The sequence below is a fragment of the Nerophis lumbriciformis genome, linkage group LG04, assembly GCF_033978685.3.
Source record: "Nerophis lumbriciformis linkage group LG04, RoL_Nlum_v2.1, whole genome shotgun sequence".
Lineage (NCBI taxonomy): Eukaryota > Metazoa > Chordata > Actinopteri > Syngnathiformes > Syngnathidae > Nerophis > Nerophis lumbriciformis.
The window spans coordinates 40,090-184,268 of NC_084551.2; the positions used below are offsets into that span (position 1 = coordinate 40,090).

General features: G+C 39.4%; 5 protein-coding genes across 10 annotated transcripts in view; 1 reads left to right on the top strand and 4 right to left on the bottom strand.

Moving 5' to 3' along the window:
• Positions 1-7,103: 7,103 nt before the first annotated feature.
• On the bottom strand, positions 7,104-8,273 carry rpz4 (rapunzel 4). The gene has a single exon (XM_061946783.1). The coding sequence runs from the start codon at positions 8,271-8,273 to the stop codon at positions 7,104-7,106; it is 1,170 nt and encodes a 389-aa protein (XP_061802767.1).
• A 3,607-nt stretch (positions 8,274-11,880) lies between these two features.
• LOC133594327 (meprin A subunit beta-like) lies at positions 11,881-57,550 on the top strand. Of its 4 annotated transcripts, none has more exons than XM_061947090.2 (19): positions 11,881-12,031; positions 22,796-22,886; positions 22,947-23,019; positions 23,111-23,129; positions 26,215-26,253; positions 26,339-26,361; positions 26,448-26,526; positions 32,180-32,297; positions 32,795-32,973; positions 33,067-33,279; positions 42,686-42,833; positions 42,913-43,151; positions 46,546-46,998; positions 52,831-53,004; positions 53,065-53,170; positions 53,229-53,267; positions 55,426-55,482; positions 55,560-55,601; positions 57,378-57,550. In XM_061947090.2, the coding sequence occupies exons 3-19, from the start codon at positions 22,957-22,959 to the stop codon at positions 57,472-57,474; spliced, it is 2,088 nt and encodes a 695-aa protein (XP_061803074.1). In that variant the 5' UTR covers positions 11,881-12,031; positions 22,796-22,886; positions 22,947-22,956; the 3' UTR covers positions 57,475-57,550. The 4 variants fall into 4 exon arrangements, with proteins under 4 accessions (XP_061803074.1, XP_061803091.1, XP_061803099.1 ...); XM_061947107.1 differs by having other exon boundaries at positions 22,796-22,835; XM_061947115.1 differs by having other exon boundaries at positions 11,882-12,031; positions 42,686-42,835; positions 42,921-43,151.
• A 25-nt stretch (positions 57,551-57,575) lies between these two features.
• tomm40 (translocase of outer mitochondrial membrane 40 homolog (yeast)) lies at positions 57,576-72,408 on the bottom strand. Of its 2 annotated transcripts, XM_072912940.1 has the most exons (9): positions 72,364-72,408; positions 68,500-68,746; positions 62,607-62,767; positions 62,421-62,522; positions 62,243-62,348; positions 62,040-62,162; positions 58,350-58,426; positions 58,150-58,252; positions 57,576-58,083 (listed from the first exon to the last, which is right to left on the bottom strand). In XM_072912940.1, the coding sequence occupies exons 2-9, from the start codon at positions 68,723-68,725 to the stop codon at positions 57,944-57,946; spliced, it is 1,038 nt and encodes a 345-aa protein (XP_072769041.1). In that variant the 5' UTR covers positions 68,726-68,746; positions 72,364-72,408; the 3' UTR covers positions 57,576-57,943. The 2 variants fall into 2 exon arrangements, with proteins under 2 accessions (XP_072769041.1, XP_061803109.1); XM_061947125.2 differs by lacking the exon at positions 72,364-72,408 and adding an exon at positions 72,195-72,345 and having other exon boundaries at positions 57,576-58,252.
• Positions 72,409-75,199: 2,791 nt separating this feature from the next.
• LOC133594261 (probable ATP-dependent RNA helicase ddx6) lies at positions 75,200-101,085 on the bottom strand. The gene is made up of 14 exons (XM_061947012.1): positions 100,890-101,085; positions 100,279-100,340; positions 99,710-99,939; positions 99,516-99,579; positions 95,278-95,382; positions 86,826-86,955; positions 86,554-86,700; positions 83,457-83,551; positions 83,260-83,382; positions 83,059-83,187; positions 80,509-80,689; positions 80,340-80,441; positions 80,050-80,270; positions 75,200-75,854 (listed from the first exon to the last, which is right to left on the bottom strand). The coding sequence occupies exons 3-13, from the start codon at positions 99,880-99,882 to the stop codon at positions 80,059-80,061; spliced, it is 1,461 nt and encodes a 486-aa protein (XP_061802996.1). The 5' UTR covers positions 99,883-99,939; positions 100,279-100,340; positions 100,890-101,085; the 3' UTR covers positions 75,200-75,854; positions 80,050-80,058.
• A 2,855-nt stretch (positions 101,086-103,940) lies between these two features.
• bcl3 (BCL3 transcription coactivator) overlaps positions 103,941-144,179 on the bottom strand; it is an 88,278-nt gene continuing 48,039 nt past the window's right edge. The window contains exons 7-12 of one of the 2 annotated variants that reach the window (XM_061947021.1): positions 115,760-115,961; positions 115,603-115,691; positions 115,443-115,520; positions 111,307-111,474; positions 109,439-109,535; positions 103,941-104,712 (exon numbers count right to left, since the gene is read on the bottom strand). In XM_061947021.1, the coding sequence (XP_061803005.1) occupies positions 104,603-104,712; positions 109,439-109,535; positions 111,307-111,474; positions 115,443-115,520; positions 115,603-115,691; positions 115,760-115,961 (744 nt within the window). In that variant the 3' untranslated portion in view covers positions 103,941-104,602. The remainder of the gene's footprint in view (positions 104,713-109,438; positions 109,536-111,306; positions 111,475-115,442; positions 115,521-115,602; positions 115,692-115,759; positions 115,962-144,179) is intronic. The other variant, XM_061947028.1, reaches the window with a different exon arrangement.

The window sequence follows — 144,179 nt, forward strand, 5'->3', positions numbered from 1 at the left end:
TCCTGTCGGTTTGTTTTCTGTTTTGTACCAGTTTTGTGTTATTTTATTATTAAATCAAGTTATTACCTGCAAGTCCTGTCCGGATTCGTCCCTTGCATCTTGGGAGAACAAACCCCCGCATCACCATGCGCACCGAACGTGACAGTTTCCTAGCAGCCCTCATTCTAGGAAGTCACTCTAGCTTATTGTCTGATTTTTGTCAACTTTTCCCCGCAACGACCTTGATGACTGTTGAAATCTACAGTTTCTTCTGATACAGCATGAAATGAGTCCAGGCAAGGCTCAGTGAAGACCAACACCATTAAAGAACTTCATCTTTGACATCATCAGCTCCTCATGATGTTGGTGCATCTTGAACGTGAGCGATGAAGAATGACAACGTGGGACATGCATTGCTAAAGTCGCGTGCGACCAGTCTTCTTCTCAGGGAATAAAACCCACTGGTCAGTCCCAAGTCCTTTTGGATGACATATGTGTCGGGTAAAAAGGACCACCGAGACAGAATAGCATTTGGCCAAGTTTTACTAAAGCTTCAGGAGACCAGCCCTTACAACGCAACCATAGCCGAGAGAGGTCTAAAAGTAAGACAAAAGAAGTTAACTCTTATAGTGAGAAGTCAGCCCACCCCTTACTGAGAGGGATGCACCTGCTGATAAGAAGAGGGAGCGTGTCTTTCACGGAACGGAACTGAATCAAAGCTCCCTTTTGAGGAGTGATTCATCATGTTTGTGCAGACACTGGACGCTCCAGGACCAAATATGGAAATCAACAACAGACAATAAGGCAACGGAAGTATACCGGCCGCACAAACATCTCCAGGGTGGAAAAGTACCAGTAGCATGATCACACAATACAATGTTATACAAAATATATGCATTCTCCACACTAACAACCTTACTTGCCAACCTTGAGACCTCCGATTTCGGGGGGGGGGTTAAGAGGGGAGGAGTATGTCATGTGGTCAGATGAAACCAAAATAGAACTTTTTGGTATAAACTCAACTCGTCGTGTTTGGAGGAAGAAGAATACTGAGTTGCATCCCAAGAACACCATACCTACTGTGAAGCATGGGGGTGGAAACATCATGCTTTGGGGCTGTTTTTCTGCTAAGGGGACAGGCCGACTGATCCGTGTTAAGGAAAGAATGAATGGGGCCATGTATCGTGAGATTTTGAGCCAAAACCTCCTTCCATCAGTGAGAGCTTTGAAGATGAAACGTGGCTGGGTCTTCCAGCATGACAATGATCCCAAACACACCGCCCGGGCAACGAAGGAGTGGCTCCGTAAGAAGCATTTGAAAGTCCTGGAGTGGCCTAGCCAGTCTCCAGACCTCAACCCCATAGAAAATCTGTGGAGGGAGTTGAAAGTCTGTGTTGCTCGGCGACAGCCCCAAAACATCACTGCTCTCGAGAAGATCTGCATGGAGGAATGGGCCAAAATACCAGCTACTGTGTGTGCAAACCTGGTAAAGACCTATAGTAATCGTTTGACCTCTGTTATTGCCAACAAAGGTTATATTACAAAGTATTGAGTTGAATTTTTGTTATTGACCAAATACTTATTTTCCACCATAATTTACAAATAAATTCTTAAAATTCCTACAATGTGAATTCCTGGATTTTTTTTTCACATTCTGTCTCTCACAGTTGAAGTGTACCTATGATGAAAATTACAGACCTCTGTCATCATTTTAAGTGGGAGAACTTGCACAATCGGTGGCTGACTAAATACTTTTTTGCCCCACTGTATATATATATATATATATATATATATATAAAAGAAATACTTGACTTTCAGTGAATTCTAGCTATATACATATATATTTATTATATATATTTATATATATATATATATATATATATATATATATATATATATATATATATATATATATAAATAAGAGAAATACTTGAATTTCAGTGTTCATTTATTTACACATATACACACACATAACACTCATCTACTCATTGTTGAATTAAGGGTTGAATTGTCCATCCTTGTTCTATTCTCTGTCACTATTTTTCTAACCATGCTGAACACCCTCTCTGATGATGCATTCTGCTTCGTTTCCTTGTTGTGTGCGCAGTAGATGGCAGTATTGTCCTGTTTAAGAGTGTAACAACATTGCTGTTCAGGGCAGACGAACTGCTTTACGGTAGACGAAAACGTGACTGCTGTTGTTGTGTGTTGTTGCCGCGCTGGGAGGACGTTAATGAAACTGCCTAACAATAAACCCACATAAGAAACCAAGAACTCGCCCTCCATCATTCTACAGTTACAACGTGATTGGGCAGGCACGCTGTTTATATTGTGGGAAAGCGGACGTGAAAACAAGGTTGTCGACACGTCACTCAGGTCCACCTGAATTTCGGGAGATTTTCGGGAGAAAATTTGTCCCGGGAGGTTTTCGGGAGAGGCGCTGAATTTCGGGAGTCTCCCGGAAAATCCGGGAGGGTTGGCAAGTATGCTATCAACACAGAATACTAACAACAGCTAATGGGCGTAGTAGTTACTGTCAGGATGACCAACTTTTGTCAGAACAACTTACACCCGTGGTTCTAGCACATGGAAGCCCAGTTGTAACTTAGTGGTATTATCCAGGATGTGGCAAAGTATTTCCACGTAGTGACCAAGTTTTCCCCTTGTTAGCATTGAGGTATTGCATGGAAAGACCACTATCATGTGTTAGAATAATTGTTTCTAAGTTATCACAAAAACTTTGTGTTACATTAAGTGCCCGGCAAGAAGACAAAAGCTGTCTTTGAAACCTACCAAGAGTACGGCTGGTAAAACTCCACTGTGTAGGTGGGAAGCAAGATGTGTCTTTCATCTATTAGAATCAAACAGAAAGATATTGTCTTTCCCAAAGATTATGGAAGCGAGGAGGAGGCAGGACCGGAGTCTCCTCCAGGCGACCCCTTTTTCAACTGTTTTATGAACATCTTTTTCAACTCGCTTACGACCTTTTCTTTTGAACTGTTCTGTAAGCAAAGGCAGCGCTGTTTATGACCCACTTCCCTTGTGGAAGCAGCTGTGGTCTGAGAAAGTCTAATAAAGGAGGAGTTGTACAATCTTTGGCCAGAGATTGTACAAGAGTACAGTGTCCCGGCGTCTCTCCTCAATTGAGTCCAAATTGAATTCTGATTCTTTGCTTCTTGTCTTGTTTAATAGATGTCATCAGTGTTTGAACCTGACAATCAGTGCAAAATCAGTTGGAATTACCCACGTTAGCATTCCATTCAGTTGTAAAAAAATAGCACAAATATGTACCCCACCTTCTGCCCCAATGCAGCTGGGATAGGCTCCAGCCACCTCGAGAGGGACAAGTGGTAGAAAATAGATGGATGAATGGGTAAAGACTTCCCCTGCTTAGGTGATGTAAGTCCTATCCCAACATTGCATCCCTTGTTCTCCTCACCTTAGACCTTTGCGAGATGCTCACCAGTGATGTAAGTGACGGTCAGCGAGAGGACTGCAGTCCATCCGTCACGAGGACTGCAGTCCATCCGTCACTCTGGCCGCTCGATACTCAGCGAGATGTGAGGAAAGAGTTAAAGGCTTGGAGGAAGTCTTATTGATCTTTGGCATCAAACTACCTTCAAGCTCCACCGCAGTACAACATCCAATTCTTCTTATCGGCTGACATGTTGGTCATTTGATTGTTCTTATTTACTTTACAGAGACAAGGAAGCCGTCAGCTCAATGTCACTGGAAGGGCATAGCTTTTATTTTGAAATGACAAAAGGATTAGGACCAATAGATAAGGGAAAATAGAATCCACACAAGAATGAGACTGAAGCCACAATCAACGAGAAAGGTTTTCATTTCACCAGAACAAGGTCAGAATATTACAAGAAAAAGTGGTCATTTTTTTCAAAATTGAGGCAAATTCTAGGAGAAAAAAGTTGCACGTTGGAATATCACAGGAAAGAAGTCGTCATTTTATGAGATTCAATTTGAAATTAAAGCTGCAAGCAGCGTTGGTCGGGCCGGCGTATTTGGCAGGTGCTAGTACTAAGTGTCCCAATACTTTTGTCAAGTTTTAGTCCCAAGTGTCCCAATACTTTTGTCCAGTGTAAGTGTCCCAATACTTTTGTCCAGTTGCCCAATGCTTTTGTTCAGTGGTAGTAGTAAGTGTCCCAATACTTTTGTCCAGTGGTAGTCCTAAGTGTCCCAATACTTTTGTCTACTTTTAGTCCGAATTGTCCCAATACTTTTGTCCAGTTGCCCAATGCTTTTGTTCAGTGGTAGTAGTAAGTGTCCCAATACTTTTGTCCAGTGGTAGTCCTAAGTGTCCCAATACTTTTGTCTACTTTTAGTCCGAATTGTCCCAATACTTTTGTCTAGTGTACCTACCTTGTCTGCATTGTGTGGGCACGCTGGTGCTTCCTGCTTTTAAGCAGCCATCTTGAGAAAACAGCAGCGCAGCAGCATCAGCGCAGCGGGTTTTGAAGGGTCATAAAATCAGAACCGGAGCAGTTAGAAAAATTATTTCGATAACTTTTATTCGGAAGGGTTCAATCTCTCTCCTGTGTTAGTTTGAAGCTGAAACGACAAACGCGCTCAGAGGAGATAATGTTTGAAGAGAAGTGACCGGTTTATAAAAAAAAAATTGTTTTGAAGTGGAAATTGCAAACTTCCTGTTGATTTTTGCTGAGGGTTGTCAATCTATGAAATGTAGGTCTAAGTAAGACCTACATAGAGGTTTTTGTTTCATGTCTCTCCGACTTTCCCAGTGGGAGTTACAGGCAGTATTGTCATTTTTTTCTTCCGAGGAGCAGTTTTTTCTGCGTTTTATTAAAAAATTGCAGTAGAGCACAATTTTGAGATTTGGGGTTCGGTTTTTTCATTAGATCGCAATTTTAGCCAGTCCTGATGTGTGTGTTCAGTTTGGTGAGTTTTGAAGCATGTTAAGAGGGTCAAATTACAGCTCAAAGAGACAAAAGTGACTGTTTTTAGTACTTTTTTGTCTTGAAGGGGGAATTGCCAACTTCCTGTTGATTTTTGCCCGAGAATATACTATTATGAAATCTAGGTCTAAGTCAGACCTACATAAAGGTTTTTGTTTCATGTCTCTCCGACCTTCCTAGTGGGAGTTACAGGCAGTCTAGTTTTTTTTTCCGTAGGGGGCGCTAGAGCGCAATTTTGAGTTTTGAGGTTTGGTTTTTTGATAAAAAGTTTTGCCGTATATTACAAATTTGGTGAGTTTTGAAGTATGTTAAAGGGGTCAAATTACAGCGCAAAGTTGCGGAAGAATAATAATAATAATAATAATAATAATAAAACCTTAGAAATTCAATAGGTCCTTATGTCCCATTGCATAAGGACTCCCTTTGGGAGTCCTTTTGCAATGGGCCATGCGGGCCCTAATAAAACCTTAGAAATTCAATAGGTCCTTATGTCCCATTGCATAAGGACTCCCTTCGGGAGTCCTTTTGCAATGGGCCATGCGGGCCCTAATAATAAAACCTTAGAAATTCAATAGGTCCTTATGTCCCATTGCATAAGGACTCCCTTTGGGAGTCCTTTTGCAATGGGCCATGCGGGCCCTAATAAAACCTTAGAAATTCAATAGGTCCTTATGTCCCATTGCATAAGGACTCCCTTCGGGAGTCCTTTTGCAATGGGCCATGCGGGCCCTAATAACTGCGATGAGGTGGCGACTTGTCCAGGGTGTACCCCGCCTTCCGCCCGATTGTAGCTGAGATAGGCTCCAGCGGCCCCTGTGACCCCAAAGAGAATAAGCAGTAGAAAATGGATGGATGGAATTTGAAATATCACAATGTTACGAGAACAAGGCCGGAATATTACAAGAAAACCTTGGAATTTTATGAGAAAAAAGTGATATTTCACAATAAAGTTGTAACAGTAAGATTTAAAATTGTTTTAGAAAAAGATGTCGTTTTACCACAATAAAGTTGTACTGAGGGATGAAGTTGTCATTTTTGGCGGTTGAAGTCGTGTTACAAAATCATTCTTGATCTTTGGTGATATTGTAAGTCAACAATTTACGGGAATAACGTCATATTGTTACAAGAAAAAGTCTTTTTTTTTTTAAAATAGTAGCAAATTTTAGGAGAAAAAATTGCAAGTTGGAATATCACAGGAAAAAAGTTGGAATTTTACGAGATGAAAGTTGGCGTATCACGGAAAAAAAAATTCACAATGTTATGAGAATAAAGTCGGAATATTACAAGAAAAGGTTGGAATTTTATGAGGAAAAAATATGTCACAATAGTCGGAAAAATAAGATAAAAATATGTTTCGAAAAAGTTGTAGTTTGACGACAATAAAGTTGTAATGAGAGATGAACTTGTCATTTTACGCAATTGCAGTCTTAATTTGCTGGTGTTGTTGTTTGTGTGTTTAGATGTTTGTCTTCTTCCGTTGTGGTTTGTGACCTTTTGGAGTTTTTTATGGATGTGGATATGCTGTCAATGTTTTATGGATGTTGTTGCGTTTTGGACCAGTTGTTCCTCCCAGGGAATTCAAGTCACAATTCGCTCCCAAGTTCTTTCCGACACTTAAAGCTGAGTTGAAAAACCACCAGAGACAGAATAGGTATTTTGTTGTATATTCTCAAAGCTTTGCCAATATACATTGATTGAGACCAGTCTAACCCTAGAACATTCTATTGCGCCTCCCAAAATGGTCTGTCTTCCCGATCCCACCACCCTCTCTCTCGTCCCATCTCTGTAGACAAAACAAATGCTAGTCAAAACACATTCCAAAGAACTCAAGGTTAACACACACAGTACACTTGCTGACAGAGCATCAAGAGAAGAAATGGAAAACACGAGCTGTTTTCAAATATGACAAAGAAATGGAAGAAGTACAACTTAAATTCGGATATATGTAAATATCTGCCTCCGACAATTTGGATATGCTGTCAATATGTTTTATGGATGTGGATATGCTGTCAAAATGCTGCTTCTCTGCAACCACTTCTAACTCTTTTCTTGGGAAGGAAAGTTATTTAGCAGAGGTCCTTCTTCAGTTAAAGTCCCAACGATAGTCACACACACACTAGGTGTTCACCCCATGGGAGGTGAGGGGAGCAGTGAGCAGCAGCAGCAGGAATGTGAGAAGTGCAGCAAGGTGTCTCAGGCCGAGTGGACGCAGACGTACAAGTTATCTTGCTCCCCCCAGTAGTGCAGCTCATCTGAGAAGCTCCAAATGCAGACCAGGTCCTTGCTGGTCTTTGCCGCGTGGACCACACAGTCGGGCAGCTTCTCAAACAGCATCTCGGCCACGGCCGTCACGCTGCGCTTCTTCTGGCTGTGGATCAGCTCCTGGATGTGGTGGTGGTCCACAGGTTCTGGGGACGAGCTGTAGGACACCACCACGATGGGTTTGTTGTCCGGCGTGGGCACCTGGAAGCGGGTCCTCCCCGCGGCACAGTGACAAACCTTCTTGGCAAACAGGCCCGAGGGGGGCTTGAAGACGCGCACCGACCAGCTGACCCAGTCGTACTTCTTCTTCAGCGTGTCTATGATGGCGTCGGCCAGCTGCTGGTTGCTCCAGGCCGGGTTGTCCCTCACCAGCCGACGTGAATCCAGCTCCGCCTGTTTGGGGAAGCTGTCGACGCAATCCTCGATGACGGCGTTCATTTTGCCCTGGACCTCCTTCATCTTGTCGCTCCAGTCTTTCAGGAGCGCATCCTCCTCGCCGTAGCCCTTCAGGGCGGCGTGGCCCAACAGTGCGATGAGCCCCACGCAGAAGAGGTTCTTCAGCCTGGCGCAGAAGTCCTCTGTCGGCCGCCGACTCTTCTCCTCGTAGTTAAGGACAACTTCCAGCACGGGCTCCCCGGAGAAGGTGTTGCCCATCACGGCGTTGTAGAGAACGTGGAGGTTTTTGCTGCCGCCCGTCTTGTCAAAATGCTGCAGGAAGAGCTTCTTCTTGACCTCCCGGAACTTGGCTTTGGCGTTGAGGATGTCCATGTACTTCCTGAACTGGTTGGTGATGTTCTCCTCCACAGAGAAGTAGGCGGCATCCATGGCGCTCTTCTTGATCTCCTCGTGGATCCTCTGCATCTGCTCCGAGACCACTTCCAGGCGGTCGCGCACCTTCTGGAACTGCTCCTTCATGTAGACCGCCTCCTTGCACTCCACGTTGTGCAGCGCCAGCTTGACGATGGGCGCGGCGATGGAGAAGATGGGGAAAAGGTCGCCGGCGATGCTGGCCACCACCTCGGCGCCCTGCTCGAAGACCTCCATCACCGTCTCCACCAGGTCCTTCTTCTCCGACAGGACCCTCTGGAGCTGCTCGGTCATCTTGGCGTCTCTCAGCTTCTAGACCGACATGAAGAGCAGTGAGTACATCAAGCTGCTTTCTTGGACTTGGACTAGAAAAGCACTAAATGTCAACAACAGGAATAATATCTTTATCTCCTTTCAATTCTAAAGAAGTCATTTTATGGTAACTTGAATCCTAACCGTTGGGGATGGTCCGATACTAGCAGAATACAAGTATCGGATGATATCAGCTTGCATCTCAAATGTATTATCTATACTGATATCAGCACCGATACAAGCAGCGTGTTTACATCTAAATGTCCTCCAATAAGCACACATGGTCGGTCTTTTCTTGCAGTTTAGGCTATTCGGCAGCGGCACAACAGCTAAGCACACAATAGCACACAAGCTAGACACACATTAGTGTCTGTAATTGAACAATAAAACAGCACATTTGTCAATATAAACCAAATGATTATATTTGCATATTACTTACACATACGACAGAAAGAATCCAGTAACAAACGTGTCTGCATCCTACAATGTACTTATTTTAACGAATTAATATTGCTACTGGGTGTTGCCAAAACACATTCCTACTCCACTTCCACTTAAAGACAGCATAGATGTATCCTAACTACCATTGCATTGAGTAATTTCACTTGATCAAGCCTTTTCTAATATTCCACACTACAAAATAATCTATGTATTATGATTCTTGCCGATACCGTATCGGATTAACAATTGTATAGTCTTTATGAATCCAGCAGAGGGCGCTGTCTCACAAGTCAATTCACACAACATTTTTCAGCAGGAAGATGCTTTGAGAAGATGTGATGTTGTGCAACAAAACACTGCAATGTTTTCTTCATGCGTAACACTACATTTAAAATGTGTAATAAATGCTAATCAGAGTAAGAAAAAGAAGCACTTTGTGTGTGTGGGAGTTATGAATATGTCCATTATTAGACCTATGGTCATGAGCAGGGACGTGCACATGATTATAGAGGGGCAGGGGCTCAAAGCCAGAAAAGGGCAGGACATTTTTTTTTGGTCCTTTACACAATATGGAAATTAATGTAAAATTAAATTTGCTAATAGGAAGCTAACTACTTAGCTGTGTGTCCTTTGTAGGTAAAAGTGATTGACATTTCTTTTGTGTCAACAAATTATTGTCATAATGAGTTAATTCACATTATCATAGGCTTGGAAGACATGAAAATCAACAAAAAAATGGTTTATTATTAGGCTATTTATTGTTAAAGATAAGCACTTTAATATTGAACATTGAACAGTGCAACATGAACTTTGAAAAAAAATACAAAAATAAATACCCAAATGGAAAAAACTTCAATGTGAAAATCTGTCCTTCTTCCCTTAACTTGATGAAAACACCATCAAGTTGTAACTTATGGTCTTTCTCACATAATGCTCAGACTAAACAACTGAAACGCAATACAGGGCCAAAAATATGGACCAGGGGCCAGTAGAGGGCTGTAGGATGGAGGCCACCCATACCCAAATATGCTCCTCAATGTAAATTCAGGGCTTCCATGGTGCTAGACTTGGTTTTAGCCATGCATTAAGAGGTCTGCTACCCTTAGCTGCTTCTCCTTCCTTTCTTTTGTTGGCATTGTGCTGCAGGCATAATCAACATGAATCAAGTTTAAATACAGATGGTAATATTCCTAACAGATAACCTACATCTTATATCCCCAGAATTCTGAAATTATTATTATTAATTATAATAATAATAATTATTATTATTATTATTATAATCATTATTATTATTATTATTGTTATTATTATTATTTTGTTAACCCACACAGTAATAGCAAAGTCACAATAAACTTTATATCTAAACCTCTACTGTGAGAGAAATGTAAAAACACAGTGCATTTTATTTTGAAAATTAACCCGGTGTTTTATTTTGTATTTTGTACACTACTTCCTGTCCCGCACGATCCGCTCTGCTCTGTGCTCAATTGATGTGCCGTGCTCCGACGTCCGGCAAAAACAGAAGCTGACACATTGAATAATAGAATAATACAGCGTTTTTCAGAAATATTACTCATATTAGATGCTGAATAAGTGGACGGCGACTAGACCATAACTCACAGGTTCAAGTTGCTCCACTGTCACGTGACGTCTCCTCAGGGGCGCACTTGGCTCTCTCTCCTCTCACTTACTCACTCACTCGCCCTCTCTCTCTCTCTCTCTGGCAAAAGCGGCAGGCTCAAACAACCCGGTATTACAAGAAAACGTGGAGTTTTTGTACCGCTGTTTTTTTTTCATCCCTGACAGGAATTTATTAATGTTACTTAAAGAAAAAGAAAAAAAAAACAGAAAAAAAAAACACACACACAGGCAGAGGGCACTTTTTAAGACGAGGCAAAAAAGGGCAGGGGCTCAAGCACCCATAGGGCCCTATGTGTGCACGTGCCTGGTCATGAGCTTTGGGTTATGACCGAAAGGACAAGATCACGGGTGCAAGCGGCCGAAATGAGTTTCCTCCGCCGGGTGGCGGGGCTCTCCCTTAGAGATAGGGTGAGAAGCTCTGTCATCCGGGGGGAGCTCAAAGCAAAGCCGCTGCTCCTCCACATGGAGAGGAGCCAGATGAGGTGGTTCGGGCATCTGGTCAGGATGCCACCCGAGCACCTCCCTACGAAGGTGTTTTGGGCACGTCCGACCGGTAGGAGGCCGCGGGGAAGACCCAGGACACGTTGGGAAGACTATGTCTCCCGGCTGGCCTGGGAACGCCTTGGCATCCCCCGGGAGGAGCTGGACCAAGTGGCTGGGGAGAGGGAAGTCTGGGCTTTCCTGCTTAGGCTGCTGCCCCCGCGACCCGACCTCGGATAAGCGGAAGAAGATGGATGGATGGATGGATGATTGACAACAGGTGTGTGAGACCGAACGTGAAAACAGGTGCAACTAATCGGTCATCATGGTGACAAAACAAGAGTGCACAAATAGTCCAAAAACAAAACCGAACATAACTAAAACCAAACATGATCACACAGACATGACATAATGTTGGACTTTTAAAGAGGATGCAGGAGAAAGTGACAGAAATGGACATTTTTGCATTGTATTATACATCAGGAAGTGTTGTGTAAGACAGTGTTCAAAATAAAACCATCAAAAGCAATCTGCTTTTGTATAAAGTTAAGTTAGGTTCAATGAAATTATTATTATTATTTATCTTACGGTATATCAAAAATAATTTCATTGAAATATTGTCGGTTTGGCCGTCCAGCAGTGCTCAGGTTGCTCATGCGGCCCCCGCTAAAAATGAATTGCCCACCCTTGATTTAAGTCCTCCAGTTGACTTCTCACCGTTTCCAAATGCTGTCCATGTTTCAAACACGTGACTGCAGCTTTCACACCTTTTCAACATGTTCACACGACAAATAGTCGGGTCTTTCTTTCTGCAGACGTCCACACACAAAGTGCAACCTTGCGTGGCGAGGCCACGTCCATCGTCGTCTTTCCGTGCAGTCGTCATCACAAACACGCTCATGCTGGCCCCACCTGATGAACGTGCTGAAGGTTATTATTTACGCTTTCATTTCCTTCGTCAAGTTGCAAAACCATGCGACATCAAAGGGTTACTTTTTTCCTTGGCCTTATTTGTGAAAAGGTGTAGCCTCCAGGGGTGTAGAGAGGAGACCAACCTGACAGGAGAAAAGTAGCACATTAGCCTATGACGTCGGGTTGCCATCACAAAAGCCAGATGATCCAGTTTTGAGCCCATTAGAAGACGTTTTCCTCATCCAACGACATCCGCGCACTTTAAGGTACGGTGGGTGCTTTTTTTTCAATTCCGCTTTACCCGTGTTTGAGCTTACGATCAATCAAATTTGAAGTTTTTACGTGTGTCGGCTGGGAAATCACCCAACTCGTGTGCGCATGTGTTGAAGTCACTACAAACCAGCATGAGTTGGCGCATTGAAAGGAAGGAACATGGGGGGATTAAAGTGAGAATGGCACTGCAAAAACTGAAATCTAAGTCAGATTAAATATCTCAAATAAGGCTGATATTTGCTTATTTTCTGTCTGATAAGATCATTCTTCCCACTAAGCAGATTTTATGTTAGAGTGTTTTACTTGTTTTAAGGGTTTTGGTCCTAAATGATCTCAGTAAGATATTACAGCTTGTTGCTGAGATTTGATGACCTATATTGAGTAAAACATGCTTGAAACTAGAATATCAAGTGTTGCAAAGCTGTGTCATCAACACTCACAAGTAGAAAACTACTTTTTTAAAGTAATCATTTCTTATTTTCCATCCATCCATTTCGCGGGGGGAGCTGGAGTCTATCTCAGCTGCATTCGGGCGTAAGCATGAAAAAGAAAAAATCATGACTTTGACACAATTGTGTCTCATAATTAAAACAGATGACAGCCAAATGGACTTTGCTGTTTTATTTTCAATGAAACAATAGAAAATATGACAGTTAAAACTTTAAAATTTAACAAGTGCACTTTTCTAACAATTTTGAACAGAAATAGTTCATGCACATTCAGATCAATTCTTCAAAATTACAATTTAAAAAAAATTGTCCGGGGGCCCGGGCTGTATATATGCGCACTAATTGACTGAAAGAGCACGCACTTGGCGCGATGATGTCATGTTATCCATGGAAAAATGCATTTTTAGACAATATGATTTGCCTGAGCGGCTAGGAGACCCCGAGAGTAACAAGCGCTTGCCTTTCCATTAAGAACAATAAATGAGCTTTTAATATAAATTTTCTGGTTTCAAGAAACGAAATGCCAAGCGCATATCATTATGTCAAGAGAATGCATACTTGCCAACCTTAAGACCTCCGATTTCGGGGGGCGTGGTTGGGGGCGTGGTTAAGAGGGGAGGAGTATATTTACAGCTAGAATTCACCAAGTCAAGTATTTCATTCATATATATATATATATATATAAGAAATACTTGACTTTCAGTGAATTCTAGCTATATATATATATATATATATATATATATATATATATATATATATATATATATATATATAAATAAGAGAAATACTTGAATTTCAGTGTTCATTTATTTACACATATACACACACACATAACACTCATCTACTCATTGTTGAGTTAAGGGTTGAATTGTCCATCCTTGTTCTATTCTCTGTCACTATTTTTCTAACCATGCTGAACACCCTCTCTGATGATGCATTCTGCTTCGTCTCTTTGTTGTGTGCGCAGTTGTGCACTGCACTCTCTAAAAGCCCTAGATGTTATTGTCGCATATGCATGTACAGTAGATGGCAGTATTGTCCTGTTTAAGAGTGTCGCAACATTGCTGTTTACGGCAGACGAACTGCTTTACGGTAGACGAAAACGTGACTGCTGTTGTTGTGTGTTGTTACCGCGCTGGGAGGACGTTAATGAAACTGCCTAACAATAAACCCACATAAGAAACCAAGAACTCGCCCTCCATCATTCTACAGTTATAACGTGATTGGGCAGGCACGCTGTTTATATTGTGGGAAAGCAAACGTGAAAATAGGCTGTCGACACGTCACTCAGGTCCGCATGAATTTCGGGAGATTTTCGGGAGAATATTTGTCCCGGGAGGTTTTCGGGAGAGGCGCTGAATTTCGGGAGTCTCCCGGAAAATCCGGAAGGGTTGGCAAGTATGAGATAATGGCACGAGCATTTACTTCATTTAAGAATATTTTTCAACGTATTGAGCAAAAAGGTCTCTTTTTTTTCTACCAAGAAAAGTGCACTTGTTATTAGTGAGAATATACTTATTTGAAGGTATTTTTGGGTTCATTGAGGTTAGCTAATTTGACTTGTTTTGGAAAGTCTTGACAAGCCAAACTTTCTTGTTCTATTGGCAGATCATTTTGCTTAGTTCAAATAAAATACTCCTAATTTTTGTATTTTTTTTTTCTTATTTTTGAACACTGACTTTTTGCAGTGCATTTGTTGCATTTACTGCCCAATATGTCCTGCACATTGTGCCACTACAAAGGCACTATAGGGACGTTATCACCTTCACCTGCTTCAGCCATCATCACGCCGCCGTCCCCTTCATCTCTGCAGCGGCCTCATCAAGCAACCCCCGACAGGCCTTACATAAAACCCAAAAGCAGTGAAGTTGGCACGTTGTGTAAATAGTAAATAAAAACAGAATACAATGATATGCAAATCCTTTTCAACTTATATTCAATTGAATAGACTGCAAAGACAAGATATTTAACGTTCGAACTGGAAAAACTTTATTTTTTGCAAATATTAGCTCATTTGGAATTTGATGCCTGCAACGTGTTTCAAAAAAGCTGGCACAAGTGGCAAAAAAGACTGAGAAAGTTGAGGAATGCTCATCAAACACTTATTTGGAACATCCCACGGGTGAACGGGCTAATTGGGAACAGGTGGGTGCCATGATTGGGTATAAAAGCAGCTTCCATGAAATGCTCAGTCATTCACAAACAAGGACGGGGCGAGGGTCACCACTTTGTCAACAAATGCGCGAGCAAATTGTCCAACCGTTTGAGGACAACGTTTCTCAACAAGCTATTGCAAGGAATTTAGGGATTTCACCATCTACGGTCCGTAATATCATCAAAAGGTTCAGAGAATCTGGAGAAATATTACGGACCTTCGATCCCTCAAGCAATATCAGTGTGTAAAGGATATCACCACATCGGCTCAGGAACACTTCAGAAAACCACTGTCAGTAACTACAGTTCGTCGCTACATCTGTACGTGCAAGTTAAAACTATACTATTCAAAGCGAAAGCCATTTATCAACAACACCCAGAAACGCCGCCGGCTTCGCTGGGCCCGAGCTCATCTAAGATGCACCGATGCAAAGTGGAAAAGTGTTCTGTGGTCTGATGAGTCCACATTTCAAATTGTTTTTGGAAACTGTGGACTTCGTGTCCTCCGGACCAAAGAGGAAAAGAACCATACGGATTGTTATAGGCGCAAAGTTCAAAAGTCAGCATCTGTGATGGTGTGGGGGTGTATTAGTGTGGGTAACTTACACATCTGTGAAGGCACCATTAATGCTGAAAGGTACATACAGGTTTTGGAGCAACATATGTTGCCATCCAAGCAACGTTACCATGGACGCCCCTGCTTATTTCAGCAAGACAATGCCAAGCCACGTGTTACAACAGCGTGGCTTCATAGTAAAAGAGTGTGGGTACTAGACTGGCCTGCCTGTAATCCAGACCTGTCTCCCATTGAAAATGTGTGGCGCATTATGAAGCCTAAAATAGCAGAAGGGAGACCCCCGGACTGTTGAACAACTTAAGCTGTACATCAAGCAAGAATGGGAAAGAATTCCACCTGAGAAGCTTCAAAAATGTGTCTCCTCAGTTCCCAAACGTTTACTGAGTGTTGTTAAAAGGAAAGGCCATGTAACACAGTGGTAAAAATGCCCCTGTGCCAACTTTTTTGCAATGTGTCGCTGCCATTAATTTCTAAGTTAATGATTATTTGCAAAAAAAAAATTCTCAGTTCGAAAATTAAATATTTTGTCTTTGCAGTTTATTCAAGTGAATATAAGTTGAAAAGGATTTGCAAATCATTGTATTCTGTTTTTATTTACGAATTTCACAACGTGCCAACTTCACTGGTTTTGGGTTTTGGATGTTGCTCCAAAAGCTGTATGTACCTTTCAGCATTAATGGTGCCTTCACAGATGTGTAAGTTACCCATGTCTTGGCCACTAATACACCCCCATACCACCACACATGCTGCCTTTTACCTATAACAGTTGACGGAGATAGATATCTACATATATCCATATTTAAGAGTTATTTCTTTCTATAGTCATATTGGAAATAACTAGTATTTTCTCTTTGTGCTCTTTCTATTTTTTCTCCATCTCATGACCGAGGGTACACTGTGGACTACCTTGAGCTCGGAATACAGGGAGTAGCAATACTCCCTTTTATTTGTTAACTCATCCTGTCTCTAGCTAAGGAGAACAATAGACATGTGTATTCGTTCTGGAGGGTGGGGGCGAGGGACATATTGAAGGACACAGCACTTGGGTAATGTTTTTCAGATCAACTTGGCTGCGCAATTGAATGTGTTGTCCTAGGCTGGTCTCTCCAAAGCTTTGGAAATAAATTGCAAAATACCTATTCTGCTCTGGGTGATCATTTAAACTCAGCTTATATGTCATCAAAAGAACTTGGGATTGACCAGTAGCTTAAATTCCCTTGGAGGAACATCTGGTCTAAACGCAACACAGACCGGATGGTTCTTCACTGGTTTTGGGTTTTGTACAATCACATTAGGCTTGTCAGTGTTTTTAGCATCACAATCATTTTTCGTGTAGTATTTTTAAATTCTATTCAGTTCAACCTGAGTCTCATAAAGTTCTGTTTAGGTTTAAAAAAAAGCGTTGTTTTTCAACAAAAATTGTTGGTGTTTAAATACATGTTTCAATACAAAAACGTTTTTTGGGGGGGCGCCATCCTAGTCACCACCGTTGCGTTCTTGAGCAAAACACTTCACCCTTGCTCCTGATTGTGGTTAGGGCCTTGCATGGCAGCTCCAGCCATCAGTGTGTGAATGTGTGTGTGTGTGTGTGTGTGTGTGTGTGTGTGTGTGTGTGTGTGTGTGTGTGTGTGTGTGTGTGTGTGTGTGTGAATGGGTGAATGTGGAAATAGTGTCGAAATGCTTTGAGTACCTTGAGGGTAGAAAAGCACTATTCATGTTTGGGCACCGTTTCAAGAGTACAAGTTCTATTTAGGTGAGTGGTTGTTTGATTATGATGTGTACTTATGTAATGAGGGAGGCCTAAAAAGATGACATCTGGTCTGTCAAGCTGCACAGAATGATTAAGCAGCTTCTTTTGCTCTGGCAAAATGGGCAAGACGGTTAGTTACAGTAGGATTCGATTTAGGTTTAGGTTTGAGGTTGAGAAACGGTCCGTAATAGGGTTCTGTTGGGTTGGGTTTAGGGTTAGAGTGCAGTAATAAGTTAAGGTATGATTGACAACATTAAAGACTTACACTTTGACAACATTTTTTCCTCTTTTCAGCAACTCTATGATACATTTTCACTCCCCAATCAACACTTCTTTAGATATCTACAGTTTTGTTTGTTGTTTTAGATGGGTTTCTGACACCGCTTCCAACTTTTAAAGGATCAATTACACGTATTTATAATCAAATTCTTCTTTTACGCCCTAAGTCTCTGAGATCAGTTTGGTCACTTTGTCCAGCTCTCCTCAGATAAATCCTCCTTACAGAGATTGTATGTAGAGTTCATGAGTCTTCTATTTGTGTAAGACACACTGCAAAAAGTGAAATCTAAGTAAGATTCAATATTTCAAATAAGGCTGATATTTGCTTATTTTCTGTCTGATAAGATCATTCTTCTCACTAAGCAGATTTTATGTTAGTGTTTTACTTGTTTTAAGTGTTTTGGTCCTAAATGATCTCAGTAAGATATTACAACTTGTTGCTGAGATTTGATGACCTATATTGAGTAAAACACTCACAAGAATAAAACTACTTTTTTTAAAGTAATAATTTCTTATTTCAAGCATGTAAAAAAAAAAATCATGACTTTGACACAATTGTGTCTCATAATTAAAACAGATGACAGCCAAATGGACTTTGCTGTTTTATTTTGAATGAAACAATAGAAAATAGGTACTCATATAGTAGTACAGTTGGCCTAGTACAGTAAACTGACAGTTAATATTTAAACATTTAACATGTGACATTTCTAACAATTTTGAACAGAAATAGTTCATGCACATTCAGATAAATTCCTCAAAATTACAATTAAAAATGTTTTGGCTGTATATATGCGCACTAATTGACTGAAAGAGCACGCACTTGGCGCGATAATGTCATGTTGTCCATGGAAAAATGCCTTTTTAGACAATATGATTTGCCTGAGCGGCTAGGAGACCCCGAGAGTAACAAGCGCTTGCCTTGTTGTCTTTCCATTAAGAACAATAAATTAGTATTTAGTATAAGTTTTCTGGTTTCAAGAAATGTAATGCCGAGCGCATATCATTATGTCAAGATAATGGCACTAGCATTTACTTCATTTAAGAATATTTTTCAACATATTGAGCAAAAAGGTCTCTTTTTTTTTGCTACCAAGAAAAGTGCACTTGTTATTAGTGAGAATATACTTATTTTAAGGTATTTTTGGGTTCATTGAGGTTAGCTCATTTGACTTGTTTTGGAAAGTCTTGACAAGCCAAACTTTCTTGTTCTATTGGCAGATCATTTTGCTTAGTTCAAGTAAAATAATAATTTTTGTATTTTTTTTCTTGTTTTTGAACATTGCCTCATCCAATGCAAGCTACTACATCGTACTTATTATCCCAAGGTTCGACTAACTAAGATGTATGACGGACTATTGGTATTATATATTTTGCCTCTGCCCATACCTGCACTGCAAAAAGTCAGTGTTCAAAAACAAAACAAAAAAATCCAAAAATGAGGGGTATTTTATTTGAACTAAGCAAAATGATCTGCCAATAGAACAAGAAAATGTGGCTTATCAAGACTTTCCAAAACAAGTAAAATTAGCTGACCTCAATGAACCCAAAAATACCTTAAAATAAGTATATTCTCACTAATAACAAGTGCACTTTTCTTCGTAGAAAAAAAATTTGACCTTTTTGCTCAATATTTTGAAAAAATATTCTTAAATGAAGTAAATGCCAGTGCCATTATCTTGACATAATGATATGCGCTCGGCATTACATTTCTTGAAACCAGCAAACTTATACTAAAAACTGATTTATTGTTCTTAATGGAAAGGCAACAAGGCAACCGCTTGTTACTCTCGAAGTCTCCTAGCCGCTCAAGCAAATCATATGGTCTAAAAATGCATTTTTCCATGGATAACATGACATCATCGTGCCAAGTGCGTGCTCTTTCAGTCAATTCGTGCGCATATATACATGCATATATTTTGAAGAATTTATCTGAATGTGCATGAACTATTTCTGTTCAAAATAGTTTGAAATGTCACATGTTAAATGTTTAAATATTAACTGTCAGTTTACTGTACTGTGCCAACTGTACTACTATATGAGTACCTATTTTCTATTGTTTCATTGAAAATAAAACAGCAAAGTCCATTTGGCTGTCATCCGTTTTAATGATGAGACACATTTGTGCCAGTCATATTTTTTTTTTTCATGCTTGAAATAAGAAATGATTACTTTAAAAAAGTAGTTTTCTACTTGTGAGTGTTAATGACACAGCTTTGCAACACTTGATATTCTAGTTTCAAGCATGTTTTACTCAATATAGGTCAGGGGTCGGCAACCCACGGCTCTAGAGTCGCATGCGGCTCTTTAGCGCCGCCCTAGTGGCTCTCTGGAGCTTTTTCAAAAATGTATGAAAAATGGAAAAAGATGAGGGGAAAAAATCTATTTTTTGTTTTGATATGGTTTCTGTAGGAGGACAAACATGACACAAACCTCCCTAATTGTTATAAATCACACTGTTTATATTAAACATGCTTCACTGATTCCAGTATTTGGCGAGCGCCGTTTTGTCCTACTAATTTTGGCGGTCCTTGAACTCACCATAGTTTGTTTACATGTATAACTTTCTCCAACTTTCTAGGACGTGTTTTATGCCACTTCTTTTTCTGTCTCATTTTGTCCACCAAACTTTTAAGGTTGTGCATGAAAGGTGAGTTTTGTTGATGTTATTGACTTGTGTGGAGTGCTAATCAGACATATTTGGTCACTGCATGACTGCAAGCTAATCGATGCTAACATGCTATTTAGGCTAGCTATATGTACATATTGCATCATTATGCCTCATTTGTAGCTATATTTGAGCTCATTTAGTTTCCTTTAAGTCCTCTTAATTCAATGTATATCTCATGACACACTATCTGTATGTAATATGGCTTTTAATTTGTTGCGGCTCCAGACAGATTTGTTTTTGTATTTTTGGTCCAATATGGCTCTTTCAACATTTTGGGTTGCTGACCCCTGCCCTAGGTCATCAAATCTCAGCAACAAGCTGTAATATCTTACTGAGATCATTTAGGACCAAAACACTTAAAACAAGTAAAACACTCTAACATAAAATCTGCTTAGTGAGAAGAATGATCTTATCAGACAGAAAATAAGCAAATATCACCCTTATTTGAGATTTTTAATCTTACTTAGATTTCAGTTTTTGCAGTGTGTGTAGTTATCGGACTGAAATGTTTAATACTTTGTCTGGAATTATTGGTGAAAGGATGAAAGTGAATCCTTCAAGTGGACTATTTGTGGTAGCCCCTCAGTCGTCTACTCTTAACAAATCCGGAGAGAATCTGGTGGCTGTTTCTACTCTGTTGGCTAGAAGACTCATTGTGTTCAATTGGAAGGCAACAGCGCAACCTTGCCACACCCGATGGATTAGAGAAGTTCTTTATTTTCCCGAACTATAAAGGATTGGGCTGACATTGAATGGTTGTTCTACAAAATGTCAAGAAATGTCCTTATATATGTAAAGAAAAAAAGATCTTCATGTCTGCCATGTACATGGATAATGACCTTTTTGTGCTTACTTGTTGTGTGTGATGTTGTGTCTTTGTTTTCCTGTTCATTTCCTGTTCCTTCTCAAGCATAAGTGTGTAAATATGTGTTTAGTTGCTAAAGTTTAATTGTCTACTGATCAAAAATGCACGTCAATGAAGGAGATAAATACAAAATGAAACAAAAAAAATGAATGAAACATATTTAACTGATGTATTTGTTGTTGTCATTTTGGTTTGTTGAATTGGATTTCATTTATTTGATTTGTATTTACCTATTTTTATAGTTTTTTTCCCCTTATCTTATATATATATTTTTTTTTAGGTTTAAGGAGTTAAGGTGTGCTTGGAGTTAGTTAGCGTATGGTACTGGTTGGTACAGTTAGTGTAAAGTTGAGTTAAAGTTATGTTTGGTTTGGTGCTCAAACAAAATCTCGTTGACATGTATGACTTAAGTGTTATTATGACAATGACAATAAAGGAATTGATTGATTGATTGATTGATTGATTGATTGATTGTGAAAGTCGAGTTGGGGTTTAGGCTTGGGTTGAGGTTAAATTAGGGTTCTGGTGCGTTGGGGTTTGGGTGAGAATTGAGGTACGTTTAGAGTTCAGGTGAAGGAGTTGAGGTTCGATCGGAATTAGTTAGTGTATGGTTAGAGTTTGCAGTTAAATTAGGGTTTGGATTAGGGTCTGTTTGGTTGGGTTAAGGGTTAGAATTGGGGTAGGATTAGAGTTCAGATTAAGGAGTTAGAGTTAGCATATGGTTAGAGTAAAGTAGGGTTAAAGTTTGGGTTTGGTTTACAGTTAAAGTACAGTTAGGGTTTAGGTTAGGGTCGGTGTTGGTGTTAGGGTCGGTTTTAGCATACTTGCCAACCCTCCCGGATTTTCCGGGAGACTCCCGAAATTCAGCGCCTCTCCCGAAAACCTCCCGGGACAAATTTCCTCCCGAAAATCTCCCGAAATTCAGGCGGACTCAGGTCCTCCACAATATAAAAAAGCTTACCTGCCCAATGACGTTATAACTATAGAATGATGGAGGGCGAGTTCTTGGTTTCTTATGTGGGTTTATTGTTAGGCAGTTTCATTAACGTCCTCCCAGCGCGGCAACAACACACAACAACAGCAGTCACTTCTTTGTATACTGTAAAGCAGTTCATCTGCCGTAAACAGCAATGTTGTGACACTCTTAAACAGGACAATACTGCCATCTAGTGCATTTGATGAAAGCACTTTTGGGCGTGCCACACAGCAATGCATCATCAGAGAGGGTGTTCAGCATGGTTGGAAAAATAGTGACAGAGAATAGAACAAGGATGGACAATTCAACCCTTAACTCAACAATGAGTAGATGAGTGTTATGTGTGTGTATATGTGTAAATAAATGAACACTGAAATTCAAGTATTTATTTTATTTATATATATGTATATATATATATATATATATATATATGAAATACTTGACTTGGTGAATTCTAGCTGTAAATATACTCCTCCCCTTTTAGCCACGCCCCCAACCGCGCCCCTGTCCCGACCACGCCCACCCCACCCCCTCCCCCCCCACCTCCCGAAATCGGAGGTCTCAAGGTTGGCAAGTATGGTTTTAGGGGTTAGAGTTAGGGATTGAGAGTTTTAGGTCACAGTTAGGATTTGAATAAACACTAAAGAACAATCTGATGTCTGTGTTTCAGTAAATAAACACGAGGAAATAAATTGTTTTCCTTGATTCTTGTCATGTTTGCCATTTTTGTCCACAGTCACAAGTTCAAACACACGGAACTGAACCACCATAATCCGTGTGACCATCAACATAACATTTAAGCCAACATTTCCACAGTCACAAGTTCAAACACACGGAACTGAACCACAATAACCCGCACAACAGAATCAACACAACATTTAACACAACTCTGACAGGCGCATCGACCTAAAAGTCTTTATGAGATTCTCTCCATTGTATTGATTGGCTGAAGTAAATAGCATCATGCATCATTTCAATCAGATAGGTGGTATCTACATGTGAGTCTGGAATGTTTTGGACATTGTGTGTTTTTCAACAGGTGCATGTGACAAAAGATGCAACAATGAGCGAGCATTCAGGTGACCTTATAAGTTCTCCTCCAGCTCATTCGGACAATCGTCGAGGCAGAGGTACTACAAGTATGGTATAGTAATAATCACTTTCACATTACATGTTGTTCTTTACTTTAGACTTGTAAGGATGAAAGGCTTCATTTTCCTGCTGGTGAACTTGGTCCTTTCAACAGGCTCGCCTGTTCCCGAGGTAATATTTTGTACGCTTTTATTCTAAAAAGAATGGCACAATTTGATTTTATCGCTTCTGCTATGAAAATATGTTGACTTAATATTCACAGATGGCACCAGAGATTACTGGTAAGTTTTCTTGTTTTAATTCACTGAAGTTTATTTTCATGTATTTCAAATGCAATTAGCTTATCTGTTGATGTTTTATCATTTGAACAGCTTTCTTTAAATACAAAACCCAAAACCAGTGAAGTTGGCACGTTGTGTAAATGGTAAATAAAAACAGAATACAAAGATTTGCACATCCTTTTCAACTTATATTCAATTGAATAAACTGCAAAGACAAAATATGTAATGTTCCAACTGAGAAATGTAATTTTTTTTGCAAATAATCATCAACTTAGAAGTTAATTGCAGCAAAAAAGTTGGCACAGGGGCATTTTTACCACTGTGTTACATGGCCTTTCCTTTTAACAACACTCAGTAAACGTTTGGGAACTGAGGAGACACATTTTTTCAGCTTCTCAGGTGGAATTCTTTCCCATTCTTGCTTGATGTACAGCTTAAGTTGTTCAACAGTCCTGTGGTCTCCCTTGTGCTATTTTAGGCTTCATAATGTGCCATACATTTTCAATGGGAGACAGGTCTGGACTACAGGCAGGCCAGTCTAGTACCCACACTTTTTTACTATGAAGCCACGCTGTTGTAACACTGTTGTCTTGCTGAAATAAGCAGGGGCGTCCATGATAACGTTGCTTGGATGGCAACATATGTTGCTCCAAAACCTGTATGTGCCATCACAGATGTGTAAGTTACCCATGTCTTGGGCACTAATACACCCCCATACCATCACACATGCTGGCTTTTGAACTTTGCGCCTTGAACAATCCGTATGGTTCTTTTCCTCTTTGTTCCGGAGAACACGACGTCCACAGTTTCCAAAAACAATCTGAAATGTGGACTCGTCAGACCACAGAACACTTTTCCACTTTCCATCAGTTCATCTTAGATGAGCTCGGGCCCAGCGAAGCCGGCCACGTTTCCGGGTGTTGTTGATAAATGGCTTTCACTTTGCATAGTACAGTTTTAACTTGCACTTACAGATGTAGCAACAAACTGTGGTTACTGACAGTGGTTTTCTGAGGTGTTCCTGAGGCCATGTGGTGATATCCTTTACACACTGATGTCGCTTTTTGATGCAGTACCGCCTTAGGGATCAAAGGTCCATAGTATTATTGCTAACGTGCAGTGATTTCTCCAGATTCTCTGAACCTTTTGATGACATTACGGACCGTAGATGGTGAAATTCCTAAATTCCTTGCAATAGCTGGTTGAGAAAGGTTGTTTTAAAACTGTTTGACAATTTGTGGTGACCCTTGCCCCATCCTTGTTTGTGAATGACTGAGCATTTCATGGAATCTACTTTTATACCCAATCATGGCACCCACCGGTTCCCAATTAGCCTGTTCACCTGTAGGATGTTCCAAATACGTGTTTGACGAGCATTCCTCAACTTTCTCAGTCTTTTTTGCCACTTGTGCCAGCTTTTTTGAAACATTATGCAGGCATCATATTCTAATTTTTGCAAAATATAACAATGTTTTCCAGTTTGAATGTTACATATCTTGTCTTTGCAGTCTATTCAATTGAATATAAGTTGAAAAGGATTTGCAAATCATTGTGTTCTGTTTTTATTTACCATTTACACAACGTGACAACTTCACTGGTTTTGGGTTTTGTAAATAGTTGTTTTAAGATATCCATTTTATGTGCTATTATTCTGATGGAATGTTAATTTTTTTCCCAAGTGTTCACCAATTTAGAAAAATTCTAATCTTCTTTTTTTATATATATATATCACTTTCAACCTGAGAAATAACAGCTACCAACCATTCACGAAACCCAACACAACACTCCAATACGTGCACCATGACAGCAACCACCCACCCACCACCACGAAAAGAATACCTACCGGAATCAATAAAAGGCTATCGATGCTGTCATCTAGCAAAGCTGAGTTTGACCAAGCAAACCCCCCGTACCAAAAAGCCCTTGATGAAAGCGGATACAATTTCACCCTCACCTATGAACCCACGCCAGGAAACCAGCCAAAAAAGAACAGAAAACGAAACGACATCATCTGGTACAACCCCCCATACAGCAAAAACGTCTCAACTAACATTGGACACAAATTCCTCAATCTGATTGACAAACACTTTCCCAAAGACAACACCCTAAGAAAAGTATTCAACAAGAACAACATTAAATTGAGCTACAGCTGCATGAACAATATACGACAAATCATCTCAAACCACAACAAAACAATTGCAAATGAGCCGTCGGCCCCCAGACAGAGCGACTCCAAAACCAACAAAGGCTGTAACTGTCGAAAGAAACCTGATTGCCCTCTCAACGGGGGGTGCTTACAAACATCAGTTGTCTACCAATCTAAGGTAATACGCAAGGACATTAACACATCCGACACATATGTAGGATTAACCGAGGGAGAATTCAAAACCAGATGGAACAATCACAAGGCTTCTTTCAGAACCAAAACCTGCGAAATACCACAGAACTCAGCAAACACATTTGGGACCTCAAAGACAATAATGTTGAATATTCAATAACATGGCAAATTCTTGCATCCAGCACACCTTACAATAGTGGTAATAAAAGATGCAACCTATGCTTGAAAGAGAAACTGTTTATTATTTACCGTCCAGACCTGTCATCCCTCAACAAGCGCAGCGAAATTGTAACAGCATGCCGCCATAGACGGAAACACCTCCTAGGTAACACATGAGCCAATCACCACGCCCCTACGCCAGCCTGTACCCACCCACTCTGTGCCCTATACAAACCATGGTATGCGAATGCTCCCATTAAAATCTCCTGATGATTGAGGGTACCCCCCCTCATGAAACAGGCCTGTAGAGATGAAATAGTCTTGTGATTTTTTTTCCCACACATACATATATATATATATATATATATATATATATATATATATATATATATATATATATATATATATATATATATATATATATATATATATACATATATATATATATATATATATATATATATATATATATATATATATATATATATATATATATATATATATATGTATGTGTGTGTGTGTGTGTGTGTGTATTTTACGCGTGATTAAAATGATTTAGTTACACCTCATTTTTGTGTATTTTTGTAGAAATGAGTGAAGACAAAGACATTACTGAAGCAAACAAGGGTACAGTAGATATTTCAACACAATAGTTAGACCCAGAAAGCATTGTGCAGCTGTTACATATGAACAAATTTGCTTTTTTCCCCAGACCTTGTGCATGATGACATAGTGGTGAGTTTCTCATTCACTTATTTTTTTATGATCAAAATGTAAAAAATGTGATCTCAATTGTTGTCTCCTATCAATATTGGCCACAGCAATTCCAAAGGAGTGCTATTAATTCGGAGAGTCGGTTGTGGACATCCCCTGTTCCTTATGTCCTGAATAAAAGCCTTGGTAAATATTGTTTTCCACCTAAACTTACAAAAAGACTTTGCAAACTGTCCTCCAAACAGGAGGAAGTTCTTCCAACAAAAATATGATTAGAATTTTTTAAAGGAAAACTGCCCTTTGTTGGGGCATTTTGCCCATTATCCACATACTCTATATGAGACAACTACACACGTCTTTCTCCCTTCTGTGCATTGCAAATAGTAAAAAAACTGCTAGTAAGAGGTAGCTAACTATACAGGTAATGGAATGAAGCGCTCTAAAAAAAAACACATCCAAATAATTTACATGACCTGCTAGAGATGCGCGGATAGGCAATTATTTCATCCGCAACCGCATCAGAAAGTCGTCAACAATTCGCCATCCACCCGATCTAACATTTAATCAGAACCGCACCCGCCCGCACCCGCCCGTTGTTATATATCTAATATAGACGATGCAAGGCATTAGTGAGGTTATAAAGCTTTTGCCTGTTAAAGAAAGGAGACTGATCCAATGCAGCACAGACATTCGCGTGCCACGCTGTCACGACCCAGACGCACACCAGTGCGCAATCATATGGGAGCCGCGCTGAGCGCACCTCCAAGCGCGTCTCGCTGCCGGCGACGGCCGGGTATGGGCCCGACGCTCCAGCGCCATCCATTTTCAGGGCTAGTTGATTCGGCAGGTGGGTTGTTACACACTCCTTAGCGGGTTCCGACTTCCATGGCCACCGTCCTGCTGTCTATATCAACCAGGGTGAGCCCCACCCCTTTCGTGAGCGCACTGCGCGCGGAGTGACCCCTGTTACGCGCCCCCGGCAACAGGGGTGGCAGGCAGGTAAGCTGCGTGGGCGGAGCGCGCGGAGTGACCCCTGTTACGAGCCCCCGGCCACGGGGGTGGCGGGCAGGTAAGCTGCTTACCTGCTGCGCATGACGCCGGCCGCGGCGAAGGCGGACGAGGCGGGGTGTCGGTGCGGTGGGCGCGGTGGTGACCCTGGACGTGCGTCGGGCCCTTCTCGCGGATCGCCTCAGCTACGGCTCCCGGTGGGGCCCTCTCGGGGGAAGGGGCCTCGGTCCCGGACCCCGGCGAGGCGTCCCTTCTCCGCTCCGTAAAAGTGACCATCTCTTCTTTTTTTTTTCTTCTGTTGTGGCATATGCTGCAGGTGCCTGCTCGTTTTTCGTATGTGGGTAACAACATTTAACTATGTATATATATTTACCAATTGGTTTAACTGCCACCCGCCTGAATCTATTTAAAATCTTTTTATTTTTTATTTCAACCGCCCGACCCGACCCGCGGATAAAATCTAATTTTTTTAAATTTCATCCGCCCGATCCGCGGATAATCCGCGGACTCCGCGGTTGTGCCCGCAAACCGCGCATCTCTATGACCTGCATATTAACCAAGTTACAGCAGCATTTTATCAGAAGAGCTAACACAGAGGAACTACTTTTCTGGCATGCGACCATGCTCACACTGCTCCTCCACTTTAGCTACGTCAGCTTCTTCTTCTCCTGCTGTATTGATTTTGTAAAAGTTAATGATAGGTTATAAATCCTTGCGCTCACTTGTATTATAGCAGATTGTGGCATCAAGTCGAGAAGTTGTTGAATTTTACATTTCCACACGCTATGTAAAAATCCGGACAGACTCAAGCAGTGGATACTTGCTTCAGACGAACGCAACGCAACATAAAACCTGACGACATCGCTAGGAAGACTCAGCAAATCCCGTATTTTCCGGACTATAAGGCGCACTTAAAATCTTTTTTTTCCCTCAAAAATCGACAGTGCGCCTTATAACCCGGTGCGCCTAATGTACGGAATAATTCTGGTTTTGCTTGCCGACCTCGAAGCTATTTTATTTGGTACATGGTGTAATGATCAGTGTGACCAGTAGATGTCAGTCAAACATAAGAGATACATGTAGACTGCAATATGATAGCGGTCACACATAAGAGATACGTGTGGACTGCAATATGTCTCAAGTAAACAACACCAACATTTTATATGTTCCATTGAAAATATAGAACATTACGCTCGGCACTCAAAAATCTATCGAAACATTTTAGTAGGACTTTGGTAAGCTATGAAGCCGCACCGCTTGATGGATTGTACTGTGCTTCAACATCGGAGTATTATTATGGTGTGTGTACAAGGTAAGACATATTATCTGGCGTTTTGTTTCGCAATATTATGCAACATGCTGATCTGTATTTGGGATCTGCATACATCCTGAAAAATAGCACGCGTCCGCCTTTGTAGTGCGTGCCGACATCGACACCGACAAGCTTCTTCTTTTTCTCTATCTTCTTGTTATGTGACATTCATCCTCCGCTGTTGCCATTTCTAATATAAAGTAACGCAAAGTTCTTACTTATATCTGCCAGTAAACTCGCTATGAAAGCGCTAAAACATACCGGTGTAGTGAGTTTACATTATTCACCCAAGGAACTTTAGTTATTAGTCGGACGGTTTTTCACAGGACACATTTCCGGTGTTGTTGTTGTTGTTGTTTCTGGATGAGGAGATGCTGCTCCGTTATTGATTGAAGTAAAGTCTGAATGTCATTAAAACAGTTAGCTCCATCTTTTGACACTTCTTCCACTCCCGTCCTTGCACGCTACACCGCAACAACAAAGATGACGGGGAGAAGACGCTGTCGAAGGTGAGGCACGTAAATAAGAGCGCCCACAAAACGGCGCATCCTGAAGCGACTGTCAGAACGCGGCTTGAAGATGATCTGTAAAACATCATCTATGCAATATTTTGACTAAATAACCACAATTACATGTTATGTAGACCACAAGGAAGTATTTTACATTTAGAAAATAATTATAATAATATGACTCCTTTAATGCGCCCTACAATCTATCATTTTGTTGTGTTTTGGGTTTTTTTTGTTTTGTTTTGGTCGATGTGCTTTATTTTATGTTATTAGGACCCGAGCCGAGGAGCAAGATGATCGCAAGGGCCCCAATACAATTGCTGTTTTTTCTTCTTTACGATCGGAGGCCTTTTTGTATGGCTCGGTTGGTAGAGCAGCCGTGCCAGCAACTTGAGGGTTGCAGGTTCGATCCCCGCTTCCGCCATCCTAGTCACTGCCGTTGTGTCCTTGGGCAAGACACTTTACCCACCTGCTCCCAGTGCCACCCACACTGCTTTAAATGTAACTTAGATATTGGGTTTCACTTTGAGTCACTTGAGAAAAGTGCTATATATTCACTTCACTTCACTTTTAAGGCGGTGAACATGCACAAAAAGTCCCTATATTTTGCAGGCACGCCAGGTATGGCTAAAAAGTTTAGATTTTGGGGAAATTTTGGGTGGTGAGTCAGGGCATCGGGAAGGACCTGACCTCGAGAGTCATGCGTGCCAGCCAAATCCCATGAACCCTGCGGTGCGACGAGATAGGTTTCCTTCCCCTCACCCAGTAAATATTTTAAACTATACTAAATTTGTTACCGCTTGTCCCTCTTGGGGTCGCGGGAGCCTATCCCAGTTGCATTCGGGCGGAAGGCGAGGTACACCCTGGACAAATGGCCACCTCATCGCAGCTTTTAAACTGTAATGAAATATATACATGTATGAAAAGAAATGTCTATATGTATTGTTTTTGATTGGCAAAAAGGGTCATATATTATTTGAGAAGAAGAAAAAGGTTGAATGTTTACGATCCATTTTAGCAACCCGGACAGAGCAATTGAGAGGACACACAAACATGACACAAAACAATCCAAAAGTAGTCAAACAAAAATGAATAATATAAACGACGGTATCAATATTAATAAGAATTCCAACATAGCAGTGATTAGAAATCCCTCATCACAGCCATTTATTAAAAAAATTCAATAAAAACATTTAAAAAATGAACATTAGTGTCACACTGACAACACATTGTGTCCAATTTTTTCCACAAAGATAAAAGAAGTCATATTTTAGGTTAATTTAATAGTTCAAACAAATTTAAATAATGGATCCCATATTCCAATATATGACTCACTATTATCTCAACTAAATTATCTAAACTCAATTGCTCTGTTGATTGCTTTTCTGAATGTTGCTGGGCCGGAAATGGAATTGTATTATTTTGGTATTATTGTGTATTATTTTGTTGGACTGATTAATAAAAAAAATTAAAAATAAATAAATAAAAATTAGCAACCCCAGAGGCTTCCAAGGTACGGGCCATCGCTTGAAGATTTTTAAAGGGGAACATTATCACAATTTCAGAAGGGTTAAAACCATTAAAAATCAGTTCCCGGTGGCTTATTTTGTTTTTCGAAGTTTTTTTCAAAATTTTACCCATCACGCAATATCCCTAAAAAAAGCTTCAAAGTGCCTGATTTTAACCATCGTTATATACACCCGTCCATTTTCCTGTGACGTCACATAGTGATGCCAACTCAAACAAACATGGCGGAAAGAACAGCAAGCTATAGCGACATTAGCTCGGATTCAGACTCGGATTTCAGCGGCTTAAGCGAAATTGAAGAAGAAACTGAAGCCATTGAGCCATATCGGTTTGAACCGTATGCAAGCGAAACCGACGAAAACGACACGACAGCCAGCGACACGGGAGAAAGCGAGGACGAATTCGGCGATCGCCTTCCAACCAACGATTGGTATGTGTTTGTTTTTAAGCGTTGTAATGTTTTTAAGCTAAATTATTGGTAAACACAGTTTATGTATAATAATTTACGTAAAACCGCGAGTAATGAATAAAGTTTTCATCAATTAATATATTCTGTAGACATACCCTCATCCGCTCTCTTTTCCTGAAAGCTGATCTGTCCAGTTTTGGAGTTGATGTCAGCAGGCCAGGGAAGCTAGGGTCGATATTCTTCTCTTGATCATCTTCGGTGGCATAAGGGACGGTGTGAGCCAAGACATCCAGGGGGTTTAGCTCGCTCGTCTGCGGGAACTAACTGCCGCCATTGCTTGCCGTGCTAGCGAGGTCCTTTGTCCCTGAATTGCTCACACACTCCGGCAGATTCAATGGGGGTCTGGCGACATTCTTGCCATCTCTGTCGTAGCATAGCTTTCGTCGGTAAAGTGTGCGGAACAAACGACTGACCATTTTCGTCGGCTTTCCCCACACCCTCGTATTTTGAACAAATTTCGTCCAATTTCTTGCCACTTTGGCATCTTTGGGCCACTGGTGCAACTTGAATCCGTCCCTGTTGGTGTTGTTACACCCTCCGACAACACACCCACGAGGCATGATGTCTCCAAGGTACGGAAAACAGTCGAAAAAACGGAAAATAACAGAGCTGATTTGATTCGGTGTTTGAGAAAATGGCGGATTGCTTCCCAAGAGCGAATAATAGAAAGGCGTTTCATTCGCCAAAATTCACCCATTTAGAGATCGGAAATCGGTAAAAAAAATATATGGTCTTTTTTCTGCAACATCAAGGTATATATTGACGCTTACATAGGTCTGCTGATAATGTTCCCCTTTAAAATTGAATCCACCCTTATTAAAGGAGTTTCACATATATGATCTTTTTATTGTATCTGGTTTATTGATCTATATGAAATGATATTTTTATGCACAGAAAAGGTAAATATGTGTTCTTGTCTCATAAAGATTGTGGATGTTGGGCAACATTCCATAAAAAAGTGCAGTCTTCTTTTTAACAACCAAATTCAATAGTTGACCTTTCTTTCTTTAAAAGACATGAATGCTAAAGGAGTCACCCTTCGAGCTTTTGAACAGTTCAGACTCAAGTCCTGCATTGACTTCAAGCCCAGGAATTCTGAGAAATATTACATTTCTGTCAAGAAACTCAACGGGTAAGTTTTATTTCTTTGTGTTGCTGAACGTTCCCAACAGTTCAAATGCATCCTTTGAAGAAATATGTTAAGCCTCTTTGTTGTCATTTTTCCTGACCTTTTTAAAAAAATAAAATAGTATTAGCAAAAAGATGCGGTTGATAAAGTTAAAGTTAAAGTTAAAGTACCAATGATTGTCACACACACACTAGGTGTGGCGAAATTATTCTCTGCATTTGACCCATCACCCTTGATCACCCCCTGGGAGGTGAGGGGAGCAGTGGGCAGCAGCGGTGGCTGCGCCCGGGAATCATTTTTGGTGATTTAACCCCCAATTCCAACCCTTGATGCTGAGTGCCAAGCAGGGAGGTAATGGGTCCCATTTTTATAGTCTTTGGTATGACTCGGCCGGGGTTTGAACTCACAACCTACCGATCTCAGGACGGACACTCTAACCACTAGGCCACTGAGTAGATCAATTTCAAGCAAATAGTAGAGTAATAAATGTGTCCTTGTAGTTGTTACTCCTATGTGGGGCGGGTTGTGGCCAATGGACAGGACCTCTCTATCGGGAGCAACTGTGATGCACTTTCCACGGTGGAACACGAGTTTCTTCACGCCCTCGGCTTTTACCACGAACAGTCAAGAGAGGACCGAGACGACTACGTGACCATTGCATTTGAAAACATCCAAAATGGTTAGACGTGTGAAGTTTTACCATTGTTTTCAAAATAGATGGTAAACTGTGGTGATAACAACTAACGCTACATAATACATTTATTTAACGCAGGTTTTGAGAGCAATTTCCGAAAAGCCGAGAACAGCATCACCCAGGGAGTGTCCTACGACTACTGGTCAGTGATGCATTATGGGAAGAATGCATTCAGCAATGGAATCGGCTCAACAATCGTGACCATCGACCCCGCGTTCCAGGATGTGATTGGCCAACGACTGGAAATGAGTCACAGGGATGTGCAGGAGCTGAACATGCTCTACAAGTGCAGTAAGTACCTCAAAAGTTGCTTCAAAATGTTGTTTGTTAAACCTGCTAATGTTATAATAGTACAAACCCCGTTTCCATATGAGTTGGGAAATTGTGTTAGATGTAAATATAAATGGAATACAATGATTTGCAAATCATTTTCAAGCCATATTCAATTGAATATGCTACAAAGACAACATATTTGATGTTCAAACTCATAAACTTTTTTTTTTTTTTTGCAAATAGTAATTAACTTAACTAATTTCATGGCTGCAACACGTGCCAAAGTATTTGGGAAAGGGCATGTTCACTACTGTTACATCACCTTTTCTTTTAACAACACTCAGTAAACATTTGGGAACTGAGGAGACACATTTTTGAAGCTTTTCAGGTGGAATTCTTTCCCATTCTTGCTTGATGTACAGCTTAAGTTGTTCAACAGTCCGGGGGTCTCCGTTGTCCTATTTGTCATGTCTGTGTGATCATGTTTTGTTTTAGTCATGTTCGGTTTTGTTTTTGGACTTTTTGTGCACTTTTGTTTGTTTTGTCACCATAGCAACCATTAGTTTTCACCTGTCACGTCACGCACCTGTTTCACGTTTTGAGTCACGCACCTGTTTTCACTAATCATGTCTGTAGTATTTAAGTTCATTGTTTTCAGTTTGTCTTCCTGGCGACATCCGCATTCATACCCCTGACACACTCTCCACACACCCTTATGACCCTTGCTGCGCTTTTTCATGCCGTTTTCTTGTCCAAGTAAGTTTTCTTTATTCATGCCATAGTTTGCAAGTTTTGTTTCATTGTTCATAGTTTCTGCCGTTGTGCAAGTTTTGTGTTTATAGTCAAGTTTTGTACTTCCGCCCTTGTGCGCGCCTTTTGTTTGCTTCTTTTTTTGTAGTTATAGTGTTAAAATAAATCATGTACTCCCCTTCACGCCACATCTGGTCCAAATCTTTTGCACCTCGGGAGAACAAACCACGCCACAGTCTCAGTCATGACAGTATTTTAGACTTCATAATGCGCCACACATTTTCAATGGGAGATAGGTCTGGACTACAGGCAGGCCAGTCTAGTACCCGCACTCTTTTACTATGAAGCCACGTTGATGTAACACGTGGCTTGGCATTGTCTTGCTGAAATAAGCAGGGGCGTCCATGGTAACGTTGCTTGGATGGTAACATATGTTGCTCCAAAACCTGTATGTACCTTTCAGCATTAATGGCGCCTTCACAGATGTGTAAGTTACCCATGTCTTGGGCACTAATACACCCTCATACCATCACAGATGCTGGCTTTTCAACTTTGCGCCTATAACAATCCGAATGGTTCTTTTCCTCTTTGGTCCGGAGGACACCACGTCCACAGTTTCCAAAAACATTTTGAAATGTGGACTCGTCAGACCACAGAACACTTTTCCACTTTGTATCAGTCCATCTTAGATGAGCTCAGGTCCAGCGAAGCCGGCGGCGTTTCTGGGTGTTGTTGATAAACAACATTCCTCAACGTTATCAGTATTTATTGCCACCTTTACCAACTTCTTTGTCACAGGTTGCTGGCATCAAATTCTAAAGTTAATGATTATTTGCAAAAAAAAAAAAGTTTATGAGTTTGAACATCAAATATGTTGTCTTTGTAGCATATTCAATTGAATATGGGTTGAAAATGATATGCAAATCATTGTATTCCGTTTATATTTACATCTAACACAATTTCCCAACTCATATGGAAACGGGGTTTGTAAATTTAGTTGATTAAAACCTCTGACTTGTACTTTTTATATGTACATATTAGGCCTGTCAAAAATCAGAGTTAACTCATGTGATTAATTCAAAAAAGATATTGCATTAATCATGTATAAATGCAGATTAATCACACATTTTATTTTGACCATACGTGGGTTTTTTGAATGGTTACCTGAAAGGTGTCACAAAATGTTTATTTTTTAAAATGGGGATTAGATTGTGCACGACTGAGATAGGTTCCAGCAACCCCAAAAGGGACAAGCGGTAGAAAATGGATGGATGGACGACTGTCTGACCCACACTCCGGGGCAGAGGGTGGCGGTAATGCGCCATTAAGTTGGATGCCAAACGCCGTAAAACACGAAGAAGAAGAAGTAGAAGCGTGTCAGTACCATAGACATCTTATAAGTAGATGCAGCATTGGCTGCTGTGACGTGAGAAATTTGGCCGCCATCTTGAAGTGGGGATGAGGAGCCGGTGAGCAGCCTAAACTGACAGTTGACAGGTAGAAAACAAAGATGCTGGGCTGGTGTTCAGCGTTTTCCTGCTCAAATGAGCGGACTGTTGAAAATAGGAATCGGGAGATTACTTTTCACAAGTAAGATTTAACATTAACAAACTATTGGTTGTGTTTTGTGAAAAGAATATTACCACAGAGTTGAGAAGGAGCAAAGATCTTCAATAGTACTGAAATTGTAGCCGCTAGCAAACAAGAGTATGACCATAATAGAATTGCTTGTCAATGAAATTAATTACATTTAAAAATGTCATACTTGAATAACATAAAGTTGAAATAAATGATTGTGACACCAAAAACAAAATTCACCAGCCGCCACTGATTATGATGCATCCTCATTTTAGGCAAAGTATAAGACAATACTTTCTTAACAGTATAATTGTAAACAGGAATAAGTCCTCAAGTAACAATATTCAAATACTAACATTGTTGGATAAAACTGAATTTGTTTTTATTCTGAATCCAGTGAAACAGATTGGTGGTTTTAACTGATGTAAAGACTTTCAGGTGTTTATATATGTTTATGTTGAAGTATTTGGCAGACGCTTTTATCCAAAGCGACATACATAAAAAATACATATAAAACAATCAGTGTAAACATGATCATTTAAGGGAAGAATGTAATACAAAATAACAATACAAAGTGTCAAGACAGAATAAACTCTCTGCTGCTGCAGCAACAGAGATACAGTCTATAGATATATAGATATCTAATGTATTCATACATTGTTTATGTAGGATATACGCATGTATATATAACCTAATCATGTTGTTTCTTCAACTTAAAAATAGCTGACCGTTCTTTTCCCCCTTTCTCTGGGATTATATTCCCAGTTTTGATCTGGGGCGTCTGGTCACTTATACCATATAAGAATATTCTATTACTGTTAAGCAAACTATGAATAATAAAACACGCCAAAACATGTGTCCTTTATCTTAGCTACACGTATGATAAAAAAAAAACGCGTGAAAATCAGTGGTATTCAGTGAGGGAAGATGAATTAAATGCGCTGACAGTTCATTGCTCCTGCCAAATGAATTGCACTGAGCGGAGCGGATCACCACTCCAAGATGGCGGCCCCGCGTCTCGTCAGCGCCAGTAGGCAGTATTTGATTAACGTGGACCCCAACTTTTAAACAAGTTGAAAAACTTATTCGGGTGTTACCATTTAGTGGTCAATTGTACGGAATATGTACTGTACTGTGCAATCTACTTATAAAAGTTTCAATCAATCAATCAATCAATTGATGCTGTGTCTACTTATAAAGATGTTGATGCGTGTCAGTACCGGAAAACACGATCGGTCCACGCATGCGCGAAGGCTACGTTACTTCCTGGACTTGCAATAGTTTACGAGTTTCTGCTACGTCATGTTCTGTGATTTTTAAATGTTTTATGTTTTTTCTTTTTATGAAAACAATAGCTTACCTAGTAGTAAAAGGGAACAAGACTATAATCATGAACAAATGGTAGATTAAAAAAAAAAAGGGGACATTTTCAATCACTTGTATTTGTCTGTCATTGCAATAAATGACGCACGGGGGCGACATTGACTGCCATCGCGTACTTTTTTTTTAATGTTGATTTTTTTTTAAACAACGCACTTACTCTAACCTACATCTATATCTGTAACTAGACTTTTAAATGAGCAATATTGTGAATTGATGTATATAATGTGAATAATGTAGTAACAAAAAAGAAGATGGATTTATTTGCCATCGTTCAGGTTTCTGTTTTGATTGATTGAATCTTTTATTAGTAGATTGCACAGTACAGTACATATTCCGTACAATTGACCACTAAATGGTAACACCCGAATACGTTTTTCAACTTGTTTAAGTCGGGGTCCACTTAAATCAATTCGTGGTATGGTTTCGAAATTAATACAGTATTCTTAACGTTTGTTTTATTTTCCCTTTTTGTAAAGATGACAAAAGGGAAAACCATAGTAACTGGCATGACGTCACGATCATACTTTTTTTTTATTGTATAAACATTTATTTATAAACTGCAACATTTGTAAACAATCGAAAAACAATAATAATAAAACTAAGTACAAAAACAGTACAAAAATAGTCAGCGCCAGGTGGTTGTAAACTCAATAAAGTAACTAAAATAGAATGCCATGTATATATATATATATATATAAACAAAATGCAAAGCCATAGGCTCACACAAGTTCAGTAAATAATTTAAATTTAGAACACAGCTTTTCACAGCTTTTTGGTTTTCACAGCTTTTTGGTTCGTCACGATCATACCTTTTTTTTTTAATTATTTTATGAACCTTTATTTATACATTGCAATATTTACAAACAGTTGAGAAATAATAATCAAAATTATATATATATATATATATATATATATAAAACAAAGTCAAAGGCTCACACAATTTCAGTAAATAATTTAAGGTCACGATCATACCTTTTTTTTTTAAACCTTTATTTATAAATTTCAACATTTACAAACAGTTGAGAAATAATAATCAAAGTAAGTACAAAAACAGTACAAAACAGCGCCAGGGGGTTGTAAATTCAAAGTAACTAAAATAGAATGCAATATATTATATACATATATACATATATATATATATATATATATATATATATATATATATATATATATATATATATATATATATATATATATATATATATATATATATATATTTTCACAGCTTTTTGGTTGTTATAGAGGAGAGAGTATTTTAATGTAGAGTTCTAAATATTTTTTAAAGACACAATAAACAGGTCGGGTATTGAGAAACTTACATTTATGAATATAAAACTTAGCCAATAGTATAATGAGGTTGCACAGGTAAAATTCATTTTCACATTTCTTTTGGTCACGATCATCCATCCATCCATTTTCATACCTGCCGTAAATCAATTTGAAGAAATGACGTAGTCTTCGCGCATGCGTGGACCGGTCGAGTAGTGACCGCGTATTTGTTAGTCTGTGATTAAGACGTGGAGCGATTGAAAACACAACTTTGGATACAACTTGTTGGTATTGCAGCGACAAACGTTTTTACTATCGGCGCACATCACCTTTAAAATACCACTTGAAAGCAAAAATACGCCGACGGTCTTAATTGTCAATCCTCTTGGAGACTTTTTTTTGTAAACATCTACTAGCGACAAATGTAATGACGTGTTTGTGTCTTGGAGACCAGCAGTGACGAAGTTGTCCATCTCTAAAATGTTTGGTATCCTCCTGCCGCGGGAGCGCGCTGCGCGACACCGGTCAGCTCCGTTGGCGCCAATCGTTACTTGCTAGCATGAATGCTAGTTCCATCCACAACGAGCAAAGGAGAAGGCGACCTTTGACAACTACAGCAAGGGTGAACCAACTGTACGACACAAACAAGAGCATAAACTTGCAAATACAGACTACATTTGAATGGCTTACGCTCCCTGGAGAACGTTGTTAGTAATCACAACCAGCTGGGGTGGCCACACCATTCAGTATTGTCATCTGAAAAAGGTAAACTTGTTCGTTTCAACAACTGTTTAAACCAGGGGATGTCAAACATGCGGCCCGCGAGATGACTTTTTGCCAAGTGTAAAATTGTGCTGCATTTTGAAATGAAAGAAACTGCTGTTCTGAATGTGTCCACTGGATGTCGCAATAGCAATTCTGTTAGGCAAGCAAATATAGCAGGGTGAGCAAGCATACTCTGCAAAAAGTGAAATCTAAGTAAGATTAAATATCTCAAATAAGGGTGATATTTGCTTATTTTCTGTCTGATAAGATCATTCTTCTCACTAAGCAGATTTTATGTTAGTGTTTTACTTGTTTTGAATGTTTTGGTCAATCAATCAATCAATGGTCCTAAATGATCTCAGTAAGATATTACAGCTTGTTGCTGAGATTTTTTGACCTATATTGAGTAAAACATGCTTGAAACTAGACTACCGTATTTCCTTGAATTTCCGCCGGGTATATAGTATGTGCCTGCCTAGAATTACCGCCGGGTCAAACTCGTTTCGCAAAATAATTAGCGCATACTTAGCATTACCGCCGGGTTAGAATTACCGCAGAGTCAAACTCGTTTCGCAAAATATTATTTTTATTAGCGCATGTCTAGAATTTCCGCCGGGTCAAACTCGTTTTGCAAAATAATTAGCATTTGCCTTGAATTTCCGCCGGGTCAAACTCGTCACGTCACGAGTGACATTTCACCTGTCATCATTTTCAAAATGGAGGAGGTTGATTTCAGTCATTTAAAATCACATAAAGGGAAGAAGATAAAGAGCTATTCAGTAGGATTTAAGGTCCAAGCTATTGAATATGCTAAAAAGAACAGTAAGCAGCTATGTTTTATTAATATACCGTAGCTGCGTGTGTCAAATATAAGTCATTAAATGACTCCCGCCTCCTGGTGGTAGAGGGCGCTAGTGATCCTTCTTGTGACTACTCGGCTGCAGAAGAAGTGACAACAAGCAGCAACAGTGAGCAGCGATCGTTTATTTTTTCCTCCCGCTTGCACCTTTAACATGGAGGATTACATATCTAAAATAAAACAGTTTTCTAAACTGGACTTTCAATGGAAGCAGGAGGTAATAATTAAAGGAAGATCTCCATCGAGAAACTGAAGAAAGATAAGGAAGTCTTCTATAAACAAGTTATCGATGCTTTTGTTCAGAAGGAGCTGCGCATGGACTTCATTTATAAGTAAAAGTAAGACCATAATAATAAAAAAAATTTTTTATTAAATGTGCTTTTCATGATGGTATCCTTACAGCACACTCAAATTTATAAGCGCAGGCTTAAATTTACCGCATGCCTTTGGTAAGCGCCGGAGTGAGAAGAGGTTTTAAATTAATTACCGCCCCGGCGCTAATTCACGGAAATACAGTATCAAGTGTTGCAAAGCTGTGTCATCAACACTCACAAGTAAGGATGTCCGATAATGGCTTTTTTGCCGATATTCCGATATTGTCCAACTCTTAATTACCGATACCGATATATACAGTCGTGGAATTAACACATTATTATGACTAATTTGGACAACCAGGTATGGTGAAGATAAGGTCATTTAAAAAAAAATAATAATAAGATAAATAAATTAAAAACATTTTCTTGAATAAAAAAGAAAGTAAAACAATATAAAAACAGTTACATAGAAACTAGTAATTAATGAAAATGAGTAAAAAACGATACTGATTAATAAAAAAAAAACGATACCGGTAATTTCCGATATTACATTTTAAAGCATTTATCGACCGATAATATCAGACATCTGTACTCACAAGTATAAAACTGCTTTTTCAAAGTAATAATTTCTTATTTCAAGCATGAAATAAAAAATCATGACTTTGACACAATTGTGTCTCATAATTAAAACAGATGACAGCCAAATGGACTTTGCTGTTTTATTTTCAATGAAACAATAGAAAAGATGTACTCTTATAGTAGTACAGTTGGCACAGTACAGTAAACTGACAGTTAATATTTAAACATTTGACATTTCAAACAATTTTGAACAGAAATAGTTCATGCACATTCAGATAAATTCCTCAAAATTACAATAAAAAAAAATTGGCCGGGCTGTAAATATATATATATATATATATATATATATATATATATATATATATATATATATATTCCTTGCGCACTAATTGACTGAAAGAGCACTCACTTGGCGCGATGATGTCATGTTATCGATGGGAAAATGCCTTTTTAGTAGACCCTGAGAGTAACAAGCGGTTGCCTTGTTGCCTTTCCATTAAGAACAATAAACTCGTTTTTAGTATAAGTTTGCTGGTTTCAAGAAATGTAATGCCGAGCGCATATCATTATGTCAAGATAATGGCACTAGCATTTACTTCATTTAAGAATATTTTTCAACATATTGAGCAAAAAGGTCTCTTTTTTTTTTTTTCTATTGAGAAAAGTGCACTTGTTATTAGTGAGAATATACTTATTTTAAGGTATTTTGGGTTTATTGAGGTTAGCTAATTTTACTTGTTTTGCAAAGTCTTGACAAGCCACATTTTCTTGTTCTATTGGCAGATAATTTTGCTTAGTTCAAGTAAAATACCCATCATTTTTTGTATTTGTTTCCCTTGTTTTTTAACACTGACTTTTTGCAGTGTACCAAGCAAGAGGTACACGGTAAAGTGGGGCTTCAAAACAAACAGGAGTAAAATAAACACTTAAAATGCTGCACATTGATATAGTTCTGTGAAAATTATTGTCTTCTCTGCAAATTTAAAGGAAGTGAACAGTGGAAATGACAAATGAGGTAGTTAAAACATGGAAGCATTTTTATTTATGCTTTATTTATTTTTTAGTTCAATCCTAGACAGGCTGTGACTTAAAGTTTTTTCTTTAAATTTTTCCTTCAGAATTTAACTAACTTAGAAGTATTTTGTCAAGAGGATTATTGGCTTGTGCTATTTTGGGCCGAAGTAAAACAAAGAAAACAATTTGAACTTGTCCTAGTTGTATTTTTAAGTTATCACATCATGATTATACTCGCCCGGCCCACATGGGAATGGATTTTCCTCCACGTGGCCCCTGAGCTAAAATGAATTTGACACCCCCTGGTTTATATATATATATATATATATATATATATATATATATATATATATATATATATACACACACACACAGTGTATGTCTGTAGATAATTTAAAGATGTCGGACATTTTATGAAAAATGTCTTGTCCAGGGTGTACCCCGCCTACAGCCTGAATGCAGCTGAGATAGGCTCCAGCACCCCCCGCGACAAGCGGCAGAAAATGGATGGATGGATCTTCTAAATGAAAAAGTCTAAAGCTATAGCTAGCAAAGGGCACAGTATCTTTCCTCTGATAACGTCACATACGTGTTGTCAATTTTTGCTAAGTAGACTTCATAGGCTACAATCATTTAATTGAAGCACAAGCAAAATGCATATGCTGTGTATCTTGAAAACATTTACAAAGAGCAGGTTTGAGCAAACTAAAGTCCATGTTTGGGATTTCTACTCTTAGTTCCAACTGATGTGATATGCCCAGCCCGTTTGTCAAATTTCAAAAGCCAATGTAGCCTCTGAGCCAAAAAGTTTGATATAGAGTCGAAAAATGCCAAATGCTTTCAAATGAACACACACCTGATGTATTGCTCAAAAACCTGATCACCTTATCTCTTTGTGCACTGACCTCCACAGACTCCAGCATTTCATTCATGATGTACTGCGGTTTTGTTGGTGGCGCCATATGCCAGATGACAAAGTGCTCGCAAAGTGGGCTCAAAGGCTGGCAAATGGTGTCGCAGGTGGCAGGTGGTCCCAGCTCTGACCACACCGGTCTGCCCAGTGGTGAGTCACACTGTAAGATAACAAGCTTAACAACAGTGAAATAGACTCACCTGTGCTACTCTCTCTTTAAAAAACAATGTTATAGGTAGTGGGCCAGGTTACTTCATGCATGCCAGCACGGCGTCAGGCCAGGAAGGGGACTCGGCCTGGCTGGAGACCCACAGGATGAGCCCCAGCAGAGAGTGTAACGTCCAGTGCCTTCAGTTCTACTACTACCACACTGGGAGTCCGTCAGACCAGCTGAACATCTGGATGAGGGAATTTGATGATGAGAAGGACTTGACGGGACATCGCAGCCTGGTGGGACAGATCACTGGTAATACACGCTGAAGAAAAAGAAACATGATATATTTACATCTAGTCTAGTCTCAGACCAGATCTGACCAATCTAAGTCTATGAGCATGAACTGAAGAGGCTTAGTCGGATGAGAAACAAAACGTCTTCTAAGACAAACCAAACAGTCCAGTTGCGATCGATTGAATGGCCTGGATGAATATGACTATGAATATTCATAGACAAACAACAAAAAGTCCAACAAAAAGAATGTACAGGGGAAATCCTCAACCTACGTGCTCAATTAGTTCTGACCAAGCTCATTACTGAAATCGATGTCGCCCATTGAAATCAATTTCAAACACCACAATTTTAGCATGTACCATACCTTTTAAGAGGAAAAACAAACTTTTAGATAATCAATATTGTTTGTAAAGCAATATAATAGAATGTACTACAAACAACTGCAGTAGTTGTATTAAAACCTCAAAAGGCTTAGTGGCCACATACGTGGACAGCACCTTTTTAGCTCTTATTTCCAAAATTGTGTACACTACCGAATCGGGGTCTTATGGCTGCTTATGTGGACACTTATACTGCCATCTGGTGGTGTCAGAAGAGTATAACATACAATGGAATTTGGGGAAAAAAAGTGTAAAAATAAAAATTAGCATGTCACTACACATGAAGTACACGTTTGTGTACTTATGGCCTAAGTACATCATATAAAAAGATGATTCTTAGTTTTTATTCTAATTAGGGTCCAATAAGCCCAAACAGCAAAGATAAATAAAAAAAAGCATGTAAACAAACAGCTTGGGCCTTAAGAGGTTAAGTAATGTTGTAATAATGTACAGTATTTACATTGTGTAGCGGACTAATGCTTTGTGCTGCTTCAATGGTAGGTCTTTATTGTCATTGCACAAGTACAACGAAACAATGTTGTGTGACAATAGGAATTGTTGTTGTTTATGATGGACTGGAGGTCAGAGTTGACAGCAAGGAATGTGTATGTCTTGTCTACTTTGATTAACAAAAATACCGTGAGCAAGGGTAATGCTCGTTCGTCCAGGAGACAGAACAAACTGAAACATGCCAAAAACAGCAATTGCAGCTTCTCCATATTTTCATGGATAAACGTCCTCTAGCTGGCTCCTGCTTTGGAGTGGTCCAGACTGATGGTGGTGCTTTCGGGTTGCATTGCTAGGACGGTCATGTTTTTTGATGGATTGTTTCTTTGATTCGGTGAGTGTCGTCTGCTTCTTCTTTACGGCCCTATCATTCGCACTCATTTTCTTCCATCCGGGGTTTGTCGATTTCTGGCAGTGGGCTTTGCTGGCAAGTTTAGGGGTTCATCCGGACAGTCGCTACAGGCTGGTCATGTATGCCTGCAATTTAAAGCATAACAAAAAGTCGGGAAATAGTGTTTTGAAATGTTTCCTATTCAATATGTCCAAAGAAAAACTAATATCTTTAAGAATTTATTTAAGTACTTAAATAACATCAGATTACAAAGAAAAAAGATTGTTGCTGCTACAGAAAGAATGCATATTTTGCCTATTGTTTGCAATTCTTATGTAAGACAAGCACACCAGGGTTTCCCCTTAATGTAACTAAATGTGGCACACGGCCCCGAATCATAGCCACCACATCTTGAAAATAAGGGTTTTTTACGTGTAAACATTGAAGTAATATAATGTAGTCTCCAGAAGAAGTCACTATTTTTAACTTTTATTGCCAATCTTATTATTGCCAATAAGAGAGAAATAACCTCTAAATTGTATATGTTTTTATGAATAAAAGAGGGAAGGGAGACAGGAAGGGTTTGGGTGAAGTGTCTCACCCTGGGAGGGGGGAAAGATGAGCAAAACACACTATCTGTTTGTGATATTAGGCAAAACCAGCAATGTTTTGATTAAACATTGGACAGGCGGTCAAAATCACAAAAGGATGGATGGACAATTATTCACTTTTTTCAATCTTAAACACCACAACAATGAATGAATAAATACATGAAAGGTAGTTACTTTACTGAATGGTTTGCATAATTTACTGGTTACTGAATATGTGATTGTGTCATTCATCAATCAGGTTCAAGATTTTTATCAGTATCCTTCTTCCTTTGTAAACACTTTGAGTTGGAACAATTTCCCAAACTGGATCACAACAGTGCATTGTTTTGACTTAAATAAACATTTACGATGACCAACTCTTATTTTTTTTTTGTGATAGAGTGATTGGAGCACATACTTGTTGGTCACAAAAAACATTCATGAAGTTTGGTTCTTTTATGAATTTATTATGAGTCTACTGAAAATGTGAGGGTCAAAAGTATACATACAGCAATGTTAATATTTGCTTACATGTCCCTTGGCAAGTTTCACCTGCAATAAGGCGCTTTTGGTAGCCATCCACAAGCTTCTGCTTGAATTTTTGACCACTCCTCTTGACAAAATTGGTGCAGTTCAGCTAAATTTCTTGGTTTGCTGACATGGACTTGTTTCTTCAGCATTGAGTCAGGACATTGGGAAGGCCATTCTAAAATGTTTATTCTAGCCTGCTTTAGCCATTCCTTTACCACTTTTGATGTGTGTTTGGGGTCACTGTCCTGTTGGAACACCCAACTGCGCCCAAGACCCAACCTCCGGGCTGATGATTTTAGGTTGTCCTGAAGAATTTGGAGGTAATCCTCCTTTTTCATTGTCCCATTTACACTCTGTAAAGCACCAGTTCCATTGGCAGCAAAACAGGCCCAGAGCATAATACTACCACCACCATGCTTGACGGTAGGTGAGGTGTTCCTGGGATTAAAGGCCTCACCTTTTCTCCTCTAAACATATTGCTGAGTATTGTGGTCAAACAGCTACATTTTTGTTTCATCTGACATCACATGGACAAAGATAAGACCTTCTGGAGGAAAGTGCTGTGGTCAGATATCAGAAAACCAACAAATTTAGCTGAACTGCACCAATTTTGTCAAGAGGAGTGGTCAAAAATTCAACCAGAAGCTTGTGGATGGCTACCAAAGGTGAAACTTGCCAAGGGAGATGTAAGCAAATGTTAACATTGCTGTATGTATACTTTTGACCCAGCACATTTACTCACATTTTCAGTAGACCCATAATAAATTCATAAAAGAACCACATTTCATGAATGTTTTCTGTGCTCCAATCACTCTGTCACAAAAAAATAAGAGCTATAGAAATGATTGGAAACTCAAGACAGCCATGACATTATGTAAACTTTTGACCACGACTGTCCGGTGCGGCTAATATGAAAACAACTTTATTTATTTAGTGGGTGCAGTTTATATACAGGTCTGGTTTATAGTGCATAAAATACAGTACACTACATCCTCGTGATTAAAATTCTTAGCAGAACTGAATTGGTACGCTGTGTTATATGTAAAACATTCATATAAAAATCCTGCTTCCAGGTTCTCCAACATCTCATTGGCAGATCCAACATGTCTCCCTGAACGCCAACACACATTTCCAGGTGGAGTTTCAAGTACGAAAAGGCGCAGGGAAATCTGCAGGCGGCTTCTCCGTCGATGACATCAACCTGTCAGAGATGGAGTGCCCTCACGTGACGCTGCAGATCAACAACCTGGAGAAGCTTTTGAACAGCAGCTCGTTCGGTACGGCCATATACAGCCCCAGGCAACACACCAGGGGGGGCTACTCGTACCGCGTGGGAACCATGCTCTACAAGACGTACATCGGGGCGTTTGTGCAGCTCTTGAACGGAACTCGTGACGATGACCTGGTGTGGCCTTGCCCTCATCGACAGATGACCGCACAAATGATCGATCAGAACCCCGAAGTCCAACTGCAGATGTCAAAGATGAGAAGCCTGACCTCTGACCCAAACGAGACTTTTTCAGATGGTAAGCTCCAGATGAATAACACTTGAATCATGAATGGTAAAAAAATAGGAAAAAAGGGACTGTCAGGTTCAAACACCGATGACATCTATTAAACAGACAAGAAGCAAGGAATCATGCAGAGACAGAGTTAAATTTTGCTCAATGAGGAGAGACGTTATTGGGCTGTACTCTAGTTACAGATCCAAACTACGCTCTAAAATCCTGCCCACGTGCTTCCTCTATTTATATATAGGGACGGCGTGGCGCAGTGGTAGAGTGGCCGTGCACAACCCGAGGGTCCCTGGTTCAATCCCCACCTAGTACCAACCTCGTCATGTCCGTTGTGTCCTGAGCAAGACACTTCACCCTTGCTCCTGATGGGTGCTGGTTAGCGCCTTGCATGGCAGCTCCCTCCATCAGTGTGTGAATGTGTGTGTGAATGGGTAAATGTGGAAGTAGTGTCAAAGCGCTTTGAGTACCTTGAAGGTAGAAAAGCGCTATACAAGTACAACCCATTTATTTATTTATCATTTATTTATTTGGGAGGTCCCTGGTTACATCACTGAGGCTGTCGCTGAGGGAAGGGGGTAAGCTCAACAGCCCCAGTTAGACACGATATATGACTATTAATGAAATGCAAATGTGCTGACACTCGTGATATCTCCCTATCTCTGCTTTGTCTGCGTCACGGTACTCGATGTTCGGCCTTGGCAGTCAGCAGGCCGAGTCTGGACACAACACTGTTACGAGACGACTCGCAATATTTTGGATTGCCAGTTGTCCCTTTGCACAGATAGAAAAGTACAACTTCAGCACAATTGATCATTATAGCATAAGAGTTGTGTGACAATATATACATAATTATTCTAACAGGGACACACCCATAAAAACACCTGAAAGTTCCTGTTGGTGATACTCTGCCTTTCTCAGTTATGGAACATTTAAATAGGAGTTTTAGAAAACAGTGTTGTATTGTACTTATAAAACACGCAGTTAGACAACATCACGGCTTATTAAAGCATCTTCCTGCACGAAAATAAGAGTTAACAGTGCAACACTCTTCTTCCCCTGCAGATAGCGCCATCAAACCACTTTCTATTTAAAGGTGAACTGGAACTGCACTTTTTTGGGGGAATTTTGTTATTGTTCCCAATTCTTATGTAAGACAAGCACACCAGGGTTTCCCCTTAATGGAACTAAATGTGGCCCCGGACAAATCATAGCCGCCACACCTTGAAAATAAGTTGGGTTTTTTTTACGTGTAAACAAATTAAAGTAATATAATGTAGTCTCCAGAAAAAGTCACACAAAGTGTAACGCTATTTTTAACTTTTATTGCCAAGCTTATGATAACCGGCCCAATTCCAACAGGTTTTACCTCCCGTGCTCACACGTTCTTCTCCGTGATTTCTCCGGCAAACAACACTTCCTCATTCTCCACCAATCCGCTTTCAAGCACGGGCGGTGTGTTTGGGACCATAGATAAAATCAAAACCACACGAACATAAAACCAAAAATGTGTCTGCTGAAAAAAGACTTTGATCACCGAAACCAGACGTATACAAGATGCACACGATTTTCTGGAGCGTAGTCAACATGTTTGCTGTGTCGACGTAACTTTAATATATCCCAGATATACCCGCAGACGGTGATCCACAAAATGTGCAAATATTAAGAGGGCAGTGGCGGCTTTTAAGGAGACAACGGCAGCGCAATACAAGTATGACGTCATTCTTGCTGCAGCTCGCTTTTCGTCGAGGACATCGAGGGACAGAAGTGGAGTCTCTAAACACCACGAGTATATTCTTTAATAACACCATTCACAACAAATTACATCGTACAATAATAATAAGCAGCAACAATTGAAAATGTAGCTAAACGATATAATATAAAAATATATGTTAATACTAATTAATAATAGCACAGATTTGTTTTTAAATGTACCGTATTTTTCGGAGTATAAGTCGCACCTGCCGAAAATGCATGATAAAGAAGGAAAAAAACATATATAAGTCGCACTGGAGTATAAGTCGCATTTTTTGGGGAAATTTATTTGATAAAATCCAACACCAATAATAGACATTTGAAAGGCAATTTAAAATAAATAAAGAATAGTGAACAACAGGCTGAATAAGTGTACGTTATATGAGGCATAAATAACCAACCGGTATGTTAACGTAACATATTATGGTAAGAGTCATTCAAATAACTATAACATATAGAACATGCTATACAATCTGTCACTCCTAATCGCTACATCCCATGAAATCTTATACGTCTAGTCCAGGGGTGCTCACACTTTTTCTGCAGGCGAGCTACTTTTCAATTGATCAAGTCGTGGGGATCTACCTCATTCATATATATCATTTATATTTACTTATTTATGAAATATATGTTTTTGTTAACAAGTTAAAGGTGTTTAATGATAATACAAGCATGTTTAACAAATGTAGTTAATATTGTTAACAAGTTAAAGGTGTTTAATGATAATACAAGCATGTTTAACAGATATAGTTAATATTGTTAATAAGTTAAATGTGTTTAAAGATAATGCAAGCATGTTTAACACATATAGTTAATATTGTTAACAAGTTAAAGGTGTTTAATGATAATGCAAGCATGTTTAACACATAGTTAATATTGTTAATAAATTAAAGGTGTTTAATGATAATACAAGAATGTTTAATACATATAGTTAATATTGTTAATAAATTAAAGGTGTTTAATGATAATACAAGTATGTTTAATACATATAGTTAATATTGTTAACAAGTTAAAGGTGTTTAAAGATAATGCAAGCATGTTTAACACATATAGTTAATATTGTTAACAAGTTAAAGGTGTTTAATGATAATACAAGCATGTTTAACACATAGTTAATATTGTTAATAAGTTAAAGGTGTTTAAAGATAATGCAAGCATGTTAACACATAGTTAATATTGTTAACAAGTTAAAGGTGTTTAAAGATAATACAAGCATGTTTAACACATATAGATTCCTTTCTTTCATGAAGACAAGAATATAAGTTGGTGTATTACCTGATTCTGATGACTTGCATTGATAGGAATCAGACAGTGGTGTTGATAACGTCCGCATTTTCGAATGGAGGAGAAAAAAAGTCCTCCTTTCTGTCCAATACCACATGAAAGTGGTTGGTTTTTGGCATCTTATTTGTCCAGCTTCCGTACTCCTTTGTATATACTTTACAAGAAATACATTGTCGGCAAACTCCGTAGCTTGCTAGCTTGTGCACGCCAGCTTTCTGAGACTCTTATTTTGTTAGCGCAACTGTGCAGTCGGTCTTTGGAGTTTTGACGACAGGTACGGCGCCAGAGTCTGTTGAAATAAAGTGTTTCTCGCCTTCCTGTCGGTAATTTTAATGAGCTGGCAGCAGCCAGCGTCATCTCAGAAGACCCTCGGGTGCCGTGAATGTCAATCAAGTGACGAAAGTGACGTCATAGTGAAGATTTATGATCGCTCATTATAAGGACTATTTTTTTAATGCCTGGCTGGTGATCGACTGACACACCCTCCACGATCGACCGGTAGCTCGCGATCGACGTAATGAGCACCCCTGGTCTAGTCTCTTACGTGAATGAGCTAAATAATATTATTTGATATTTTACGGTAATGTGTTAATAATTTCATACATAAGTCGCTCCTGAGTATAAGTCGCACCCCCGGGCCAAACTATGAAAAAAAAACTGCGACTTATAGTCCGAAAAATACGGTATGTATACATACATCATGGTGACCACGCCCCTAACCACACCCCCACAGCCACAGGTATCTTGGAAATCTAGAGGAATCCCTGCTCATTCTTCTTTTTATGCATTCTAACTCATAGATAAATGCTAGCAAATGTCAGCTAACAATGGAGCTATAAAGTGCTCTAAAAAATCTCCAAAAACCTCTGTTTTATGTACAGTATATATGTAATGTAGTAACAGGCACATTCATAGTAACGTAATATTCATGTATTTTGGTCATTTTAAGCATACGGTGGTGTATTAATTTCACAGTCATCACAACGTTCAGTTTTTTCTTCAACAACAACACTACTAATCATGACAGACTTCATGAGAGACAACAAGCTTACTTTGGGACAAATGACCCAGAATCTTGTATTTTTGAGCCTGAATATGTGAGGAGGAAGATCTACAGGTTTTAGAAGTTGTGTGCTTAACTGATGCAGCTTTAGTGAACTACTAAGCAGCATGTAGCAGTATTGCTAAGTGCTAAAGAAGAAATACAAACTATGAACATAATAAAACAATCACTCTCTGTACAATGTCTGCTCTCACTGGGATGAGATGAGATGTTTGTATAAAAACATAAGCGTTTTTTCATGTCTTTCTTGCCATCTCCGGGTCGAAGTTGAATGTCAAAGAGGCAATGCAGTATCTCAAAATGTAAACAAAGCTGCTTAAGCTAGTTATCTCTCTGTGACCACGGCACTACTAAAAGTTGTTTGTCTGCGCTAGCGCTTATATTAACAATATTGCTAATACTTGGTCAACATTCAGGTCATGAGATGTAAATGGAGTATTGTTGGCGATTTGTTGATGTTTTTGGAGGGCTTTACAGGGGGAATAGCATACTTTAGTAGTGTATGGCAAGCTTCTTTCACAGTCGCGCCCTCTGGTGGATGTCATGGCTCACTGCTCCACTTGGCCCCAATGCAAATAGACTGTAAAAAAAAAAGTGGAAGGAAAAACTGAATGCATCTGATCAGGATCTGCAACAAATGATGTATTTAATGTACACCAAACTCTGCGCCAAAGTTTTGTTTGTTTTTTAGCGTTGACTTTTGTATCACTAATTAGTTGTTAGGATCTAGCAAGTGTGAGAATTAGATCTTTTTAGCTGTTCTTTCTTAAGCCATATTTATGTTTAAAACAGCTAGTATTTTCCCATGTAGTGCGTCTTCTCCTGACCTCCTTGCTTTTATCTTATGTCCGCTAGTAAACTCTTAAGGACCCCTGTTTGTCGGCTCACAGAGCTGTTTTGGCCAGTTCCTTATCTGTTTTGAAGAAGCAGCCGTGCTCCTTTCTGGGCGAGAGGGGCTGTTTTCGCTCTACATAAGCTGACTCTTTTTGTTTGGATTTAGACCTCTTCTTGCTGATGCATTGTAAGGGCTGGTCTCCTCAAGCTTGTGTGCCATTCTGTCTCTAGGGTCCTTTTTACTCAACAGAATTTGGGATTGACCAGTGTGTTTTATTCCCTGAGAGGAAGACTGGTCGCGCGCAACACAAGCTAGACAACAAACATCTGCTTGATCTACAAATTAGTTAGTAGCTAACATGCTAATTGACGAAATAGCAAATTCTTGAAAATATACAGTATGTATTGTGGAGAATGCATATATGTTTAAGAGTTCTTTCTTTATTCATAGTCATGTTTGAATCAGCTAGTATTTTCCCATTTATACTCTGTATACTTGTCTGCAGATGTCTGTGTAGTGTCTTAGCCATTGGAATGTGGCAGAGATGCATCCCCCTCCTTATCTTATCAGTGTTGGATGCATTCCTTTCTGGACAGGGTGGGCGCTGTTTTCGTATTCAATAAGTTGTCTCTTCCCGTTTGAATGTTAGACCATTTCGAGATGTCGATATGAAATGAAAATTGGACTGGTATCCTAAAGCTTTAGTAAAACTTAATAATATTCCTATTCTGTCTTGATGGTCCTTCTTACTCAGCATATATGTCATCTAAAGAATTTGGGATTGACCAGTGACTTTAAGACTGGTCAGACGCAACAGTATCCAGATTGGCAAAAAAAATCAAATTCACTATTACTAACGACATAAAGCAACTATTTGCTCATGAAATCTCATATTCTGTCAAAACAGGCACGTTTGCATGGGACGACCCTGGTAAGAATGGCCTCACAGGTGTGGACGAGAACAACAAGACTGTCTTTGTCAGTCGGTTGTTCGGCTGGTCCTACTTTGCCACGTTAGAACAAATGAAGACCAGAGATTTCCTCAAAGGAGGAAACATCGTGCTGAGCTTCAGCTTCGAAGGTAGTCCATCTTCTTCTTCTTTCAAGTGCATTATCCTCCCGTTAATGTTTTTTTTGTTAGACATTACTCCTTTGGTGGATGGACATAGTTTGCCGTGTGGCAAAGCCGGGCCGGTGGACGTCACACATCCTCCTAAAGACGAGGATGAAGGGCCGTGTTCTTCCGAGTAGGTGTGACATCCTTTAATGACAATGACTCCGTTTAATGATGATTGGCTTTTACAGTGTTGCAGTCACCACAACACCACAGCCCAACACCACAAGGTAATTGCAGTCACACAATCAATCATTTCTTGAGACCTTATTTGAATACTTATTACTTTATGCTTTTAAGACTCACATTACATAAGACTAAAACTATGACATTTTCATGAAATGGGCAAAATAAAATGTGTTTATAAGTAAATTAATCCGTTAAATTACAACTTTTTTTAATCTTGCAAGTACAATTATTATCATAATTAAAACAATATTAGCATGGCCTTATTTAGGAAAAAGTAAGATTTTTTTTGTCATTCACAGAATGATTTCCTCACATTAAAATACAACTTAAAGTTGAGTACTACTAAGACTAAACACTATTTCCCTATCTTCTCCCCCCAAAAATGTTTTGTTGTAATACAACTTTTTTTAACCATTAAAAATGACATTATTTTGTGTGTGTATATTTTGATTATAACTTCAATCAAGTTAAATTAGGACGTTTTTCTTGTAATGTTATGAATTTATTCCCGTAAAATTACCACTTTTTTGGAAAAACTTTTTAAAATTAAAACTTTTTTCTTTTTCGCAACATTTCCTTGTAAAATTAAGAGGTTTTTTTAGGTACTATTACATCTCTGTTGTAAGATATCGCCTCCGTTTTTGTATAATTGAAACAATAAAAAGGTTGTTGTTTACAGTGTTGCAACAACAACCACCAAGGTATTTTCACAATAATGCACTGTTTTATCTGTATGTGTGACATTCATTCTTGTAATACTAACACTGGCAAAAACTATTTCCTTCTCGTCTCCCCCAAAAATGTTTTCTCGTAATATTACAACTTTTTGTCCAAAATTAAATAACATAATTTAATTTTTGTATAAATATTGTAACATTATTACTTCATTCAGGAAAATTACACCTTTATTATAACCAAAACATATTTTTCTTATTATTAAATGACTGGTAAAAGTAAAAAATTAAAATTAAAAAAAACATTTTTGTTTTCCCTTGTTATACTACACTTCTCTAATTTGATCATAACTTTAATGAGGTTGAATTTGGAATTTTTTTACGTACCGTAATAGTATGACTTCATTCCCTTAAAATTACAACTTTATAACTTCTTTTTTTTTAATTATAACTTTTCCCTTTTCCGAACGTTTTCTTGTAAAAAAAAAAATGTAGGTAACATTGCAACTTTGTTCTAAGATATTGCCGCCGTTTTTATATAATTGAAAGAATAAAAAGGTTGTTGTTTACAGTGTTGCAACAACAACCACCAAGGTATTTTAACAATAATGCACTGTTTTATCTTTGTTTGACATTCATTCTTGTAATACTAAGACTGGCAAAAACACTATTTATTTTTCTTCTCCCCCCCCAAAATATTTTTCTCGTAATATTACTACTTTTTTCCAACATTAAATAACATAATTTCATTTTTTTATATGAATATTGTAACATTATTACTTTATTAAAATTACACCTTTATTATAACCAAAACTGTTTTCTTATTATTTCTAAATGACTGGTAAAACAAAACAAAAAATATGTTTCCCTCGTTAAACTACACTTCTCTAATTTGATCATAACTTTAATTAGGTTAAATTTTGACGTTTTTCATGTAATATGACTTCATTCCCGTAAAATTACAACTTTATTACTTTTTTTTGTTTTCAAATATAACTTTTCCTTTTTTCTGAACAATTTCTTGTAAAATGTATTTTTTAGGTAACATTACAACTTGGTTATTAGATAATGCCTCCATTTTTGTGCATTTGAAACAATAAAATTGCCAGTAACCACAATGGCCCACGCTATTTGAAGGCTATTTTGTTATCTATATGTATGTCTGTATGTACAATTGAAACAAAAGACTGTAAAAACACTATTTCCTTGCTTTCCCCCCCCAAAATGGTTTTCTCATAAAAAAAAAATTCCCATACAATTTTTTTTTTACTTTATTACTTGATTCAGGAAAAATATATGTATCTACTGTTTTCTTGTAATATGACTAGTGAAAGTAAAACAAATCAGATTTTTTTTGTCATATTACTTCACAGTTCCAATTTGATTGTTACTTTTCTTGTAATATTATGACTTCAGTTTTTGAAAAATGACAACATTTTCCTTTTCCCCAACATTTTCTTGTAAAAGTATTTGTGTTGAGATAATGCCTTCAATTTTTGTTCAATAAAAACATTGTTTATGACAGTGTTCCAACAACCATTATTACCACCACCCCAATTCCTGTCACCACACATGACCCAAGGTACTCTATTTCAAACACATTTGCCACAATAATTATTATCCATATGTCTGACATTAAATGACTATTATTTTCCACAGAGAATCCACCACCCTTCCTGTTCCTCACCCCACGGACGATAGGTATGACAATACACACATGGACTTTTCACAGCAACTTGTAGCTAACACTTGTGTGTGTGTGTGTATGTATATATATATATATATGTATGTATACATCACATTTACAACATTAAAACTTGCTGACATGACACATGTGCATACAGACAAGGTAAACACAGAAGCTTTAAACTCATTCAATGTAACAAGGCTTTGAAGTTGAAGATTTGATTGTAGGTTATTCCAAGCCTTATGTGCTGAAAACCTAAATGTTCTGTTCTTACTTTGGGGACGACAAATTGCAGAACATTCATTGAACGAAGATTGTGACTTCCTTGTTTCTTTATTAAAAGACAAGACAGATAAGATGGAGTGATATGCATGTATACATGTATATATACATATATGTCTGTGTGTGTATATATATACATACATACATATAAATATATGTATGTATATATAAATGTGTATATGTATGTATGTATATACATACATAGATGTGTTTATATGTATGTATACATATATACACATACATACATACATATATATACATATACAAATATGTACACATACATATGTATATATATATATTTATTAATATATACATATATATGTATGTGTACATATTTGTATATGTATATATGAATGTACATATTTATATATATATATATATATACAGTGTATATATATATATTTATGTGTACATATTTATATATTATTTATATATGTATATTTTTTTATTTTATATATATAATCAAAATTATACATACATACATACACATAAGTATGTACATACATATACAAATATGTACATACATATATATGTATATATTTATTAATATATACATATATGTGTGTACATATTTTTATATGTATATATATATATGTACATGTGTAAAAATTTAACTGTATATGTATGTATATATACATGTGTGTGTGTGTATATATATGTATGTATACATACATATATAGGTATATATACATATTTATATATGAATGTATATATATATACACATTTATGTATATATACATATGTATGTATACATACATGTATGTATACATACATATATGTATACATGTATGTATACATACATGTATGTATACATATATACATTCATATATAAATATGTACATATGTATACATACATGTGTGTAAAAAATGTAACTGTGTATATGTATGTGTATATATATATGTATGTATACATATATACATACCGGTACATGTACACATACATATGTATAAATACATATTTATATATGAATGTATATATGTATACATACATATGGGTGTGTATATACACATATGTATGTATATGTGTATGTATACATATATACACATGTATAATAATACACACTATATAGTGTGTATTGTATATGTATGTATACATGTATATATATATACATGTATGTGTGTGTGTGTGTATATATATATATATGTACATATATATATACTCACATGTAAGTATACAAATTATGTATGTATGTATACACGTACAATATGTGTATATATAAAGAATGTATGTGTATTTATTTACACATACATTAACATTTATGTGTATGTCTATATACAGTATATATGTATACAAAGTTTGTATGTGTGTATAAACACATATGTATAAGTGTCTATATACAATTTGTGTACGAATGAAAAAAAAAAGTGTATGTAGTGTGTGTGTACGTATATATATATATACACAAAGTGCATATATATATTGTATATGTATATACAATGTGTGTGTATATACAGTATAATATGAAGAGTATAATGTAATTGATATGCATTTTCTTCTCCTACTGCAGCATTTTTAGCGTTGGTCCCAACATGGAGTCGTCTCCTGCTCTTGTCTTCTTCATCCTGACGCTTCTCTTGCCTTGTTGGGCAGGTGAGATGTTTTGAAGAAAAAACACATACCTGATCTGGTGGGCGGAACTCGTATTACAGAAAATGTGTTTTGTTAAATAAACCCTTCTGCATTGTGGAAAGTGCATCACATAAGATTAAAAAAGTAATCACATTTATTTCCATCATCACATGATCACCATATATTATGTCTAACCACTGTTTGATTTTTACAAGACGTTCTCATGCATCGCCCCGATGCCTTGCTGACATACGCCTTGTTGTCCTCCGGTTTGTTTGATACGCCATAACGTAAAGACATTTGTGCTACACGATGTAGTCCTGGCCCCTTGGTGGTCTCTGTCTCGATGTCTTCCCCCACAAATCACAGTAGTAAAAGAGAGTCTCTGAATGTAATGTTGGGAAAAACTCAGTCCAGGTACCTGTGGGTCTTCTCCGTGCCTGTCCAAGCTGGGGGCCCGCGAGCTGGCTCCTGGGAGGGACGACGGGGCAGCTCCGAGACGCGCTAACCGATAGTGACGCTGAAGCCGCACTGGAACTTGTTCTTGCGGTGGTTAAGGAAAGCTCCCAGGGCCAGAGTGAGGGGCAGGGGTAGTAGTTTCTTCTCCAGAGTGGCCCCTGCCACCCAGTTGCTGTCTACAGAGCCTGATGGAGGAAGGACAAGATGATTGCTGCTGCATTGTTCACATACATAACTGAGACCATACTTACCTTTAAAGAGCAAGTTAGCTTTGGGCAGGTCCAGCTGATAACCCAAAGATGTTGTGGTCTCCTGCATCCTGGTGCTGGCTTCAAACTCCACTCCCACTTGCAACTGGAAGGACAACAACAACAAATCAAATGATGAAGGTCTGCACAATGTAACAAGATCCTCTATGGAAGTATTATTTCATTGACATGCTCAAGCCTACCTGATCGTTGGCTTTATGATAGTAAGTAGCGTGGCATCCTGCTCCTCCCACAGTCAGCGTTGCAACGTAGTTGTTACCTGAGGACAATGGAAACCATCTACTTGTACATTAACATCGTCAACGTAAAGTTGTACAAGAAATGATCATTTCAGTCTCAAAAGGTTATGAATATGTTCTGGAAAACTGCTGTATTTCCCTCATAATGTGACCTTATACAAATGTAATTGTTTCCCCTAGAGGAGGGGGGGTTACCTCTCCGAGGTTTCTCATAGTCATTCACATCGACGTCCCACTGGGGTGAGTTTTTCCTTGCCCTTATGTGGGCTCTGTACCGAGGATGTCGTTGTGGCTTGTGCAGCCCTTTGAGACACTTGTGATTTAGGGCTATATAAATAAACATTGATTGATTGATTGATTGAAAGTCATTTTTTTTCCTGACCATAATTATTGTACAATTACAATTAGTTCAAATTCATTGTCCTAAAATGACAATATATATTTTCTTGCAGGTAAAAAGATTTGTGTTAAATGTTAATCTTGTAAAAATATTGACTTAATTTTTGCAAATTCTCACTTAAGCTTGGAAAATTACAACTTTACGTAATTTAAGTTGTACTCTTTTCCAAGTAATATGACATCTAGAAAGAGGTTCCGCAGCCTCCGAAGCAGAACCTCCAGATTCTGTAACAGCTTCTTCCCTCAGGCCGTAAGACTCTTGAACGCATCATAATAATCCCCTCAATAATGTATTAACTCGCTGGAATATAAAGACAATATAACATACATCCATAAACGTGCAATATATTTATTTGTACAGTAATTTTATTTATATTTGCACCTTATTGCTTTTTTATCCTGCATTACCATGAGCTAATGCAACACAATTCCGTTCTTATCTGTAATGTAAAGTTCAAATTTGAATGACAATAAAAAGGAAGTCTCGTCTATAAAATTCTTATTGAATTGTCTTTAATTCGGTTATAATCTAACATTTAAAAAATAATGCAAATTGTATTCCGTATTTTCCGCACTATAAGCCGCACCTAAAAACCACAAATTTTCTCAAAAGCTGACAGTGCGCCTTATAACCCGGTGCGCTTTATATATGGATAAATATTAAGATTCATTTTCATAAAGTTTCGGTCTCGCAACTTCGGTAAACAGCCGCCATCTTTTTTCCCCGTAGAAGAAGCGCGCGGTGCATGCTGGGATATGTGACGTTTCATTTCCATTTGTGTGTTTATGTAAAGACCCCAAAATGGCTCCTATTAAGTGTGTTGTCTGTCTAATTATAAATAATGCAGACGAGGCGTGTTAACTGAGTTCTCAACGTTTACTCACAGCGTGCTCATAACCACATTCTAACTGCCAGCATACAACAACGCTTCTCAGGGCTACCGCGCATGCTCGTAACTATCGTTGCATGCTGGGTAGTGTAGTTGTTATATTTGCTAGCTCATAACAGCACATTGAGAGACACGCTTACACGCTTAATTCAATACTCGCCGTCATTCCGGGTGGATTGACAAAAGACCTCCAGCCGCTAGATATTGGTGTCAACAGGGCATTCGAAGCTAGACTGCTAACTGCGTGGGAACAGTGGATGACAGAAGGCGAACACACGTGACGTTCACCAAGACAGGGAGACAGCGCCGGACGACGCCAACATCACCTTCACTAAGACAGGGAGACAGCGCTAGACGACGCCAACATCTGCCAGTGGATCGTAAATGCCTGGGCAGATATTTCGGTCACAACTGTGGTCCGAGCTTTCCGGAAGGCAGGATTCACAGAACTGCTGGACAACAGCGACACTGACTCCGATTACTTCGACGAGACGGACCCGGCCATTTTGGATCCCACATTCGCCCAACTTTTCAATTCGGACACCGAAGACGAAGAATGAAGAATAACTTCAGAAAGTGAGCGTTATGTTTATTTTGTGTGTTGTGACATTAACGTTCGAGCAACATTATGTTGCTATTGCTCTGCACTATTTTGAATTTTACTATGTTTGTGATTGCACATTTGCGTACATTTTGGGACAGAGTTGTTAGAACGCTGGTTTTTAATATATTATTAAAGTTTGACTGACCTATCTGACTGTTTTTTTGACATTCCTTTAGCGCAGTTAGATGCGGCTTACAACACGGGGCGGCTTATAGGTGGACAAAGTTTTGAAATATGCCGTTCATTGAAGGCGCGGCTTATAACCCAGGGCGCCTTATGGTGCGGAAAATACGGTACATATTCTAAAATGTTTATCAATTTTTTTCCCTTCGACTTTTTCCTTAAAATACAAGTGTCTTTTTCCATTATTGTCGCACACATACACACACACATACATATATATATATATATATATATATATACATATACACATACACATATATATATATATATATATATACACACACACACACACACACACATATACAGTACAGGCCAAAAGTTTGGACACACCTTCTCCTCATTCAATACGTTTTCTTTATTTTCATGACTACCGTATTTTCCGCACTATTAACCGCACCTAAAAACCACAAATTTACTCAAAAGCTGACAGTGCGGCTTTTAACCCGGTGCGCTTTATATATGGATTAATATTACGATTCATTTTCATAAAGTTTCGATCTCGCAACTTCGGTAAACAGCCGCCATCTTTTTTCCCGGTAGAACAGGAAGCGCTTCTTCTTCTACGCAAGCAACCGCCAAGGTAAGCACCCGCCCCCATAGAACAGGAAGCGCTTCTTCTTCTACTGTAAGCAACCACCCGCCCGCGTAGAAGAAGAAAAAGCGCGCTGATATTACCGTACGTTTCATTTCCTTTGTGTGTTTACATCTGTAAAGACCACAAAATGGCTCCTACTAAGCGACAAGGATCCGGTTCATGAAAAGACGCAATCTCTCCATCCGCACACGGATTACTATTTCACAGCAACTGATATTCCTGTGAACCGCACTGTGGATACAACGGGAGCATGTACGGTGAATATTCGCACCACAGGGAATGAGAAGTCATCCTTCACTGTGGTTCTAGCTTGCCATGCTAATGGCCAGAAACTTCCACCCATGGTGATATTCAAAAGGAAGACCTTGCCAAAAGAGACCTTTCCAGCCGGCGTCATCATAAAAGCTAACTCGAAGGGATGGATGAAGAAAAGATGAGCGAGTGGTTAAGGTAAGTTTAAGTTTACGCGAAGAGGCCGGGTGGCTTTTTTCACGCAGCTCTGTCCATGTTGATATACGTATGTTTGTGATTGCACATTTGCGTACATTTTGGGAGTGAACAGAGTTGTTAGAACGCTGGTTTTTAATATATTATTAAAGTTTGACTGACCTATCTGACTGTTTTTTTGACATTCCTTTAGCGCAGTTAGATGCGGCTTATAACACGGGGCGGCTTATAGGTGGACAAAGTTTTGAAATATGCCGTTCATTGAAGGCGCGGCTTTTAACCCAGGGCGCCTTATGGTGCGGAAAATATGGTATATAACTCCACATGTGTTCATTCATAGTTTTGATGCCTTCAGTGACAATCTACTATGTAAATAGTCATGAAAATAAAAAAAAGGCATTGAAATGAGAAGGTGTGTCCGTGTATATATACACACACAAGTTTGGTTTGAATACTTGTTATGTAAACACTTTTATATGTAAAAGATTTGAGTGGAACATTATCAAGTAGTTTACCTGTGTACCTGCCCAGGAGGGAGGTGACTGTACCTTCCTCGCCTGGTCTCCGGTGGTATACGAGCTCACCGCCAAGAGCTAGTGAAGGTGTAATCGATTGGAGATAGTGGGCCACAACGATGCCTGAAGAAAATAAAACCGGAAACATTTGCTTTCAAGACAAAACACAAAACAGTAAACAAGGGTATTTAAAAAAAACTGACCTGAGCCTACGAGTATGTCAGGGTTCCCTAGCGTCACGGCAGAAGTGAAATCGGCACCACGGTACTCCAAGTCACACTGCCAGTTCACAAACTTTTGCTGCTGAGTCTGGGAAACAAAGCCACCGACCATAACTGCAAACCTGTTCAAACAATGTATCTTTCTGCATGTGTGTGTTACCTGGATGGCTATTTTGGAGCGGACGGCCGTGCAAAGTTGGTGGATAATTTGAGCATTGAGACTCCCCGTGTTGTCCATGTCGCCCACTATGACTGGAAATGACTGAAGGAAGCAGAAATGACGGTCAGATCTGGAAACGCTCATCTAAAAGTTGGCACTGGCTGTGCCACAAAAAATGTCCGTTACCTCTGCAGGTCCTGTTTGTTTACTGCCGACATAGGTGGAGCCAAATCGATAGCCAGAGTCCCCCAGAGTGCTGAGGGTGATGGTATGGCTCACCTGGAAGTGGTTACTCAAGCCCTTGTTAACAACTAGCCGCACACCTTCCATCTGCATTGGGAAAACCTCTGAAACAACAAAAATCAACCTTTTGACTGTACATGTATAATGTATTAATATTATTCACATGTGAATAATGCTGTATAATAGACTGTATTTATATTATTCACATGTGAATAATGCTGTGTAATAGACTGTATTTATGTTATTCACATGTGAATAACGCTGTGTAATAGACTGTATTTATATTATTCACCTACTCAGTAGCCTAGTGGTTAGAGTGTCGTGTCCGCCCTGAGATCGGTAGGTTGGGAGTTCAAACCCCGGCCAAGTCATACCAAAGACTATAAAAATGGGAGCCATTACCTCCCTGCTTGGCACTCAGCATCAAGGCTTGGGATTGGGGTTAAATCACCAAAACTGATTCCCGGGCGTGGCACCGCTGCTGCCCACTGCTCCCCTCACCTCCCGGGGGGTGACCAAGGGGATGGGTCAAATGCAGAGAACAAATTTCACCACACCTAGTGTGTGTGTGAGACAATCATTGGGACTTTAACTTTAACATGTGAATAATTCTGTATAACAGACTGTATTTATGTTATTCACATGTGAATAATGCTTTATAATAGACTGTATTTATTAGGGATGTCCCGATCCAGGTTTTTACACTTCCGATCCGATACCGATATTGTTTTTGCACTTCCGATCCCGATACTGACCGATACTGGCCTATCCGAGCATGTATTAAAGTTTAAAATTATTTAGCCTACTTACCGGTAGTTGTCAGAATCATGTTGAAAAGGGTTTTAGTACTCTTGATAACAACTAGCCAGCTGAATTAGGGGAGTTTGAATAATACACAATGGTTGGTAACAAGAAACTGACCTGTTTATTCAAGAATAAACACAAAATAGACAAAATGATACATGACAAACAGAAATGGCATCATTGAACTAGGGCTGGGCGATATGGCCTTTTTTTAATATTGCGATATTTTAAGGCCATATTGCGATACACAATATATATCTCGATATTTTGCCTTAGCCTTGAATGAACACTTGATGCATATAATCACAGCAGTATGATGATTCTATGTGTTTTGATTGATTGATTGAGACTTTTATTAGTAGGTTGCACAGTGAAGTACATATTCCGTACAATTGACCACTAAATGGTAACACCCCAATAAGTTTTTACACTTGTTTAAGTCGGGGTCCACTGAAATTGATTCATGATACAGATATATACTATCAGATATATACTATCATCATAATACAGTCATCACACAAGATAATCACATTGAATTATCTACATTATTTATAATCCAGGGTGTGGAGGGGGGCGCCGGATGTAAGTGTCAAAAAGACAGCCAAAAGAGTTTGATATGAGAATAAATCTAAAGTTAAAATATAGGGTAGAAATGCACCCATTTGCAGGAAATGTAGTCTTGATTTTCAAAATGTTCTTTCAAGGCTTGCATGTCTACATTAAAACATTCTTCTTCATACTGCATTAATATATGCTACTTTTAAACTTTCATGCAGAGAAGGAAATCACAACTAAAAAAATCACTAATTTTTTCATACGGTGTTGATGTGGAAATGTTTGCCTCGGCATTTTGATGGTGTGGACGTGTGGCACCGAATGGAGATAAGCGTCTCGACAGACGTCACAATATTTGAACAATGATGACGAAAACTGTTTTCTCTGTCGTGTCCGTGTGTCGAACATTGTTATGCGCTTATTTTTTCCATTTGATTTTGTGCGTGGCATATAATTGCTATGGGCAGAGGACGCTTAAACAGTGCGCAATTGCACAGGTGCGCACCTTAGAGAGAACGTTGGTCACACGGCTGCGCTAGTATCACAGCTAACGATAGCCATGCTGCTACCTCTCTGCTGGGAGAGGACGTATACGTATGTGACGTATGACGTGACAGGATGTGACGTGTGTAAGAGGGTGCGCTTGCTGTCTGTGAGAGGGAGACACAGAAAAGAGTAGGAAGAGCCTGTCGTGTAATGCCAGCAGCTAAAAGCAACTGCGTGAGAATCCACAGACCTGTGGATGTGTTGAAGGTGTGCTGGAAAATGCGGAACGGAAATTAGGGAGCAGCAGAAAAGTGGAATGTATTATTTAAATAGGTGCGTTGGAAAACACGGGGCGGAGTTTTTTTTAAACTGGATCTGGATCGGCATTTTCCCATGCCTTGCCGATACGCATTTTTTGGCAAATATCGGCGGCCGATCCGATCCAAATATCGGATCGGGACATCCCTAGTATTTATATTATTCACATGTGAATAATGCTGTATAATAGACTGTATTTATATTATTCACATGTGAATAATGCTGTATAATAGACTGTATTTACCGTATGTTATTCACATGTGAATAATGCTGTGTAATAGACTGTATTTATGTTATTCACATGTGAATAATGCTGTGTAATAGACTGTATTTATGTTATTCACATGTGAATAATGCTGTGTAATAGACTATTTATATTATTCACATGTGAATAATGCTGTATAATAGACTGTATTCACATGTGAATAATGCTGTTTAATAGACTGTATTTATATTATTCACATGTGAATTATGCTGTATAAAAGAATGGAGGTAATGGGTCCTACTGTTGTCATTCACTTCAATTTCACTGAATATCGCTCAAAAATTAATAACTTTATATGTATACTTTCACCGAAAAATATATTGATATATATCGAATATCGAATTTAAGTTAAATATATTGAGATGTACTTTTTTGTCCATATCGCCCAGGCCTACTAGACACTTGAAAAATTCTCAACAAGTTACCGTATTTTTCGGATTATAAGTCGCAGTTTTTTCCATAGTTTGGCCGGGGGTGCGATTTATACTCTGGAGCGATTTATGTGTGATATTATTAACGCAGTACCGTAAAATATCAAATAATATTATTTATCTCATTCACGTAAGAGACTAGGCGTATATCAGCAATCGTCACACACACACACACGTCAACCAATAAAAAATTGGCGGGGGCGGGTCATGGCAGAAGTGCATTGTGTAAAAAAAGATGCTACTACTTCTGTACCTATGAAAATGGATCATTTCAACATTGGCGGTAACTTATAAAAAGTGAGAAGGGCTGAACAAAAATGACAGCGAAAAGGAAATCATATACTGCAGGTTACAAGCTGGAAGTAGTGAAATATGCAGCAGAAAACGGCAATTGAGCAGCAGAAAGAAAGTTTGGAGTAAGTGAGAAACTTGTAAGGGACTGGCGAAAAATGTCCCCAAAAAATGCGACTTATACTCTAGTGCGACTTATATATGTTTTTTTCCTTCTTTATTACGGTATACATTTTCGGCCGGTGGAATTTATACTCCGGAGCGATTTATAATCCGATAAATACGGTACATTGTACATTAAACGGCAACAATTGAAAAATAGAGCAAAACCATATATTCTAAAAATATATACCATATGTTAATACTAATTGGTAACACACCTTTAGTTTTAAATATACACACTTTTTTAGCTTTTTCAAAGAAAATCTTAAAGAAAATTATGCAAATTGTACGACGACGTGTTTTAATTGTTTTTTCCCTTTAAAATCTCTTTTAATCATATTTATTTTTATATTGTTTTTATATTGGTTCTATATTTATTTTTTGTTTTTATTCAGTCATTGGTGGAGCTAAGGATAATATTAGATTATTGTTTTTAATATTGTTGTGCAGCACTTTGGAAACATTTTTGTTGTTTAAATGTGCTGTATAAATAAAGTGAATTGGATTGGATGTTGACCACGACCCTAACCTCACCGCCACAGGTATCTTGCCAATCTAGAGGAAACCCTGCACTGTATGTATATATATATATATATATATATATATATATATATATATATATATATATAACTTTAATTTGTTTTCAGGTAAAAAAACAACATTTTTAAGTTGTGGCGGCTTTTATTTTGCAAATTTGTAGTAGTAGCAGCGACTTCCTTGTTTATTTACGGAATCCAGTTTATTTCCTTTGTTTTGATGTCAAGGGCACATTGGGGCCTGTGCGCGTTTATACTGGAGTCTGACAAAGATCACAGTTTACTTCTAATCTAAACAGCTGGAAGAAATCAGATTTTTTATTTTTTTAAAGGGGAACATTATCAGCAGACCTATGTAAGCGTCAATATATACCTTGATGTTGCAGAAAAAAAGACCATATATTTTTTTAACCGATTTCCAAACTCTAAATGGGTGAATTTTGGCGAATTAAACGCCTTTCTAATATTCGCTCTCGGAGCGATGACGTCACAACGTGACGTCACATCGGGAAGCAATCCGCCATTTTCTCAAACACCGAGTCAAATCAGCTCTGTTATTTTCCGTTTTTTCGACTGTTTTCCGTACCTTGGAGACATCATGCCTCGTGGGTGTGTTGTCGGAGGGTGTAACAACACCAACAGGGACGGATTCAAGTTGCACCAGTGGCCCAAAGATGCCAAAGTGGCAAGAAATTGGACGTTTGTTCCGCACACTTTACCCACGAAAGCTATGCTACGACAGAGATGGCAAGAATGTGTGGATATCCTGCGACACTCAAAGCAGATGCATTTCCAACCATAAAGTCAAAGAAATCTGCCGCCAGACCCCCATTGAATCTGCCGGAGTGTGTGAGCAATTCAGGGACAAAGGACCTCGGTAGCACGGCAAAAAATGGCGGCAGTTTGTTCCCGCAGACGAGCGAGCTAAACCCCCTATCGACCCTAGCTTCCCTGGCCTGCTGACATCAACTCCAAAACTGGACAGATCAGCTTTCAGGAAAAGAGCGCAGATGAGGGTATGTCTACAGAATATATTAATTGATGAAAATTGGGCTGTCTGCACTCTCAAAGTGCATGTTGTTGCCAAATGTATTTCATATGCTGTAAACCTAGTTCATAGTTGTTAGTTTCCTTTAATGCCAAACAAACACATACCAATCGTTGGTTAGAAGGCGATCGCCGAATTCGTCCTCGCTTTCTCCCGTGTCGCTGGCTGTCGTGTCGTTTTCGTGGGTTTCGCTTGCATACGGTTCAAACCGATATGGCTCAATAGCTTCAGTTTCTTCTTCAATTTGGTTTTCGCTACCTGCCTCCACACTACAACCATCCGTTTCAATACATTCGTAATCTGTTGAATTGCTTAAGCTGTGTTGGCTTCACTATGTGACGTCACAGGAAAATGGACGGGTGTATATAACGATGGTTAAAATCAGGCACTTTGAAGCTTTTTTTAGGGATATTGCGTGATGGGTAAAATTTTGAAAAAAACTTTGGAAAATATAATAAGCCACTGGGAACTGATTTTTAATGGTTTTAACCATTCTGAAATTGTGATAATGTTCCTCTTTAAATCAGAGTTTGTCCACTCTGGTCTGCAGTGTAAACGTCGTCCTTGCGACGCTTCACTGTTATGACAAATAAAGTGGTCTTTTTCTTCTTTTTTTTTTTTTAGATTGGATGAAAGGATGACTCAAAAGATCGCAACGTTGGTTTTTTGCTCTGCTACTTATAAAACCCTGACCCAGAATCAGGTCGTTTGCAGGTCATTTAGCACTGGTCAGTGGACCCATGCATTTTTGCGTTAGACTCTCTGTGCCTTCACACTGGTGGTGTGTAGCCTCCCGTCAGCCGGCTATCCCTGTCCGTCTGCACCTCTTGTATCATTCCGGCAAGGTGTGATTCTGACTTAGAGGCATTCAGTCATATAGCCCCATTGGCTCCTCAGCCAAGCCCATGTACCAAACGTCCGTAAATAAAGTGGTCTTTACCTTTACATTTGCGGTGGCACTCCTCGTACGTGCCGGGGTTCGGGAGCGGGGACTCGGTCAAGTCTGTGATCTGCAGGTCGGAGGACGACGACGTCAACGAAGGGACGGAGGACACGGGGGGCATGGTGAACCCCGGGGGTACCGACGCCAACCCGGGGACCCCTTGACCGCCTCCGACCGTGGCCGGGGCGGGACTGGGGGAGGTGGCAGCCAGTACACTGCCCATACTCGAGGAGGATTTAACAGACTGGAAGACAAGAAGACAGTAGATGGTTAATGACTTGACAAATAGTAGACAATTCAGAGATCCACTCGACGTCTGTTGCACCGGTCGCCCGGGGGGTGGGATTGTCCCCACATCTGCGGTCCCCTCCAAGGTTTCTCATTGTATCCAATTGTGTTGAGTTTTTTCTTGCCCTGATGTGGGATCTGAGCCGAGGATGTCGTTATGGCTTGTGCAGCCCTTTGAGACACTTGTGATTTAGGGCTATATAAATAAACTTTGATTGATATCGGTCTATTCAGGTGTACTGGAGAGGAGGCTACGCCGGATAGTCGAACCTCAGATTCAGGAGGAACAGTGTGGTTTTCGTCCTGGTCGTGGAACTGTGGACCAGCTCTATACTCTGGGCAGGGTCCTTGAGGGTGCATGGGAGTTTGCCCAACCAGTCTACATGTGCTTTGTGGACTTGGAGAAGGCATTCGACCGTGTCCCTCGGGAAGTCCTGTGGGGAGTGCTCAGAGAGTATGGGGTATCGGACTGTCTGATTGTGGCAGTTCGCTCCCTGTAATCAGTCTCAGAGCTTGGTCCGCATTGCCGGCAGTAAGTCGGACACGTTTCCAGTGAGGGTTGGACTTTGCCAAGGCTGCCTTTTGTCACCGATTCTGTTCATAACTTTTATGGACAGAATTTCTAGGCGCAGTCAAGGCGTTGAGGGGATCCGGTTTGGTGGCTGCAGGATTAGGTCTCTGCTTTTTGCAGATGATGTGGTCCTGATGGCTTCATCTGGCCAGGATCTTCAGCTCTCACTGGATCGGTTCGCAGCCGAGTGTGAAGCGACTGGGATGAGAATCAGCACATCCAAGTCCGAGTCCATGGTTCTCGCCCGGGAAAGGGTGGAGTGCCATCTCCAGGTTGGGGAGGAGATCTTGCCCCAAGTGGAGGAGTTCAAGTACCTCGGAGTCTTGTTCACGAGTGAGGGAAGACTGGATCGTGAGATCGACAGGCGGATCGGTGCGGCGTCTTCAGTAACGCGGACGCTGTATCGATCTGAGCTGAGCCGGAAGGCAAAGCTCTCAGTTTACCGGTCGATCTACGTTCCCATCCTCACCTATGGTCATGAGCGTTGGGTTATGACCAAAAGGACAAGATCACGGGTACAAGCGGCCGAAATGAGTTTCCTCCGCCGGGTGGCAGGGCTCTCCCTTAGAGATAGGGTGAGGAGCTCAGAGTAAAGCCACTGCTCCTCCACATGGAGAGGAGCCAGATGAGGTGGTTCGGGCATCTGCTCAGGATGCCACCCGAACACCTCCCTAGGAAGGTGTTTGGGGCACGTCCGACCGGCAGGAAGCCACGGGGAAGACCCAGGACACGTTGGGAAGACTATGTCTCCCGGCTGGCCTGTGAACGCCTTGGGATCCCCCGGCAGGAGCTGGACGAAGTGGCTGGGGAAAGAGAAGTCTGGGCGTCTCTGCTTAGGCTGCCGCCCCCGCGACCCCACCTCAGATAAGCGGAAGAAAATGGATACATGGATAGATGAATGGATATTTTAACAATTAAAACTGCATCACTTGACTTTTACGCTGTGCTTAGAAATGGAAATCAAAATAAACAGGTTGTCACATTAGATCATGTCTTATTTTGAAGTTGTCTTCCTGTGTTTGGGGTTTTACTTCCTATCTTGCGCTCTTATAATGGTGACACTTCCTGTTTTGTGTGTGTTCACGCCTACTTTGTCGCACAAATCCCTGCAACTTGTTTTCTTATCGTCAATCAAGACTATTTAAGTTGAGCCTTCTGCTACCTTGGTTGTCGGAACATTGATAGTCAGGGCATGCACCTTGTGGACGCTCCACGTGTTTGCCCGTAAGACTTTGCTGTTCCCCCAGGGGAAACCGGGTAAAACACGGCACAGTGGCAAAGCTGAACCTATAACAATCTACAAGGTTAATACAGACGTGTGGCGAAGTTGGTAGAGTGGCCGTGCCAGCAATCGGAGGGTTGCTGGTTACTGGGGTTCAATCCCCACCTTCTACCATCCTAGTCACGTCCGTTGTGTCCTTGAGCAAGACACTTCACCCTTGCTCCTGATGGCTGCTGGTTAGCGCCTTGCATGGCAGCTCCCGCCATCAGTGTGTGAACGTGTATGTGAATGGGTGAATGTGGAAATAGTGTCAAAGCGCTTTGAGTACCTTGAAGGTAGAAAAGCGCTATACAAGTATAACCCATTTATCATTTATTTAATACACGTCCGACCGGTAGGAGGCCACGGGGAACACCCAGGACACGTCGGGAAGACTATGTCTCCCGGCTGGCCTAGGAACGCCTCGGGATCCCCTGGGAGGAGCTGGACGAAGTGGCTTGGGAGAGGAAAATCTGGGCTTCTCTGCTTAGGCTGCCGCCCCCGCGACCCAACCTCGGATAAGCGGAAGAAAATGGATGCCGTTGTGGCTTGTGCAGCCCTTTGAGACACTTGTGATTTAGGGCTGTATAAATAAACTTTGATTGGTTCTCGCCCGGGAAAGGGTGGAGTGCCATCTCCGGGTTGGGGAGGAGATCTTGCCCCAAGTGGAGGAGTTCAAGTACCTGGGAGTCTTGTTCACGAGTGAGGGAAGAGTGGATGGTGAGATCGACAGGCGGATCGGTGCGGCGTCTTCAGTAATGCGGACGCTGTATCGATCCATTGTGGTGAAGGGAAGGCAAAGCTCTCAACTTACCGGTCGATCTACGTTCCCATCCTCACCTATGGTCATGAGCTTTGGGTTATGACCGAAAGGACAAGATCACGGGTTGAAATGAGTTTCCTCCGCCGGGTGGCGGGTCTCTCCCTTAGAGATAGGGTGAGGAACTCAGAGAAAAGCCGCTGCTCCTCCACATGGAGAGGAGCCAGATTAGGTGGTTCGGCCCCCAAACATCTCCCTAGGGAGGTGTTTGGGGCACGTCCGACCGGCAGGAGGCCACGGGGAAGACCCGGGACACGTTGGGAAGACTATGTCTCCCGACTGGCCTGGGAACGCATCGGGATCCCCCCGCAGGAGCTGGACGAAGTGGCTGGGGAGAGGGAAGTCTGGGCGTCTCTGCTTAGGCTGCCGCCCCCGCGACCCCACCTCGGATAAGCGGAAGAAAATGGATGTATGGATGATTGATTGAATTATAGAGCCAAACTCAAATGAGTGAATTTAAATGTAAAACATTAAAAGCGTCTTCCACTATGGAGATTGAAGCACAAAGGGCAGTTAGCTAATGAAACATTAGCAGCAGAGAGCTTGGCTGTCTTAACAGTGTAGCGTCTTGGCTTCTAGCTAAGGCCCAGTTTATGTCAGTTTCAACAATGTATAACTAAACCACGCCGCTTCACGTCCATGCACTTTTATTTACCGGCTCTTACTGAAGTCACACAAACTGCTTTAACACTCGCAATAACACATTTAACCCCCAGGTGGCTAAAGCTAGTTAGCATTAGCCAGCTAGCTACCTAGCTAAGTGTAAAGCGAAGCCATGTGGAGTCCGGCAAGAAGAAGAAGAGCCCTCCCGCCTGCACTCGCGACCATTGCTGACGCCGTCCACAATGGCTTCTCATTCAAAACAAGCAGCTATTACATTTCGCCGGGCGACAAGAGGACATTCGCGGCTGATCTACTCACGGTAGCAGCTCGGTTCCAGCAGGGGGGGAGGCAGGCAGGCAGGGAGGAGCGGGGGGGGGGGGGGCTCAGAGCACACCGGGAAAGTTCACCACCAGGAGTTGTGACAAGTGTCCCGCCCACTTTCGGTATTGGTGTCGCTGATTGGCTAGCACCGACCCCTGGTTCTACCACCATTGGCTAATATCACAAGAGGGTCAGCCCACTTACGGTGACGTCACAGAAGGGGGGTCATTCTGCTACCAGAAGGTTCATTCAATCTTCGCTTGAATGACATTCCAAGGGTACGTTTGGACTTCAGGGCTTTACTGCTACCATTTGATTATAAAACGAACCTGTTATGTTTCAGGGTGTCTTAAGCGGCATATTTTACGTTACAAATTGTATGTTTTATAAATAGAAAGATAATCAGTCGAGACCTGTTCTATTTAATGTATTAGAGATGTTTTTTTATTATCTGTATCGTTTTTTTAAATTATTATTATTTTTTATTATTATTAAATCAACATAAAAAAACACAAGATACACTTACAATTAGTGCACCAACCCAAAACACCTCCCTCCCCCATTTACACTCATTCACACAAAAGTGTTGTTTCTTTCTGTTATTAATATTGTGGTTCCTACATTATATATCAATATATATCAATACAGTCTGCAAGGGATACAGTCCGTAAGCACACATGATTGTGCGTGCTGCTGCTCCACTAATAGTACTAACCTTTAACAGATAATTTTACTCATTTTCATTAATTACTAGTTTCTATGTAACTGTTTTTATATTGTTTTACTTTCTTTTTTTATTCAAGAAAATGTTTTTAATTTATTTATCTTATTTTATAATTTTTTTTTAAAAAGGACCTTACCTACCTGGTTGTCCAAATTAGGCATAATGATGTGTTAATTCCACGACTGTATATATCGGTATCGGTAAGAGTTTGACAATATCGGATATCGGCAAAAAGCCATTATCGGACATCCCTATAATGTATCTAATCGTGTAGCACAGTGGTCCCCAACCAAAGGTCCGGGATCTGGTACCGGTCTGTGACGCATTTGCTACCGGGCCGTAGAGAAACATTAAATAATTGTAACCTATTTTCATGGACTTGCTTCTTCGTGATGTTAAGTTCCTGTTATACAGTATATTCCTTGAGCTCTTATTTTGAAGGCGCTAAGAGCGGAAGTGGTGACACGTTGTGGTGGAGCGGAGATTTGAAAACAACTCACTGCATTCGTTTATAAATTATGTAACCTATTTTTATGGACTTGCCTCTTTGTGATAAGTTCCTGTTATAAGCTGTATATACAGCATATGCTTTGAGCTCTTATTTCGAAGGCGCTTAGAGCGGAAGTGGTGACAAGTTGCGGTGGAGCGGAGATTGTTTTCAAAACTCCGCCACAACGTGTCACCACTTCCGCTCTTAGCGCCTTCAAAATAAGAGCTCAAGGCAGAATACTGAATAACATCTTATAACAGGAACTTAACATCACAAAGAGGCAAGTCCATAAAAATAGGTTACATAATTAATAAACGAATGAACTTTCTCCGACTTTACTTGTTTATAGGGTTAACCCTAACCCTAATAAAACTCCTCATAGGAAGTTGCCATTTGTTGTAACTTTGTGACATGATACAACTCACATTAATGAACATATAAAATGTAAATGTGACAGATTGTAGCCAAAGGCTGATGTCCATCTGTGAAAGTTAAAAGTACCAATGATTGTCACACACACACTAGGTGTGGCGAAATTATTCTCTGCATTTGACCCATCACTCCTGATCACACCCTGGGAGGTGAGGGGAGCAGTGAGCAGCAGTGGTGGCTGCGCCATTTTTGGTGATTTAACCCCCAATTCCAACCCTTGATGCTGAGTGCCAAGCAGGGAGGTAATGGGTCCCATTTTTTTAGTCTCGGACGGGGTTTGATCTCAGGGCGGCCACTCTAACCCAGACCTGGGCAAATTAAGGCTCGGGGGCCACATGCGGCCCGTTGAGCTTTTCAATCTGGCCCGCCGGACATTCCCAAATAATTGTTTTAGATCTTTAAGATGGCAAGTGTAGCTGCCATTACGATGTGCAGTGATGTTTTCTAATGACCGTAAGTCTTCAACTATACGAAGTCTTTCAATGCATGGAATCTGCATGATATACTAGTTACTATGGTCACCTAATTAGTTACTATGGTCATCTAATTAGTTACTTTGGTCACTATGAGATATCTCAGATTGTAGGTGGGTTTTTGTTTTTTTTACCCTTCGCGTTCATGTTTCACTGTTTGTTGCATTTTGGTTGTGTTTCGCTTGATTGTAAAATATGTTGTCAATATTCAGTGTTTTATCCTTCATAGTTAATATTGTAAATCTCACATTCTTTATTTTCATGTACATTCTGGGTGTCTCATTCAGTAAAAAAAATGTCAAATTCCATTCCGTTTAAGGCGGTCTGTCATTATTGTGAGGTTTCGTATTAGATATACTGGCCCCCAGACACACTTTTTAATCTAAATTTGGCCCCCCGAGTCAAATAATTGCCCAGGCCTGCTCTAACCACTAGGCCACTCATTGCAAGGAAACAAACCCGAGCTCGCACTAATTCAGCGTTATAGTGAGTTGTATCTTTCATGCACTTATTTTTGCTGTATTTATCTGGCACAAGTGGAAAGCCGGTCCCTGAAAATTATTTGCCAACAATAAACCGGTCTGTGGTGCAAAAAAAAGGTTGGGGACTACTGACGCGAATAAAAACAGTTAACAGACCAATAGATATGTAAAAAAAAATTATCGCAGATCTTTATCCCATGAAAATGGTGGGAAAAAAAATAAAACAAACCTCTAAAGCTCAAGTCACTTTTATTTGTTCTTCCAGAGGCAATGGCATTGACACAGAAAATAAACCCTTGCCCATTTCTTTTATACTGAGGAATAACTTTTGGTCATGACGGTTTGAATTCAACATTCTCAACACAGATGGACAGCGCCCCTACTGGTGCTTGATGGAACTGCAATTGACCACAACGTTTTGGAATGAAAGTTTCAAACTGCATCCATGCTTAGTATCTACGAATGTCCAGTTGGCAGCAATGAAAAAAAAAATTCCAAAATTTAAATTAAAGAATAAAACAAACTCAACATTTGTCAAATAAAAAAAAAAAACCTGAAAACATGTGGGGGGGAAAATACATTAAAAATGTACTTTATCATTTGACTTAGATATGCAATGCTTCCGTTTGGAAAAAAAAAGCCACATTTGTATTTATTCAAAAGGTTTCTGGGAAAAAATAGTCATCAGTGTGTCAAATGAATACAGTCTAAAGGAATGCTTCCACTGTGAGGAGAGGTTGATGTAAAAAATGAAAGGAGAGAAACTAGGTGATGCACATGTACAGATTAGGCAAATGCTGTAAACATAAAATGAAAAGTGACAACAGAAAATCTTCAGATGGTGTCTTGAGCCAAATACATGGCAGACCCATTGCCATCTGTTATTCCTGAAAAACAAGAAAAAAACCATTTCAAATATGAGACAGTAAGTGGTTGTCACCTGAGTGCTGAGCACATTTATCTTGACTTCTGTTGTGCAGACTGAAGAACTTTAAAACTCTGCTTAATTTTGTTGATGACATCCATTAGCACTTGTAGTAGACACTCTCCTTTGGACTAGAGCACTTTGGTGTGTTCATACACTGGACTACATTTACAGTGGAACCTCGACATACCAACTTAAATTGGTTCGCCGACCAAAACGTTCCTCGAGTGAAACAGATTTCCCCATAAGAAACAGAAGTGGGTAGAGTAGCCAAAAATTGTACTCAAGTAAGAGTACTGTTACTTTAGAGATTTATTACTCAAGTAAAAGTAAGGAGTAGTCACCCAAATATTTACTTGAGTAAAAGAAATACGTATGTTGTGAAAAAACTACTCAAGTACTGAGTAACTGATGAGTAGCCTGTTCGTTTAATGATGACGGCAACAAATAATGCACAAAAACATAAAAATAGCAATGAGCAAATTCAGAGCCAAGAATATCTCTTAGGCAACTAAAACAATAATATATATTAAATAATAATACATTAACATAAAAAAAATGACGGCAAATTGAGCCACAATAACTTAACAGCACCATAGGCTCAGTAGGCAGAGATTACAAAGGAAAATAACAAGTTAGCCTTTACGCAAACCATAAACTGATAGGTGTGGGCTGCACCAGGGAACACACTGTGCACTTCTGATTGGTGTTTGTATACATGCGTGTGTGTGTGAGTCTCTGTCTGTCTATGAGGCTGCAGTGCGTTAATAAATGTCCCCACACGATGTACATTTGACAGTGATTCATAGCAGGGAAGCTAACATCAGCCTACGGTGACAGCCAAAATATCTACTAACGTTACTTACCGCCATGTGCTTCCTCAAATTTGACATTGAGTTCATGTAAGTTTAAGCCTGTTGTTGTTTGCCACTGAAACTTGATGTGCAGTTAATCATGTGACCGCCTGGCTCTGTTTGATTGGTGAAACGGAGTCAAATGAGTAAAAAAAACCAAGAGGAAATCCTTTTACCTTGTATATTTGTGACATTTGTAGAACAGTCTGGGGGAGGTAAAGAAGCATAGTGCCACCTTGCACATGTTACAGTCACCGCTAACACTAACACAAACAAGCAGTTTGAGGCGCTCCTCTATCGGTACTGCATTCTCCTTTGCTGTAATAAAGGTCCCCTCTGGCATATTTTCCCAAAACGTCCGGTCTTATCACAGCAAAAAGATTGGTAGATAAAATCCAAGTTGAAGCATCAGCGTTGTCTGAGCAGCTTCGCTGTTAGCGAGTATACAGCACCCGATGTTGTGACTGAGCTATTCTTTTGAAAGTTTTCCAAATACCCACAGCTCGCCTTAAACTTTTCTTCCGTGCTGGTTCCAGCATGGTCACTTTTGGACATCAAGTCGCCGTATAAATGGCAAGTCTTCTCTCAAATGATAGCCTCGGAAATGCTATCGCCGGTGTCAGAATAATTGTATGCAAGTTATCACACAACTTGTTTGCTATGAGTTCAGGTTGCCCTGTGTGAAGACAAAAGCTGTCTTTGATCTTGTCAAGCAAAAGGCGGACCGCTTGTAAACCTCTACTGTGTGCGACGGAATGCGCCGTGGAGGTGTCGGTTTCTTTGATCTATTGGACTGCCACAGGAAGGACCCGAAATCTACGAGCAGAGAGGAGGCAAACCCGACACCGCTCAAAGCACCTTTTTTGTTTGAACTGTTTATGACCCAGTGCAGCAGCTGTTTATGACCCGTCCCCTTAGAAGCAGCTGCGGCTATGTAATCAGGAATCAGTTACTATAGTTATTATCAATTGTGCTGAAGTTGTACTTTTCTATCTGTGCAAAGGCACACAACGGGTAATCTTGCTTTGCGAGTTGTCTCGTGTCAGCAGTTTGTTTCCAGACCCTGCCTGCTGACAACCAAGGACGGACATCGAGTACCTCGGCGCGGACAGGACAGAGACAGGGCGAGATCACGAGTGTCAGCACATTTTCATTCTGAATAATCATGTATTGTGTCTACAGTGATGTTAACTAGGGACCTCCCGAATAAATAGAGGAGCACGTGGGACTGTACCTTAGAGTGTAGGGGGAAACTAACTGAGTGTACAGCCCAATATGTCTCTCCTCATTCAATTCTGTCTCTGCTTGATTCCTTCTTCTTGTCTTGTGTAATAGATACTTCGGTGTTTGAACCTGACAGTTAAAGGGGAACATTATCAGCAGACCTATGTAAGCGTCAATATATACCTTGATGTTGCAGAAAAAACACCATATATTTTTTTAACCAATTTCCGAACTCTAAATGGGTGAATTTTGGCGAATTAAACGCCTTTCTAATATTCGCTCGGGAAGCAATCCGCCATTTTCTCAAACACCGAGTCAAATCAGCACTGTTATTTTCCGTTTTTTTCGACTGTTTTCCGTACCTTGGAGACATCATGCCTCGTGGGTGTGTTGTCGGAGGGTGTAACAACACCAACAGGGACAGATTCAAGTTGCACCAGTGGCCCAAAGATGCCAAAGTGGCAAGAAATTGGACGTTTGTTCCGCACACTTTACCGACAAAAGCTATGCTACGACAGAGATGGCAAGAATGTGTGGATATCCTGCGACACTCAAAGCAGATGCATTTCCAACCATAAAGTCAAAGAAATCTGCCGCCAGACCCCCATTGAATCTGCCGGAGTGTGTGAGCAATTCAGGGACAAAGGACCTCGCTAGCACGGCAAGCAATGGCGGCAGTTTGTTCCCGCAGACGAGCGAGCTAAACCCCCTGGATGTCTTGGCTCACACCGTCCCTTATGCCACCGAAGATGATCAAGAGAAGAATATCGACCCTAGCTTCCCTGGCCTGCTGACATCAACTCCAAAACTGGACAGATCAGCTATCAGGAAAAGAGAGCGGATGAGGGTATGTCTACAGAATATATTAATTGATGAAACTGGGCTGTCTGAACTCTCAAAGTGCATGTTGTTGCCAAATGTATTTCATATGCTGTAAACCTAGTTCATAGTTGTTAGTTTCCTTTAATGCCAAACAAACACATACCAATCGTTGGTTAGAAGGCGATCGCCGAATTCGTCCTCGCTTTCTCCCGTGTCGCTGGCTGTCGTGTCGTTTTCGTCGGTTTCGCTTGCATACGGTTCAAACCGATATGGCTCAATAGCTTCAGTTTTGTTTTCACTACCTGCCTCCACACTACAACCATCCGTTTCAATACATGCGTAATCTGTTGAATCGCTTTAGCCGCTGAAATCCGAGTCTAAATCCAAGCTAATGTCGCTATAGTTTGCTGTTCTAAGCGCCATGTTTGTTTGTGTTGGCTTCACTATGTGACGTCACAGGAAAATGGACGGGTGTATATAACGATGGTTAAAATCAGGCACTTTCAAGCATTTTTTAGGGATATTGCGTGATGGGTAAAATTTTGAAAAAAACTTCGAAAAATAAAATAAGCCACTGGGAACTGATTTTTAATGGTTTTAACCCTTCTGAAATTGTGATAATGTTCCCCTTTAACCACATGATATTGTTAATGTGTAAGTTCATGTGTTATTGATGTTTGGCAATGAAAGTTAAAGGGAGTGTTGTACTTTGTGACTTCTTCTGGACAACAACACAAGCTGAAAAACAACACATTTAGTAACCTTTTTTAGAGCGCACCAAGCTATAATTTACACAATATCTGTTTTCCTGCAAATGTTCAATCACTGTTGCTTTATTTATTACAATAATGTGTGCATTCCAAACAAGAAGTCTGATCTCCTGTGCTCTCGAAGCCTCCTCTGCAAAAGGTGACCGATCACAGCTCTCCGACGCGAAGCTAGGATTTTTGGGAAGTGCAAGACTTGCGGGAAGGTACACAGGGAGAGGGGGCAAGACGGCATCGCTTAAGCAAGTTACATGACGCGAGAGTATACACCAAGCTTCAGCTTTCTCTAGCAACACGTATTACTGTTAGAACATCATTAAATGCAACTTTTGCATAATAGGGGGCCTAATTCTTTGTGATGAAGGTGAAAGAATGGGTTGCCAGGTGTCAAACGCTATCTCAATGAAAAATGCTTTGGAAAAAGGGGGTTTTCCAGTGGTTTTACAAAGTGAACTGTGCGAGACTAGGACATATGACAAATACAACTTACCACATTCATTCAAGCTGCACCGAGTTTTGTGTTTTTGGGTTCATCGTTGCCATCGTAGTCGTCATCGTCCACAGAGTGAAACTCCGCCACATAAAGACTTTTATCGATGCAGCTGGGGATGGGCTTTATGTCGGTGACCAGCTGGTCCTCAATGCTCTTCAGGTTGTGGCGGTCTTCTGATGTTATCAAGTTGATGGCTAGACCGAAGTGACCAAAGCGCCCTAAAAAAAAACTAAGTTAGTATCTATGACAGTATAGAGGATGGTAGAAGCAAGCTGCGTGATCTTCACCTGATCTTCCAATGCGATGCAAATAGGTCTCTGCACTTTTGGGAAAGTCAAAGTTGATGACCACATTGACCGCCTGGATGTCAATACCTCGAGTGAACAGGTCTGCAAAACAAAAGCATTCTTTATACAAGACCATTTGAGGCGTGCACAATGAATTCCTTCATCATACCTGTGCAGACCAGATTTCTGCACAGTCCGTTCCTGAAGTCGTGGAACACGCGGTTCCTGTACTCTTGCATCATCCTGGCATGGATGTAAAAGCACGAGTAGCCCAACTGGGTGATTTTTTTGGCCAGAAGCTCCACTCTCTGAGTGGAGTTACAGAAGATGATGGACTGATTGATCTGAAGCTGTAGGAGAAACATATAGATCAATGCCTTTGTATTCAATTAAGTTAACATTAACAGTACTACAAGTTGGTTATCTCATGCAAAACCTGCCAATAGGAAACTGGTTCAATACATGTTTACCATGCAAATTTCCACTGGCAAAAAAACAGGTGGTCCTCCAGTTATGACGTTCTGAATTACATTTTGTGGTTACAAACGCACTTCCATATATTAACAAAAATCGTCATTCTAATCAGTTAAAGGGGAACATTATCACCAGACCTACGTAAGCGTCAATATATACCTCGATGTTGCAGAAAAAAGACCATATATTTCTTTAACCGATTTCCAAACTCTAAATGGGTGAATTTTGGCGAATTAAACGCCTTTCTATTATTCACTCTGAGCGATAACGTGACGTCACACCGGGAAGCAATCCGCCATTTTCTCAAACACATTACAAACACCGAGTCAAATCAGCTCTGTTATTTTCCGTTTTTACGACTGTTTTCCGTACCTTGGAGACATCATGCCTCGTCGGTGTGTTGTCGGAGGGTGTAACAACACCAACAGGGACGGATTCAAGTTGCACCAGTGGCCCAAAGATGCCAAAGTGGCAAGAAATTGGACGTTTGTTCCGCACACTTTACCCACAAAAGCTATGCTACGACAGAGATGGCAAGAATGTGTGGATATCCTGCGACACTCAAAGCAGATGCATTTCCAACTGGACTGGACAGATCAGCTTTCAGGAAAAGAGAGTGGATGAGGGTATGTCTTCAGAATATATTAATTGATGAAAACTGGGCTGTCTGCACTCTCAAAGTGCATGTTGTTGCCAAATGTATTTCATATGCTGTAAACCTAGTTCATAGTTGTTAGTTTCCTTTAATGCCAAACAAACACATACCAATCGTTGGTTAGAAGGCGATCGCCGAATTCGTCCTCGCTTTCTCCCGTGTCGCTGGCTGTCGTGTCGTTTTCGTGGGTTTCGCTTGCATACGGTTCAAACCGATATGGCTCAATAGCTTCAGTTTCTTCTTCAATTTGGTTTTCGCTACCTGCCTCCACACTACAACCATCCGTTTCAATACATGCGTAATCTGTTGAATCGCTTAAGCCGCTGAAATCCGAGTCTGAATCCGAGCTAATGTCGCTATAGCTTGCTGTTCTATGCGCCATGTTTGTTTGTGTTGGCATCACTATGTGACGTCACAGGAAAATGGACGGGTGTATATAACGATGGTTAAAATCAGGCACTTTGAAGCTTTTTTAGGGATATTACGTGATGGGTAAAATTTTGAAAAAAACTTCGAAAAATAAAATAAGCCACTGGGAACTGATTTTTAATGGTTTTAACCCTTCTGAAATTGTGATAATGTTCCCCTTTAACAAGTGATACACCTGAGAGCTAGATACTAGAGCACTCGTGGCAGAAGCATACAGTCGTGTGTGCGCCACGCAGCAGTGTTGGGTGTGAGGTAGCTTCGGGTCTGCTTACTGTCAGACAGCGACACAGACAAATCTCGGCAATGTCAATTCTTAGTTCGCTTTTTGCACTTCATTACGTCTCCCAAACGGAAAGCTACCAAGTAAAAATGGTCATGAACAGCTCAGAGGGCACAAATACCCACCAATATAAGCTGTGCTTTTGTTTCCAATCATTAAAAGATAAATATTAGTAATGTTCATGCATGCTAGAGGCATTGTTGATTCAGTGTCGTTACAATGAGGTCTGGGAGAAGAGGAGGTTACCTTTCCAGTGCAATACTTTAACAAAGAAGAAATGCCTGCAAGACAACCGCGTAAATAAAAATAAGTGTAACTGAGGATCTTAGCCCTCTTTTTTATAATTATATCAATATATCGTATTTATATATTCATAATATTGTGTTTGCTGCCGGTACATTTATTGTTATGGCCAGAAGTGGGTAATTGGTTTTGGAGCACTATGTGTGACAGTGAGAAAAAGTTGTAAGTTAATAATGATTTCAGAACAGTAAAAAAATTATGTACCGTAAACTATGTCACTACTGTAAATTAATGTTTTATTTTTTAAATAAATTTTGATTAAGATTTAAGTGATCTATTGTATTGAATCATTTTCCTACTGTATTTTATATATACTCTATGTACAGTCTGAGGGACCTAGAAATTATTTAGGTATAAGAGCTGGCTTACATCACTGCTTAGGAACGGACTGGGTTCACAAACTAAGGACCACCTTTACATGTGCCACAAGAGAAGAGGCTGCCTTTACATGTGCTACAAGAGAAGAGGCTGCCTTTACATGTGCTACAATAGAAGAGGCTGCCTTTACATGTGCCACAAGAGAAGAGGCTGCCTTTACATGTGCTACAAGAGAAGAGGCTGCAGTGATTACCACTCACCCTAGAAAACAGTGTATTGAGACAGTGAACCTTTTGCCTTTCAGTCACGTAAGCGTAATACTGAGTGATGCCCTTCAAGGTGAGCTCCTCCATCAGGTTGATCTCATAAGGTTTCTGCAAGTGTTTGGTCTGGAGGCAAAGGTTTCACATTTTTAAATCTGATTATTCAGACTTTGAAGTCGTCATCGTGTCAAACAGTACCATGAATGTTTGCACACTGATGGGGAAGGTAGCAGAATAAAGCAGAATCTGCCTGTTCCTCGGGAGGAAATTGATAATCTCTTCGATGATGACCACAAAATCTTGGGAAAGGAGCTTATCTGCCTAAAAACACAAACAATTTCATTGAAGGGAGCAACAAATGACACACTTAAACGTCAAGAAAGGTCAAATTTTACCTCATCCAGCACCATCATCTGTGCCTTATCAAATTTAGCCACACCCTTCTTCATCAGGTCCAGTATTCTTCCTGGTGTGGCGATCACTACGTGCACTTTTAGGACAAAAAGAAACAAGCATACACACTCAAATTAACACTTCTTTTCAATTAACCGCAGGTATTTGTAAAGACCAGGTGTGTGTGGCCTACAAAGGCAAACAAAAAGCAGGGTCCCTGTTTAGTGCTGGATCAAAATACATTGGTATTACAGCTGTAGTGGTGGGCAATCTTGTGATGTCATTTTCCTCCACAAGATGGCAATAGCTCCATCTGAACAGCAGAGTCTATAGAACTGCTTCAAGCAGCTTTAGCTACCCCAGCATGCTCTATAAGATGTTGCTACTCAGCTGTTGATTATTGTCCACTCATCGGCGCTATTATTCTTCTGTTGCTGTTGTGTTGCACAATTTATGTGTTGATAAATAAGCATGTGGCCAAAGTCGGCTATTGCTACGTCCTTGAAGTGAAAACCAGTGGTGGTCAACCAAGCCAAGATGGCTATTGTACAGCAAGCAAAGACGAAAATCTTACTGCAAAAAGCAGACACGAGCAACAAATTCAAACAATGCAATAGAATACAAACCCCGTTTCCATATGAGTTGGGAAATTGTGTTGGATGTAAATAAACGGAATACAATGATTTGCAAATCCTTTTCAACCCATATTCAATTGAATGCACTACAAAGACAACATATTTGATGTTCAAACTCATAAACTCAATTTTTTTTTTGGAAATAATAATTAACTTAGAATTTCATGGCTGCAACACGTGCCAAAGTAGTTGGGAAAGGGCATGTTCACCACTGTGTTACATGGCCTTTCCTTTTAACAACACTCAGTAAACGTTTGGGAACTGAGAAGACACATTTTTTAAGCTTCTCAGGTGGAATTCTTTCCCATTCTTGCTTGATGTACAGCTTAAGTTGTTCAACAGTCCGGGGGTCTCCGTTGTGGTATTTTAGGCTTCATAATGCGCCACACATTTTCAATGGGAGACAGGTCTGGACTACCACTGGTTTTCACTTCTAGTACCCGCACTCTTTTCTTTTACTATGAAGCCACGTTGATGGAACACGTGGCTTGGCATTGTCTTGCTGAAATAAGCAGGGGCGTCCATGGTAATGTTGCTTGGATGGCAACATATGTTGCTCCAAAACCTGTATGTACCTTTCAGCATTAATGGTGCCTTCACAGATGTGTAAGTTACCCATGTCTTGGGCACTAATACACCCCCATACCATCACACATGCTGGCTTTTCAACTTTGCGCCTATAACAATCCGGATGGTTCTTTTCCTCTTTGGTCCGGAGGACACGACGTCCACAGTTTCCAAAAACAATTTGAAATGTGGACTCGTCAGACCACAGAACACTTTTCCACTTTGTATCAGTCCATCTTAGATGAGCTCAGGCCCAGCGAAGCCGACGGCGTTTCTGGGTGTTGTTGATAAACGGTTTTCGCCTTGCATAGGAGAGTTTTAACTTGCACTTACAGATGTAGCGACCAACTGTAGTTACTGACAGTGGGTTTCTGAAGTGTTCCTGAGCCCATGTGGTAGCGGGGGTGCAAGGTGTTTTGGGTATTTGTTCTGTTGTGTTCATGTTGTGTTACGGTGCGAATGTTCTCCCGAAATGTGTTTGTATCGCTGTTGATCAAGTATGCATTGCATTCACGTGTGTGTCCGTACAGAAGCCGCACATATCTTGTGACTGAGCCGGCACGTTGTTAGAATGGATGAACAGCGAACGTGACGACAGCTCGTAGAGGACGTTAAAGGCAGTGCCTTTAAGGCACGCCACCATGACTTTGGTCTAGGTGGACTACGAGATATAATGACTGATGAACACCTTCGTTTGATAATGAAGGTTGCCTCAGCTCAAAGCCTGAGCACCGACATTAATGAACTTGCATCCAAGAAAAGATGGCAGGTATCTGGCTTGGGCACATCAGATTAGATCAGTGTGTTGCAAACTGAGCAGTTTAAAGTCCTGAATGGTTGTTTTATTCATTGTTATTTCATTTTCAAATGTATTAGCCTGTGGAAAACGTTAATGTTGATATTAACCTCAGAGGGCTGCAAATAGAAAAGAGGCATTAAATTTTTATTTAAATAGTATTTGATATGCCATTGATATTTTTTAATTATTACTATTATTATTTGAAACTCGATTTTGCATGTCACTATAAAGTTATATAAGCCTTGTTTGTTCAATATTCAATGCAAAACTTGATTGGGTCCCTATTAAAAGGTTAATTTGTTCAATCTTGGCCCGCAGCTTTGTTCAGTTTTACATTTTGGCCCACTCTGTATTTGAGTTTGACACCCCTGCCTTACTCGATAAGCTTCTTATTGTTCTCCATCTTCTTGTTATTGGACATTCATCCTCCGCTGTTGCCATTTCTAATATAAAGTAGTGTCATTTTCTTACTTATATCTGTCAGTAAACTCGCCATGAAAGCGCTAAAACATACCGGTATAGTGAGTTTACATAATTCACCCAAGGAACGTTAGTTATTAGAGAGTTCCGGTCGGACGGCTTTTCACGAGACACAATTCTGCCGTTGTTTTATTGTTATACTAGTAAACCACGGGTGAGGAGATGCTGCTCCCTTATTGATTGAAGTAAAGTCTGAAAGTCAAAACAGTTAGCTCCATCTTTTGACACTTCTTCTACTCCCGTCCTTGCACGCTACACCGCTACAACAAAGATGACGGAGAAAAGACGCTGCCAAAGGTGAGCAACGTAAATGAGACTGCCCACAAAACGTCAGAATGCGGCTTGAAGATGATCTGTAAAACATAATCTATGCAACATTTTGACCAAAGAACCACATTACATGTTATGTAGACCACAAGGAAGTGTTTACAATTTAGAAAAAAATTATATGACCCCTTTAATGCGTCCTATAATCCGGTGCGCCTTTTGTATGACTAAAACATGACTAGACCCGCACATCAGCAGTGCGCCTTATAATTCTGTGCGCCGTATGGTCCGGAAAACACGGTACACAAACAAATGCCTTACTATAAACACTCAAGCAATTGTTAGAAATACCTGTTTCGTCTAAGCGCATGATGTCATCCCTTAGATTGGTTCCCCCGGTGGTAGCCATCACCTTGACTCCGCCGAGGTGCTTGCTGAGCTGAATGCTTATCTGGCTCATCTGCAGCGCCAATTCTCTGGTGGGCACTACTACTAAGGCTGGATTGAGACACAAGTGGGAGGGCTGATGAAATGTGAGGGTTGATGACATGTGTGGAGAAGGTTAGTCCAGGTTCACCTTTTTTTTTTTAAGACCTGAGCTGAAGAGGGGGAAACACACTGACCTTGAATGTGATCCTTCCTCAGGTCTATCCTTTCCAACAGAGGAATGAGGTAGGCTCCACTTTTTCCCGTTCCGTTTTTCGCCCGAGCCAGGATATCTCTGCCCGACAAGGCGATGGGGATGCTTTCCTCCTATGAGATCATTTAATAACCTTAAGTTACAGTCCATCCACAAAATATTCACTGTGCTTCACTTTTTCAACATGTTATGTTACAGCCTAATTCCAAATTCATGTTTGTCCTCAAAATTTTCCAGACAATACTCCATAATTACCAAGTGAACGTTTTTTTCTTCTTCAATTTTGCATATGAAATTAAAAAGGAAAACATAAACGGTCATACATACATAAGTATTCACAGCCTTTGCTCAATACTTGGCAGCAATTACAGCCTCAAATCTGTTTGAATACAATGCCACAAAGGGCACACCTATTTTGGGGCAGTTTCGCACATTCCTCTTTGCCACACTATTGATCTTTTGAAATTCATTCCAACAACTAATCCAGGGTGTACACTGCCTTCTGCCCAAATGCAGCTGGGATAGGCTGCAGCCCCCTGCTACCCCAAAAAGGACCAACGGTAGAAAATGGATGAAATGGATGTCAAAAATGATGCATTTTCAAAGAAATACTAAAGCATGGTAACTAGAGATCGGAATTGATAGGGTATTTACAATTCCGATTCCATTTTAGATTTTGCCGAACAATTCGGTTCTTTATCGATTCTCACCAGGATAAAAAGGCTAAAAACAGATTGATTAGCATCAGCTTTGTTTAGTGTAGAAAAAACATAAGTGTACAAACTCAATTTAAGAGGCCCCTAGCCTTGATGGGGTGCCAGGTTTCTCCATAAAAAAGAATATTTTGAGAATAACTAATGTATAAAATTAAGAAGTGTATTTTATTGTTGGAACAAACAAAACAAATAATATGAGCGCACCACTCAAAAGTACCGTAAGTAAAACTACTACAGCCAGTGACAATTACAGGAAAATCAAGTCCAATGGAACTGTGCAATTTACATTGTGCAATCCTGTAACCATAAACTATGAACATTAATCATTATTTTGCAGAAAAATAAGCACACCTGCTTTTTCAGGACGAACAGGCATTTTTTCAGACTAATTACGCTTCATATAGGAGGGAGGCGTGCAGCCTTTTAGTCAGACGCTGTCTCATCATGTATAGCATCTTTCCAGTAATAGCAGTTTTTATAATTAAGGCACTTTGATAGATAGTGTACCTTACCTGCAGTAATAACAGCAGACAAAGTGCTACGTTGCCACTGCTGGTGGAGATTCGCTTTACGCTCGGGCGGGATTGAAAACGCTCTATTCCAAAGTTATCCCATGCTGTGTGCGCTATTGTTTCTTGTGGTATTTCCTCTCTTTGATGAAATATCGCAAGTTGCTCTGTTGTCATCCTCACTCGAGAATAGCTTTCCAGCTTCTACGCTGTGCGTGGTGACGTCATACGTGCCCACGGGAATCGATAAGGGAATGGTTAACAAATTATTCACAGGATTCGAAACCCTGGGAATTGGTTTTCGATTCCCATTCCTAATGGTAACTGGTTAGAAATGACCACACCTATCACACCAGGCCTCCTTAAAGGGTAACTGTTATGCAAAACCAACTTTTGTTACTTATTGGTACCTGTTTTTGTGTATTTGGGATCTGCATAAATCCTAATCTCCATATATGGTGGAGGTTTACCCAAAGAGCATTGCCATTGTAGTCCGAAATTGTGGTTAATAAGTTCCTTTTTTTCTCTATCCTCTTGTTGTGGGGCAGACTGGCTCGTACATGCAGACACATCCTCTACTGTTGCCATTTATAATACAAAAGAGCGTATAGTCCTAACTTATATCTGTCAGTAGCACTAAAAACTACAGCGATGACGAGTAGAAGACTCACTCAAAGTGGAGGCACGTAAATAAGACCGCCCACAAAACGGTGCACCCTGAAGAGGCGGTAAGAAAGCAGCATGAAGATGGTCTGTAAAACATAATCCAGGCTAAAGACCAAAGAAACCGGAAGAAAAGTGTTTAAACGTTGAAAAAAATCATAATGACCCCTTTATGTCGTTCATACTTAATATGTAACATTAGAAGTATTAAAAAGTATGTTAATTAAAATTTTGTGATCCATCCATTTTTTACCGCTTGTCCCAGTCGAGATTGCGGAGGGGCTGGAGCCTATCCCAGCTGCACTTGTGCAGAAGGCAGGGTACATCCTGGACATCACAAGTCCAACACAGATAGCCAAGCATTCACACACTAGGGCCAATTTAGTGTTGCAAATCAGCCTATCCCCAGGTGCATGTCTTTGGAGGTGAGAGGAAGCCGGAGTACCAGGAGGGAACCCACGCAGTCACGGGGAGAACATGCAAACTCCACTCATCCATGTTTCAGCATGATTGTGACATCCATAACACTATCACTGCAGCCGGCGTAGGACTATTGTGTTCATTCACATTGTTCAAGGTTTTGGATATCCTGTAAAACTATTAGGAGCTATGGATTAGGAGTGTAACGGTATTGTAGAAACTGTGGTATTTCGGTTTCAAAGTCTTTACAATAATGCGACGGTGAAACTTGGTGTGTCGTTTTTTTCTGGCGCTTTAGCGGTGGCCAGGTCTAAAAATAAACTACATCTCCCAGAATCCGCTGCGCAGTGCGGGGCGGCAAGGTGGGGGCATGGAATGCTGTAAGCAGGCAGTGAAGTGTTCGTAGTGTATAAGAAGAATAGTTGTTTTTTTAACATTTAACATCACCTACTCAGTGGCCTAGTGGTTAGAGTGTAGGTTGTGAGTTCAAACCCCGGCCGAGTCATACCAAAGACTATAAAAATGGGAGCCATTACCTCCCTGCTTGGCACTCAGCATCAAGGGTTGGAATTGGGGGTTAAATCACCAAAAATGATTCCCGGGCGCTGCTCCCCTCACCTCTCAGGGGGTGAACAAGGGGATGGGTCAAATGCAGAGGACAAATATCACCACACCTTGTGTGTGTGTGTTTGACAATCATTGGTACTTTAACTTTATTTCCTGAAAAAAACAACTATGTGAGGTATGGAGCTAACAAACAAAACTTGGCAAAAACAACCTCTTTGGCGGAGGTAGGAAAGTCTGTGTTCTGCAAAGCAAAGCGCAGCACTTTTGTCTCGACCGTTTCTAAGGCGACATAGACCAAGTCAGTCATGTCACACGGCACAAAGCTAAATCATCCAAAAAAATGTTAACACGTAAAATTTCAGTATACTGAAAAACTACTTGATAAATCCTCAATCCATCCATCTATTTTTTCCCCACTTGTCTCTCTCAATGTCAAGGAAGGCAGCGTACAACCTCTGGACAAGTCGCCACATTATAAACTGTCACCCGGAAAAGATATTTGAAGCCAGCGAAGTCAAACATCAGTTTAAGTTCAATTGTTCGTTAACTTTTCCGAGAAACAGAATTTTCCAAAATGATATAAACATGTCCTTTAATGTGTGCAGCAAGGTGTTGGCGATCTTTTTACCAGTTTGTGGTAGCCGGTGCCCTGTGGTTTGCTGGGGGAGCAACACCAGCAAAATTGACATAAGTCGGCAGGAGAAACCGATCCAGAAAGCCGGCCAAACTATTGGCATGCAGTCGGAGGCGTTTTCGTTTATCTCAGTGAGGGACAGGAGGACACTGGACAAACTGCTCTCCATCATGGACAACCTGACCACTCCACCAGACAATTGAGGGAGAGCGCAGCTCATACTCCAACAGGCTTCTCCACCTTAGCTCCCATAGTGTATGATGCAAGAACTCCTTCATTCCGTACTCCATCCAGCTGTAAAATTACTCGCCGTACAGTAATAGGTAACTCTTGATATAATTAAAGTTAAAAGTAAAGTTAAAGTAACAATGATTGTCACACACTAGGTGTGGTGAAATGTGTCCTCTGCATTTGACACATCCCCTTGTTCACCCCCTGGGAGGTGAGGGGAGCAGTGGGCAGCAGCGGTGGCCGCGCCCGGGAATCATTTTTGGTGATTTAACCCCCAATTCCAATCCTTGATGCAAGGGATATAATGGGTCCCATTTTTACAGTCTTTGGTATGACTCGGCCAGGGATTGAACTCACAACCTACCGATCTCAGGGCGGACACTCTAACCAAAAGGCCACCGTGCAGGCTTTGGGTTGATAAGATTTCACTATTCCATTTTCGATTCTAGTTAACAGGTTGGTTGTTTAGCAATCTCATTTGGAAAAAAAGGGATAACAAACAGGTCTAACCACTAGGCTACTGAGTAGGTGTCGTATAATTGTCTTTTACTGAACTGCTTCGACAGTACCGCACCTTTCTTTGATAATAATGTATATTTCCAGTTGTATTTACTTATAATTCAACTACTTTTATGCTGCCCCATTTTTTCTGCAGCTGTTTTTAAATACAATCTGACTCGTATTGTTGGTATACATTTTATTTATTATTTTCAACCTCTTTTTTGTGACATTGTGGGTGTTTAGTTATGATTTATTTTCCTATTGTAATTGAGCTACTGTGTCTAACAAATTCCCTTGTGGTTCATTAAACTTTATCTAACCCCTGATTTCCACAGGAAACGTCATGGCTGCGATGCGTGATTTTTACCAAACGTCACTGCCATCTGGTAATCCCTACCGCTGTTCTTTTGCAGCTCCGACGTGCAGCAAAACAGAGCTGACTTTTAGGAGATCTCTCAAACCTGTGCATAATCATGTGCTAAAGTAAACACTGTGAAACGTTTCGAGCTTTGCCGTCAATCAACAGCCAGAGGCGGCCACGTCTGTGACGACATTGACTTGATTCGTGAAAAAGACAGTTTTGCCTTGCAAAACAACCTCTATTTTCTTTGTAGCAAGCAACATCACAATTGTAACATCATCCCTGGCGAGCGTTGTAGACACACACACACACACACAACTCCCACAAACCACACCCCTGCTTCTACGGCCTCTGTGTCAGCTGTAGGGATTATATGATTGTGATCGTTGATCGCTATTAGTTTGAGTTCAATCACGGTGTTTAGCTGTTAACATATTTCCTTGATCATACATGGCGGGTATGTCTTTTAGACCAGTGTTTTTCAACCTTTTTTGAGCCAAGGCACATTTTTTGCATTGAAAAACCACCAGCAGAAATCATTAAAAAAACGAAACTCAGTTGACAGTAAAAAGTCGTTTTCGCAATTGTTGGATATGAATTCAAACCATAACCAAGCATGCATCAATATAGCTCTTGTCTCAAAGTAGGTGTACCCCCTGACTTATTTTGAGTTTTTTGCTGTTTTCCTGTGTGTAGTGTTTTAGTTCTTGTCTTGCGCTCCTATTTTGGTGGCTTTTTCTCTTTTTTTGTATTTTCCTGTAGCAGTTTCATGTCTTCCTTTGAGCGATATTTCCCGCATCTATTTTGTTTTAGCAATTTTCATCCTTCTTTGTGGGGACATTGTCGATTGTCATGTCATGTTCGGATGTACATTGTGGACGCCATCTTTGCTCCACAGTAAGTCTTTGCTGTCGTCCAGCATTCTGTTTTTGTTTAATTTGTAGCCAGTTCAGTTCGGCATAGCCTTCCCTAAGCTTCAATGCCTTTTCTTAGGGGCACTCACCTTTTGTGTTCTTTTTGTTTGTGGATTTAAAAAAAACAAAAAACATTTTGTTCCTGAAATAATCATAAAACTTGTTTTATGTGTTGCTATTAGGGGTGTAACGGTACGTGTATTTGTATTGAACTGTTTCGGTACGGGGGTTCCGGTTCGGTTCGGAGGTGTACCAAACGAGTTTCCACATGGACATATTAAGTAGCGTACCGCACTTTGTGTAAACAATGCACACCGAGGCACAACACACGGCATGCTAGCAGCTAACGGGCTACGATAGACTGACCATACGTTCTCTTTGCACCGGACATGTCCTCTTTTGCAGAGCTGTCAGGGCGGAGTTTCTTAAATGCCTCAAATGTCCGGCATTTTGAGTTAGGGTTGCGTGTATTTTCAATGTACGTTCAGGATTAAGAAGGGGTTAAAAACAAAACAAATTGTGCACGCAGCAGCATTGGTGAGGGAGGGGCAGAGACAGAGAGAGCAAGAGAGTTATGATAAACACGCATGCGTCGCCAGGCTCTGCTTTTTATCCATAGATTTATCACATTTAATTTTTTATTGTCTATAGCAGGGGTGTCAAAAGTGTGCCCCAGAGGCCATTTGCGGCCCACAGCATATTCTAAAAATACTATTAAAATAAACAAAAACATAACAAAAGAGAAATAAAAAAGCTTAAAGGTTCAATGTAATTTAGAAAAAGTTGCTATGTTGACTAATAAAACAAAGCTGTTTTTCTTCTTCTTTCAAACGGTCATTGTTCAAAACATAATATTAAAACAAAATCAATGCTATAATGAATTATTGACCTATCCAAAGTTCCGATTACTTCCCATCAAATATTCCACTAAGAAAAATATTTTTAGTGGAAGATTTTGCAAATTTGGTAAATTAACCCAAAAATGTATATTTTGTTGTTTTCTTACTGTACCGAAAATGAACCGAACTGTGACCTCTAAACTGAGGTACGTACCGAACCGAAATTTTTGTGTACCGTTACACCCCTAGTTGCTATACATTATTTTACGGTACTTAAAATTCAAACTTCATTTTAATGTTTTTCATTTAATATAAGATACAGATTTTGAGTTTTAAAAAAACTTCACAATCTGGGTCATCGCTTGTTTGCCAAAGCACTGGTGAGAAGCACTGATGTATACATGTGATTAAAGAATACAAATAATAATTTACCATTTGAAAGTGTTGTTTAGTAAATATTAACTTAAAATGAAAGTCTTATAATATTCACTACACCTATTATTCTTTGCTTGTCGTCATAAACATTCTGCAGTAACCAAAGAAAACAAAATAACTTTGAGGGGCAAACATGTTGTTCTCTTTACTCCCACAAAACGTACTGAAAAATAAGCAAAACTATAGCCCTAAAACCAGGTACGGACCGCAGCGTGGGTTACCTGTACTGTTGCACAATCATAGATATGGACAAAATGACAGTTGTCAGCATATATATTACCTCAATCAAACATGTGGGAAATGTTTGTTACAAGATACTGTAGCAGTAAACAGTAGGGATGCAGTACTCGTTATAATCCTGCACGGGACAATCCGCTTTAAAAAAAAAAAAAATTGTGATATTATTAATCGAGATCGGATGATATAAAAAAATTAATTGTGATCATTTTTTGCCATATTGCCCAGTCCTAATCAGCTGGCATTTGACATAGGACCCCATATGCGCACATAGTTGCCGGGGATATGCCTGTATATGATTCTTTAATTTTGGACACACGGTATCAGCATTTGGGTCAACAAGGGGAAAATTACGTCTGAAAACTTTTGACAAGATGACTTCACGTTTCAAAGAGTAAAATACAATCCACCTTGAAGACAGACTTTTATTTTTAAAATAAACCGGATAATTTATTTTATGTTTGTGCATGACTTCCTGTACAACACAGGCAGATTTTAGCTGAATTGATCCGCCGTGTTGCGGCGGCCGGCATATATAGAGGCTCTGCATATATTTAGCACATGGATCTGGAACGGCACTACCATGACGTTTTTGCAGGCTGTGGGTGTTAGAATAATTATGTATAAATTATCACACAACTCTTATGCTTAAAGGCTGTTGCTATAGTTATCAATTGTGATGAAGTTGTACTTTTCTATCTGTGCAAAGGGACAACTTGCAATCTTGGATTGCGAGTCGTCTCGTATCAGTGTTTGTGTCGAGACCGCGCCTGCTGACTGCGAAGGCCAAACATCGAGTACCGTGACGCAGACAAAGCAGAGACAGGGTGATATCACGAGTGTCAGCACATTTGCATTTCTGAATAATCATATATTGTGTCTAACTGGGGCTGCAGAAATTACCCCCTTCCTCAGTGATGTAACCAGGGACCTCCCAAATAAACAGAGGAGCACGTGGGACTGGACCTTAGAGTGTAGGTTGGAACTGTAACTAAGTGTACAGCCAAATAAGTCTCTCCTCATTGAGCTAAATTGAACTCTGTCTCTGCATGATTCCTTGCTTCTTGTCTGTTTAATATATGTCATCAGTGTTTGAACCTGACAGTGGGAACAGACATATTGACTTGAATAAACACGGAAAGAGTCCACCGGCGTGGCAATTATGCCACGCGTCCTGTGGAAATCCGGGATAAGTCTAAGTCAATATATACAGAACTTTTGTATTGCCAGTTATATACACACAATAAAATTGTTTTGAGTTCTTGTTAATTAACGTATCACCTATCACCAAATTTTAGCGAAACTCCAACTAACAAAACAAACAAGTTAAACACATCTAATATCCACTTCTGTTAAAAATCCCCTTAAGATACCCCAAAAAAATACAGAGATTTTGCATAGAATGTACCTGGACTGGAGAGGGCTTTTCCCATCCCATTTCAAAGATCCCCATGAGGAGTTCCCTCTTAAGGCAGTAGTCTTCAAATTCGTTTCCCTTAGTGGAGGTCACATCCTGGCATTGACAAAGTAGAAAACACACACACAGCGTTAAAAATCTGCATATATTGTATGTAATATTGATGACTGATGCTGTAAATAAATGCACTGTAGATACAGTGTACAGGGTTTCCTTTTGATGTACCGTATTTTTCGGACTATAAGTCGCTCCGGAGTATATGTCGCACCGGCCGAAAATGCACAATAAAGAAGGAAAAAACATATATACGTCGCACTGGAGTATAAGTCGCATTTTTTTGGGAAAGTTATTTGATAAAATCCAACACCAAGAATAGACATTTGAAAGGCAATTCAAAATAAATGAAGAATAGTGAACAACAGGCTGAATAAGTGTACGTTATATGAGGCATAAATAACCAAATGAGAACGCTAAATCCGATTAAATCTTTTTCCTCGGTGTCGCCTCTGTTATGCGCCCCGCTAGCGTCCTTTCTTTCTGCTGCTTGATTGCTGTTCTCTGCATCATATTTCACTACGTCCAGCTTGTAATCTGCAGTTTATGATTTCCTTTTCGGTGCCATTTTAGTTCAGTCCTTCTCAGTTTTTATAAGTTACCGCGATTGTTGATGTGATCCATTTTAATAGTTCCGGCAGTAGAGTATAGCATATAGCAGTTAGCATATCATGGCCCACAATGCACTTCTGCCATGACTCGCCCCCGCCGAATTCTTATTGGTTGGCGTGTGAGTGACGATTGCTGACGTGTGTGTGACGATTGCGGACATTTTCTTCGTCTCTTACGCGCATTATATAAATAATATTATTTGATATTTTACAATAATGTGTTAATAATTTCACACATAAGTCGCTCCGGAGTATACGTCGCACCCCCGGCCAAACTATGAAAAAAACGTCGACTTATAGTCCGAAAAATACGGTAATTGATTGTGGCGACCCGCCACGGCAAAATCATAGCCGCCACGCCCTAATAAGAGTTTTTACACATTAAAGTAGTACAACGTATTGTAGCCTCCAGAAGAAGTCACAAAGTCAGACGCTATTATTATCTTTTATTGCCAATTGTATGATAACAACTAGGGATGTCCGATAATGTCTTATTGCCGATATCCGATATTGTCCAACTCTTTAATTGCCGATACCGATATATACAGTCGTGGAATTCACACATTATTATGCCTAATTTGGACAACCAGATATGGTGAAAATAAGGTCCTTTTTTTTTTTTTAAATAATAAAATAAAATAATATAAATAAACTAAAAACATTTTCTTGAATAAAAAAGAAAGTAAAACAATATAAAAACAGTTACATAGAAACTAGTAATTAATGAAAATGAGTAAAATTAACTGTTAAAGGTTAGTACTATTAGTGGAGCAGCAGCACGCACAATCATGTGTGCTTACGGACTGTATCCCTTGCAGACTGTATTGATATATATTGATATATAATGTAGGAACCACAATATTAATAACAGAAAGAAACAACACTTTTGTGTGAATGAGTGTAAATGGGGGAGGGAGGTTTTTTGGGTTGGTGCACTAATTGTAAGTGTATCTTGTGTTTTTTATATTGATTTAATACAAAAAATAAAATTAAAAAAAAAAAAAACCGATACCGATAAAAAAAAAAAAAAAACGATACCGATAATTTCCGATATTACATTTTAAAGCATTTATCGGCAGGCCGATATTATCGGACATCTCTAATAACAACCGTCCCAATTCCAACAGATTTGACCTCCCGTACAAACACATTGTTTCTGTTCTTCCCTGGACACACAGCGACACTTCCTCATTCTTCGCTGCCGAAACCAGATATTGTGACAAAGTAAAGTAAAGACACAGCGGATTGTCTGGTGCGTAGTCAGCATGTCTGCTGTGTGGACGTAACTTTTAATATATCCCAGATATAATAAACGCAGACAGCGATCAACAAAATGTGAAAATACTAAGGGGACAGGCTTTTTAAGGAGAGAAAGTCCAACCGGTGCAGCAGCACGAAACAAGAGTGACGTCATGCTCGCTGCAGCTTGACTCATTCGTCGGGGACGTCAAGGGACTGAAGTAGAGTCTCTAAACACAAGTACATTCTATAATAACAGAAAAAGATGCTGGATTTGTAATAAAGAAAAAGTCCCTAAAAAATTAGAAAAATTCTCAACAAAGTACAATAAGCAGCAACAATTAAAAATATAGCAAAGCTATATAATTTAAACACATGTTAATACTAATTATTATCACCAATTTGTTTTTAAATATATGCATACATTTGTTTAGCATTTTCAAATAATTTTCATTTCATTTAGCAAATTATACGATGACGTCACTGTCGCTGTAACCACACCCCCACCACCACAGGTATTTTGGCAATCTAGGGGAAACCCTGGTATATTTACTTGGGGCGGTATAGCTCGGTTGGTAGAGTGGCCGTTCCAGCAACTTGAGGGTTCCAGGTTCGATCCCCACTTCTGCCAACTTAGTCACTGCTGTTGTGTCCTTGGGCAAGACACTGTACCAACCTTCTCCCAGTGCCACCCACACTGGTTTAAAAATGTAACTTAGATATTGGGTTTCACAATGTAAAGCGCTTTGAATCACTAGAGAAAAAGCGCTATATAAATATAATTCACTTCACTTCAATTTACCGTATTTTCCGCACTATAAGGCGCACCTAAAAACCACAAATTTTCTCAAAAGCTAACAGTGCGCCTTATAACCCGGTGCGCTTTATTACGATTCATTTTCATAAAGTTTCGATCTCGCAACTTCGGTAAACAGCCGCCATCTTTTTTCCCGGTAGAACAGGAAGCGCTTCTTCTTCTACGCAAGCAACCGCCAAGGTAAGCACCCGCCCCCATAGAACAGGAAGCGCTTCTTCTTCTACTGTAAGCTACCGCCCGCCCCCGGAAGAAGAAGAAAAAACGCGCGGATATCACCGTACGTTTCATTTCCTGTTTACATCTGTAAAGACCACAAAATGGCTCCTACTAAGCGAAAAGGATCCGGTTCATAAAAAGACGCAATCTCTCCATCCGCACACGGATTACTACCGTATTTCACAGCAACTGATATTCCTGTGGAACGGGAGCACGTACGGTGAATATTCGCACCACAGGGAATGAGAAGTCATCCTTCACTGTGGTTCTAGCTTGCCATGCTAACTTCCACCCATGGTGATATTCAAAAGGAAGACCTTGCCAAAAGAGACCTTTCCAGCCGGCGTCATCATAAAAGCTAACTCGAAGGGATGGATGGATGAAGAAAAGATGAGCGAGTGGTTAAGGGAAGTTTACGCGAAGAGGCCGGGTGGCTTTTTTCACACAGCTCCGAAGGCGAACACACCTTCACTAAGACGGGCAGACAGCGCCGGACGACATACGCCAACATTTGCCAGTGGATCGTAAATGCCTGGGCAGATATTTCGGTCACAACTGTGGTCCGAGCTTTCCGGAAGGCAGGATTCACAGAACAACAGCGACACTGACTCCCGATGACTTCGACGAGACGGAACCGGCCATTTTGGATACCACGCTTGCGCAACTTTTCAATTCGGACACCGAAGACGAAGAATTCGAAGGATTTACGAATGAAGAATAACTTCAGAAGGTGAGCGCTATGTTTATTTTGTGTGTTGTGACATTAACGTTCGAGCAACATTATGTTACTATTGCTCTACACCATTTTGAATTTTACTATGTTTGTGATTGCACATTTGCGTACATTTTGGGACAGAGTTGTTAGAACGCTGGTTTTCAATATATTATTAAAGTTTGACTGAACTATCTGACTGTTTTTTTGACATTCCCTTTAGCGCAGCGTAGGCGCGGCTTATAATCCGGGGCGGCTTATTGGTGGACAAAGTTATGAAATATGTAATTCATTGAAGGTGCGGCTAATAATCCGGTGCGCCTTATAGTGCGGAAAATACGGTAGTGTAGATCTGGATATAAATATGGCTCCATATTTTGCTGTTACAGTCCAACAAGTCTTTCTTTTGATTGAAACTACACACTTCACTACTGCTTAAAACAGGAATGTCCCCATTACGAGACGAACGCTTCTCCAATTTTCTTCCTATTTCTCAAAATCAAATCAAAGGTAATGTGGCCTTATATTTCGAAAACACTAATTTTTTTTTTGTTTTTTAGAGCAAATAGGGCTACTTTACCGATGTTCTCATTCGGTTGTCTTTTGGAGGAAGTTCTAGGCACTTTTTCCAGTCATCCCCAAACCTAGGAAATGCAAAAAAAAAAAAAAAAAAAAGGTTACAAAAAAAATCAATGAACCCAAAAGATAAATGATCATATTTGCCATAGTAGGTCACATCTTGAATAAAAGGACATATGAGGATGGATGTCTTACTTGATGCCCCTACTACTCTGAGGAATACTGGTCCTGCTTGAAGGCAGCTGCTGCCCACTGAATCCCGACTGTGGAGGAGCCGCGGCAAGCTTGGTCAGTTCTCCGTGTTGCCCATTCGCTGCTTGGCTTAAGGCCAACATCGTTGCAGGGTTTGCTGTGCTTGCCGTAGCCATGTCGCCAATGTTCTCCACAGTGATTTGTGTCCCTGATCGCTGAAGTAGTAGTAGAAACTAAAATAATAAAAAAAACAAAAAACTGCACTGCTCTTTTTCGCTTGCGTTTAGGGAATATCTGGCAACAGGACCCTTGAAAAGAAGAGCCCTGCGTGTGAATTAAGTTTATTTACAAGGTAACTCTCCCAAAAAAAAGGAGAAATTAACATTCATATGAATAAATAAATGACCTGACACACACTAATGTTCCACTTAGGGTGTCTATCTTAAAAAGTCATCTTATCTTTACCAAAAAATGTTAAATGTTGTATGTTAGACTTTGATGTTATACATTAAGTAAACCCGATTCCTCTTTTTTTGGTTTGCACTGCTGTGGTTTAGTTTGTATGATTCCACCTGGACTCTTTTTCTTGCTATTTGTTGAGAGGAGTCTGGAAAGTGCTTCAAATCCAGGTAATCTGTAATATGACACAAAAAAATTAATAAATCACAAAGCAATTAAAAAAAAAAAATATATATATATATATATATATATATATATATATATATATATATATATATATCTTGCTCATTGCGACTTTGATGTTGTGCTAATGCCAACACTAATCGACGTCGCATACACAAAACAATAAGGAAGTTTTAACATTGACATCACATAAAAGCAAAGGTAAGCAGCGTGTGTTAATGTTATACAACACAGTTCCATCCATCCATTTCCCTACCGCTTGTCCCTTTTGGTTGTCAAAGTGAAAGTGGACAAATCTCCGCCATTAACAATACATTGTGCAAACTTTTAACGTAGCAATGCGTCTTCAACTCTCCAGCTTGCGTGCGAACCGCGACGACGACCTCCGGCCTTGTTTGGGTGGACGAGTTCAGTACGTGTCATGAATCCCGAGAAATATGTGAGGAAACTTTTAAGTTTGTAACTTTAAGTGCCAACTTCTGCTAGCTAACAACAGTTAGCACGCTATGCTAACTAGCTCGCTCGCGTTCGGTCACCTTACCTTAAGTTTGCTACATCTATCCAAACAATGTGTATTTTCAGCTGTTGTACGGTTTAACGTTACGTGTGTAACGTTTAGCGGTGTTTTTATGTGGGGAAAAGTGTCGTCTTTTTTTGTTAAAGAAATCCACAAGCGTTATTAATAACACTCTTTTGTCTCTTCTTTCAAATTATTGACAATTCAACATGGCCGTGCGCTCGCTTTTGGATTGGTCCGTTACCCGGAGGGCGGGCCAACAGTTGACCAATCAGATGACAGCTTTCAAATTTTAAGCCTTTACATGAAACTGTACAGCACAGGTATCAACCTCAAGGCCCGGGGGCCAGATGTGGCCCGCCAACGGCTGGAAATAATTGGGCGTTAATACAGAAAAAAAACCTCACTGCATATTAGTGGTGATTCTCGTATTATATAAATTATATATATATATATATATATATATATATATATATATATATATATATATATATATATATATATATATATATATTAGAGACTTCCGATATTATCGGCCAATAAATGCTTTAAAATGTAACATCGGAAATTATCGGTATCGTTTTTTTTATTATCTGTATCGTTTTTTTGGTTTGTTTTTTATTAAATCAACATAAAAAACACAAGATACACTTACAATTAGTACACCAACCCTCCCCCATTCACACAAAAGTGTTGTTTCTTTCTGTTATTAATATTGTGGTTCCTACATTATATATCAATATATATCAATACAGTCTGCAAGGGATACAGTCCGTAAGCACACATGATTGTGCGTGCTGCTGCTCCACTAATAGTACTAACCTTTAACACTTCATTTTACTCATTTTCATTCATTACTAGTTTCTATGTAACTGTTTTTATATTGTTTTACTTTCTTTTTTATTCAAGAAAATGTTTTTAATTTATTTATCTTGTTTTATTTTTGTATTTTTTTTAAAAAGGACCTTATCTTCACCATACCTGGTTGTCCAAATTAGGCATAATAATGTGTTAATTCCACGACTGTATATATCAGTATCGGTTGATATCGGTATCGGTTGATATCAGTATCGGTAATTAAGGGTTTGGTCAATATCGGAATATCGGCAAAAAGTCATTATCAGACATCCCCAAAATATATATATATATATATGTATGTATATATATATATATATATATATACATATATATATATACATATATATATATATATACATATATACGTATATATATATATATATATATATATATATATATATATATATATATATATATATATATATATATATATATATATATATATATATATATTTACAGGTTGCAAAAACTCATCTTGGCTGCAGACATGCGACATATGTATATATATACATATATATATATATATATATATATATATATATATATATATATATATATATATATATATATATATATATATATATATATATATATATATATTCCCGGGCGCGGCCACCGCTGCTGCCCACTGCTCCCCTCACCTCCCAGGGGGTGATCAAGGGTGATGGGTCAAATGCAGAGAATAATCTCGCCACACCTAGTGTGTGTGTGACAATCATTGGTACTTTAACTTTAACTTTATATATATATATATATATATATATATATATATATATATATATATATATATATATACAGGTTGCAAAAACTCATCTTGGCTGCAGACATGCGACATATGTGCAGTGTTAACATAAAAAAACAGATTTAAAAAAATATACAATTTTAATTTGACAAACAAAAATAACATTTGAGAAGACAAAATACAATATGTAATAAATGCAATAATAAAAACAAAGGAAAACCAAAAAAGTATAAAAGCAACAATATCAATAATAATAATTTATGTTTTCAATTCAAAAATGCATTCTTTTAAAACAATTGGAAAAAAATATATATATATATATATATATATATATATATATATATATATATATATATATATATATATTAGTCAATTCTCAAATATGAATAGATTTAGAATTAAAAAAAAAAAACAATTCAAATCGCAATTTGGATGTGAATTTATCATTTTTTTGAGCATCCCTACTGCGTTGTGTATCTTCAAAACTTTTGATATTTATGCATGCAACAATATATCGATGCATGCAACTTTATTTGGTTATCGAAAATAAATACAAACTTGTCACCTTAACTTACGATTTCTTAGCAAGTTTTCCATCAATCTGTGAGTAAGAAAATATATAATCAAACACAATTGCCTTTGCAAATTGTGTAACGAGGCTAATATACATTCATATTCATAAATATTTACTGTTACAAATGGCCCTCTAATAATTGCGATGTGGCCCTCACTAAAAACACGTTTTTTGACAAAATCGGCACACGACAGAAACATAGAATAAAAAATATATTTAATTGTTTTAACAAACACACAGATTCAAACAAACAAAAATAAGAACTAATGCCAAGTAAAGTTCCATCACTTTGAATATAAACATTCAGCGTGTACACGTTTAGCAAAATCCCTGAATCAACCTCATGGCATCTCTTCATTTGTTTTTCTTCCAAAATGTCTGACATCATCATCAGCTCAGTGGTCCATCAACTTTTTTCTGGAATGAAAACAAAAATCATGCTCTGTTCACTATCATAGTCCGCCACATCATTTTATATGGCCCGCAAACACCTGGAAATAACATATTTTTATTTTTAGTAAAATACTTTATCATTTCTTACTAAATGTGTTTGTTTTTTCCATTTTGACAGAAAAAATATATGCACTGCACGAAATTGCATACCTACGGAGCCCTTAAAGGGACATGGGGGAAATGTTATTTTTTATTTTTTTTTTAGACATCTATCTCGTCTACAGGATACATGTCTAAAAAAAAAAAAAAAAAAAAAAATTATAATTGTTTTAAAAAAAATTTTTATAACTTTATAAAAAGTTTCTCGTGCACACGAGAAAGTTTAGACATGTATCACGAGAAAGTTTCTCGTGCGCACGAGATACATGTCTAAAAAAAAAAATTTTTAAATAAAATATTATAAAAAAATTTTTTTTCCCCATGTCCCTTTAGGGGCTCCATACATACCTTTAATATTATACAAAATCATACTTTTTTTTTGTCAAAATAAAAATAAATACTTAAATATCTGCTGGACTTATGATTTCAAAGCATGTAACCAATCAAATTGTACACTGTAAAAATTATAGATTTTACGGTAAAATGGACAATGGTTTGTAAAGCATATTACCGTAAATTAAACATATTTTTTATTGCAAAATTCTGTCCATAGAGCTGCCAGTTTTTGAGTCTACGATTGTTGTTTTTACGGTGTATTATTGTAAATGGAAAAAAGGTATCACTTTTTTTTTTTTAATGGGAAAAAAAAACTGGCAGCTGAGTTGCCAGAATAAAAAAAAAAAACAGTAGTACTGCTATTCCATTTACAGTAATATGTTGTAAAAAACACTATTTTACAGTAACATTTTTGGTTTCTACATTTTTTTTTAGTGTATGTAAAATATATATATAATAATCCGATGCATAGGCAAATTCATATATTATCACTTTTACAAGTTGCCCTCTGATGGCAACCATGACTGTGACGTGGCCCTCAATGAAAACCAGTTTGACACCCCTGGTCTCGTACATTCAACTTGAAGGCCATTTAGGGCAGTCCAGATGTCGTCATTTGTGCAGGATTGGCAGTGTTTAGGGTCGTTGCCGGTTCCCCGGCACGACCACTACAAGCTATTGAAATGGAAATGCCATCGTGGATGGAGTCTTTGGTGAGTTGGGGGCGGCGTGCTGTATTGTCACGGGTGAACAACTCCGACTGTGGCTTTGCGATGGGGAAGATACTATAAAAAAGATCAAATAAAAACATCAGTGAGGATATTTGAAGCAACAAAAATGTTGGTACATTAATACTAAATGTATTTATGGTTATGGTGTTAGTTTATTTCAAACATGCATACAATTACAATCACATATTTCCAGGCATGACCGAAAAGGAGTAGGAGGAAACGGAGCTTATTTATTCCTACCCCCTTTTCGTTTAATAGCAATTTCACATTTCACACATTTGTTTGTACTCAACCTATAACACAACTGTGAATAAATACATAAGCAAATGGTTATTAAATACATATTCAGATTCCAGAAAACACAGAGTGAGATGTTCTACCTCTTGTGCGAAACACAAATGCATAAAATGACTTCACACATTAAAATGACTAGAACAGTGAACGTGAATGGAAGACCTGACGGATCAAATGTACGGGTGCGCATCATCAGCAGTGTTCCTCTGGGTCATTGGGTGTTTCGGCCTTTAACACGATACACCCTCTCCAGAGGGCCAGCTACAGGATGATCAGACCTGAGCTTGCGACCCAAGCCCAATTAGCCATAAAAGTCACCTTGTTGGCAGACCTATCAGGGAACTATGCATGGGAGGGGCGTCCGGTTCCCTGAGTCAGCTTTGCCTGACCGCATACCTCCTGATGCACTAGTTGGGGGCTCAATTGAGGTCATTCCTCTTCAGCTAGAGCCACCGGCTGCTCTTTTCGGCTGCTTCAGATGCGGCTTTGATGGCTGTACGCAGGTACTGACCCCTGACTCCCAAGTCCCTCAGCAGTTTTGCGGTAGAGGTTCCCACGAAGCCTCTGCACCCAACCTCCACAGGGCGAACTTCAGTATTCCAGCCGCGATTTTGAGCTTCCGCGGCCAGCTCGGAATACCGCAAATATTTCCTCTCATATGCCTCCTCCATGGATTCCTCCCAGGGTACAGTGAGCTCAACAATGTGGGAAGGGGAACAGAGCACTAGGTCAGGCCTCAAAGTGGTAGTGGCGATCTCGGTGGGGAAAATCAGCTAATTGCCAACATCTGCCAGCATCTTCCAGTCGCGTGCTGGACACAGCTGACATCTCTCTGACGGGTTAACGTTGCGCCCGGCAACTGTGACCCCTTCACGGACAAACGTAGTTCTCCATGAGGTCTTAGATGTTGGTTGTGGTAGTGCATTGATGTTGGTTCGTTTTACCTCCAGTGTGGAAGCAAGGCTCTTCAAAACTTGGTTGTGGCGCCAAGTATATCGCCCCTGAGCGAGGCTGGTTTTGCAACCTGTGAGTATGTGTCGGAGGGAGGCTGGCTTAGCACAAAGGGCGCATGATGGATCTTCGCCAAACCACTGCTAGAGATTGGTTGGGGTCGGAAGGACATCGTAGGTAGCTCTGATGGCAAAGCTTAAGCTCCGTGCATCCATGGCCCATACATCCCTCCAGCTCAACTTCTTTCTTTCAACGCCTTCCCACCGAGTCCACCGACCCTGTTTGCCAAGGGTGACTGCCTTGGCCCATCTCAAGGCCTCCTCCTGACGCCGTACTTCCTCCACCACCATCTTCCTCCGTGTTGGCACAGTGGCACTTCTCCAGGTAGGGCGACTAGACATAAAACCAAGGCCTCCTCTAACTTGCTGAACATTCCCCACAATGTCAGCATGTCTGAGAGCTGCTGTTGCCTCTTCAACTGCTCTTGCTGCTGTCCACTTGCGCCCTGAAACCAATGTTGGTACATTTTCCCTAACCGCTGGATCTTTGGATTCATTCAAGGTCAATTGCAGTCGTGTTTTGGCACACTTGAACTCCTCTGTAAGACTGGTAAGGGGCAACTTGAGGATACTGTCACCGTAAAGGCCTATGGTGGTGAGACAGGAACTCCAAGACACTTTTTTATGTAGCCGGTGACTCTTCTCTCCAGCTTCTTCACTGTTGAGATGGGCACCTCATAGACTGCCAGGGGCCACATCACCCGGGGTAGTAAGCCGAACTGGAGGCACCAGGACTTGAGCTTCCCAGGAAGTTGGGTATTGTCAATCGCCAGTAGGCCTTTTTTGATATCATTGCACAACTGCTTCACCTGGTCTTTATCTCTTAGACTTGCATCATATCACCTTCCTAGACTTTTGACTGGCCGCTCGGATATCGTGGGCATTGGCTCATCTCCAATGAAGAACTGCAAATCAGCGAGCACTCCCTTCACCACTGAGATGCTGCGTGACTTGGATGGGTATAAATAAAACAATAAACAAAGTTCTCATAAATGAATAGTTAAGTAATTTATGGTTCACACAATGAGATGAAAGGGATTATCTCATTTTTGTTTATCAGGATTCTTCTTCTTTGTACATTGTGAATACTTTGAGTTTGAACAGTTTCTTAAACTGGATCATATTGGTACTTTGTTTGACTTCCTTGCTTAATCCAGTCCATGATATAACGTCATTCCACATACTGTATTGATATACTATACAGTACTAGGTTATGGTTTGCTTTGTACATCATTTTAGCAGTTAGAAAATGTACAAAATCATTGAATTTCAACATTTTTGATTCAACAAATAAAGGGTTTGAATATTTTCGATATCCAACGTTATGTACCGGTATTATTCTAACTAACCTTTTTTTAACACAGTTAGTGAATGAAGTGTACTTTTGTAGGTATTTCCACATATTTCTACACTGTAACTTAGATATGGTAAAACTGGTGAGCAGTAGAAAATATAACTTTATTCATTATTGACGTGTTTCTTGCCACTTTATGTTGTAAAATGTTCAAATCAGATTTCCAGTTCATTTTATTGTCTGTTATTGCACCCAAAACATTTTTTTTATTTTACCCTTTCAATGTCTACTCTGTCTATTTGTATTTGTGTTTGACTTTCTCTTCTTCTGTTACCGAATAGCATTATTTTAGTTTCAGGGATAGTCTGTTTTAGTCAAAACCATCTCTTTAGTTTGTGTTATTTGTATTATTTTCTGTGTGTTCTCTCCCGAACTAAACACAGTTGTGTCGTCAGCAAATAGTACTACCTTTGTAACTTTACAAAAGTCTTTTATAAAGAGATTGAACAATTTTGGTCCCAGTATTGATCCCTGGGGTACGCCACAATAAATATTTAGACGTATGTTTACCTAGCTTCACGTATTGCTTCCTGTTAGTTACTGTAAGGGGTTTCTTACCCAGTTCAAGACCAGCCCACTGATACCATACTGTTCTGATTTTTTAATTAGGATATTATGATTATTGTGTCAAAGATCCATAGACATTCCAGCTGCACACTATTTACCATCTATTGCATTGGTAATCTCTTCCTATTTTTTAATTGATGCCTTTGATGTTGAAATGTTGGCTTCACATCTGTGTTGGTTGTGCAGGAGTGTTTCATTTTTTTGATGAATTTGCCCAATTGGTTGTTAACAATTTTCCAATAATTTTAGAACATTTTGTAAGCAGATAAACATGTCTATAGTTTATCTACAGTCTTATAAATCAGTGTGACTTTTTCTATTTTCCTTTTTGTTTCCAGGTCCTCTTGTTCAATGGTCCCTTGGTGTTGACGTTGACTGTTGATGTTTGTTTTCAGTCAGATTCTATTATCGTTGTCGTTGTGAGCTTTAACATTTGTTCAGATCCTTCATGTCTTGGACAACAAGTACTCTTGCTTCTGTACCTCCGTTTAGCTTGATGTAGATTCTGCTGTCGGCCAAGTTTCCTGAACTTACTGAAACTCCTCAAGTCGTATGCTTGCTTGTCAATGTCACATTGCGTTCAGTGAGGTGCTCGTTCACCAACACATTTGTACCCTTTAGCATCTTTCCCTGTTTCAGCAGTGCCATTTTGGATTTCCTGTTGGAAAGCGGGATTGTTCCTTTGACTGCGCCTCGTGGTTGCTAAGCAGCCAACTAAAAGCTGTTGGCGACTAGCGGCACTTCTAACTTGTTCATTCCTACAATTGTCATACCTTGCGCCGGTCTCAGAGATCACTTTGTGTGATTAGAAACGATTAAAATATGTCCAAACTCTTCATGGCCGGATCGCTGTATAGCTTTCTTTGAGGTCGATTTGTAGCAAGTTAGCCTCCAGCTTGCAGCACCTTCACTTTGCTTGCTATAGAGTCCGTGCCTGCCTCCGGGCGGAGATCAGAACGCTGATTTTAGCAAGCTATCCTATAGCTGTGGTCATGATCAGTGGTCAGAAAAGCTCCAATCTGAGTCAAAACTGTGGTAACATGAGTGTAGTTTTTTGTTTTGCGTCCTCTGCCTCGCGTTCTTGGTGGTTCTGCAGCCTCCGAAGCAGAACCTCCAGGTTCTGTAACAGCTTCTTCCTTCAAGCCGTAAGACTCTTGAACGCATCATAATTAAATGATCCCCTCAACTCCCCCCAAAATGGATTAACTCGCTAGAATAAAAAAGACAATATAACATACATCCAGTGCAATATATTTATCTGTACAGTAATCTATTTATTTATTTATATATATTTATCTTTTTTTATATATAATATTTATATTTATTTATTTATTTATATATGCACCTTATTGCTTTTTTATTCTGCACTACCATGAGCTTATGTAACGACATTTCCTTCTTATCTGTGCTTTAAAGTTCAAATCTGAATGACAATAAAAAGGAATTCTAGTCTAGTCATGTTGTGTTTCCAGGTCAGATGACAGATTTAAAAAATAAAGCATTATAACGGATGACATGGGCCTAATAAAATGTCTCATGTTCAGTATACGCTTACAATTTTGTGTGCCATTGCTCCTATGTGGCGACGTGCTAATGGGTTGCTCTTGAAGTCTTATCAACCTTGACCCCCTCCCTCGTAGAATATCCGCTATCTGCAAAGGAAATATAAAGTAAAAAAAATATCATCAGCACAGAACTACAAAAACCAAAACCAGTGAAGATGGAACGTTGTGTCATTCGTAAAGAAAAGCAGAATATAATGATTTGCAAATCCTTTTCAAAGACATGATATTTAATATTTGAACTGAGAAACATCTTTTTTTTTTTGCAAATAATCATTGACTTAGAATTTAATGGCAGCAACACAGGGCAAAAAAGTCGGCACAGGGGCATTTTTACCACTGTGTTACATGGCCTTTCCTTTTAACAACACTCAGTAAAGGTTTGGGAACTGAGGAGACACATTTTTGAAGCTTCTCAGGTGGAATTCTTTCCCATTCTTGCTTGATGTACAGCTTAAGTTGTTCAACAGTCCGGGGGTCTCCGTTGTGCTATTTTAGGCTTCACATTTTCAATGGGAGACAGGTCTGGACTACAGGCAGGCCAGTCTAGTACCCGCACTCTTTTACTATGAAGCCACGTTGATGTAACACGTAGCTTGGCATTGTCTTGCTGAAATAAGCAGGGGCGTCCATGGTAACGTTGCTTGGATGGCAACATATGTTGCTCCAAAAGCTGTATGTACCTTTCAGCATTAATGGTGCCTTCACAGATGTGTAAGTTACCCATATTAATACACCCCCATACCATCACAGATGCTGGCTTTTGAACTTTGCGCCTATAGCAATCCGGAAGGTTCTTTTCCTCTTTGGTTGGGAGGACACAACGTCCACAGTTCCCAAAAACAATTTGAAATGTGGACTCGTCAGACCACAGAACACTTTTCCACTTTGCATCAGTCCATCTTAGATGAGCTCAGGCCCAGCGAAGCCGGCGGCGTTTCTGGGTGTTGTTGATAAATGGCTGTCGCTTTGCATAGTAGAGTTTTAACTTGCAATTGCAGATGTAGCCACAAACTGTAGTTACTGACAGTAGTTTTCTGAAGTGTTCCTGAGCCCATGTGGTGATATCCTTTACACACTGATGTCGCTTTTTGATGCAGTTCCGCCTTAGGGATCGTAGGTCACGGGCATTCAATGTTGGTTTTCAGCCTTGCTGCTTACGTGCAGTGATTTCTCCAGATTCTCTGAACCTTTTGATGATATTACAGACCTTAGAAGGTGAAATCCCTAAATTCCTTGCAATAGCTGGTTGAGAAATGTTATTCTTAAACAATTTGCTCAGGCATTTGTTGACAAAGTGGTGACCCTCGCCCCGTCCTTGTTTGTGAATGACTGAGCATTTCATGGAAGCTGCTTTTATACCCAACCATGGCACCCACCTGTTCCCAATTAGCCTGTTCACCTGTGGGATGTTCCAAATAAGTCTTTGATGAGCATTCCTCAACTTTCTCAGTCTTTTTTGCCACTTGTGCCAGCTTTTTGGAAACATTCCAAATGAGCTAATATTTGCAAAAAATAAAGTTTCCAGTTGGAACATGAACTATCTTGTCTTTGCAGTCTATTCAATTGAATATAAGTTAAAAATGATTTGCAAATCATTGTATTCTGTTTTTATTTACCATTTACACAACGTGACAACTTCACTGCTTTTGGCTTTTGTAAAATTGGCGCTTGCAAGCCATACATTATGCTGCACCATTTATGTGTGGCTGCAAGATGGCGACATAAACTCATCTACACTATTTGCATTTCATTTTTTTATGCGTCATTCCTGTGATTGACAGGTGTCGTCTTTCACCCTTCATGCAGATAAAAGGACAGATGATAACCATTGATGAGATGATCAAGCTCCTTCCCCTACCTTCTTGTTCTTGGCCACCATCACCGGCGTGTCGTTGTAGTAGTTCTTGAGGCTGCTGTCGGCCCCGTTCTTCAGCAGCAGGTGCACCATGTCCGCCCGGCCCCGGCCGCAGGCGCTGTGCAGGGCCGTGTTGCCGCTGTACGACGGCCTGTTGACATCACAGCCGCTCTGCGGGAGGCAAACGGAGCAAAAGGGGGCTCAGACATTGCACTGGATGTAGGAAACAGTGGACAAGGGCCAAAGGGTAGCAGTGCCCCACTATATCCAGCAGACGGTGCTGTTTTTACATCTTTTTAATAAACTACTTTTCTTTTTTTTCTCCTGTCCAGTTTCTCAGGCAAATCATATAGTTGATGTAGATGCCCGTATCGGCTGTGTGGGATACTTCTCTTGTTGCCTTATTTCTATTTGACTTTATTAAATGTATTTATATTATCATCTGGTGCAGCCGGGCCGGAGCAGGAGGGGATAGAAAGAGAAAAAAAGGAAGACAGAGGGGGAAATTGTGGGGACAAGAGGGGGATTAGACAGAGAGACAAACACAACAATAACAACAACAATAGAGTAACATCAGCAAATACGATATGTACAAATATGAAGCAGTTAGCGAAATAAATAATACAGAAATGACAATGAGCATTATTACACTACAAATGGATCAATGCAAATACCAATAGAAATAGCGCTATTGATAATGAACAATACCAATAATTGACCTCTATTATCAACAATACAGTTGTTCAAATGCAACAATACATATACGTCATGATAACTAGAGATACAAAAGAATGCAGAAAGAAAGAGAAGCAACCTACATTAACCTTGTAGATTGTTATAGTACAAATAGGTTAAGCTTTGCCAGTGATAAAATACTTTTCTAATCCACATTGCTGTTTTAAAAAAAAATCTTTAGTCGGGTTAGATTTTGGTGCAGATCTGGATAAAAGTGTAGTATTTTCCGGTCAACTTTCATAGTGACAAAGTAAGGGGCAGTGACCCACTAAATCCAGCAGATGCAGCTGTAATTAAAATAATTAACTTCATGTGGGATTTTCCTTTCTAAATATGTGTTTTATAGGTAATACAGAGGGGTGATTACATTCAAAAAGAATTTGTAAAAAAAATCAATATTTGAAATGTGTTATGGCAATTGCATCACTATAGCTCTTGTCTCAAAGTAGGTGTACTGTCACCACCTGTCACATCACACCCTGACTTATTTAGAGTTTTTTGCTGTTTTCCTGTGTGTAGTGTTTTAGTTCTTGTCTTGCGCTCCTATTTTGGTGGCTTTTTTTGGTGTTTTCCTGTAGCAGTTTCCCGTCTTCCTTTGAGCGATATTTCCCGCGTCTACTTTGTTTTAGCAATCAAGAATATTTCAGTTGTTTTTATCCTCGTTTGCGGGGACATTGTTTATTGCCATGTCAAGTTCGGATGTCTTTGCTCCACAGTAAGTCTTTGCTGTCGTCCAGCATTCTGTTTTTGTTTACTTTGTAGCCAGTTCAGTTTTAGTTTCGTTCTGCATAGCCTTCCCTAAGCTTTAATGCTTTTTCTTAAGGGCACTCACCTTTTGTTTATTTTTGGTTTAAGCATTAGACACCTTTTTATATACAATATAACATACATCCATAAACGTGGACGCATGGGAAAAAGTGCAATATATTTACCTGTACAGTAACCTATTTATTTATTTATACATGCACCTTATTGCTTTTTTATCCTGCACTACTATGAGCTTATGTAACGAAATTTAATTCTTATCTGTACTGTAAAGTTCAAATTTGAATGACGATAAAAAGGCAGTCTAAGTCTTTTTACCTGCACGCTGCCTCCCGCTGTTTCCGACATTTACAAAGCAATTAGCTACTGGCTGCCACCTACTTGTTAGAATAATGATGTATATATTATCACACTAACTTTAGTGTGCTTAAAATCCGTTGCTTTAGTTATTTAGCTATTGTGCTCAAGTTGGACTTTTCTAATCTGTGCAAGGACAAAGACTTCTTGTCTGAGGGGTGGCCTCAGCCGTAGATGTTATCTTTGTTTTAGCCCGCTAACAGCCAAGGACTTCAACAACCTCAACGAAGATAAGATGACAGCACGCAGACGAAGCAGAGACTTCAAGGACCTCAACGAAGATAAGATGACAACACGCAGACGAAGGGGGACAAGGCGAAATCACAAGGCCCCCAGCACATTCCGTCACGTATCGTGCGTCCTGGACCTGCATTGCATAATATATGTGACCACTCCTTTAAGAGGCGGCCTTAGTATTGTTGACTGTGGAACTCCTGAATAAATAGAGGGACGCAGGAGCTGAACATTAGAGCGTAGGGCGAGACTGTGACTGAGTGTGCAGCTCCATGCGTTCTCCTCATGAACTAAATTGAACTCTGTCTCTGCATGATTCCTTGCTTCTTGTCTGATTAATAGATGTCATCAGTGTTTGAACCTGACAACTGATATGGAAGAGTATTACACGGTTACTCTGCCGAGCTCTAGACAGCACCGACGCTCAACAACAACACATCATTTGCAGACTATAATTACTGCTTTGCAAATAATATGTTTAACCCAAATAGGTGAAATTAGATAATCTCCCACGGCACACTGGTTGAAAAACACTGGTGTATAAGTATAACATTTCCTATTTTACATATGTTATTTAGATTTAATATATGCAGTTTTAAAGGGGAACATTATCAGCAGACCTATGTAAGCGTCAATATATACCTTGATGTTGCAGAAAAAAGACCATATTTTTTTTAACTGATTTCCGAACTCTAAATGGGTGAATTTTGGCGAATGAAACGCCTTTCTATTATTCGCTCTCGGAGCGATGACGTCACGTTGTGACGTCACATCGGGAAGCAATCCGCCATTTTCTCACTTTCGTGGGTGTGTTGTCGGAGGGTGTAACAACACAAACAGGGACGGATTCAAGTTGCACCAGTGGCCCAAAGATGCCAAAGTGGCAAGAAATTGGACGAAATTTGTTCAAAATACGAGGGTGTGGAAAAGCCGACGAAATGGTCAGTCGTTTGTTCCGCACACTTTACCGACGAAAGCTATGCTACGACAGAGATGGCAAGAATGTGTGGATATCCTGCGACACTCAAAGCAGATGCATTTCCAACCATAAAGTCAAAGAAATCTGCCGCCAGACCCCCATTGAATCTGCCGGAGTGTGTGAGCAATTCAGGGACAAAGGACCTCGCTAGCACGGCAAGCAATGGCGGCAGTTTGTTCCCGCAGACGAGCGAGCTAAACCCCCTGGATGTCTTGGCTCACACCGTCCCTTATGCCACCGAAGATGATCAAGAGAAGAATATCCACCCTAGCTTCCCTGGCCTGCTGACATCAACTCCAAAACTGGACAGATCAGCTTTCAGGAAAAGAGAGCGGATGAGGGTATGTCTACAGAATATATTAATTGATGACAACTTTATTCATTACTCGCGGTTTTACGTAAATTATTATACATAAACTGTGTTTAAAAATAATTTAGCTTAAAAACATTTATTTTTTTCAATCATTCGAGTACATTGGGGTAGTCTTGTGTAATGCAGTATTTTGTGTCTATTTAGGTATGGTTAACCTGAGTGCTGAAATCGTGGAAAAATATATGTTCTTAGCGCGCCTGAAATGGGCTGTCTGCACTCTCAAAGTGCATGTTGTTGCCAAATGTATTTCATATGCTGTAAACCTAGTTCATAGTTGTTAGTAATTATCTTATCAGACAGTGTTAAGCCGCTGAAATCCGAGTCTGAATCCGAGCTAATGTCGCTATAGCTTGCTGTTCTTTCCGCCATGTTTGTTTGTGTTGGCATCACTATGTGACGTCACAGGAAAATGGACGGGTGTATATAACGATGGTTAAAATCAGGCACTTTGAAGCTTTTTTTAGGGATATTGCGTGATGGGTAAAAGTTTGAAAAAAAACTCGAAAAATAAAATAAGCCACTGGGAACTGATTTTTAATGGTTTTAACCCTTCTGAAATTGTGATAATGTTCCCCTTTAAGGCCCATTATTTGTTTGTGCTTGCTTATTCTGACTTGTAGCATAAGCTTGAAGATAAGAAGACAGAAAATATTATTATTAGAACTGAGTCACGATTTTTTGCACACATCTCATTACCTCAATGAGGAAGTGGACCATCTGTGCATTGTTGCTCTCCACCGCTACAACAAGAGGACTCTTGCCGCTTTTGATGTCCTAATAAAGGCAGGTGGGAAAAGCCATCAGACGCAGGGAAAGGTGAAGTGTAGGTGAAATGTATGGCGAGCCAGTGACTGACCATTGTGTTGATGTCAGCGCCTGCTCCCAGCAGCATAGTGGACAAATGTGGGTGGTTATGGATGACGGCCAGATGGAGGGGACTCAGACCTGGTGGGGGAAGTTCAAATGTGAGCATACAGTTGAACCCCCGTCAAGTGGGGCAAACATGTCCTGACCTTCGTAGTTCTTGATCTCCAGGCACGTGGAGGACGCGGGCAGCGAGAGCAGCACAGACAGACAGTCTCCGTGGTTGTACTCGCAGCAAAGGTGCAGCGCCGTCTGGCCGTTGCGGTCCAAAGCGGAAGGGTCCGCCCCGGCCCTCAGCAGAGCATCCACCATGTGCACCTGCCGGGTTATCACTGCCAGGTGAAGAGGGGTCTGTGGAGGTGGAGCAGAAAGAATTACGGATACGGTCTGTTTTTTGCAGTGTTACTCATCAGTTAAAAGTGTCATATAATGTTTTTTCTACATTTAAAACTAGAGATGCTTTAAAATGTAATATCAAAAATTATCTGTATCGGTTTCAAAAAGTCAAATGAATGACTTTTTAAAACGCCGCTGTACGGAGCGGTACACGGACGTAGGGAGAAGTACAGAGCAGTTGCGTCTCCCAGTCAGCAGCCCCTCCCCTCTCCCACACACAACACAGGAGTTGCAGGAGTGTGTTGTTGCCGGTGCTGTAGCCGTGGCTAACAAGCGAGCTCGCTCGGTCACTGACTAACGACACCATGTCTATGGTTTGGGATTATTTTAAAGCAGGGTTGTCAAACTCAAATACAGAGTGGGCCAAAATGTAAAACTGAACAAAGCCGCGGGCCAAGGTTGAACAAATTAACCTTTTAATAGGGACCCAAACAAGTTTTGCATTGAATATTGAACAAGCAAAGATTATATAACTTTATAGTGACATGCAAAATCCAGTTTCAAATAATAATAATAATAATAAAAAAATATCAATGGCATATCAAATACAATTTAAATAAAAATCTAATGCCTCATTTCTATTTGTCAAGACTTGATCTTGAGAGTTTGCTTTTCCGGGATGCAACGGAAAGTTGGCACGGGCGAGACGGGAATGAAGGTACATGATTTATTGAAACACTAGAACTACAAAAAAGGATCAAACCAAAGCGCGCACAGTGGCGGAGAATAAACTATGAAACCAAAAGACTATAGCAAAAAATACAAATGAAAAGCACGCACAGTGGCGGAAACTATGAACAATTAAACAAAACATAAACTGTGGCTTGATAAACAAAAACTTACTTGGCATGGAACCGGCATGAAAAAAGAGCAGCAAGAATCATAAGGGTGTGCAGAAGCATATATGGGGTGAGGTCGTCAGGCCGAACAACAGAAAATGAATGAACTTAAATACTATGGACATGATTAGTGAAAGCAGGTGCGTGACTCAAAACGTGAAACAGGTGCGTGACGTGACAGGTGAAAACTAATGGTTGCTATGGTGACCAGACAAGGGAGTGAAAAGACAGAAACTAAACAAAACATGACTTAAAACAAAACATGATAATACAGACATGACACTATTTGCAGCCTTCTGAGGTAAATATCAACATTAACTTCTTCCACAGGCTAATAAATTAGAAAATAAAATAACAATGAATAAACCAACCATTCAGGACTTTAAACTGCTCAGTTTGCAACACACTGATCTAATCTGATGTGCCCAAGCCAGATACCTGACATCTTTTCTTGGATGCTAGTTCATTAATGTCGGGGCTCAGGCTTTGAGCTGAGGCAACCTTCATTATCGAACGAAGTTGTTCATCAGTCATTATACGTCGTAGTCCACCCGGACCACAGTCTTGGGGGCGTGCTTTAAAGGCACTGCGTTTATTGTCCTCCACGAGCTGTCGTCACGTCTGCTTTTCCAACAACGTGCCGGCTCGATCACAAAATATGTGCGACTTCAGCACGCACACACATGTAAATGCAATGCGTCGGTTGAGGTGGGCGGGGTAGGGGGGGCGGGGTTTGGTGGTAGCGGGGGTGTATATTGCAGCCCGGAAGAGTTAGGGCTGCATGGGAAAGAATGGGAAAGAATTCCACCTGAGAAGCTTCAAAAATGTGTCTCCTCAGTTCCCAAACCTTTACTGAGTGTTGTTAAAAGGAAAGGCCATGTAACACAGTGATGAACATGCCCTTTCCCAATTACTTTGGCACATGTTGCAGCCATGAAATTCTAAGTTAATTATTATTTGCAAAAAATAAATAAAGTTTATGAGTTTGAACATCAAATATGTTGTCTTTGTAGTGCATTCAACTGAATATGGGTTGGAAATGATTTGCAAATCATTGTATTCCGTTTATATTTACATCTAACACAATTTCCCAACTCATATGGAAACGGGGTTTGTATATCCTACAGCACTGTGACCATTATGGTTGCTTGGATCAATGGACTTGAGGGCAAATTGAGCAATGTAGGATAGTCCTGTGTGTCATCCTGCTGATTATTCAGTCAGGACATTTGTGTTTATATAAAACAGCCATTAAAAAGGGAAGTTCCCTTATTTGGACTTTTTCTTTTTTCTTTTTAAAGCTCATATTTGTACAAGTTGCTCAATATGCAGCAACCGGGAAGACATCATTATCTCCAGGTTTCACTTTCGGCCATGGCCTTGCTTAACTGTAGCTGTGTGTTGTCCACCCACAGTCATCCACTCACTTAACTGTAGCTGTGTGTTGTCCACCCACAGTCATCCACTCACTTCACTGTAGCTGTGTGTTGTCCACCCACAGTCATCCACTCACGTTTCTGCAAACATCTTCCGAAGGGACAAGACTATGTGGATATTAATCCACTTCCACAATATCTGGTATCCATCACCAGCATAGTGGCTTTTAAGAATAGACTAGGAGGAGAAGTGTTGCCGAAAGTGATTATTCTAGATTGTACCTAATGTCATGACTGGTTTTATTGATTATTGACTATTTTATTGATTATGGGATGAGCAGTAGAAAATGGATGGATGGTACTTTTTCGTCATTTATTTTTTGTCTTTGGTACACTAATGTGTATATTTAGGCCATCCATCCATCCATCCATCCATTTTCTACCGCTTATTCCCTTTGGGGTCGCGGGGGGCGCTGGAGCCTATCTCAGCTACAATCGGGCAGAAGGCGGGGTACACCCTGGACAAGTCGCCACCTCATCGCAGGGCCAACACAGATAGACAGACAACATTCACACACTAGGGACCATTTAGTGTTGCCAATCAATTTATCCCCAGGTGCATGTCTTTGGAAGTGGGAGGAAGCCGGAGTACCCGGAGGGAACCCACGCAGTCACGGGGAAAACATTCAAACTCCACACAGAAAGATCCCGAGCCCGGGATTGAACCCAAGACTACTCGGGACCTTTGTATTGTGAGGCAGATGCACTAACCCCTCTTCCACCGCTTCACGGTGGCAGAGGGGTTATAGAGGAGATATTTATGCCAGACCTGGGCAAATTAATACACATGTTAAGCTTTTCAATCTGGCCCGCCGGACATTCCCAAATATTTTTTTTAGATCTTTAAGATGTAAAGTGTAGCTGCCATTATGATGTGCAGTCATGTTTTCTAATTACCATACGACTTGAACTATACAACATATTTCAATGGTTGGAATTTGCACTTTTGCATGATATTTTAGTGACAACTGTTGTCCTGATACCAATATTATTTTGATACTTTCCGGTACGTTTCGATACTTTTCTAAATAAAGGGGACCAGAAAAAATTGCGGTATTGGCTTTATTTTAACAAAAAATCTTAGGGTGTGGCAAACCAGTACTTTTCAGAGGCGGTATGGTACCGAATATGATTCATTAGTATCGCGGTACTATACTAATACCCGTATACCGTACAACCCTACTAGTTACTATGGTAATCTACGTCACAGCAGGTCAGATGAGGCACCAAGCAGTGTGGGTGGGGAGCGTTTCCACAGAGTGTTTCCAGAGCGGCTAGCCTGAAATGTGGGTGTCAGGGACAGACATGGAAGGAAGTTTTTACAAGAATTTTCTAAAGCTTAGTGATGTATCAGATGTAGCAGATTGTAGATGTTTTTTGGTTTTTTTACCCTTCACGTTCATATTTCGCTGTGTTTGTTGCATTTTTGTTGCATTTGGCTTGATTGTAATATATGTGGATTGAGAGGGGGTGTGACGTTCATATGTTGTCAATATTCAGGGTTTTATCCTTCATATAAAAAATAAAAATTCCATTCCGTTTTTTAAGGCGGTCTGTCATAACATTTTTAGCATTACATCAGACTTTAGTGTGAGGTTTTGTATTAGTTTTCCTAAAAATAGATATACCGGCCCCCAGAAACATTTTTTTCTCTAAATTTGGCCCCCCGAGTCAAAATAATTGCCCAGGCCTGTTTTAGGCCATTGGTTCTTTGTTTTATTTTTGCAAAAAAAATAAAAATATATGTATATATTTTTATATTGCTCTTTTTATCTTTGGTATGAACATTATTATGTAAACTCGAAGTCATTGTTTTGGTTTTTTTTTGGCTCTTTGTTGTTGTTCTTTTTGTATTACAACATTTTGTTATATGATCATGTTGTACTGCATTTTAATCTTTTGTTTTGTGATTGTGTGATGTTTTTTGCCTGGATCCCAGGAAGAATAGTCTCCACTGCGGTGTAGACTAATAGGGATCCTTAATAAACTAAATAAATAAATAAATACAATTAAACTTACAGTAAGTACAGTGCATCCAGAAAGTATTCACAACGCGTCACTTTTCACACATTTTGTTATGTTACAGACTTATTCCAAAATGGAATACCGTATTTTTCGGAGTATAAGTCGCTCCGGAGTATACGTTGCACCTGCCGAAAATGCATAATAAAGAAGGAAAAAAAACATAAATAAGTCGCACTGGAGTATAAGTCGCATTTTTGGGGGAAATGTATTTGATAAAAGCCAACACCAAGAATAGACATTTGAAAGGCAATTTAAAATAAATAAAGAATAGTGAACAACAGGCTGAATAAGTGTACGTTATATGAGGCATAAATAACCAACTGGTATGTTAACGTAACATATTATGGTAAGAGTCATTCAAATAACTATAACATATAGAACATGCTATACAATCTGTCACTCCTAATCGCTAAATCCCATGAAATCTTATACGTCTAGTCTCTTACGTGAATGAGATCAATAATATTATTTGATATTTTATGGTAATGTGTTAATAATTTCACACATAAGTCGCTCCTGAGTATAAGTCGCAGATGTAACTATGAAAAAAACTGCGACTTATAGTCCGAAAAATACGGTACATACATTTTAGTCCTGAAAATTCTACAAACAATACCCCATATTGACAATGTGAAAAGGTTTTAAAACATTTTTTTGCAAATTTATCGGTAAAGGTACAGTACAGGCCAAACGTTTGGACACACCTTCTCCTCATTCAATGCGTTTTCTGTATTTTCATGACTATTTCCATTGTAGATTGTCACTGAAGGCATCAAAACTATGAATGAACACATGTGGAGTTATGTACTTAACAAAAAAAGGTGAAATAACTGAAAACATGTTTTATATTCTAGTTTCTTCAAAATAGCCACACTTTGCTTTAATTACTTTTTCGCACACTCTTGGCATTCTCTCCATGAGCTTCAAGCACACCTGTGAAGCGAAAACCATTTCAGGCGACTTACCTCTTGAAGCTCTTCGAGAGAATGCCAAGAGTGTGCGAAAAAGTAACCAGTGCAAAGGGTGGCTATTTCATACTTGCCAACCTTGAGACCTCCGATTTCGGGAGGTGGGGGATGGGGGCGTGGTCGGGGGTGGGGCGGGGGGCGTGGTTAAGATATATATATATAAGAAATACTTGACTTTCAGTGAATTCTAGCTATATATATATTTTTTTTAATTACATATATATATATATAAATAAATAAATAAAATAAATACTTGAATTTCAGTGTTCATTTATTTACACATATACACACACATAACACTCATCTACTCATTGTTGAGTTAAGAGTTGAATTGTCCATCCTTGTTCTATTCTCTGTCACTATTTCAGAACACACACATTATACAAATATACATTATAAAATCAATAAGAAAACGGGAGCTCTAATTTGGGAGTCTGAATTAGGATCAGAAGTTCCTATATAAACATTGCGCACTCACGTCGCCTTTTTGTATTGATTACTGCAGCTATGCACTGGATTCATTCACAAATACAAACTACAACTCACAAACACTTTAGAGTTAGGCTCCACCATCAGAATGTGTACTTAAACTTATAAAGATCACATGGATATTATTCAGTGAGTTGATTCACCAAAACTAACCTGTTATACAGGAGGAAAAAGCACACAGGACGTTTCAATTGTTCACAGACTGGTCGCGCTCATCAGAATGACAAGACACTTCCGGTCTGCAGGTGATAGCATTCAATTGGGAAGAAACGCCCTACTGCCCCCTACTGACCAATGTGAATACTGATAAATGTGTAATGACCACAAAATAAAATAAATAAATCAACACAAAAATGTGACACATTATGGGTGGGTCACATATGCATGTACAGTAGATGGCAGTATTGTCCTGTTTAAAAGTGTCACAACATTGCTGTTTACGGCAGACGAACTGCTTTACGGTAGACGGAAACGTGACTGCTGTTGTTGTGTGTTGTTACCGCGCTGGGAGGACGTTAATGAAACTGCCTAACAATAAACCCACATAAGAAACCAAGAACTCGCCCTCGATCATTAGCTGTTTATATTGTGGGAAAGCGGACGTGAGAACAGGCTGTCAACACATCACTCATGTCCGCATGGAGCTGGAGGCGTCCGCCTGAATTTCGGGAGAAAATTTGTCCCGGGAGGTTTTCGGGAGAGGCGCTGAATTTCGGGAGTCTCCCGGAAAATCCGGGAGGGTTGACAAGTATGGGCTATTTTGAAGAAACTAGAATATAAAACATGTTTTCAGTTATTTCACCTTTTTTTGTTAAGTACATAACTCCACATGTGTTCATTCATAGTTGTGATGTGACAATCTACAATGTAAATAGTCATGAAAATAAAGAAAAGGCATTGAATGAGAAGGTGTGTCCAAACATCTGGCCTGCACTGTACATACCGCCGAGCTTGTGGCATCGTGTTGAAAAAGACGTGAGGCTGTAATTGCTGCCAAAGGTGCGTCAACAAAGAATTGAGCAAAGGCTGTGAACATGTGATGATTTCTTCTTTTCTAATTCATTTGCAAAATTCCAAAAGATAAACTTTTCACATTGTCATTATGGGGTATTGTCTGTAGAATTTTGAGGACAAAAATGAATGTATTCCATTTTGGAATAAAGCTGTCACATAACAAAACGTGCAAACACTTTCCAGATGCACTGTGCAATTTAGGGTAGTCAGTGTACAGCTTGTATAGCCGTAAATACTTACAATCCACTGTAAATGAGTCAACAGAAAAGCATTATTGTCTAAACTGGCAACACAAGTAAGATAAGCAAGACGATGGTGTCTTGTGGAGCATGGTGCTGGTAAGATTGTGAGCAACTTCACCCTAAACTTCCTCAGCGAGGCACTTGTTATCTTGGAGGTGTGTTCGGGCTCCTTATCATGTCAGAAAAATGCAACGCGGCCCAGTTTCTGTTTCACAATGTCACCGTTCATGTCGCAATTCGTGCTTCCTTTTAATAAACCGCAGCTCCACAGACCCAGCAGCATTCGTGCAGCCCCAGAGCATGAACAATAAGGTTGTTTGAATCAAATTAAGACGGTGTAAGAAAGCTCCTTGCAAAAAATGCTAAATTGTTCTTTACGACAAACCCAGCATGGAGCACTTCACTCAACACAGACGTCGTAACGCCATCAAAGCTCACCTCAAGGTACCACAGTGAGGTGATTGAAGAAAAGTAGAAATATGATGAATCTATTTGTGGCAGCATCGGACAAAGTTATGTTCATTTTTACTTAAACACATAAATGTGGTGCGTTCAAGGAACCTTGCAGAGGCGTTATTAGTTTTTAACCCCCAACAGATGCACTAATAATTATGATTATAATCATTATGATCATTTCTATCCACTAATCGGGATGGGTACCTTGCACATTTGAACTATTACTGTCAGAACTAAGTTGTCACAAAACTTTGTGTTTCAATGAGTTCCTGGCGCGCAAACAAAAGCTGTCTTTGATCTTACCAATCAAATGGCTTGTAAAACTCCACTGTGTAGGATGGGAAGCGACATGAAGGTGTCGGTTTCTTTGATGTATTGTAATCCACAGGAAGATTTTGTCTTGACCCGAGATCTACAAAGCGGAAATGAAGCAGGGCCTGACCCCCCTCCAGGCACCTGTTCTTTGAACTGTTTTGTGACCAAAGGCAGCAGCTGTTTACGACCCCCGTCCCTTTAGCTGTTGCCATGTAATCGGGGAAAGTCCAAATAAAAGAGGAGGCATACAATCTTTCGTCAGAGCGGGATGGTACACTGTACAAGGGTACAGGTCTCCGCGTTTCTCCTCATTGAGCCAAATTTAATTCTGTCTCTGTTTAATTCCTTGCTTCTTTGTCTGTTTAATAGATAATATTTAATAGACCTACTCAGTGGCCGAGTGGTTAGAGTGTCCGCCCTGAGATCGGTAGGTTGTGAGTTCAAACCCCGGCCGAGTCATACCAAAGACTATAAAAATGGGACCCATTACCTCCCTGCTTGGCACTCAGCATCAAGGGTTGGAATTGGGGGTTAAATCACCAAAAATGATTCCCGGGCGCGGCACCGCTGCTGCCCACTGCTCTCCTCACCTCCCAGGGGGTGATCAAGGGGATGGGTCAAATGCAGAGGACAAATTTCACCACACCTAGTGTGTGTGTGACAATCATTGGTACTTTAACTTTAACTTTAATAGATGTCATCGGTGTTTGAACCTGACAATTACAGTACCTGGTAATGATATATGATATATTTTTATTTCAAATATGCAAAAAAACAAGAGCAAGCCTGATCCAGTTTATATTATATATAAAAAAAAACCTAATGAAAGCCACCTTTAACATTCTAAAACTGTGTCAGAAAATACTTGGAATCAACCCAATGACATCTGTAAATCAACCGCTTTGGTACAATCCTAATATCATAATTAATAAAAATGTCTGAAAAAAAACAATACAATTGGGTCAAGGAATTGAGAGCCTCTTTATGGACTCAGTAATGTGCTCTGCTTGCCTTGTTTTTGGCTGTTGGAACCGTTCAAAACGTGAAAAGGTAGCAGTCCAAGGTAGCAGATCGATTCGAAGATACTCCGTTAAAGGTTTGTTTGATTTATTTTTAACGTTTAGTATTTCCTACTCAAGTATTATTTGGATATTATTTGTATTTTATCTTGTTTCGGAGCACCAGATAGTTCAACATGTCTGGGAACGCCGTGACCAACGTATAATCCTTGAGATCACTTGACAAATCAATTTTTTTGTCGACATACAGTATAGGAAAATATTTAATTGCATTGTTTGATTTGTAGCTTGTATCTGCTTTGAGTGGTAAGATCTAGGCCCCTGGCGTACGCAGATAGTTCGCGGCACAGTAGCCATTATGGTTTGGCGGGCCACCACTTTGTTTACTTCCGTTCAAAATTCATGTGACGGAATACAACCTATAAATTGTCCTTTTTAAGAGAGGCTAAATATTTACAGAAAAAAACAATACAATGGGTCAAGGAACTGAGAGCCTCTTTATGGACTCAATCCAGTAATGTGCTATGCTTGCCTTGTTTTTGGCTGTTGGAACCGTTCAAAACGGGAAAAGGTATTAGTCCAAGGTATCAGATCAAGTCGAAGACACTTCGTTACAGGTTTGTTTGATTTATTTTTAACCTTTAGTATTTCCTATTCAAGTATTATCTTGATATTATTTGTATTTTATCTTGTTTCAGAGTTCTTAAAACCCATTTTTGCTACATGTGTTCCGCACAGTACCAACTCGACCAGTCTAAATAAAAGAACTAAAATCAAAGCAAAAGATAAAAGAGATAAGCTTTTACCAAAGGCAGCAATCATAAATGTAGATTCAGACCATAAACAATGTTGACATCTATAGTTATATGTTGATAAAGATGGGGAAAAACATGCGTACTCGTAAACGGTGCATGCAACAACAATAAGGCAACAAACATCAGTAGATGCAAAGTGAAATCATGAAATGCAACCTTACCCGAGCAATAACAATGCATATTTATCCGGGAGGGTCTTGATACCAATTTCCTTGACCCAGCCACACACAAAGAAGTTGTAGACCTCCATGCTTTTCCAAGTTTTTATCTGTTTTGTCGTGTAGAACGATGTCTGGGAATGCGACCGACGAATAATCCTTGGGATCACTCGACAAATCCATTTTTTTGTTAACGTATAGGAAAAAATGTCATTGCATTCTTTGATTTTTAGCTTGTATCTGCTTTGAGTGGTAAGATCTAGGCCCCTGGCGTACGCAGATAGTTCGCGGCACAGTAGCCATTATGGTTTGGCGGGCCACCACTTTGTTTACTTCCGTTCAAAAGTCATGTGACGGAATACAACCTATAAATTGTCCTTTTTAAGAGAGGCTAAATATTTACAGAAAAAAACAATACAATGGGTCAAGGAATTGAGAGCCTCTTTGTGGACTCAATCCAGTAATGTGCTATGCTTGCCTTGTTTTTGGCTGTTGGAACCGTTCAAAACGCAAAAAGGTAGCAGTCCGAGGTAGCAGATCGAGATGAAGATGCTCCTTTAAGGTTTGTTTGATTTATTTTTAACCTTTAGTATTTCCTATTCAAGTATTATCTTGATATTATTTGTATTTTATCTTGTTTCGGAGTTCTTAAAACCCATTTTTGCTACATGTGTTCCGCACAGTACCAACTCGACCAGTCTAAATAAAATAACTAAAATCAAAGTAAAACATAAAAGAGTTAAGCTTTTACCAAAGGCAGCAATCATAAATGTAATGGTGCATGCAACAACAATAAGGCAACAAACATCAGTAGATGCAAAGTTAAATCATGAAATGCAACCTTACTCGAGCAAAAACAATGATACCAATTTCCTTGACCCAGCCACACACAAAGAAGCTGTAGACCTCCATGCTTTTCCAAGTTTGTATCTGTTTTGTCCTGTAGAATGATGTCTGGAGCACCAGATAGTTCAACATGTCTGGGAACGCGAACTATGTATAATCCTTGGGATCGCTCCACAAATCCCATTTTTTTGTTAACGTATAGAAAAAGATTTCATTGCATTGTTTGATTTTTAGCTTGTAACTGCTTTGAGTGGTAAGATCTAGGCCCCTGGCGTACGCAGATAGTTCGCGGCACAGTAGCCATTATGGTTTGGCGGGCCACCACTTTGTTTACTTCCGTTCAAAAGTCACGTGACGGAATACAACCTATAAATTGTCCCTTTTAAGAGAGGCTATATATTTCCCGAAAAAAACCAATACAATGGGTCAAGGAACTGAGCGCCTCTTTATGGACTCAATCCAGTAATGTGCTTTGGTTTCCTTGAAACGTGTGACTCAGTCCCCAGCACACAAACGTGCACGACATTGCCGTCATTTGTATGCAACCGTGGTTTATTGGCAGCGATAAGCCTCGTCACATACTGACATCCTGACCTCACGCAAACACTTGTGATCTGCTATCGAGGGAGGAACTGACCCGTAACCCGCTCCATTTTTAGACCTTCTAGGACCTTCCGAATAGAGGCTTCCTGTAAAAAGCCGTCAGCGTGTGACTAAAACAAAACTGGAGCATCGATAATAGGAAGCGTGTGTGTGTGTGTGTGTGTGTGTGTGTGTCGGGGGTGGGTGGTGGTGGTGGGGGAGGTGGAGTTGTGTGTGGAAGCCCCAAGAGCAAAGAGGGAAAATCCCTCATCTTTCCCTGATTTGTGTACTCTCACATTCCTTGGAGATGAGCGGACTGATATCGGGCTGATATCATCATGAGGCAGATACTGACGAGCACACTGCAAAAACTGAAATCTAAGTAAGATGAAATATCTCAAATAAGGGTGATATTTGCTTATTTTCTGTCTGATAAGATCATTCTTCTCACTAAGCAGATTTGATGTTAGAGTGTTTTACTTGTTTTAAGGGTTTTGGTCCTAAATGATCTCAGTAAGATATTACAGCTTGTTGCTGAGATGTGATGACCTATATTGAGTAAAACATGCTTGAAACTAGAATATCAACACTCACAAAGTATAAAACTACTTTTTTAAAGTAATCATTTCTTATTTCAAGCATGAAAAAAAAAACATTTAACATGTGACATTTCTAACAATTTTGAACAGAAATAGTTCATGCACATTCAGGTCAATTCTTCAAAATTACAATAAAAACAAATGTGGCCGGGGGCCGGGCTGTATATATGCGCACTAATTGACTGAAAGAGCACGCACTTGGCACGATGATGTCTAGATAATGTTTCTGATGTTTAGATAATTGATACTTCAAACTTGCATAAATAAATATTTAAGGAATATAACATAACTTGACTTCTGAGAGCTTCAAAATGTAAATAATAAAATGTTAAAGTTGTTGATAAACAAGCAATTATTTGAATAATTAAATATGGTCATTTTAAATGAATTATTATGATCATTTAAAATTAATTATTTCAAAAATGTTTATTTTAATGTATAATTCTATGGCTGGATGTAATAAGGAGTCAGAAAAAATACAAATAAAAATATAATTAATTTTGATGTTTTTAGCAAAATATAGTAAACATTTATTTTTATTTTTTTTAAATTAATATATATATTTATTTTTAGGTAAGATAAACATAATAATACAATTTATCTCTAGTCTGGATGATTTAGTTTAGTTCTCCCGTCATGAAAACAGGCTGTCCTCACTCAGGTCCGCATGGAGCTGGAGGGGGCGTGGCCTCCAGCTCCGGCTGAAAATCGGGAGATTTTCGGGAGAATATTTGTCCCGGGAGGTTTTCGGGATAGGCGCTGAATTTCGGGAGTCTCCCGGAAAATTCGGGAGGGTTGACAAGTATGTTTTAGACAATATGATTTGCCTGAGCGGCTAGGAGACCCCGAGAGTAGCAAGCGCTTGCCTTTCCATTAAAAACAATAAATTAGTTTTTAGCATAAGTTTTCTGGTTTCAAGAAATGTAATGCCGAGCGCATATCATTATGTCAAGATAATGGCACTAGCATTTACTTCATTTAAGAATATTTTTCAACATATTAAGCAAAAAGGTCTTTTTTTTCTACCAAGAAAAGTGCACTTGTTATTAGTGAGAATATACTTATTTTAAGGTATTTTGGGGTTCATTGAGGTTAGCTAATTTGACTTGTTTTGAAAAGTCTCGACAAGCCAAATTTTCTTGTTCTATTGGCAGATCATTTTGCTTAGTTCAAGTAAAATACCCCTCATTTAAAAAAAAAAATGTCTCTTGTTTTTGAACACTGACTTTTTGCAGTGTGACGAGCAGTTACTGACGACTCGATGCAATAGCGACTTGGTGATAGACGCAAGCAGGGAAAGTCCCTGCCAACCACCCGGCGAACCACAGGTATGTTATGAAACAGGCCTAAGCAAGAAGAGGAGAGGGGAGGGCGGTCATGTGACTTCTCGGAAGGAGGACATTGAAGTGCAAATGAGTGCAAGAATAAAAACACAAAGGAGTGTGTTTCATGAGTGTCTAGTTTCCATCTGTTTGATCTAAAATATACATATGTACGTTTATTTTAACTTACTAAATTCAGTTTGTTTTCATTGCCATTATCTTTCTTTTTTCTGGGTTCAGCAAAGCATGGAGGCAGAGCAGCATAACACACTGCAAAAACTGAAATATAAGTAAGATGAAATATGTCAAATAAGGGTGATATTTGCTTATTTTCTGTCTGATAAGATAATTCTTCTCACTAAGCAGATTTTATGTTAGAGTGTTTTACTTGTTTTAAGGGTTTTGGTCCTAAATGATCTCAGTAAGATATTACAGCTTGTTGCTGAGATTTGATGACCTATATTGAGTAAAACATGCTTGAAACTAGAATATCAAGTGTTGCAAAGCTGTGTCATAAGACTACTTTTTTAAAGTAATACTTTTTTACTTCAAGCATGAAAAAAAATAATCCTGATGCCGAGCGCATATCATTATGTCAAGATAATGGCACTAGCATTTATTTAATTTAAGAATATTTTTCAACATATTGAGCAAAAAGGTTTCTTTTTTTTCTACCAAGAAAAGTGCACTTGTTATTAGTGAGAATATACTTATTTTAAGGTATTTTTGGGTTCATTGAGGTTAGCTAATTTTACTTGTTTTGGAAAGTCTTGACAAGCCAAATTTTTATGTTCAATTCGCAGATAATTTTTTGCTTAGTTCAAATAAAATACCCCTACTTTTATTTAATTTTTTTTTTGTTTTTGAACACTGACTTTTTGCAGTGCATGCACAGGGGAACCCGCTTAAGTCAAGTCGACATATACATCCATCCATCCATTTTCTACCGCTTATTCCCTTTGGGGTCGCGGGGGGCGCTGGAGCCTATCTCAGCTACAATCGGGCGGAAGGCGGGGTACACCCTGGACAAGTCGCCACCTCATCGCAGGGCCAACACAGATAGACAGACAACATTCACACTCACATCCACACACTAGGGCCAATTTAGTGTTTCCAATCAACTTATCCCCAGGTGCATGTCTTTGGAGGTGGGAGGAAGCCGGAGTACCCGGAGGGAACCCACGCAGTCACGGGGAGGACATGCAAACTCCACACAGAAAGATCCCGAGCCCGGGATTGAACCCAAGACTACTCAGGACCTTCGTATTGTGAGGCAGATGCACTAACCCCTCTGCCACCGTGAAGCCCCGACATATACATATATATATATATATATATATATATATATATATATATATATATATATATATATATATATATATATATATATATATATATATGTGTTTCCGTGAGGCATAGCAGCATACCATGCACTGTCTTGATCACATGTGTCAAACTCAAGGCCCGGGGGCCATATCTGGCCCGCCACATCATTTTATGTGGCCCGCAAAGGACTGGAATTACCATGCTCCTATTTGTTTCTAAATAGAAAATAAATAAATGTACTGCATGCAATTTCATATATTTTAAACTTCATCTAATGTTGCAAAAAGTATTATATCATCACACATTCCAAGCATCAAAATATGTACTTAAAGATCTGCTTGACTCATGATTTCGTCCATCAAATTGTACAATGTAAAAATTATTTTTCGGTTAAAAAACTGGTAGCTCGGTTGCCAGAATTTTACTGTAAAAACACAAAACAAAATGTGTATTTTTTCATTTACAGTAATACACCGTAAATGTTTTACAGTGAAACAGTAGTAATGTTTTCCCATTTACTAGAGATGTCGGATAATGGCTTTTTTGCCGATATCGTCCAACTCTTGATTACCGATTCCGATATCAACCCATACCGATATACACAGTCGTGGAATGAACACATTATTATGCCTAATTTTGTTGTGATGCCCCGCTGGATGCATTAAACAATGTAACAAGGTTTTCCAAAATAAATCAACTCAAGTTATGGAAAAAAGTGTCAACATGGCACTGCCATATTTATTATTGAAGTCACAAAGTGCATTATTTTTTTTAACATGTCGGTTGAGGTGGGCAGGGGGTAGGGGGTAGCGGGGGGTGTATATTGCAGCGTCCCGGAAGAGTTAGTGCTGCAAGGGGTTCTGGGTATTTGTTCTGTTGTGTTTATGTTGTGTTACGGTGCGGATGTTCTCCCGAAATGTGTTTGTCATTCTTGTTTGGTGTGGGTTCACAGTGTGGCGCATATTTGTAACAGTGTTAAAGTTGTTTATACGGCCACCCTCAGTGTGACCTGTATGGCTGTTGACAAAGTATGTTTGCATTCACTTGTGTGTGTGTGAAAAGCCGTAGATATTATGTGATTGGGCAGTGCCTTTAAGGTTTATTGGCGCTCTGTACTTCTCCCTACGTCCGTGTACACAGCGGCCTTTTAAAAAGTCATAAATGTTACCTTTTGAAACTGATACCGATAATTTTGAAATGAATACCAATAATTTCCGATATTACATTTTAAAGCATTTATCGGCCGATAATATCGGCAGTCCGATTTTATCGGACATCCCTACCATTTACATTTACAGGAGACATTGTAAAAAGAAGTAGTTTAACAGCCCTGGTCTTGACTGAAGAAACTGTGACATCAAAAATAACAGTTTTTGATTAATGACATTTATTAATAGATGGAATTAGTTCCCTCCGTTACATTAGCATAGTCTTTGTTGTACTGTGGGTGGAGTGTGTATGTCCTGATTAAAGTCTAAAAAGACATTCTGATGCCACTGCGCTCTTATAGTCCTTGAATTTGTCTTTTTCTTCGGGGTGTAACGGTACACAGAAATTTGGGTTTGGTACGTACCTCGGTTTAGAGGTCACGGTTCGGCTCATTTTCTGTACAGTCAGAAAACAACAAAATATACATTTTTTGGTTATTTATTTAGCAAATGTGTAAAGAATGGCATAACATACATATACACACAGGGTCCATTGCCAGGGTTAAAGTAGTCAACATATATCAAATAAAAACTAAATAAGATAAGGCTCAGAATGGTTTCTTAACAAAACCTTTCTACATATAAAGTGCTTTTTTTGATGAATTGATTGAGACTTTTATTAGTAGATTGCACAGTACAGTACATATTCCGTACAATTGACCACTAAATGGTAACACCCCAATAAGTTTTTCCACTTCTTTAAGTCGGGGTCCACGTTAATCAACATTAAACTGCCTCAAGTTGTTGCTCAGATTAAATTAAATGACACAACTTTTCTTCTACATATAAAAAGTGTAACATTAAACAGTTTCAAGTCAACTCAGCCTCAGATGAACTTTTCTTTCCCCCCCCCCAGCCTGGCTAACTTGGCAGTAAGATGATATATGGGCTCATTGTTCTTCCACAATAGAAGTGGCTCAAAATCTACTTTTCAATGCAATATGGTCGTAAATCTGCTGCTACAAAAACATTTGTTATTGCTTGAGCCCTGCCTGACTCGCCGAGGAGAGGCTGCTTGAATGCGGTGGTGACGCTTCAAATGGGTTAGCATGTTTGACGTGTTGTCAGAAGCAGCTGCTGAACAATGTCGGCAAACCTCCGTCCTCCATTGTTATATCGCACCGAAGTGTTCCTAAACGGGAGATCTTAACGAGGCAGGAGGGTCTTCCAGCTCTGGCGTTTACATGTTGTCCTAGCCCGGTCCTTGCTAGCATGCCGTGTGTTGTGCCTCGGTGTGCATTGTTTACACCAGTGTTTTTCAACCACTAGTGTGCCGTGAGATACAGTCTGGTGTGCCGTGGGAGATATCTTATTTCACCTATTTGGGTTAAAAATATTTTTTGCAAAGCAGTAATTATAGTCTGCAAATGATGTGTTGTTGTTGAGTGTCGGTGCTGTCTAGAGCTCGGCAGAGTAACCGTGTAATACTCTTCCATATCAGTAGGTGGCAGCAGGTAGCTAATTGCTTTGTAGATGTGGGAAACAGTGGGAGGCAGTGTGCAGGTAAAAAGGTGTCTAATGCTTAAACCAAAAATAAACAAAAGGTGAGTGCCCCTAAGAAAAGGCATTGAAGCTTAGGGAAGGCTATGGAGAACGAAACTAAAACGGAACTGGCTACAAAGTAAACAAAAACAGAATGCTGGACGACAGCAAAGACTTACTGTGGAGCAAAGACGGCGTCCACAAAGTACATCCGAACATGACATGACAATCAACAATGTCCCCACAAAGAAGGATAAAAACAACTGAAATATTCTACACACAGGAAAACAGCAAAAAAGTCCAAATAAGCCAGGGTGTGATGTGACAGGTGGTGACAGTACACCTACTTTGAGACAATAACTATTATTGATGCATGGTTAGTTATGCTTTAAATTCATATCCAACAATTGCGACAACGACTTTTTACTGTCAAATGAGTTTCGTTTTTTTTGTGATTTCTGCTGGTGGTGTGCCTCCGCATTTTTTCAATGCAGAAAATGTGCCTTGGCTCAAAAAAGGTTGAAAAACACTGGTTTACACAACGTGCGGTACGCTACTTAATATGTCCGTGTGGAAACTGGTTCGGTACACCTCCGAACCAAACCGAAACCCACGTACCGAAACGGTTCAATACAAATACACGTACCGTTACACCCCTACTTTTTCTACATCTTTCTGTTTTTTCTAAGGCGGTCATAACGTTTTTATTGTGAGGTATTGTCATACTTGCCAACATTGAGACCTCCGATTTCGGGAGGTGGGGGGCGTGGTCAGGGGTGGGGCAGGGCGTGGTTGGGGGCGTGGTTAAGAGGGGAGGAGTATATTGACAACTAGAATTCACCAAGTCAAGTATTTCATATATATATATATATATATATATATATATATATATATATACTGTATATATATATATATATATCTACATCCTGAAAATATGCAAACAAAACTGTGTTTAGATAATTGATACTTCAAACTTGTATAAATAAATCTTAAGGAATATAACATATCTTGACTTCTGAGAGCTTCAAAATGTAATGAATAAAATGTTAAAGTTGTTGATAAACAAGTAATTATTTTAATAATTAAATATGGTCATTTTAAATGAATTATTATGATAATTTATAATTAATTATTTCAAATATGTTTATTTTAATGTATCATTCTATGACTGGATGTAATAAGGAGTCAGAAAAAATACAAATAAAAATAAAATTAATTTTGATGTTTTTAGCAAAATATAGTAAAAATGTATTTAGTTTTTTTTTTTTTTAAATTAACAAATATATTTATTTTTAGGTAAGATAAACATAATAATACAATTTATCTCTAGTCTGGATGATTTAGTTCTTGTCACCCTGTTGTCCTCCCGTCATGAAAAAAGGCTGTCCTCACTCAGGTCCGCATGGAGCTGGAGGGGGCGTGGCCTCCAGCTCCAGCTGAAAATCGGGAGATTTTCGGGAGAATATTTGTCCCGGGAGGTTTTCGGGAGAGGCGCTGAATTTCGGGAGTCTCCCGGAAAATTCGGGAGGGTTGGCAAGTATGGGTATTGTATTATCCATCCCATCCATATTCTACCGCTTATTCCCTTTGGGGTCGCGGGGGGCGCTGGAGTCTATCTCAGCTACAATCGGGCGGAAGGCGGGGTATTGTATTAGTGTTCCTAAAAATCAGATAAAGCGGCCCCCAGACAACATTTTTTTCTCTAAATCCACCCCCGCCCCCCGAGTGAAAATAATTGCCCAGGCCTGGTGTACAGCATGCTAGTGTGTGTGGGAGTATCAAACAGCTGTCATACTGCACTAGTTAGGGGGCAATGGAGTACTTGCAGTATTGTTCATGAAGGACACCGATAGTAACGCTTTGTCAAAAAGCTCCATGTGCACAACCACAGAAAGTCAGGATTGGTCAGCAGTATTAGAAATATTTCTCTTCTATATCAGACACATCACCATTTTTATCCCAATACACAACGGGCATGTGGTGAAGTCAGAAGGGCATCGTACCAAGTTAGTGTGTGAGAAAAAAAGAAGGATTGTTTTCATGCATGGGGCAGACAGGATATCACAAACGCTACAGCGATGAGAAAAGGCAGATCCGGTGTTATTTCTGGTAAGCGAGAGAGGCGTCGATGAGGTGAAACCTCCGACACCGTGAAGCTCTGCATGCCTCGGGTGGGGTCTAGGTTTGGAAAGGATGCAAAACAACCCTTGAAGGTTGGCTTTTACTTACCTTGGCAGCACAATGGTCAAAACATATTGATGAGCTTGATTAACACTGCAAAAACTGAAATCTAAGTAAGATGAAATATGTCAAATAAGGCTGATATTTGCTTATTTTCTGTCTGATAAGATCATTATTCTCACTAAGCAGATTTTATGTTAGAGTGTTTTACTTGTTTTAAGTGTTTTGCTCCTAAATGATCTCAGTAAGATATTACAGCTTGTTGCTGAGATTTGATGACCTATATTGAGTAAAACATGCTTGAAACTAGAATATCAAGTGTTGCAAAGCTGTGTCATCAACACTCACAAGTAGAAAACTACTTATTTAACTAATCATTTCTTACTTCAAGCATGAACAAAAAAATCATGATTTTGACACAAATGTGTCTCATAATTAAAACAGATGACAGCCAAATGGACTTTGCCGTTTTATTTTCAATGAAACAATAGAAAATAGGTACTCATATAGTAGTACAGTTGGCACAGTACAGTAAACGGACGGTTAATATTTAAACATTTAACATTTCAAACTATTTTGAACAGAAATAGTTCATGCACATTCAGATAAATTCCTCAAAATTACAATTAAAAATGTTTTGGCTGTATATATGCACACTAATTGACTGAAAGAGCACGCACATGTTATCCATGGAAAAATGGATTTTTAGACAATATGATTTGCCTGAGCGGCTAGGAGACCCCGAGAGTAACAAGCACTTGCCTTGTTACCTTTCCATTCAAAACAATAAATTAGTTTTTAGTATAAGTTTGCTGGTTTCAAGAAATGTAATGCCGAGCGCATATCATTATGTCAAGATAATGGCACTAGCATTTACTTCATTTAAGAATATTTTTCAACATATTGAGCAAAAAGGTCTTGTTTTTTTCTACCAAGAAAAGTGCACTTATTATTAGGGAGAATATACTTATTTTAAGGTATTTTGGGGTTCATTGAGTTTAGCTAATTTGACTTGTTTTGGAAAGTCTTGACAAGCCAAATGTTCTTGTTCTATTGGCAGATAATTTTGCTTAGTACAAATAAAATGCCCCTCATTTTTTTTTTCTTGTTTTTGAACACTGACTTTTTGCAGTGAACAAGTTAAAAAACGTATTGGGGTGTTACCATTTAGTGGTTAATTGTACGGAATATGTACTTCACTGTGCAATCTACTAATAAAAGCTTCAATCAATCAACCAAAGCTTGCTCAAAGATGCAAGAAAATATCATTATTTTATGTAAATTGGTCAAATTTTCAAAATATGACCACCGCAGACAGGCCCAGCATAATGACGCTAATCATTTGACGCCAGCGTAACAACTGCCTTCACTTGTATCTGCTTCTTCCATAGTTTGATCACAGGACATACAAACAGCGCCAATATTTATCAAATTTGTTCGAAATTTCAGTGCAATGCCTTCTTTTTTCCATCTTCCTTCATGCACAGTCTCAACTAAAGAAGCAAAGAAATGGCAAATCACCACTTTCACGTGTCATTTTTATCTAGTTAATTCATTTTAACATTTTAAAAAGTACAAAGTTAAATGAAAATAAATTATATTTATTGCTGACCGTGATATCCGAATTTCTGCAAAGCACAGATTCTAATTAGAATCGAATATTTTTCATAAGTAGAGCATAAATAACTGTTGAGGACATCCTAGATATGGGTTTTAACATTATTAGAGCCCTCTAAATGTGAAATAACATCCATAAAAAATAATATCCATACATTTTACACTTCTTTTACCCAATATAGTGGACATAATGACCATCTGCTATACAGTACAGCACTTTAGATTGTTTTATTTTAAGTTCATTTGGCCATTTTCATGGTTTAAATGCCTAATTTTGGTGGAAAATATGTAAATTTCACTTAATTATGCATATGTCTGACTAATGATAGGCCGTAGTCTAATGCGAAACAGTGAAGAACAGGCATATCATGCACAGTCTCAACTAAAGAGGCAAAGAAATGGCAAATTACCACTTTCACGTGTCATTTTTATCTAGTTAATTCATTTTAACATTTTAAAAAGTAAAAAGTTAAATGAAAAGAAATGACATTTATTGCTGACCGTGATATCCAAATTTCTGCAAAGCACAAATTCTTATTTGAATCGAATATTTTTCATAGGTAGAGCATAAAAAACTGTTGAGGACATTCTAAATATGAGTTTTAGCATTATTAGAGCCCTCTAAATGTGAAATAACATCTATAAAAAATAATATCCATACATTTTACACTTGTTTTACCCAATATAGTGGACATAATGACCATCTGCTATACAGTACAGCACCTTACATTTTTTTATTTTAAGTTCATTTGGCCATTTTCATGGTTTAAATGCCTCATTTTGGTGGAAAATATGTACATTTCACTTAATTATGCATATGTCTGACTAATAATAGGCCGTAGTCTAATGCGAAACAGTGAAGAACAGGCATATCATGCACAGTCTCAACTAAAGAGGCAAAGAAATGGCAAATTACCACTTTCACGTGTCATTTTTATCTAGTTAATTCATTTTAACATTTTAAAAAGTACAAAGTTAAATGAAAAAAAAAACAATTTATTGCTGACCGTGATATCCGAATTTCTGCAAAGCACAAATTCTTGTTTTAATCGAATATTTTTCATACGTAGAGCATAAAAACTGTTGAGGACATCCTAAATATGGGTTTTAACATTATTAGAGCCAAAAAAAGGACACATTCAGGTTTGGTGCATATTTTGAATCAGAATAACATGAACTGCATGCACTGCAAAAAGTCAGTGTTCAAAAACAAGAAATTAAATAAAAAAAATGAGGGGTATTTTACTTGAACTAAGCAAAATGATCTGCCAATAGAACAAGAACATTTGGCTTGTCAAGACTTTCCAAAACAAGTCAAATTAGCTAACCTCAATGAACCCCAAAATAGCTTAAAATAAGTATATTCTCACTAATAACAAGTGCACTTTTCTTGGTAGAAAAAAAGAGACCTTTTTGCTCAATATGTTGAAAAATATTCTTAAATGAAGTAAATGCTAGAGCCATTATCTTGACATAATGATATGCGCTCGGCATCAGGATTTTTTATTTCATGCTTGAAATAAGAAATGATGACTTTAAAAAAGTAGTTTTATACTTGTGAGTGTTGATGACACAGCTTTGCAACACTTGATATTCTAGTTTCAAGCATGTTTTACTCAATATAGGTCATCAAATCTCAGCAACAAGCTGTAATATCTTACGGAGATCATTTAGGAGCAAAACACTTAAAACAAGTAAAACACTAACATAAAATCTGCTTAGTGAGAAGAATGATCTTATCAGACAGAAAATAAGCAAATATCAGCCTTATTTGAGATATTTAATCGTACTTATATTTCAGTTTTTGCAGTGTGAACCAGGAAGCAAGCTGCTAAGTGCTATTTATATCTGCTTCCTTCATAAAGTGAATCATGGCTATTATAAAGCACTGCAGGAGCTGGAAAGGTGAACTTTTTCACATGATGGTAATGCCCTAAAAAAGAAATTCTGGTGTTATTAATGAGTCAAAAATACAGCAAAGTGCGTGTATGATACTTGGCAGCAATAGCGTGTGACATACAGGTGGTCAGCGTGAGGGGAAAAAAAAGGTAACTTCCAGTCAAAAATGACAAGCCGCCACTACCATGAGACATTGTGCGAGCAGAAGTCGAGGCAGAGCAGGAAACTGAGCGACTTCCTCTTTCATTCTTTTCCATGCCAGCTTCATTAGTAGGGTGAGGCAAGGGAATGTGGTTTACCTGTTAAAGCCGCGCGGACGTAAGACGCAGCATTTCGCTTTCGTAGATATGCAGTGGAGTTTTGTTTTTTTCCAAAAATGTAACAATAAATGCAGAAGTTGCCAGATCGAAGACAACATGCACTGCAAAAACTGAAATCTAAGTAAGATAAGGCTGATATTCGCTTATTTTCTGTCTGATAAGATCATTCTTCTCACTAAGCAGATTTGATGTTAGAGTGTTTTACTTGTTTTAAGTGTTTTGCTCCTAAATGATCTCAGTAAGATATTACAGCTTGTTGCTGAGATTTGATGACCTATATTGAGTAAAACATGCTTGAAACTAGAATATCAAGTGTTGCAAAGCTGTGTCATCAACACTCACAAGTACAAACCCTGTTTCCATATGAGTTGGGAAATTGTGTTAGATGTAAATATAAACAGAATACAATGATTTGCTAATCCTTTTCAAGCCATATTCAGTTGAATATGCTACAAAGACAACATATTTGATGTTCAAACTCATAAACTTTTTTTCTTTTTGCAAATAATGATTAACTTTAGAATTTGATGGCAGCAACACGTGACAAAGAAGTTGGGAAAGGTGTCAATAAATACTGATAAAGTTGAGGAATGCTCATCAAACACTTATTTGGAACATCCCACAGGTGAACAGGCTAATTGGGAACAGGTGGGTGCCATGATTGGGTATGAAAGTAGATTCCATGAAATGCTCAGTCATTCACAAACAAGGATGGGGCGAGGGTCACCACTTTGTCAACAAATGCCTGAGCAAATTGTTGAACAGTTTAAGAAAAACCTTTCTCAACCAGCTATTACAAGGAATTTAGGGATTTCACCATCTACGCTCCGTAATATCATCAAAGGGTTCAGAGAATCTGGAGAAATCACTGCACGTAAGCAGCTAAGCCCGTGACCTTCCATCCCTCAGGCTGTACTGCATCAACAAGCGACATCAGTGTGTAAAGGATATCACCACATGGGCTCAGGAACACCTCAGAAACCCACTGTCAGTAACTACAGTTGGTCGCTACATCTGGAAGTGCAAGTTAAACCTCTCCTATGCAAGGCGAAAACCGTTTATCAACAACACCCAGAAACGTTGTCGGCTTCTCTGGGCCTGAGCTCATCTAAGATGGACTGATACAAAGTGGAAAAGTGTTCTGTGGTCTGACGAGTCCACATTTCAAATTGTTTTGGAAACTGTGGACGCCGTGTCCTCCGGACCAAAGAGGAAAAGAACCATCCGGATTGTTATAGGCGCAAAGTGTAAAAGCCAGCATGTGTGATGGTATGGGGGTGTATTAGTGCCCAAGACATGGGTAACTTACACATCTGTGAAGGCGCCATTAATGCTGAAAGGTACATACAGGTTTTGGAGCAACATATGTTGCCATCTAAGCAACATTACCATGGACGCCCCTGCTTATTTCAGCAAGACAATACCAAGCCACATGTTACATCAACGTGGCTTCATAGTAAAAGAGTGCGGGTACTAGACTGGCCTGCCTGTAGTCCAGACCTGTCTCCCATTGAAAATGTGTGGCGCATTATGAAGCCTAAAATAGCAGAAGGGAGACCCCCGGACTGTTGAACAACTTAAGCTGTACATCAAGCAAGAATGGTAAAGAATTCCACCTGAGAAGCTTCAAAAATGTGTCTCCTCAGTTCTCAAACGTTTACTGAGTGTTGTTAAAAGGAAAGGCCATGTAACACAGTGGTGAACATGCCCTTTCCCAACTACTTTGGCACGTGTTGCAGACATGAAATTCTAAGTTAATTATTATTTGCAAAACATCAAATATGTTGTCTTTGTAGTGCATTCAATTGAATATGGGTTGAAAATGATTTGCAAATCATTGTATTCCGTTTATATTTACATCTAACACCATTTCCCAACTCATATGGAAACGGGTTTACTTCAAGTATGAAAAAAAAAAATCATGAAGCCGAGCGCATATCATTATGTCAAGATAATGGCACTAGCATTTACGTAATTTAAGAATATTTTTCAACATATTGAGCAAGAAAGTCTCTTTTTTTTTTCCTACCAAGAAAAGTGTTATTAGTGAGAATATACTTATTTGAAGGTATTTTTGGGTTCATTGAGGTTAGCTAATTTGACTTGTTTTGGAAAGTCTTGACAAGCCAAATGTTCTTGTTCTATTGGCAGATCATTTTGCTTTGTTCAAATAAAATACCCCTCATTTTAGTATTTTTTTCCCTTGTTTTTGAACACTGACTTTTTGCAGTGTATGCACAGGGGAACCCGCTTAAGTCGACAACCAGTCAACACGTCAAGTCGACTTTTGACATATACAGTGCATGCGAAAAGTATTCACAGCGCTTCACTTTGTTCTGTTACAGCCTTACTCCGAAAGTGTAATACATGAATGTTTGTCCTCAAAATTCTACAGATAATAACCCCATAATGACAATGTGAAAAGTTATTTTATTTTGCAAATATATTCAAACAAAAAAATCTCATGTACATAAGTATTCACAGCAAACAACTCCATCAGTGGGAGGAACGTTGTTTTTTTTCTGTATTCATCTTAGTCCAGTCAGGGAGGTGACCAACAACCCAATGGTCACTCTGTGAAGAGAGAAGAACCTTCCAGAAGGACAAGCATCTCTGCAACAATCCACCAATCAGGCCTGAATGGTATAGTGGCCAGACGGAAGCCATTTCTTATGAAAAAAAGTTTTCCAAAATGGAACTGAAAGACTCTCAGATCATGAGAAACAAAATTGAAAGAAAGATTGAACTCTTTGGCGTGAATGTTTGGGGGGAACCAGGCAGCGCTCACCACCAGGCCAATACCATCCATACAGTGAAGCATGGTGGTGGCAGCATCATGCTGTGGGGATGCTTTTTAGCGGCAGGAAGTGGGAAAAACTAGTCAGGATGGAGGGAAAGATGAATGCAGCAATGTACAGAGACATCCTGGATGAAAAACAACGTTCAAACTGATGGAGCTTGAGAGGTGCTGCAAAGAGGAATGGTTGCCAAAGATAAGTGTGCCAAACTTGTTGCATCGTATTCAAAAAGACTTGAGGCTGTAATTGCTGCCAAAGGTGCATCAACAAAGTATTGTGCAAAGGCTGTGAATACTTATGTACATGTGATTTTTCTTTTTTAAATACATTTGCAAAGATTAAAAATTGAAAAACTTTTCATATTGTCATTATGAGGTAATCTCTGTATCATTTTGAGGACAAAAATGAATTTATTCCATTTTGGAATAAGGCTGTAACATAAAAATAAAAAATAAAATAGAAGTGCTGTGAATATTTTCCACCGCTTTTTCTCAACATATAATTTAGGAGTCATTTTTGCTCTGTTTATTGTGGTATTGCCAATGTCCTCGTTATTGCTAACAACGACGTAAGCTCTGTCCAGTTACTCAGCATGAATACGTGCACACTTTGTGTTCAGCACAAAATAAGCTTCAAAATAAAAGCATGGCAGTATTAACCTGGATTCTATCATAGCAACTAGCAAAACGTAACCATTTATTTCATTTTTTTTAGTTTTTTTTTAGATTGTTGGCCATTAGAAACTAGATCTGTGCACGTACGAAAGCTTTATTGTCATCGTCATAAAGACATACAACAAAATTACCACAGCAGTTCTTTAATATGAGAATATAATGCCAGTCTTTTTTTAATTTATTTTTATTTTTATTTTTACAGAGTACCCGTATTTTTCGGACTATAAGGCGCACTTAAAATCCGGTGCACCTAATGTTCCGGACGTGCTGTAATGAAACAACTGGAATTGTGTGATGCACGACAGTGTATTTTATGTATGTTCCAAATAAGCTGAAACTGAACTGAACTGAAATATGAATGAAATACAGAGAGGACGTATGTAAAGGAAATGAAATGAACTCAAATATAGCTACAAACGAGGCATAATGATGCAATATGGACACACAGCTAGCCTAAATAGCATGCTAGCATGGATTATTAGCACTCGATAACATCAACAAAGCTCACCTTTGTGCATCCACGCACAGTATAAAACGTTTGGTGGACAAAATGAGACAAAGAAGGAGTGGCATAAAACACGTCTTTCTGTGGCAGTGTCGGAGAAAGTTGTACACGTAAACCAACTACGGTGAGTTCATGCATCGCCAAAATTAGTAGGACAAAACGGCGCTGGCCAAATACTGTCATCAGGGGAGCATAAACACAAACATATTAAACTTGCAAACTCATTGAATATTTAGTAGACCCCGAATATTAATTTGGGGTTTTACTTTTAAAACATGCTTTTTGTACGATTTATTTCAAAGATTGTCACAAAAAATTTGTGGACACAATGAGACAAAGAAGGAGTAAATGTGCGGAATCATTTTGGTTGTGCTTACCAACTTCAAAGCTATTTTATTTGGTACATGGTGAACTGATAAGTGTTACTGGTAGATGGCAGTCACATATAAGAGATACGTGTGGACTGCAATATGATGGCAGTCACACATAAGAGATACGTGTAGACTGCAATATGACTCAAGTAAACAACACCAAAATTGTATATGTTCCATTGAAAATATAGAACGTTACATACGGCACTCAAAAATCTATCAAAATGTTTTAGTAGGACTTTGGTAAGCTATGAAGCCGCACCGCTTGATGGATTGTACTGTGCTTCAACATAGGAGTATTATTATGCTGTGTGTATAAGGTAAGACATTATCTGGCGTTTTGTTTCGCAATATTATGCAAAAGCAACTTTTCTTACCTTCTGGTACCTGCTGATGTGTATTTGGGATCTGCATAAGTCCCGAAAATGTGCGCGCGTCCGCCTTTGTAGTCCGTGCCGTAGTCGATAAGCTTCTTCTTTTTCTCTATCTTCTTGTTATGTGGCATTCATCCTCCGTTGTTGCCATTTCTAATACAAAGTAGTGTAAAGTTCTTACTTATATCTGTCAGTAAACTCGCCATGAAAGTGTTAAAACATACCGGTGTAGTGAGTTTACATTATTAACCCAAGGAACTTTAGTTATTAGAGAGTTCTGGTCGGATGTTTTT

What these genes read in the sequence shown, in the direction of transcription:
- LOC133594327 (XM_061947090.2), top strand. Translation starts at nt 22,957, where the DNA reads ATGAAAGGCTTCATTTTCCTGCTGGTGAACTTGGTCCTTTCAACAGGC. An exon ending in CATTACTGAAGCAAACAAGG is followed by an intron (nt 26,254 to 26,338) that starts GTACAGTAGATA and finishes TTTTTTCCCCAG; the next exon opens with ACCTTGTGCATGATGACATA. An exon ending in ATTTGAAAACATCCAAAATG is followed by an intron (nt 32,974 to 33,066) that starts GTTAGACGTGTG and finishes TATTTAACGCAG; the next exon opens with GTTTTGAGAGCAATTTCCGA.
- tomm40 (XM_061947125.2), bottom strand. Translation starts at nt 68,725, where the DNA reads ATGGGCAGTGTACTGGCTGCCACCTCCCCCAGTCCCGCCCCGGCCACG. An exon ending in TGACATACTCGTAGGCTCAG is followed by an intron (nt 62,163 to 62,242) that starts GTCAGTTTTTTT and finishes TATTTTCTTCAG; the next exon opens with GCATCGTTGTGGCCCACTAT. An exon ending in ATCATAAAGCCAACGATCAG is followed by an intron (nt 58,253 to 58,349) that starts GTAGGCTTGAGC and finishes TTGTCCTTCCAG; the next exon opens with TTGCAAGTGGGAGTGGAGTT.
- LOC133594261 (XM_061947012.1), bottom strand. Translation starts at nt 99,882, where the DNA reads ATGGCTACGGCAAGCACAGCAAACCCTGCAACGATGTTGGCCTTAAGC. An exon ending in CAGAGTAGTAGGGGCATCAA is followed by an intron (nt 99,580 to 99,709) that starts GTAAGACATCCA and finishes TGCATTTCCTAG; the next exon opens with GTTTGGGGATGACTGGAAAA. An exon ending in TCAATACACTGTTTTCTAGG is followed by an intron (nt 80,690 to 83,058) that starts GTGAGTGGTAAT and finishes TTTCTCCTACAG; the next exon opens with CTTCAGATCAATCAGTCCAT.
- rpz4 (XM_061946783.1), bottom strand. Translation starts at nt 8,273, where the DNA reads ATGACCGAGCAGCTCCAGAGGGTCCTGTCGGAGAAGAAGGACCTGGTG.